This window comes from Anabrus simplex, chromosome 9 (assembly GCF_040414725.1).
Source record: "Anabrus simplex isolate iqAnaSimp1 chromosome 9, ASM4041472v1, whole genome shotgun sequence".
NCBI lineage: Eukaryota > Metazoa > Arthropoda > Insecta > Orthoptera > Tettigoniidae > Anabrus > Anabrus simplex.
The window spans coordinates 146704682-146848860 of NC_090273.1; positions in this window are offsets into that span (position 1 = coordinate 146704682).

Genomic DNA, 144179 nt, shown 5'->3' on the forward strand with positions numbered 1-144179 from the left:
CCTCCACATCTAGGCAGCAGTGCATCTGTCCATTGTTGATACAGAAAACATATCTAATTCTATTGACATGGCATCGTGCAATGGTTGCGTTATTAATGTTACAAGTTTAATTATTAGTGAATGAGAAGTTCAATCGTGTTGTTTTTTCATGTCGTCGCCGAGTACAAGGGGGTCGGGAATGTGTTTGGTATGCCAGTGCTAGAAAAAATACTTTCTTTGTATGTTTTGTAGTGTTTAGAGTTGTAATTACTGCATCGACACGCCTGAACTATTCCAACATGTTCTTATATAATCGTGGCTGGCGGTGGCACGATTGGACTGTGCCATCGCCTGAAGATTTGCCCAATGAAATTTCACTGCCATACTTCAAGATAGCCAAATATTGTTAGTCTTACTTGTTTCATATGGTTATTCTTTTACATTGCCTCACTCTTAGGTCTTTTCATCGCGCAAGTTTGGTCATAATTTCTGCCTGTATTGAATTATGGGAACGACATTTCATTGGACTAGCCTTCAACCAATGCAGTGTCCACTCGCCCACCGTCAACCATGATTACTATTTTATAAACTTGCGTGAGTAAGACTGAACTTTTACTGAACTGCTTTCTCCTAGCAACCTGTTATGCGTCGTTTCATTTCTCTGTTGTCTCCTGATGAAGAAAGGCAAGGTTCCTTTCGAAACGAGTTGAGTGTGTTTTATAATTAATTACACGGCATAAGCTCAAAAATATACCAATCGACACATAATCGGACGTCTGTTAAGGAAAATGATGTAAAAGGAACTGCTTACCTACCTTACATACATAACACGACGGATCGTATTGCTGAAATCTTACGTAGGTACCATGTACGAACTCTTTTTGGAACATCAATTAAGATTAGGCAACTCCTGCGACCAACTAAGGATAGTTTGCCTAAATTACAACAACCTGGTATGTACAGAGTTCCCTGTACTTGTGGCAAGGTTTATACTGGGGAGACTTCGAGAACGGTATGTACTCGCATCAAAGAACATACGAGATGTATCAGACTCAACCAACCTGATAAATCAGCTGTTGCTGATCATGCCTTAACACCTGGTCATGATGTCTTGTTCCAAGAAGTGGATGTTCTTGCCCGTATAAAGCAATATCGCCCAATAATTATCAGGGAGGCGGTTGAAATACGTAAACACCCAGATAATTTCAACCGCGATACAGGCTACAACCTCAGTGAATCACGGCTACCTATTATCAGACCATTAAAGAGTAACGCTTTACTGTTGCCATTCGTTGTCTCTAGCTGGGGCTAAAATGGCGTCCCGTTTACATCTTAGCGCACCATTTCAAGTTCCTTGTTGCTTTCTCCTAGCAACCTGGTATGCGTCGTTTCATTTCTCTGTTGTCTCCTGATGAAGAAAGGCAAGGTTCCTTTCTAAACACGTTGAGTGTGTTTTATAATTAATTACACGACATAAGCCCAAAATATACCTCATAAATAGTTACACCGGCCGTAAAATTCTAAATGATAGTTGTAACTTAGTTCGCCTGAATTGATCAGCCGATGGGCTTGGCGCGCTTTCTACAGTACAGCCTCTATATTACGAAGGCAGAGGTATTAGTCACCTCCTCTATCTGGACACTGTCCTTGTAACCAACAATCTTTACATGCTGCTGACTGAATACTTATGCCTTTTGAAGATCCTCTCATACACACTCCCCTTGTTCATTAATGAATCCTGGAATATCCTTCTTGGAACCTGTTTCTGCCTAAAGGTACCTATACTTACTTTCCCATCTTTCACCAAAAATTTGCATGGCCGCCAATTATGCTTGTCACCATGTTATCCTTAGCTGACTAGATTCAATTTCCTAGTTAGTTCCTTCAATTTCTCCTTACTTCCACAGCCATTTCTAACTATATGTCTTACCAACCTACACCTCCTTCTTAGTCTCTTTACTTCTCTGTTATAATATAGTGGATCTTTACCATTCCTTACCACCTTTAAAAGGTATAAACCTTTTTTCACATTCCTCAGCAATTGCTTTAAACCCATCCCAGAGTCTGTTTACATTTCTATTTACCGTTTTCCACCGATCATAGTTACTTTCTAAAAACTCCCTCATGCCTGTTTAATCAGCCATATGGTACTGCCTAATAGTCCTAATTTTAATATCTTCTCTTATTTCACATTTATTTTTAACTACCAAAAAAACAGCTTCGTGATCACTAATACCATCTATTACTTCGGTTTCTCTATAGAGCTCATCTGGTTTTACCAGCAGCACATCCAGAATATTCTTCCCTCGAGTTGGTTCCATCACTTTCTGAATCAGATGCCCTTTCCATATTAACTTATTTGCCATTTGTTGGTCATGCTTCCTGTCGTTCGCATTACCATCCCAATTGACATTTGGTAAATTGAGATCACCCGCTACAATCACGTTCCTTTCCTTATCGTTTCCCACATACATGATTATCTTATCAAATAATTCTGAATCAGCGTCTGCGCTACCCTTTCCCGGTCTGTACACTCCAAATATATCAAGTTGCCTTATCTTTAGAGATGAGTCTTACACATATAATTTCATGTTTGTCTTTAACTTTTTCGTAGCTTACCAATTCTTCTTTTACCAGAATGAATACTCCCCCTCCTACCATTCCTATCCTATCTCTACTATACACCCTCCAGTTCCGTGAGAGAATTTCTGCCTCCATTATAGCATTTCTCAGCCATGATTCAACTCCTATTACAATATATGGAAAGTAGGCTATATACCCATTGAATTAATTCTATTCCTTTTTTTTACAATACTTCTATAGTTGAACACTAACCTTTTTATGTCATCCCTACTTGATTTCCAGTTCCCTGTTCCCTTTAACATCGTTCCCTAGACCACACCGTTTCCCTGAATGTACCTCCCTATAACGCTTCTAAACAAATTTCCTAATTTATATGTACCACTGCGGTTTAAGCGAAGGCCATCTGAGCGCCGCCGATCGCTATCTCCTACCCGTCCATTAGGATCTAGAAATTTAACTCCCAGTTTCCCACATATCCACTCCACAGTCTCATTTAAATCCTTAATCGCCTTCCAGTCAGTATCCCTCCTACACAGTATTCCACTGATAACAATCTCCGCTTCCTTAAACTTCACCTGTGCTGCATTTACCAAGTCCCACACATCCCCAACTATGTTGCTACTCCTCTTACGTTGTTAGTGCCAACGTGAAACACTACCACCTTCTCCTTTCCCTCCTCCTTCTCTTCTACTTTGCTCAACATCTGCCTTAACCTAATTCCTGGATAACGCTCTACCCTGGTACTCTACCCAGGTCTTCCAACTCAATGGGTAGCCATTTCGTTTTTCTGATAGTTTGCAAAACCTGCTATTTTACTTAAAAAAGGATAGAGACGGGCTTAAAAAACAAAGATTCATGAAAAAATGTAATTCAACGATATATTACCTGTTGGTTAACATCCATTAATTAACTACAACCAATTCACAAACTAGTTTCAAAATTAAACAGCACTCATGTAACATAAAATATGACGATGTGAAACCTATTGATTTCAAAATGTGTTAGTTAAACAGTCACTTTGTAAAAACTTGCAAATTAAATATAATATTCTTTCACACTGAGGCAAAATAAGGAAAATGTGTAAATTAAATATTATTTCACATTGATACAAAATAAGGAAAACTTTGATTGTTCATTTTGGCCTATAATACCAATCAGTGTTAAAACATCGGGTGAGCATGTAATAAATCCTGGCTTATGTAAAATCAACTTCCTCTTCGTCCATTAGTTCAAAATCACTCTGACTGTCGTTTTCACAATCGATATTCATCGTTATTCATAGCAATATCATGAAATGCAAGGAGCGTTTTTTAGAACTGCAACTTTTTATTTTCACCCCAGTTTCCACCAAAGTTGCCTGATATCCTTCAATTTTGCTGCCTACACTTGAACCGTTCCTTCAATGTTTTCAATAGTATTGTGCCTGAAGTTTCTCCCTTCCTGCAAACACGTTTAAGTTCACAAATGTCAATGTTGGAAAACGGATCACCTTGAAGCAAATTGCTCTTCTTGTTTTTGCCACGCGTGATCGTAATTTTCTCTGACTTCTGCCGTTAGCCTGGCTGTTTGAGGATTCCATCAGGGTAGGATTTCCAGTTCCTGACTGAGCAACTTCGACCCAAGTGGATTACCGTAGCATAGCTATCGCTTTTGTGTAATCCTGTGGGCTCTCAGTCACATGCCTTTGCCTGAATTCTCTCTCCAATTCGCCGAGAACTTTGTCCGCTGGAATGAATGAGTTCTTAACAACAGAGAACCATATCTCAACAGTTTAAACAATTTCAACATGCTGAGGAGCTTCTAAAAACAGCTAGTGAGACAACATTCCCAGCATTGTCTTATTTTTATTCTGACCGCCGCATCCGTCAGAAATACAGTTATAACCTCACCTAAAACAGAGTTGCAGTCTGTGATGCAGTGCTGAAGCAATTTGGTTACATCCTTTGGGATACTCATATTCGGTCCAAAAACATCTAGAAGAATAGCATTTACCCTGGCATATGATGTTGTAGAGGTAATGTAAGGTGAATTTGTTTGAACTTTTAATCATTTATCATTTCTACTATTCTAGTGGTAACACTTTAAATTTAAATCTATGATGCTTTAGTCAAAGGCATCAATTACATCTTGGAATATAAAAGTAATAAACAGTGCATAAGTTAATGTTGATTATTAAAGTATTCTTCAAAACTAACCCAAGTTTTGGGTGATCCATGTCAAAGTAATGAATCAAAGGGTTTATAACCAAATTGACAGCTCTATAAATTCACTTTGGCATGCGACAGTTGCTTATTTCTTTGTTGAAGAGCTTACATTGTAAACAAATTTAGGCTACAGCTAAATACTCTATAATATAATAAAAAGTAGGCGTGAAATTAATAAATGCTTGTCGGCTGGGGTGGTCTCAGTCTTAGAAGTTAACTATGCTCAATTGTAATATTAAAGAAAATGATAGTGAAACACAATTGCACTCTGCAGTGAAAAAACATTACTGGTACTACAAATAATAGTGATGTTGGTGTTTAAAATATTGCCCAAACTTCGCCTAAGTTTTAGCCAAATCAACAACCTCAGTGGCTTAGATTAGGGCCATCTGCCACTACAGCATCATTTTCCTTGCGGTCATCATCCACAATGACTGTAACGTAAATTGCAAAGTTAGATGTCGGTCCATGACATAGTCGCAGGTCACATCGACTCAATTAAGGGTCCATGCCGTACAACCACTGTGTGGCACAGGCCGATTGGACTGCCTTAATTATACCAAAAGACCAGAGTTCGTGTTACGGGGGCTTGATCATCACGAATCATTATGATGATACATGCAGTCTCACATGGAAGCCAATCTTAGGGATCTCCAGACTTTCCTTATTTCACTCTTAAGACAGTGGTTTCTAGTAAGGATCCCCCTCAGGCAGTTGAGTTAAACTCTGCAAAGCCAGTATCTCTCATCATCCTTACAATTGTAATTCTTTTTTTTAACGGACAAGACTGAGTTATTTGTTTAGAGATGGTTAAATGTCACATTTTTTATTTCATCGTCAATGATCAATAACATATCAATTTCTTTGACTCGACTTCTCTCATTTAGTAGATACTTTAAATTACTGAATCTCGCCTCTTACCTAAGCAAGTGACGAAGAACCCGTAGAAGACCCAAGATAAAGATCTCATGCCGATTTGCTAATAGGTAAGGAAGGATCCTACGAATGACCTTAAAGGGTTCATAACAAAGAATTGAACAGGCTACTGCCCTTGGAACATGAGCCACCGGGCGAGTTGGCCGTGCGGTTAGGAGCGCGCAGCTCTGAGCTTGCATCCGGGAGATAGTGGGTTCGAGCCCCACTGTCGACAGCCTTGAAGTTGGTATTCCGTGGTTTCCCATTTTAACACCAGACAAATGCTGGGGCTGTACCTTAAATAAGACCACAGACGCTTCCTTCCAACTCCTAGCCATTTCCCATCCCATCGTCGCCATAAAACCTATCTGTGTCGGTGCGACGTAGAGCAACTTAAAAAAATGGAACATGAAGCTAAGTCATACCTAACTTACGTCCAGTAATTTAATTTCCCCACCTGAGAGCGACAAATCCTCGGAGCCGTTATTCTTGGCACTCTCAACCGTTCCCTACGAGATATTGAAGGCCGAGAAATAAGTAATTCACGAAAACTTTTTGATAAATTAAGACAAATGTTTCAGCAGCATTAATGTTCAAATGATCGCAAGGACCATTTCATCTCATAGAAATATTATCCATCTTCTATGACGTACGGATACATAATATTAGATTTGTTGAATTTCAGGAAGTTATCACAATTTCAACACTTTGGGTTCAGGGGTTTCGTTCTGAAATTATTGAAGACATCATCCTGACAGATACCCTAAGTCTCGTACTTGATTTTCTCATCAATTTATATTTAATAGAGCTACCCGTAGCCTTTCCTCGATGCAGAAACGGGTCTTTTACTTCTTTTACGTTTGTGGCTGACGTAGAACAGTTATTTTCTGAAGATATGCATGTTCATCTTTATCCGCATCGGAAATGCTACTAAATGTTGATGGCAATACGTCATTTCTGGGAGCTGGATCCTTCCTGCGTTTGACACTTTTATGTTTGTGACAGGATATACAGTAAAAACAGAAGAAAATTTGTTGGGAAGAATTCGTTTGATTGATAAGCTTAGACTGAAATCTGACGTCTTAATACGCAAGTTACATACTCGGGAAGATTTGTTAGGTAGCTGAAGAGCCCCTGCCTCGAAATAACTTACCCCCATTTCTCTCTAAAACCGCACTCCGAAGGTAAACTATGAAATGTCACATTTTTTGCTTTTTAGCAGTATCCGAAGTACATTAGAGCTACACAACTGTTCACCATCTGGTCAACCTATTAGACATTCACCGACAGAATCAGTACTCACAATAAATTGCAAAATCAACACAGTATCACAATTAGTCCGCACATCTCTACGTTAAAAGTCCGCCAAGAACCAAGGTCTGTCTAGGGAGGTCAAGTCACGAATGCTACTTATGGAGCCGCCATATTGGGTCTGGGTAAGTGAACGTAACCAAAGGCAAGTATATTCGAATTTAGAGGATTTAGGCACCAACTATTGAACAAAAAAGAAACGAAAACTATTTATCATGCAGAATTAAACTGGACATCTATTCCTCATGTATATATAACTGTACAACTTGTAAATGACATGAATGCATTCACACCTATTTGAATAGGAAGATAATTAATAGAACCTAAATAACATTTTTTTTTTTTTTTTTTTTTGAGAAACAAGAATCAGGAGAAGTGCTCATGTATAGGCCTACTCTTTCACTTCTATATTACTTGATCTTAGTGTGTTTCTAATCAATAACGTCTGTCAAAATACGAAATACCGGGTAATTTGGCCATGCGGTTAGGATCGCGCAGCTGTGAGCTCGCAGATAGTGGGTTCGAACCCCACTGTCGGCAGCCCTTAAGATCGTTTTCCGTGGTTTCCAATTTTCACACCAGGCAAATGCTGGGGCTGTATCTTAATTAAGGCCACGGTCGCTTCCTTCCAACTCCTAGGCCTTTCCTATCCCATCGCCATAAGATAATCTGTGTCGGTGCGACGAAGTGCCACTAGCAAAAAAAATACGTTATCTCATTGACAGAAACATAGAAATCTGTACAGTACCTCTATTATACAGTATCATGAACAGATGAAATATTAAACTTAAAAGCATTTAAAGACATTTGTAGTAAATTTCCTTGAGCATTTCCTTTATTAAGAAAGTAGTAACGGTTACTGCGTTTCTAAAATGTTACTTCAGCATGTTGACAAAGACTGAATGCCTCTTGACTTGAGTGCATTAAATTATTTTCTTTGTTAGCTTTTTTTGCCAGTTGCTTTACGTCGCACCGACACAGGTAGGTCTTATGGCAACGATGGAACAGGAAAGGGCTAGGAGTGGGAAGGAAGCGGTGGTGGCCTTAATTAAGGTACAGACCCAGCATTTGCCTGATGTGAAAATGGAAAACCACGGAAAACCATTTTCAGCGTTGCCGGCAGTGAAGTTCGAATAAATTATCTCCCGAATACCGACCGCACGCTGTTGTTATCAACTGATGTGGTAAATTCTTTGGGTTCTGAGGCAAAAATACTCTTCTCATATATAACAAGAGTGATGTTCCTAGCTACTCTAACTAGTTTACGGATAACCCATGCAGCTGAGTAGTACAAAGTGGTGGTGGTGATTATTGTTTTAAGAGGAAGTACTATTGGGGAACCATCCACTTTTAACACTAATCAGAGGGGAATTTTTGAGACGATCCGACACCTCAAAAAATTGTGGTATTGGCCAAAGAAAGACAAAGGCCACGAAGTTTGTGAAAATGGAAGACTCCCAAAGCTTCGACTGTTCTAATACCGTCGGGGTCGGAAAAGAACAAGAGTTGACCAAGGGAGGTCGGATACGATAGGAAAAGTGAGGAGCCAGGCACAAGTAACTGGAAAGAATGCCAAGACTCAGCTAAGGGCCTCGTCGTCGCTAACGCACTCTTTCAAGTTAAGAGTCTCTGGGGGCCCTTTTCTTCGCCTCTTGCGACAGTAAGGGGATACCCTGGATGTATTCTACTGTCCCCACAAAATGGTTCAAACCCGACATCTGTATTATGTTTACGTCAAAATCATTTGAAAACTGGTGATAATAATTTGTAGGGCTACAGTCTTCATTTGGCTTTTGGCAAAAAAGTTAAGGTAATATCATCATCATCATCATCACAAGAAGAAGACCGAGCAAGTGGCTGTGCTGTTTCGGTCACGTAGCTATCAACTTGCATTCGAGAGATAGTGGGTTCGAACTCCACTGTTGGCAACCCTGAAGATGATTTTCCGTGGTTTCCACGTTGTTCACACCAGGCAGTGTTTGGAAACTTTCCTATAACATTTTAAAGACTTGGGTGGATTAGAAACATTTTTGGGATCGAATTCCAGTTGAGTGTTACCGTCCATCTACACACTTCTGTTCAAATTGCGATTTATCAAAATTATTTCAGAAGAAAATACATAATGAAACCTACAAAAAACAAAACTTGTTAATATAAACATGTGATTCTTCAGGAATAATTCCATTGTAATAAATTACTAACCTCGAACAAGACGAAATTATAAGTGGGTTGCCATTTATCACGCCTGTAACTTTTTACCGTATCCACTGAGCTCACCATTGCTTATCACTGGAAAGCGAAACACTATGATCCCGCCAGTGACTAAATCTGACAATCTGGTGTAGCGCAGTATTCCATTTCCTTTAAAAATGTAAATATATTTCATATTATCACATCGGGCACGCCCGCATCATAACGAAGCTTGAGACCCAATATGGCCGTCACCGCAAAGGATTGTGGTAGCGTGACCAGACCTTCCTATACTGACCTTGCCAAGAACAGAACATAATCCTGATATCTAGCGGCCAAACCGTGAACCCAGTCGCGCCGTCCACGGCCGACTTGATGCGTCGCAGCGAGCGCAGCGCAGCGAGGGATCCAGTTGGCCGTGGGCCGTCTTTTCAGCGGCAAATTGGTATCTATGTCCCGGCCTTGTATATCTCGTAGGCAACGTCTAGACCTAGTCCGCTATCTCACCGTCAGATAGCTCCTCAATTGTAAGGTGGCGGTGGTGATTATTGTTTTAAGAGGAAGTACAACTAGGCAACCATCCTCTATATAACACTAATCAGAGGGAAAATTGGAAGGGACCCGACACTTCGAAAAATGAAGGTGTCGGTCAAAGAAAGACAAGGGCCATGAAGGGCGTGAAAATGAAAGACTCCCTAGCCCTCGCAAACCTAATAGCATCGGGGTCGGAAAAGAACAAGAGGTGACCAAGGGAGGTCGGATAGGATAGATGAAAGTGAGAAGCCTGGCACAAGTAAGTGGAAGCAATGCCAGGACTCAGCTTAGGGCCTCGTGGTCGCCAACCCACGCTCCAAAGTTCAGAGCCCCTGAGGCCCCTCTTAGTCGCCTCTTACGACAGGCAGGGGATACCGTGGGTGTTATTCTACCGCCCCCACCCACAGGGGGGGCCTCAATTGTAATCACGTAGGGAGAGTTGACCTCGAACAAGCGCTCAAATTCAGGTAAAAATGCCTGACCTGACCAGGAATTGAAACCACGGCCTGAGTATGTGAGGTCGGCTGAGTTAAACAAAACGTCAAAACTGACACACAGGCAGCCTAAATTGTCTCCACTTAAAATGTCTGCATACGGTATCTGAGTTCAATCTGCTTTACGTCGCACCGACACAGACGATGGGGAAGGAAGTGGCCGTTATCTGAATTATGTCGCAGCCCCAAAATTCGACTGGTGTTAAAATGGGAAACTATGGCAAACCATATCCGGGGCTGCCGAAGGTGCGGTTCAATTCGAACACACTATCTCCGAATGCAAGCTCACAGCTGCACACCCGTAACCGCACGGCTCACTTGCTCGGTATTTTTATTATTATTATTATTATTATTATTATTATTATTATTATTATTATTATTATTATTATTATTATTATTATTATTATTATTATTATTATTATTATTATTACAGGGATACCGGGGAGCACAGGGGTGTAAAAAGGTGCGGGCATGAATTGGTGGATAGAGAGAAGATCAAATTTTAATTTAAAACTTTAAATTTTGGAACTTTATATCCTCCCTTTTTTCTATTTTCCTTTCAGATTTTAAACTTTAAACAAATAACAGTGGACTAGATCAGGCTAGCTCATGAGCTTAAGACAAAATTTAGAAGAGCAATCAGACAACAACGATTTCTTAAATGTTAAAGTTTTTCAATTTTACATGAGCATCACTGCTCCCTTCAATAAATCCGCAAGGAGACTGAGCTCCCAAAATTTACTACATTCACACGGAGCGTCTTTGCTTCACACAATTAATTAGGAAACTATTCTCCGAAATTTACAAGTTTCAAGCCTCTCCAAGGCACAACCTAACTTTTACAAAACAAACCGTATTCACTGTGTTATCTGCTAAACAGTCGAATTTACATAGGAAATGGTATAATAGTGGTTAACTTTAACAGAGGTAATAAGAACTCATTGTACATGGCCTTGGTGAAGAAATAAATAGGTTAACGTTATTGGCCGAAAATCAAAATGTTAGGTGGCGAACACTTACACTCCTTGGAAATTCACCAGAACATAATTAAAAACCCTAGTTGGGCTCATGGCCCGACGTTACAGAGTCTAAGCCTATGATACGGAGGTGACTAGATTGAGAGAACATTTAAATTACAAAAGGAAGAGATAAATTTTTAAGTTTACGAAATCATAGTCACCTCAATACCAAATTAAAGGGGAATAAAAGAGGGTTCCCACTCTTTATTCTCTAAGTCAGACTAAGATATTTACACTATGTTTAAAGTTTTACACAGATAGAGTAACATTAGGAACGGATTTTGAAACTTTCCCCTTGAGTTAGCTTTCTGAGACTATTACATGATTTAAAGATGTCTGCCATTACCTTGAGCTGGTAGACATTCCGGAGATGGACGAGGCAAGCCCCCCCCCCTGCTTCCTCAACAAACACATTCTACTGCTGGACTGGAGCGATCGAAAGACAATATGGCCAGAAAGGTACCAGCTTTTATAGCAGAGAGGAAAGTTCCGGAATTCTCTGGGCCGGAGACCTGGGCACACCCTCAAATATCATTGGATAATCACATAAATATCAAAAATTCCTGGTTGGTCAAACGTTGGAAGCCGGGTGGAAGAGACAGAAGTGATGATAACCTTAGAATACCAAAAACAATTTACAAACAATTCAGTTTTACCAAATAATGACTACAAAATTTATCTTAAAAATTAATTTTCCATCCTCTCACCAGAGGGAGCACATAAGTTGACCGTAGAGACATCTGACGATAAACGTTCAAACTTAATATTATTATTGATTCGTTATGCCCAACTAAGGAGCACGTTTGAACTTATTAGCACTTATTGGTTTCTCTTCTTCTCTTCCGGGTATCTCTTCATCCTCTTGCTGTGTTCCTTTTTGCGCTGTTCAGTCCATGCTGTATTTTAGTCGGGTGGTCTTTACAGAAAATTTGTGTTTGTGAATTAAGATTCTGAATTTTATTGTATGTTGAATGTTTTTTTTTTTCACAATCCAACTTTCATTTAGGTCTTCACGGATTTATTGTAGCTAATTATTGTGATTGTTCATTGTAAAGGCTACGTGTAAAGTTTTCTGTGATAGCCTGTTATTATCTATTCTATAGAAGGGACCACAGAATTATAATAGTCGTTTCCTGATTGTATCTGTGATTATTTTCTGTAACTTGATAGATTTCATGTGATTTCTTTTTCACCCGAATTCCATTTTCGCACTTTGGTCCTAAGATTTTCCTGATGATAATTCTTTCTTTTTTCGATCATATTTTCTCGAGATCTTCCACTAACTATAACAGTTTCAGATGCAAAGTGCTTCTGTTTTCATTACTGTATTATAATGTCGTAATTTTGCCTATTTGTTCTGGGTCTTTTATTGTATCTATTCCTAGTAATTTTGTATGTTCTTTGAAGTTTACAGTCCTTTCTTTTTTAGCTATGATTATTATTATTATTATATATATATAATTCGCTGGGGCCATCAAGGACCACGTTAAGTCTTGTTGCATTTGACACTGAACTTGGCCTTCTTTAGAGCCCAAATTTCCCTCATTCTTTGTGAGTGGGCCTGCTTGCGCTCCTCTGTCCAAGGGGCACCGTGTCTTCTCTTCGGTTGCTCGTCTCGGTTTAGCCCGTTCGTCAATATTTTCTTGCGGAAGAAATCTCTGTTAAGGGCGTCTTCAGCTGAGATATGTAGCATTTGCAGGTCTTCTTTGGTATTTCTAAACCAGGGAATTGTGGTTTTGGGGTTTGAATCAAAAAAGTGAAAGATTTCTTTAGTTAACTTTCTTCCGTCCATTCTTTTCAGATGACCGTAAAACCGTGCCCGTCTTTTTCTGATTGTGTCGGTAATTTTCTCTATTTTGCTGTAGACTTCCTCGTTGGATCTCTTTTGATGGATTCCATTTCTGTACTTTGATCCCAAGATTCCTCTCACAATTTTGCATTCTTTTTTCTCCAGTTCTTCAAGGAGTCCTTTGTTGGCATTTAGAGACAGGGTTTCGGCTGCATATAGAACTACTGGCTTCAGAACTGTTTCATAGTGACGTATCTTGGTGTTTTGGGAAAGGCATTTTTTGTTGTAGATTGTGCGGGATGTTTGGTAGGCTATTTCCAGTTTGCGTACTCGCTCCTGAAGTGCTTCTTTGTCCAGTCCATTTTTCATGATTATCTCACCCAGGTATTTGAATTATTATTATTATTATTATTATTATTATTATTAGTCATGTGGCGGATAAAATAAGTGATTGTTTAAAAAACAATAGGCCTCCGCTTCAATACTAGTTGAAATCTCAGCTTTCTAAGGGAAACAGTTCTCGCAATTGGGGATATTACAGGATTCCGTAGCCAGAAGAAAGAAACTTTGACAAATGGAGGAATTGAGGAAGGCATCGTGCTGGAATATGTAATATACTTAGAAAGAAATGAGAATATGGTGAGTGAACATTTCTATAATTGTACTACGTGACTTTAACAAAGCGGCCGAGAATTGTGGTTAATATCGGGTAGAACTTACCAGGAGGCCTTCATAAACTTGGGGGAGATATGAGTTTCTCGAGAAGTCTGGCAAGCTTCACAGCAGATGCAACAAACTGTCTCTTGTTCGTTCCCTGCCATTACTTACATTGACCCGCTGGGCTCCCGCACTCCATCCTGGTTTTCCCTTTCTTCCTAAACTGTTACCGCCTGTATTCACTTTCATACTTTTGTCTCTTCCCTTTTCTCGTGTTTATTCCCACTTTCCCTTTATCTGATATCCCTAAATCAAGCCTGGAGTTCTGATAAGACAAAGCAGATTTAGAAAACTACTATAAAACCATCCTACTTCGTGTGAAATCCAACTACCGCCTCTCTAATCCATCAGACTGCTCGATATTCATATTACGGACAAACTAAAATGGAATAAGCACGTGGAAGCGGTGCACAAGGTTTTGCCCGTAGACAGCTTATATTTCCCTGATGCGGCCGATACTTCCTGCACCCAACGGCAACAGAAAACATGAGAAAACTAGAAGGTGTCCAGCGACGAGCAGAACGTATAATTAACAAACACAACCCTCTTAAACACAGCCAGGTCATTGCCACCAGTGAACTCGTTATCTAAACAAATAGACGTAGCTCCTTAAGAAATCCCTAACAGACAACACACACCGCCTGCAGCATAATTACCTCTCTGTTAAGAGAGGCAGAGCCACTTCTTGGCTATTTACACCAGCCGTCACGGTCTGGCTATGTTTATTGCCCGAATTGATCTCTCCCATGAGAGAGCATATTAACTCTGTCAGCGGAAATGTCTCGCCTGTAGTTCGGCAGAAATCCCTGGAGGTAAGGCGGTGATCGATCTCAGGACCACTATTAACACCAGATTACGGCGACTTGCTAGTGGACAGACATGTAACAACAAATGGCCAACAGTTCCACTGAGTCCCAGTCCTACTTCCAAACCTACACAGTTCTGTGAAAGAGCAAGCCACTATTTCATCAGTTCTAAAATGAGCTTTATCAATTGTTTTTGTTGTTTAGTCACTTCCGACTCTCCGTGATCCCATAGACCAAAGTGCGCCATTTCTTCCTGCCATGTATTGTTGGGAGGTCAGAAGAATGCACATGCCCGGTGAGGCACGGGGCGAAGGGGTTTTCACCAGCAGAGCCCGTGACGCAAGGGTTACCATAGTAACTCCGCTACTACCCAGGCGACTTTATATTGTCTTCTACTGGTGGCTCTTGGTGGTGGTGGTGGTGGTGATAATTGTTTTACGAGGAAGTACAACTTGGCAACCATCCTCTATATAACACTAATCAGACGGAAAATTGGAAGGGATCCGACACTTCGAAAAATGAAGATATCGGCCAAAGAAAGACAAGGGCCACCAAGGGCGTGAAAATGAAAGACTCCCTAGCCCTCGCAAACCTACTAGGGTCGGGGTCGGAAAAGAACAAGAGTTGACCAAGAGAGGTCGGATAGGATAGATGAAAGTGAGGAGCCTGGCACAAGTAAGTGGAAGGTGGCTCTTGGCTCTTGTCAGTTGTAATCCAGCAAACTGCAAAGTGTGAGTCAATGTTTTCGTGTAGCAGATAAGAGCCGATCTGTCTGGGCAGAACAGGAAGTTCGTGCTTGCAGACCACATTCCTCATTCTTGTATTCTTCTCATCTCCACACAGTACTATTTTCCAAAGTATTTCTAAATTGAGAGCCGTGGCTTCCTTGATGCCATCAATGGAGCTCATCCATTGTCGTCCTCTTCTCCTGCTACCATCGGTGTTCCCCAGCGAATCATGGTTTCTCATAATATGACCGAAGTACTTTAGTTTTTGTCTGAATATTTGACGTTCCAGTGAACAGCCTGAGTTGATTTTCTGTAATATGGACTTATTAGATCTCTTCGCAGTCCACGGAACTGTAAGGAGTTTTCTGCAACACCATAGTTCAAATGCGTCTACTCTTCGATGTTCAGCCTTTCTTACTGTCCAGGACTCGCTTCCGTACATTGCTATTGGGAAGACCATAGGCTTCACTATACGAATCTTCGTTCTTAAAGTTACGTTTCTACTCTTGAAAATGTTGTCAAGTTGCCTATTGCCTTCCTCCCAAAGAGCAAGCAAGCGTCTTTTAATTTCATGGCTTCAATTTCTGTGAGGAGTTATTTTGGAGCCTAGGTATAAGAAACTAGGAACAACCTCAATTGTTTCACCATTTATATGACAGGAGGTGATAGGTTTAGTTGGCATGATGTTTCTTTTCTTGACATTCAACCTTGTCCAGCTTTTGCACTTTCTTCTTTCACCTTCAATAGGAGATACTTTAGTTCTTCACATTCTACCATCAGGGTGGTGTCATCAGCTTATATATGGTTATTTATATTTCTCCCACCAATTTTAGCTCCCGTTTCTTTTTCATCTAATTTGGCATTCCTCATCGCGTACCCTGCATATAAGTTGAATAAATAAGCTGATAATGTACAGCCTTGACATACACCTTTCTCAGTCTTGATCCATTCAGTTGTTCCATAGCGTGTTCTCGCCGCAGCTTCCTGATCAGAGTAGAGATTGCTCACAAAGAAAACAAGATGATCTGGTATTCCCATAGTCTTGAGTACTTGCCACAGTTTATTGTGGTCAAAACAGTCAAAGGCTTTAGGATAGTCAATAAAGCACAGGTGTAGCTCTTTCTGGAATTCTCTTGCTTTCTCCATAATGCAGCGAATATTAGCACTTTGATCTCTGGTTTCTCTCTCTTTACGTTAACCGGCTTGTTCTGTTTTGGTTGAACCAGACAGGTTTAAATGGAAACTGTGAATATTCAATTAACATATCTTGAATTGAATGTTAACAATATTTATGTCGTTAAAATCTACTGTACCACTCGGAAGTTGAAGACAAATAAATTGCCTAAGAAGTACTTGTAACAAAACCTAAGAACTGGCAAAAATTATGTGAACTGTGATCAAAATTAATTCATAAATGTACTTTTAAATACATATTTAATGAAGGAATATAATTTTAAAAAATTGGAAAATTCTGATCCTCCTATGATGCAGTACTCTACTGGTGATTTACAACAATTTGGGCGGAAACTTTAATGGCCAAGACGGCTAAATCACAGTAAAGATTCTTGGGAATACCGACATTTTTTAAAAGCTCAACCAAGAATTTTGATATGATTCCTCCTGCTCCAATGAAAAGTCCTACAACCCTTATACAGGACATGATGTATGATTCTTTGAAGTAGCTGATGGTTGGGTCGTAGATGGCTCGTTTCTCCGCGTCTACCTCTGCTAACTCACTTGAGTCGACGTCACATCTAATGGCGGGGTCCAGAATATAGTCCTTTTCTTGGTCAATTGCGACTTTTATATTTCCCAGTTGCTTCCACCGTCAGCGACACATGGCACCTCTTCATGTACCTCGTAACCTTTCTGGGAGAATGCTGCTGCAATTCTAGACCTTATTCTGTTGTGCTAACGTTCCTAAGCAAGTCGCCCCATGGGCATGAACCAAGAGCAGTAGGCCCATACCTTTTTAGATTAACATAAAGATGGAATTCCGTGTTCGTTAAGATAAAGTACTAGAAGAATTTAGAATTAAATATTTCTTCCACCTAGAATGAATTCTGTGAACCAGGAATGCATGTCCTGGAGAAAGAAATTGAAACTAGTATAAGTAGGGTTACAGAAATTTTAATTCGAAACCTTACCTCAGTTGGCTTTGCAGTATCTCACAATAGTCTCCCAGGGTGCATAGGTGTAAAGGATCGTCGCTTTTCAGACAGCGCGTGGCACACTATTGAGAAACTTGATGTTAAGGATTTATACTTCAAGCAACTGAGATCTTCTTCTTTAAAAACACTCCCATCAAAATGTTCTCCTTTCAATATTTCACTTAACTTGCACATAATTTGATAGCCCTGGTTTTCTCAAGCAGTAGTTTCATTTTATATTTCAATTCAGATATGGTTCAAATATATATTTACTAGAGAAAAGATGTTTAAGAGGTGATGGATGAACTAATGATGATTGTAACTGAGAATGGGCAGTAAAAATCTAGTCGAGAGGAGGTGAAGTTGGTAAAGAAATGCCGTTAGCTAAAAAAGTAACCAATAAAGCTAAAGCCCCAGAAAAAGGCAAAAAAGGACAAGTAAAACCCACCATATTCTGGCGTACAATGACTCAGAATGAAAATATATTATGTTGGGACTCGTCTTCAGACAACCGAGCTCGATAGCTGCAGTCACTTAAGTGCGGCCAGTACCCAATATTCGGGAGATGGTGGGTTCGAACCTGCTCCTTTCCACCCCCATCCCATCGTCGCCGTAAGACCTATCTATGTCGGTGCGAAGTAAAGCAGCTTGTAAAAAAAAAGAAAAATCTTCAGACATTCGAGAAAAAAAGGGATTTTTCCTTAACTTCCGAGCCCTAGTTCTTACACTTCAAAAGTAAGGAAAATCCCTCATTGGTGTATTCACATAAACGGGGTTGTAAATAAAGTTAACAGATCTATCCATGTGATTATGGGGGTATTTAGAGCATGGGACCCTCACCAGGACTACTTGATTCGAGAACTGAGAAAGATCCCAAAGAAAGGAGCACGATTTGTTCTTATTTATTTATTTATTTATTCCTGACTTACATTTGTGGCGAAGTTAGGGCTCACGGCCCTCTCTTACACTTAACCACTATAAACAGAATTTAAAAATGTAAACATAAAAGTAAGACATAGAAATTCTAAAAAGAAATAATGCTACAAACAGATAATTCTAAGACTACCGGTAAGTTAGGCCTACATATCAGTACAGCAATTAATGTGATAATTACTAATAATAATAATCATAACAATATTAATAATAATAACAATATTAATATTAATAATAATAATAATAATAGTAAATGAAGAAAACCCATTCACACAACATACACACAATGACTCACACAACTCAGTTTTATGTTACCAGGAAAAACTTTCTGCAGGCAGATTTGAATTTATGAGAGGAAGTAAGGTGCCGAATGTCCATTGGGAGTGTATTCCAGAGTCTCGATGCGGTAACTAAAAAGGATTGATTGTAGGAATTGGTTCGACTTAGTGGAATTTCAAGTAAGGAACCAGAACGGGTACTAATTTCATGGAATGAGGAAAGGAAACGAAAATTAGAAGAGAGGTAAGTAGGAGTGTTCGTCGAGAGCACTTGGTAAACAAGTGTCATTAGGTGATAATTCCTTCGTTCATTTATGCGTAGCCATTCCAATGTTTTGAAATATGGTGTAACATGAGTGACATGTCGCAGTTGGAAGGCATATCGTATGCATGAGTTTTGTGCTCGCTGAAGTCTCAAAGCTTGTTCAGCATTTAGATTGACTAGTACTGTATCACAGTAGTCTAAAATTGGGAATAGTAGTGCTTGGATTAATTTTAATTTAAGTTTTTGAGGAAAAGAATTCTTGTGACGTTTCAGGGGATATAGGGCTGCATGAACCTTTCTACATACATTTGTTACGTGTTCATTCCAGGTCAGATTCTCATTGATGGAGATTCCAAGATTAGTTACATTTTTAAGGTACGGTACAGCAATGTCATTGATTATGATTGGAGGAGGATTGATATTGCTTATTACATGTAATAATTTAGAGTTTCCTATGATAATACTTTGTGTTTTACGAGGATTTAGGAGTAAGTGGTTCTTTTTAGCATAGGCGGTAAGCCTTTCAATATCCGAATTAATGTTCTGAACTGTTTCATGTAAATTGTTTGTAGTGGTGTGTTTGTATATCTGCATATCATCAGCATATAAGTGGTAGTTGCAATACTGAAGTGTGGAAGATATGTCATTAATATGCAAGACGAACAGTAAGGGCCCTAGAACAGACCCTTGAGGGACACCGGATGATTTTACAGCCCATTGGGATCTTTGATTGTTTACCACTACGCACTGGCGACGATTTGTAAGGTACGACTTAAAAAAATTAAGGGCTATCGGGCCGATATGCAGAGAGCGTAGCTTGGATAATAGTATGTCTATATTTACCGTGTCGAACGCACTACTAAAGTCAAGGAGTGTCAGTATCGTCACCTGCCGTTTGTCCATTGCTAGTCTTACGTCATCTGTTACCCGAAGAAGTGCAGTCGTAGTACTGTGTCCCTTTCTGAAGCCAGATTGCAATGGGTCAAAAAGAGAATGCCTGGTTAAGAATTCTACTAGCTGCTCGTGTACAACTCGTTCAAGAACTTTCGAGAGAGGGGGAAGAATCGAAATAGGCCGGTAATCAGATGGCGCATTTGCTGTGGTACCGGTATGCTTTAATATTGGGGTTACTAGAGCATCCTTCCATGCAGTTGGAAACGTCCCGGTGGTGAGACAATGGTTTACAATGTGGGTAATAATTGGTAGGACCGCGCCAATAATGTTTTTTATAAAGCCTATTGGGATGTTATCTGCTCCTTTAGCTTGTGACTTAACTGAATTTAAAATACGCTTTACATCATTTACACTGACAGAGTGGAAAGAGAAATTATTTTCGTTTTCTGTAAAGTCACTGATTATTTTATTTAGATTGATATGATTTTGAGGTTGAGATTCCTTTATTGGGTTAGTTACGAAGTGAGAGTTAAGTGTATCGAGAGATATAGTTGGAATATGTGGCTCTTTGCATTTTCCAACACCCATAGCTCGAAGTTCATTCCAGGTTTCACGTGCATTTAAATTCCGTGTTACATTTTTAATGTGATTAAATTTGCTATTGCGAATTAATTGCTTTGTTCTGTTACGTAAAAGACGATATTGTTCGAAATCTAATTCATTATTTGTTTCCTTGTATCGGCGGAACATTGCGTCACGGCGAGCCATTGTTGCTTTTATATCGTTTGTTAACCAAGGTGCAGGCGAGCGAGTGACTCTAGCTTGCCTAACTGGAGCATGTTTGTCATATAGTCCTATGAGTAGAGAGTTAAATCTTCTCACTTTCATGTCTGTATCCTGCACCTGCTTTATATCTTCCCAAGGTAAACTGTACGCATCATTTTGGAGTTGTTGTAGATCGATATTTTTTAGATCCCTATAACTAATGTATTTAGCTCTGTATTTTGGTACACGTAGAGAGTAGCACAGGTAAATTAAGTCATGAGTTGATATGCCAGGTACAGGAAATTGACCGTACTTCAGAACTTTATGCGGGTTATTTGTAACTAGGAGGTCAATTCCAGTATGGCTTGTGTATTTAAGTGTATGAACATGATTCGTTGCATCAAGCGGTAAGATCGTCATGTCGACGGAGGTAAGTAGGTTGCTGATTCGTTCTGATTTGCCAGTCGGGGCTAAGATATTTGAGTTAAAGTCACCAAGAAGTAGTATATGCTCGTAGGTTGGTACTAGTTTGAGAAGGTCAGATTCAAGGTCAGAGATATTAGTAACATTCGGTGGTTTATAGACAACTCCTACCAATACTTTTTGACGGTTAATTATGGTCTCAGCAAACATATATTCTGTATGTGGAGTGATGCCAGATGATGATCTGATAATTATTCTACATTTAATATCATCTCTACAATAAACTGCTACACCTCCACCACGTCTGGCAGTGCGATCATGCCGATAGAGAGTATATCCTTCTAGATTTACAAGGTTAGAGCTAATTTTATCGGATAACCAGGTTTCAGTAATACACATAATATGCATGTTACAGGTTGATATTATCGAACGAACTTCATCTATGTGACTGAGGAGTGAGAGAGAATTGATATGGCAACACTGTAGACTTCGCGAGAACTGAGACAGAGATTGTTTCAATAACAGTTCAGTAGGCTGAGGGTTGGGGACAGTTGGTGAAGGTACACGAGGGTTATTTTCGTCTTGGAATACACTCGGATCAATGACACTCAGGAATGCCTCATCTACCGTAACAGTAGTTTTAAGGACACCAGCTGCTGACATGTTTAAAGAGTAGGTGACTCATTCCTGGAACAAACACTGATAGCACACACACACTGACAGACACACGCAGATAATTAAATTCACATAGCATATGTTTGAACATTTCAATAGAAAAATAAGTAATAATAATAATTAAATAAGGATACTAATAAAATTACACAAATATACAGTTGAAGAGTTAGTCTAGAGTAGCATTTAGCTAAGGTGCTGTGCTCCAGGCTTTAAGTGCACCTGCCGGCGAGAATTTCAGAAATAAGTAGAAGAGAAAGAGTTTGTACGTGTGGGTAGAACTGGTGAATGCTATACGACTATTTTACGAATTTGTTACAAATGAAGAAATAGTTGAGGAACTAGAAAGCTATTTCACAGTAGAATCTACATACACATGGTGAGATACTACACTATGGTATTGCTCATTTATTTGAGAGCGTTCAGTTCATCCATTGTTGTTATGTTGTGTCTGGTTTCCCCTCTTTTTACAACAATGCGTCCCTGTATGGTCCAGACATTTCTCACTCCAAATTTATCTACAGCCGCCTTTAATATGAGAGTGCGAGCCGCAGTCAGGTCCTCCCTGATAGTGATTCCAGTGCCTGCTAACCTGCGCTTGTTACGGAAGACTTCCTCCCTTTTCCTATAGCTTACGAATTTCACTATTATAGGGCGTTTCACTCCCAGCCCCGGCCTACCAACTCGGTGAGACCTATCAATATCCTGCACGGCAATGTCAAGGCCAAGTTTATCTTTAAACAACCTGACTGAAAGTTCGTCCGTATTCTCATTAGGTGATTCGGGAATTCCGAACACACGCACACTTCCTCTACGTTGGTATTGCTCCAAAGCATCAGTACTCCTTTTGAGTTCATCCTGCACTGCTTTCAGTTCAATTTCCCTATTTTTAATATCAATTTTAAGTTCATTGATAATCTCAGTGTTGAAGTCCAGGGTGGCCTTAAGTTGTTCAGCCACGGCCTTTGTGACACTTTCAGTTATTGCCTCAACGATAGCCGAGAGAATGTCTTTCGACTGTAGGGCTTCTCTTACCTGCTGAACAATGCTGTCCGCTAGGGTCGCCTCACTTCCGCTGCCGGCTACAGGTCCCGTCTCGGTCCTGGTTCCCCGGCTGGCCGCATTCCTCTTGTCTCTTCCCATACTTAAATTTTGTTTATATTTGCAAAAATCAACTGTACAGCACAGAATGATGATGTGAAGTAAGCAATACACACTTTTTAAAGTTGAAATTCACTATTTTCGTAACGAATTACGCCTTTACTACACCTGCTAATGATCGAAAACTGGGAGCACACACACACAGCACTAACAGCGTTCCGCCATCTTCCTGGAATCTGTTCTTGGTGAGTAGTGTTACAAAAATACTGCAAACTTTGAGCTGGGAAGTAAGGAGACGAACAGCTAGACTAAGCTGTCAGTGGAGAGTTGTCTGAGAATGACGTAAGTAGACGAATACGTTTAGGGAGCGGTTTTAAAAGTACGAAACATGATAAAATCAAAGTAAAGTTGGAATTCAAGAGGGCAAGTTAGACTAATATTCATTTGAAGGACGAGGACTAAGGAATTGGAATTTTTCCTCTAGAGATTTTTTTGACAAGTTTCTCATTTTTTGAAATAATTTTAGAAACGGGAATCTAACACGTGGGCGATAGCCCTGAATGCAGATCATAATGATGTTATTTGCTTTACGCCCCACTAACTCCTTTTACGGTTTTTGGAAACGCCGACTTGCCGGAATTTTGTCCCGCAGGAGTTCTTTTACGTCCCAGTAAATCTACCGACTCCAGGCTGACGTATTTGAGCACCTTCAAATACCAGTGGACTGATCCAGGTTCGAACCTACCAAGTTGGAGTCAGAAGACCAGCGCCTCAACCGTCTGAGCCACTCAGGCCGGCAAATACAGAGCAACAGGGATTGAATGATTCCTTGGTTGACTAATCGATTGAAAATTAATAACTGTCGAATTTATAGAGCAATGCTTTAGCGGGAATCATCGCTTACAATGATTAAAGCATTTCTCGACACCAGGAATGGTAACAATATTTCTGATATCGGAACAAGGTGTTGTGTGTTTGAGTCATCAGTCCATAGACTGGTTTGATGCAGCTCTCCATGCCACCCTGTCCTGTGCTAACCTTTTCATTTCTACGTAACTATTGCATCCTACATCTGCTCTAATCTGTTTGTCATATTCATACCTTGGTCTACCCCTACCGTTCTTGCCACCTACACTTCCTTCAAAAACCAACTGAACAAGTACTAGGTGTCTTAAGATGTGTCCTATCATTCTATCTCTTCTTCTCGTCAAATTTAGCCAATTCGATCTCCTCTCACCAATTCGATTCAGTATCTCTTCATTCGTGATTCGATCTATCCATCTCACCTTCAGCATTCTTTTGTAACACCACATTTCAAAAGCTTCTATTCTCTTTCTTTCTGAGCTAGTTATCGTCCATGTTTCACTTCCATACAATGCCACGCTCCACACAAAAGTCTTCAAAAACATCTTTCTAATTCCGATATCAATGTTTGAAATGAGCAAATTTCTTTTCTTAAGAAAGCTCTTCCTTGCTTGTGCTAGTCTGCATTTTATGTCCTCCTTACTTCTGCCATCGTTCGTTATTTTACTACCCAAGTAACAATATTCATCTACTTCCTTTAAGACTTTGTTTCCTAATCTAATATTTCCTACATCGCCTGCCTTCGTTCGACTGCACTCCATTACTTTTGTTTTGGACTTATTTATTTTCATCTTGTACTCCTTACCTAAGACTTCATCCATACCATTCAGCAACTTCTCGAGATCTTCTGCAGTCTCAGATAAAATAACAATATCATCGGCAAATCTCAAGGTTTTGATTTCCTCTCCTTGGACTGTGATTCCCTGAACAAGGTACAAGAAGTATAAACCAATAAGAAATCTGTGTTATCTGCTGTCATCATTAATGAACAGCTAATATTTTATAAATAGAAAGGTATGCAGTGACAGGGAATGATTCGGTTCGGTGGAAATATAGTAAGCGGTCTGGCCTTTGCTGACAACTTGGTCTTAATCCTAATGGCAGATTGTGCCGAAAGCTTGCAGTTGGAACTTGAAAATAGGTGCAATGAGCATCATATGAAAATTAGCCTTTCGAAGACTAAACTGATGTCTGTAGGTAAGAAATCCAAGGGAACTAAATGTCAGATTAAGGATACAAAGCTGGAACAGGTAGATACTTTCAAGTATTTAGGGTATTAGTTCTCCCACGATGGTAGTATAGTAAGTGATATTAAATCAAGGTGCAGTGAGCTCGCAGTTGCGATCAACAGCTCCTGGACGAAACTATCATTGTTTGCGGACTGAACAGTGAAAAGCATAATGGTCTCTAATGAAGATGTATGTATTAAAACCAAATCGCCTTTTTCAAATTCTTTGTGGCCAATGGTCAACTGGTGACCGAAAACTTCGCTTCCTGCTCCACACTACAAATACAGTATTGAGAACACAATAGTCCCCGAACTGAGTGCTGGATGGCAATCGGAAATGATCTTCAGCGAAGTAATCTAATCTCTGACAGAACATCCTGGAGAATTAGGATAAGGATCTGGAGTTAGGAAGAGAAGGGGGTAAAGAGAATTAATAGTGCACGGCTCGTCTTAATGGGATCTGTTGTGATTTTTATTGATCTGTATTAACTAGGACCTGCAGTTCATAAAAGTCTGATGTAGTATATTTCTAATAATGAACTTACTTAATGTGGTCTATGTAAAAGTGAGACTATTTACAGAGATGAGGAGCTCCTATTCCGAGCTGAAATTTAACCGAATGTTGTCGCGAAAATTAGTGGACTAATCGTATGTACGGTGGTGACGGGTCTTGGCGTGTACAGCAGCAGGTTTGACGTGTAATAACCCGTCATGGCTTGTGTAAACAGTAATTACTGAACCGTGGCTTGCGTGCCTTGGCTTGACATGAACAAAACAGCTGCCGTCATGATTGAATCGGTCATTATACGAGGTAAATTAGTTCGTCTGAGGATCAAACACTGGCGAGCAAAAATTGAATAACCGCCACCACTTTATGTTTTATATATACAGATCTTATGGAGTGATGGATAGGACATGGATAAGCCTGAGAAGAAAGCGACCGTAGCGTTAAATAACTCTCAGCTGGTATCAAACTCCTGTGAGATGGCTGTCAAACTGATCCACGGCCTTCCACTATCTTTCCGGAGTCCTGGTGACTTTAGATATAGTTACATGAAAAAACAGAAACGAACTCTGTGGCAATGAAAATTATGCACATGGATTTTGGACAAAATAGTTTAAATGTATGTTTTGAATCTTTCAGTGAATGTGTTCCTTTTACCGATTCTAGTTCTTTATAAAAGACTGGCATTTAGAGAAATAATAATAAAAGGTTCTTTATCTAGCAATCGTTCCCATCCAGTCATTGCCTAAACAACCACTAATACGCATTTCATACGCTTCTCTTCAATAATTATAGGATCTTCTGTTGCATAATAATGACAATATAAAGAGTGGAATTACACTGGGTTGCGAAATAAAAACCTTGAAGTGATTTTTTTTTTTTAATTTTTACTTTTCATTCCCCGGGCGGGCCCTAGATTGTAACGCGATCTCTCGGGCCAAGAGAGGTGAAGTTAACTGAGAGATGCGATAAATGAAGAAGGTGGGTAAGCGATTTGACAGATTGAATGAGAAACGGCTACTGTGCTGTTAATGAAAGTGGATGTGCATTAGGCGTGAAGTTTTTAAGGGAGAAAGGGAAAGGTAAAGATTTACACAAGAGTGGTGGTATGGGAAGGGTGAGGTGGTGAAGTGTTGAGACGATGTGGGAGAGGACGGATTTGAAGTATCGTAGATGTTCAAGTGTCGGCGGTGGGGGGAAAGAGGTATTCATATGGGGAGAAGATGGGCGGACGTAGTGTAGGGAGGGGATGTCTAGAGCGGGGAGGAGAATGAGAAAGTTAGACTTTATGAAGACGGCCGTAGAGGGTTGCACCGTCGGCGATGTGATAGTCGACGGCTGCTGCAGTAGATAGTTGAAGACGCACTAAGTATATGGGGCCATACGTGCTGAAAATCCTGAAAGCCTTCTGGACTGGAATGACATGAAGACGGAGGTGACGTTGAAATTCCGTTGCTGGAAGGAGAGGATCGATGCCGTGAACGACACAGCTGTAGACAGTAGTAGTAGATGAGGTTGACGGCAATGATGACAGTTGGCTGGCGGCTGCTGCTGGTGCGGTTTTAGATGGTGGTAACGGAGTCAACGGTGGTGCTGGTGTAGCGTCAGTTGGTGGTCGGCGTAGATTGCTGGGGGGAGGAGATGGAACACTGATTGAACGAAGAGGTAATGGCATAAAAAGAAAGGCGGACATAAGCGGTGACGGATGCGAAGACGTAAGAGTTGTCGTAGGATAGTAGGGAAAGGTGAGGGTAGAGGTCGTGGTGGTGGTGGTGGTGGTGGTGGTGGTGGTGGTGGTGATGGAAGTGTTGGTAGTCATGGTGTAGAAAGGTAGTGGGAAGGATTTGTCCAGGTCGGTGGGAGCTTACAGTAAAGATGGATAGCAACCCGGCCGATCAAAAGTAACAGGAGTTTCTTCAACGGAGATCAACGAGGTCCGCTTCAGAGATGCGTTGTGTGTCCCGAGAAGTGCCAAATGAATTTTATTGCTTTAGCTGATGATACGGCCTTGTTTGCTGAAACAATGGAGGAAGCAAGGGAGCAAATCGTTGAAGCAGCTAAATTAGGTCTTTGCATATCCTTAGAAATGACCAAAATCATGACAAACACCAACATAAATACCTCAAAGTTCAAGAACAGAAGATTGAAATATTAAAATAATTAAATTTATCGGAGAATTGATTAGTTGGAATGCTGTGGAATGCAAAGCAATGGAAGCCAGGAAAAGTAAACTTTAACTGACCTTCCAGTTGACGAAAGATACATACAACCAGAAATCCCTTTCACGGGGTTCCAAAATTAAACTGTATTAAGCCAGAAGCACTATACGCAGCTGAAACACTACATATGAATTTCAAAGGCCAGGTGGAGAAACTCGAGCAAAAATAAAGGAAAATATTAAGGAAGATCATAGAACCAAAATATACATACATAAAAAATAAAACACACTACAAGAAAATGGAAAACTCTCAGATACTATGCATAAAAGAAGGAACCTTTGACTTCTTCCGTAACAGCAAAACAAAACCCAACTGGTTTAAACAAACTGAAGAAGACCTAGTAGAATTAAAAATTACGAAATTCACTGTTTGATAGAACAGCTAAAATAATAACGAAAGACGAAACTATAATGCTCCAAGACAAATCTGTTATCTCGAAAGACGAGAGGAAACGAAGATTGGAAAGAATGAAGAAATACTGGGCACTGAAATCTCTCTATTAAATATAAATATAAATAATAATGACTAATGGAATTTGGGAGCCATAAATATACAAATAAATAATTCTTAAACTTTGCCGGCTGTTGAAACTCATCTTCAGGGTCGTTGCCTTGTGACAAGGAGATCTGAATCACTTGATACCTAAAAATTTAATATTGGAAAAGGAGTCCATCTGGTAATTTCCCCCACCCATAGAAATTAAACAGAATATATATTAATCTCATACAATATACTTAGTCAATTAAACCTGTATTTACCTAGAAATCCGAGCAGAGCTCGTCGTGATACACCCTTGAACATATATAACAAAATAAAGAGAATATTGATATAAATAATAAATGTCTTAATTTATGAAATAACTCTCTCTCAATAACTGGTACTCAGTTTATTCCGCAACGCAAAATATTCACACGCAGTCATGACTCATTTTTCAAGAATGGACTCCACTTTGCTGATGGCGTTGGTATAGTTTGAAAAGGCCCAACACGTTACCTTACGTAGACTCTCCGTAGAATTATATATGGCTAACATTCATAACCATAGAATGTTGTTACACTCCAGCATCTTTCTCCCTGGTTCCTTCAACAGCAGATCTCGAACTCCCAACATGGCATGGGACATCTTCCTCACAACTCGTACAAAACACCTCTCAGATTACCACCAGTATCACCTCTGCACACTGCAAGCTGCAACTTCCAACTGCCGACGCGTGCTTGCACCACACTAGCCCAAGCCAACACAACAGCATCTTAAAATAGCCCAGTTCCTGGAATTTTCCACCTCAGCTCCGTCAACACGTAAACCCCCGCTCGGAGACTCGTCACGTACACAACCGGGAGATAAACTGAGTGATCGAAACACACTAGTCCCAAATAAAATATAGAGAGTATCCATAATAACGAGAGTTCCAAAAAGAGTTACTAAGCCGCGACGGCTAAATACACACATAAATGAAATATACACATGAATAAATAATAATAATGACAATAATAATAATAATAATAATAATAATAATAATAATAATAATATCTGACCGGGGTTTGTCAGGTTACAGCACTAAGAAAAAAAGGGACACAGAGAACAACACCCCGAAGAGGGTGAAAACAAAGAAGAAGAAATTACAGTTGTGTCGATTAACATTCTCATTCACCTGGAACACCGATTCGTCTGAAAAATGCAATTTTTTGCACCATTATTCGTCAATTTCACATTCCCTTAACACAAATTTATACAGTTGCAACTGCCTGTCAGAGTAACCTTCACTCAGTTCACGAACACGAATCAGCTTGAAAGTTCCGGGGGATTTTCCAGATTGCTTCCACGATTATTTCTGTTGTTGCTTCATCAATGCTGCTGCGAGGTCTTCCAGGAGGTTTTCCCTTCTGAATGTTTACCGTTGTCAGCAGTCGTTGTGTCCACCTTACCACAGTCTACACTAGCAATGTTATGCTAAAATCACGTCTCACGCGTCTCACTGCCTCATGATAATTCTGCAAAACAATCGCCCATGTAGCTACGGTAACTTGCTGCTGCATATCCAGCGCCATTTTGGTTAGGAAAGTAGCCAATTTTGTTTTTATGTCAATAGTAAGGAGGTTTGACGGTGCCATTTTTTTTATCTTTAAGAGTTATAATCAAACATCAGAAATCGATCAAACGCGTATTTCTGACTCACCCTGTACGATAGAAAATAATGTTTAAGAACATCATGAAGAAAACAGCGGAAAAATCAGTAAATGAAAGTGAACACCACAAACAAGTCATGCAGTATCACAGCGCACCATTCACTGGAAAAGCCAGAGCCCTCGAGAAGCAAAATATACTCAACTTCTCAACTATAAGCAAACTGGGTAAGATTCGAATACATTCATTCAAGACACCAGATAAATTCAAACAACCTGGTGTATGTACAATGGGCAGTGAAATGGAAACCGAACACCCGCTAGAACCTGACCACAGAATGGTTTTATTCAAAAGTAATTACCTACCAAAAGCGTTAATACACTGGGAGACAAGATGATCAACTCCAGTTTTGTAGAAAGAGGTAGATCGCTGACGGATCCACAACCGAATCCACTCTTGCATTTCCTTGCCCAAACGAAAGCGACGTCCCCGGATGTCTTTCTTCATTCCACCAAAAATGTGAAGATCATAACGTGAAATATCCGGGCTGTATGCGGGTTGTTGTCGTGTTTCCCAACCAAATCGCTGAAGCGTAGCCTTCATCAGATTGAAAGTATGGGGGCGAGTATTATCATGTAACAGGATGACTCCATCCGACAGCATTCCAGGGCGTTTTGATTTTATGGCTCGTCGCATTTTCTGCAAAGTGTCTTCAAAGCGCTGCGGATTGATTGTAGTTCCACGCTCGAGGAAGTCGACAAACAGATGTCCCCTGCAGTCAAATAAGATCATTATGCCTTTACAGAACTAGTGTGAACAGCTTTTCATTTATTTGGAGAGGGAGAATTGCAATGTTTCCATCGTTGGCTTTGCCGTTTGTTCTCGGCTCGAAATGGCGGCATCATGTTTAGTCCCCTGTTACAGTACGGGACAAAAGTACAGACGTACACAGTTAGGTGAAGAACAATGGGACTTTTAGTACACCTTACAGTACATTCCTAATGTACTCTTATCTGAAGAGTATATAGGTCACACTGCCAAACTGAAATAATATATTAGGGTTACTTTGAAGGTTATTTGCATAAATTTTGTTATTTAAATAACATATATTCCTCGTAGTACCACTGCAGATAACTCAAACATGGCGCCATTCTGTCAATCTTTTGTCCATCAGTTGATGCGGAGCCCACCGCACGCAGATTTTGCGGAAATGCAAGTGATCTTTGATAATGGCATGCACGGAACCATGGCTAATGCCGACCTGAACACAAATTTCTTCCTCCATGATTGGTCGGTTTTACTGGACAAGGTCAACAATCTGCCCTATCACATCAGGAGTAATGGGCTCGATGGACATGTCCTGGGCGGGCGATGTGCACGCTAGTCATGGACTTGCAGTGTTCGCCATACACTGCAGACATGCGACGATGAATTTCGCATACCGTAACAAATTATATCTCCTCGAAGGTCAATAAATATTACGTCACATATCAGTAGTGGTAGTAACCCCGCACCTAAGATCTTGCCACACAAGCAGTCAGTAGTGAGTCATCGTCTGATATGCTCGTGTCCGCTCTTGCTAATGTGATGAACGGTATAAACTACTTTCTTGTTCTGAGATTGTGATTAGAAGTGTTTTATAACGAGGGCTATGGATGATGATATAGAAGGTATGTACTTCATTTTAACATATAAATAATATGTATTTTAATGACTCCTATCGATTACGGGTAGGGATGGCAACGATTTATCGGTTTTTATGAAATACCGATATTTTCCTTTCGATTTATCGATATATCGATATCGAAATTTTGATTCGATTTATCGAATAATATATCGGTTTTTCCATTAATATATCGTTTTTCTTTGAATTATTATTTTTATTAACAACATCCGCACTAGAGAACGCCGATAATTCTGCAAGAGATGGTGCTAGTGAAGGTGGAATTGCAACCTGGAAATATCCAATCTAATCAATACCTTGCTCTGAGCCTCTGGTAGGCCGGACTATAATTCGAATACAAACGGTGGAATATGTAACACAGTTGCCTCCGCATGGCAGTTTACACAGCGCGAAATACGTTCTAGTTCCAGAGTCACCGCTAGACTTCGTGTTAGCCTTCCACCATTTAACAACACAGACTATATGGAAACTGTGAAGGAAAAAGGTAAGTTTAGGTGAGATAAGCCTTAAAATTCATTATAAAAGGCGTTGATTTGTGTATTCAGCTTGTGATGAGTATATGGTTTATATTTAAACGTAAAGTTATGAAAATAGCAGCCTCCGCGAGTCAGGTGGCAGCGCGCCAACTTCTCACCGCTGGGTTTCGTGGTTCAAAACCCGGTCACTCCATATGAGATTTGTGCTGGACCGGTTTTTCTCCGGGTACTCCGGTTTTCCCTGCCATCTTTCATTCCAGCAACACTCTCAAATATCATTTCATTTGTCAGTCATTAATCATTGCCCCAGAGGAATGCGACAGGCTTCGGCAGCCGGGAAATTTCCTATTCTCGCCGCTAGATGGGGCTTAATTCGTTCCATTGCTGACCCGGTCAAATGACTCTAAACAGGCTGTGGATTTACATTAAGAAAATGTTTTGTGCATATTGATAAATATACAAGAGCCGAGAGAGTATTTATTGTAAACATTCTATTCACAAGATGTTTATTGCGCGTGATAAACAATGGTTTATTGCTGTGCACCATTCTGCAAAAGTAAACTTCAGAAAGGTAGTGGCATTTATTTCCACGAGCAAATGTGGAACTACGAGAAAAATGGGTCTTAATTATGTCATGTCGCGGTGACGAGAAAATAGCATGTGGCAACCTTCCTCGAAGTCTGTAGTATGTAGTGAACATTTTGAAAGCACGTGTTTTAGCATTTCTACTAAAACTAGTCGCAATCAATGCCAACACTTTTTTTCAGGGTATTTGCATGGCAAGACTAGGTTACGTACTAATACTAAAATGTTTTTATTCCTCCCCTGAAGGAGGAGGCGGGCCTCTTAGATGGTGACGCCGTCTGTGAGGCCGGGAGATTTGTTACGGCGAAGGAGATGCTCGGAGATGGTGAGGGGGTTGGCGGCCGTGGCCTATACTAGGAACCCTCCCAGCATTTGCCTTATTGCAGGAAAATGGAAAACCACATAAAACCATTCTCAGGAAAACCGACAGTGGAGACCAGCCGTGAGGTCCAGCCCTGTCCAGTCTCCCGAATACAGAGACGAAGAGCCACCCTTCCTCTGCTTGGTTGGCCGGTCGGAGTGCAGAGCTGTTGGACCACGGACCAGCCGTGGCCACTTGTGGGCCGAGACCCACTCTGCATTCATCGACGAAGGCTCTGTGAATACTTCAGTGTTTTAAAATATACTATGGAGCATTTTCATTTTTATTAGGATGTGTACTTTCCGGTTGCAATTATACTACCTGATTCGTATGAGCTCATCTTGAATTACTCGGTGATACATTTATTTTTCTTCATTAAACGTCATAGAAATATCACTTTCCTACTCAAAACGCAATGTTTTATATTTGTAATGTGATTTTATGTGCAAGTTATTATCGTAATGCCAATTGGAATCGTGCTGAGGAATGGAGGGAAAACCTCACATCCAGCGGCGATATTTGAACTGCTGCTACTTTGTCAATTTAGTACTTGAAGAGACCGTGCATGCTGAGGCCTTTACTTATCTCGTAGGCATCGATAACACCTAGGGACGTTCCGATATAATAAATATCGATATTTCATTCGATATCGACATGCCGATATTATCCTATTATCAAAACAAAATAGCGATATATCTCGATATAAAATTATTTCTTTTCCAAAATACAAGGATTTGAAATTATATTGAAGTTCTATAAATCGGGGATCTATTAACAATATGCAACTTGTTTGAAGCCATCAAGAAATATTTAATTTGTTTGTATCTATCTGTACATAATACTGAATGATTAAAAATTTTAATTTGTTTGTATATAATTCCGAATTTGATTGATTCCTTACTTTATAAGGTAAGGCGGCAGCTAAGAATTTAAGTCCGTTAAAATGTGCAGCATGCTTGAAGCCATCAACAATGTTTTGATTTGTTCGAATCTGCTTCTATGTATTACTAAATGATTGGAAAATTTCATTTGATTTTATGTCATTCTGAATCTGGTTTGCACGTAAATTTGAATGTTTCAACAAAACAGTTAACCAAGAGACGTAAGCGTGGTAAGACCTCTGTTGTGTAGTGGTTAGTGTGGTTAGCTGCCACCCCCGGAGGCCCGAATTCGATTCCCGGCTCTGCCACGAAATTTCAAAAGTGGTACGAGGACTGGAACGGGGTCCACTCAGCCTCGGGAGGTCAAATGAGTAGATGTGGGTTCGATTCCCACCTCAGCCATCCTCGAAGTGGTTTTCCGTGGTTTCCCACTTCTCCTTCAGTCGAATGCCGGAATGGTACCTAACTTAAGGCCACGGCCGCTTCCTTTCCTCTTCCTTGTTTATCCTATCAATGCAATGATAAAACCATAAATACTTGCACGGTAGATGCTGCATCATATTCTTAACTATTTTCAGCCATTTCTACTAATTTACGAGGTTTATATGAACATCAAGCATTACTGACACTACTTCTTTCACTCTAAAAAAGCTAGTTATTCAGGATCTATGCCTCGACTGCTGTCTTGTGGCTGCGGGTGAATGAAAATTTGTGTTATGGAAGTATAACCCTAGCAACCGTGCAGGCTAGTGGTCATCTGAAATTAGCAGCCGTTGATGGATAATTTCCATGGATAATTAAACCGCGAATTCCAGTAGCAAGATAAACTCAACCAACCAGTCGCGTGCACAGGCAGAATAAACCAATATTGATATATATGCATTGAGATCTGGTGATGATATTGTAGTTACTCTTGGGTTACGATATATCGATATCGCTTGAATATACCGATATATTATGTGCAATAAATATCGATTATCGGAAATAAGTTTTCAATATATCGAAATATCGATATATCGGTATTTTTTTAAAAACTGCCATCCCTAATTACGGGCACACAGGGAAACAAGCTGTAAAAACCGACTCTAAGTTTGATAGATTAAAAAAATTGCAGTATTTTTGAGTGTGAATTCAGCCGAGTTCATCTCTAATTCTTGTGGTATTATAAACTTTAGCGTTTGCTGGAAATATTCAAGAAGAAAAATTTTCCGCATATGAACCTCTTTTCTATTAATGTGACTTCGAAGAAAAGTCAAATACTTTAATACACCAATACCGGACAGCTCTATCTCAACAGCATAGAGTGGAGTGCGAACAGCGATGGTGGTGACATCTAGCGTGTTGGTGTGAACTGCATACTTGTCTATGTTACAGTTGAGTGGAATGCATCTATCCACATTGGCAATATTTATGTTAAAATAATTGAACAATAATAATATTTAAGAATGAAATTTTAAAGTATGAAATGCCTCCAAACGAGCATTATGTTAGCCGTGCCTTTCGCTGTCTTAAAAATTAAAAGCAGAATTTGTTTGAGGTTCCACCCAGCCTCTGGGAGGAATATTTAACAACTCTTTCCTCTTCTTTCTAGCCTTTTTCCAATTATCTGGCGCAGCACTTTGTATGGACTTAGCCTAGTTTTGCGGCCGGATGCCTTTCCTAACATCAATCATATGTGAAGGGATAGAGACTCACTATAGAATGTTTCTGTGTTTGTTTTTCGTGTAATGTGTTGTATATATTTGAAGATGCGTATGAATACGAACACAAACCCTCAGCCGCCAATCTACAGGAATTAGAGATGCGATTAAAATCTCCGACGCAGCCGGGAATCGTACCAGGGCTCTCTGAGCCAAAGGCCAGTACGCTGACCATTCCGTGGTGGTGGTGATTATTGCTTAAAGAGGGAGTACAATATTGGTCAACCATCCTCTATTATTACTAATCAGAAGGGAAATGGAAGAGGCCTAACACTCTGAAGAATGAAGATATCACACACACACACACACACACACACACACACACACACAAAAAAAAGAAGGGCCACGAAGCGCTAACCATTTAGCAAAAGCGCCAGAGGGAGCAGATAACTTAACAACATCCATGATTTATTAAGATTTCTGGAAAGAGAAGATGCAATTAAGGAACAGAAGTTTTGGTCCATTAGTTTTACTACTTCTTCTACTACTTCGGTACGGCCGCTCTTCCCAAACTCTACATGGGTACTCACCTCACGCTGGTATCTCACTTTTGCTGTACTTAAAATTTTCTCTTTCACCTCTGAAGGCAAAAATATGTAATCTGCATATATAAAATACATATTTGGGGTTACGTGAGTGAACTACGATGTTCCTGACAAGGAAGAAGTGTCAGAAATTCCTAAAGTATATATTCATGAAGAATTACCAAGCACACGTATTAAATTAGGCGGACTGGTGCTCAAGCCTATGCCAATAATTCACTGAAATAATTTTCTTATACCGGACTGAGTGGCTCAGACGGTTGAGACGCTGGCCTTCTGACCCCAACTTGGCAGTTTCGATCCTGGCTCAGTCCGATGGTATATGAAGGTGCTCAAATACGTCAGCCTCGTGTAGGTAGATTTACTGGCACGTAAAAGAACTCCTGTGGGACTACATTCTGGCAACTCGGCGTCTCCGAAAACCGCAAAAGTAGTTAGTGGGACGTAAAGAAAATAATAATAATAATAATAATAATAATTATTATTATTATTATTATTATTATTATTATTATTATTATTATTATTATTATTATTATTATTATATAATTCGCTGGGGCCATAAAGGACCACGTTAAGTCTTGTTGCATTTGACACTGAACTTGGCCTTCTTTAGAGCCCAAATTTCCCTCATTCTTTGTGAGTGAGCCTGCTTACGCTCCTCTGTCCAAGGGGCACCGTGTCTTCTCTTCGGTTGCTCGTCTCGGTTTAGCCCGTTCGTCAATATTTTCTTGCGGAAGAGATCTCTGTTAAGGGCGTCTTCAGCTGAGATATGTAGCATTTTCAGGTCTTCTTTGGTATTTCTAAACCAGGGAATTGTGGTTTTGGGGTTTGAATCAAAAAAGTGAAAGATTTCTTTAGTTAACTTTATTCCGTCCATTCTTTTCATATGACCATAAAATCGTGCCCGTCTTTTTCTGATTGTGTCGGTAATTTTCTCTATTTTTCTGTAGACTTCCTTGTTGGATCTCTTTTGATGGATTCCATTTCTGTACTTTGATCCCAAGATTCCTCTCACAATTTTGCGTTCACTTTTCTCCAGTTCTTCAAGGAGTCCTTTGTTGGCATTTAGAGACAGGGTTTCGGCTGCATATAGAACTACTGGCTTCAGAACTGTTTCATAGTGACGTATCTTGGTGTTTTGGGAAAGGCATTTTTGTTGTAGATTGTGCGGAGTGTTTGGTAAGCTATTTCCAGTTTGCGTACTCGCTCCTGAAGTGCTTCTTTGTCCAGTCCATTTTTCATGATGATCTCACCCAGGTATTTGAATTTGTCTACTCGGGTGATGTCCCCGTATTTTGTATGGAGTTTTGGTGGAGCCTCTTTGATGTTAGTCATTACTTCTGTTTTCTCAAACGATATCTGCAAACCAGTTTGTTCGGCAATTTCCTTTAAAATTTCAATTTGAGCTCTAGCAGTTTCTATGTCGTTTGAGAGAACAGCAATATCATCGGCAAATGCTAAGCAGTCTGTTGCGATCCCCTTGGATTTGGTTCCTACTCTCAATGGACTGTAGTTGGTTTCCTGTAATCTCACCCGCCAGGTTCTGATGATCTTTTCAAGAACACAGTTGAAGAGTATCGGGGATAGCCCATCACCTTGTCGGACTCCTGTTTTGATGTCAAAGGAATGCGAGAGACATCCGTGGAACTTCACCTTGGATTTTGTATCGGTCAGGGTGGCTCTAATTAATGCCAGCAGTTTCAAATCAACTCCAAATTCATTTAAGATGTTTAGTAGGATTTCCCGGTCAATGGAGTCGTACGCTTTCTTAAAGTCCACAAAGACAGACACATACTGCTTGGACCTTAGTGTACAATATCTGATGATCGTTTTGAGATTTTGGATCTGTTCAGCTGTTGAGCGACCTTTTCTGAACCCTCCTTGGTATTCACCTATTTGATGTTCGACTTGTGCTTCCAAACGCTCCAGGATGGCAAGTGATAGAATTTTGTAAATCACGGGTAGCAAAGATATTCCTCTGTAGTTGTTGATGTTCTTCATGCTGCCTTTTTTGTGTAATGGATGGATCAAAGCTATTTTCCAATCTTCGGGTAGGGTCTCCTTGTTCCAAATTTCTTCTATTTGCTTTTGCAAGATATCAAGCGATTCCTCTGGGGCATATTTCCATAGTTCTGCTACTACTGAGTCTTCACCCGGCGCTTTGTTATTTTTGAGACGTGCAATGTGGCACTTGATTTCATCTCTGTCGGGTGGTCTGGAATCTGGGTACCTGAGTAAGGGTTCCTTGGTCTCAATGGCGCTTTGCGGTTTAGAGCAATTAAGTAAATTCTTGAAGTAATCTGCCAGAATGCTGCAATTTTCTTCATTTGATGTCGCCAGTGTGCCGTCCTTTCGCTCAAAGCATAGAGATGGTGGTTTATAGCCAGTGAGTTTGCGTTTGAAGGCTCTGTAGTACTCTCTGCTTTCATTCTTCCTAAAGTTTTTTTCTATCTTTTCAATGAGAGATTTTTCGTATTAACGTTTCTCAGTTCTGAACACCCTAGCTGCTTGGGCACGTTGGGTTTTGTAGGTTTCCCAATCATTTTCTGATTTCGTAGAGTAGCACTGTTTCCACGCATTGAGTCTTTCTTGGAGGACTGATTCGCAGGTACCATTCCACCAGGCATGCTTTTTTGCTTCTCTTGATTTCTGCAATGTCTTTGGCGGCCTCAACAAGGAGACTTTTGGCGTTGTTAAAGTCACAGTCATTTGGTCTAGCCTTCTCCTGGAACTCCTCGACTCTTTGCCGAAGTTTATCATTGTTGAAGCGTGTGATCTGTTTGGTTGTCTTCCTTGTGTTTGCGGGAATTGGTTTGAAATTGATAAGAGACATATAATGATCTGAGGCCACATTGATGCCTTTCTTTACCTTGACATTCATAATCTCAGGGCTGTTTCTCCTGGAGATTGCAACATGATCAATTTGGAACTCTCCGAGAGCTTGGACGGGAGAACGCCAAGTCATTTGCTTTCTGGGTAGATGGCGAAAGTGGGTCGACATGACCTGCAGGTTGTGATTTTCGCAAATGGACACCAGTCTTTTTGCCGTTGGGATTGGTTCTTTTGTGAGCAGGTTAATTTCCTATAACTTTCTTGTACTTCTGTTCACGACCTAGTTGGGCATTGAAGTCACCCAAAAGAAGCTTGACATGGTGTTTGGGGATTTTTTTAAATTTTTCATCCAGTAGGTCTGGATCAGACTTGTTCTTATCGTTTGTAGGAGCATGTGCGTTAACTAGGGCGTAGGTTTGTTCGCGTATTTAATTGATGTCAACTGTACATACTCAAGTCTTAGATTAGATGTTTTTGCGAAGTGACTTGAGCGATGGTAGTGTCTGCAGTAGTGTATGGAATGAGAAGAGTGTTAGCTGAGTAATATTGATGCCAGGCTTGCGCGCAACTCTCACCGGCTGGAAGGTGTTTACCTAAGATTATGGAACCACTAATGGCATGTGAGGGTTGTCCAATATTGGGTACTGAGTTAGTGGTGATTGAATATTTACTGCAGTTCGCCATGCCTGTTTGAGTTCATTGAACTTCAGTATTTTATTTTATTTAATTTATTTATTTTATTTATTTTATTTGTCGTTCTGACGTCTGTTTTGCTTTGATAGTGTGCGTGTTGACACTCAGCGTATTTGTGTAAGACTTGAGTTACGAATGCGGGTTCGATTCGTCAGCCGGTAATATATTTTATTTTCAATTTTTGTCGTTCTTTCATTTTTCTACGTAATTGAGTGTGGTCAATTGATAACTTTATAGGTAGTGCGTTGGGACAAACAATAAGTAGATGGATCTGTGATGGTAGTCATTGTTAAAAAAGGAAAGAATTCTTAGGTTTTCATTTTATTTTACCATGTGGACTTGTAATTTTATTAAGCGTAACGTAACCATTTAAAACCTTAAAGTTGGTTTTATAATAATATTTTTCAAGTAATTTACCACTTTTTAATTAACTTCGGTGTTTGGGATTTCTTCAAACTGCGTGATGAATAAGTGTTTCCTGCATTTCGCAGTTTTGTTCCTTCAGAACGACGTAACGAAAGATCCTCTCGGATCTTGTTGTTGTTGGTTCCTTCTGAACAGCTGTTTGGGTGATGCACGTTTAGCATCGGGATTATTTTATAACTTAAGGGTGTCATGAAATGACAATACATGGTGCAATTTTGTTTCAATTGTGAATGCTGCTGTTAACTTGTAGTGAACACCATGCTTTCCAATAATATTTCGCAACCTATCCAAAGCAACTGATAGTCAATTTTGGTTCGATTAAGGGTCCATTCAGCGGGTGTTTCCGTATCCGAAAGAGCATTCGACTGGTGGATAACCTTAAGAGTAAATCCGGCATTCTACTTGTTGAAGGTCAGATTTTCCACGGATCGTGTGGATTAATTCTCAGTTATCGTTTGGGTCAATAGATGCCCGATTTCCAGGTTTTCTTTTCAGTTTTTCAGTTTCGCTGTCCACTAATTTGTGAGATCTCTATTTTTCACCGAAGAAAATTCTTCTATATTGTAATCAATGAAAATAACGCTATGCAATGTGACTGCGTTTGAAACATTTAATAATTAATAATTTTTTGATCAATGATTTATACAAATTAATGTTTTGTGCAGTTAATTGATTCAATAAAAGTTAGTAAGCACATATTTGCTCCTCATTTCAAGTAGTTAGGCTCTCTTCTGAACCCCATCGTTTGGTTAAGATCGTGACCTAATTATTCCCGCAACGACCCCAAGATTTAAGAGTTCAATATTGCTCTACTTCAGCAGCTGTGGCTGACCAACGATGGAATGGTAAGTCAAGGGTTCAATTGACCACGCAAACGAACTTGTCACTGGTTCGGTAGTAGAGGAGCCGTACCGTACCTAATCAGCCATTTAATCGGCGATCACTGTTACACTCCTCTCTGTTGGTCTGAGAGTTTTACATTCAGCTCTAAGTCTTTCCTTCACTAATTGGGAAATCCTGACAAACACTATCAATATTTTCCATCTAGGCTACCTGTCCAGAGTACTTTGTGACGGAGCTGACACTAGATCAGGAGTCCTGCTATATTCGTAACCGTTTGGGATACTAATCCCCACGGCACATAGTAACACGTGATTTGTTCTTACTGCCCGGATTTTGTCTTGCGAAAATTATGAATTTGATTTTTTAAAACGGTCGTTTTTCCTTTATAGTTTTCTGCTTCCTTTGCTTTATTCAGACAATCAATTTCTGGGCTGTCTTCGAATTGTCTCTGTAGTCTTTTAACTTCATTATGGTCATTCATCAGCTGTTATCGCAGTCTCAGAATTCTTGATCGGAGCCTCTAATGTATGATTTTCTGATCACTGCTGTCATTCTTATTCGCTGGAATATTGACTTGGATTGATACATCGTAGTTCAAATGAATTTCGTACTCGTCATCCAATATATTTCCTGCGGTTGAAGAGCTTGTTTTATCACAGATTTCTTCCGAAGAAATATCTTGTCGTTGTCTGGTCTTTCGTGGAGCTATTTTTTGGTTTGAAGGTAATGGGGATAATTCGAGGACCGAGTAGGCACGCTCTCTGGCTTCAATATATTTTTCTTTTAGTTTTAAATTTTATCTCCATCTCTAAAATTCAGGCTACAAACACGAGAATAATCGGATGGAATCCATTGACTACCCTTGGTTGATCCTTGCCTTGATATAGCGTTAAGCTAATTTTCTCAACGTTCCTTACTTGGGGGGATAACAGGAATCCTCACACCTGAAGAATTTGGATTTCCTGCTTTCATATATAGAGAGGAACACAACAGTTAATCATTTTACAACCAGAGACACATACTGGAACACAACAACGAGGGTACGGAAATAACTTGAGTGCGTTAGCTGGCGCCCCTAGCGGAGGTTTGTGACACTAAGAGCTCACGCTGAGAAGCATGGTAACCGCATAGCACAGAGCAGGCAGTATATAGGATTGAGACGGCGGTGGGTACGACTGATATCAAACCAAAGAGTGTAAACTACAAAAAACATAATACTATGCCACGTAAGGAGCTAGCTAGAACGACGCATCAAGTCGGCCGTGACTATACGAACTAATCCAAGGAAAAAATTACTTTAAAACTACCCTAGTGGCGAAAAGGAAAAAAAAAAAAAAAAGGGGGGGGGGAACCGTCTGGCGTTGGGATCGGGCATGCCGTGAGTTGGACCCGTAAACGCTATTGGAAAATATGATCCTATATAGTATCTTATGGAGTAAACCGACTATATGTGATGGTGGAAAAAAATATTTCGTTTCATGAAAATGAAAGATAAGGTACAGTTGATGGAATAGTTTATATTTCTCTGCTATCCCGATGTTATTATTCACGTCATATTCGCAAATGCTACGACATATATTTCAATATGAAACTAGCATATCTAGAGAAATAACGTTCCTTTACAGTATGTTAAAATTAATTTTCGGAAGTGCCATTAAAGGGAACTTATATAAAAAAGAAATGCTAAATATCTCTCCAATTATATTCTGGGTGCGGGGGTATTTAATTAGCTATTAATAGTGATGGGCATATCGAATGTTTCCTGCTATCGATTGTTAAACGATAGTCCAGGAGCACAACCGAATGTTTTTATTCGATAGTTTTCATTCGGTTTCCGAATTGCTGACATTCATTACGGTAGTTACTAATTACTGCAATATGCACGCTTGTTACAGTGCACGGTCTTATATTTACTCTGATCCTTGCAATTTCGGCTCCCACAAGATCTGTGCTAATCATTAGGAACAATTTATAGAATACTCATTAACATTATGGACACTGGGACCACGTAGGCCTACTTATTTTAATATGAAATATTTAATAGTGCACTTGGTCAGTTTTAGGTTAGGCAATCTCTCTTCGTAGGAGGAAGTACAGTAAAATACATTTGTATTTATTTAACTGGTATCATGTCAAACAGCCGTTAAACATAGCTCTCTTCAAAGCTGTCGTAGATTTTCAGATACTTACATTATATTTTAAAAACTGCATTTTAACATGAAAAATTACAACCAAACCGCGAACTAAATGAAACACACATTTAATAGAGCAATAAACATTTATATGTGCAGTCACTAATAATATGTCGTGGTAAAAAGTACATAAAGTAGCTAGATCAAATGTTTTCATTCTGTGCACATAGAACAGATTAGGATAACTAAAACAACATATCAAACTTGGAGTATAATTAATCAGACACTTAGGCTACCACTGTCTTCCTATAATCAAAGATTTTTGTTCAGGAATATGAAAAGATCAAAATGTTTTGCTTTCAGCCTGTTTCTTCTTTCACTCATCTGGCCAGCTTTCAAAAATATTCTTTCTGCTGGAACAGATGTTGCAGGAACTGTGAGATATTTCTGTGACAATGTGTATAAGAGTTCCATGGCAGATTTGTGTTTCTTCCAGAATTCTGCTGGACAGCTTTTTTTTTTTGTCCATGTAATGGAGGGAATAATATTTACGGACCATCATTGGATAATGTTTAAAATACGCGCGCGATAGTTGCTCTCCTAGACCGTAATACTATTGCATTGGTTCCTATCGTTTCCGTAACATTTGACTTACGTACTATCGTTTTGAGCGAAGTGGGAGCAACTACTGCAGGATAATTCAGTATCATATAGACCGAATGAAACATCGAATGTTGTTGAAAACAATCGAATGAAACGGTAGTTTGAGACTATCGAATAATTCGATAGTTTTCATTCGGAATGCCCATCGCTAGCTATTAATAATATACACTGACTGACAGAGCAAATGCAACACCAAGAAGGAGTGGTTCGAAAGGGATGAAAGTTGGAGAAAAAACAGAGACGGCACGGACGAATAATTGATGTTTATTTCAAACCGATATGCAGGTTACACAATGCGCACGGCATCGACTCAGTAGGATGTAGGACCACCGCGAGCGGCGATGCACGCAGAAACACGTCGAGGTACAGAGTCAATAAGAGTGCGGATGGTGTCCTGAGGGATGGTTCTCCATTCTCTGTCAACCATTTGCCACAGTTGGTCGTCCGTACGAGGCTGGGGCAGAGTTTGGAAACGGCGTCCAATGAGATCCCACACGTGTTCGATTGGTGAGAGATCCGGAGAGTACGCTGGCCACGGAAGCATCTGTACACCTCGTAGAGCCTGTTGGGAAATGCGAGCAGTGTGTGGGCGGGCATTATCCTGCTGAAACAGAGCATTGGGCAGCCCCTGAAGGTACGGGAGTGCCACCGGCCGCAGCACATGCTGCACGTAGCGGTGGGCATTTAACGTGCCTTGAATACGCACTAGAGGTGACGTGGAATCATACGCAATAGCGCCCCAAACCATGATGCCGCGTTGTCTAGCGGTAGGGCGCTCCACAGTTACTGCCGGATTTGACCTCTCTCCACGCCGACGCCACACTCGTCTGCGGTGACTATCACTGACAGAACAGAAGCGTGACTCATCGGAGAACACGACGTTCCGCCATTCCCTCATCCAAGTCGCTCTAGCCCGGCACCATGCCAGGCGAGCACGTCTATGCTGTGGAGTCAATGGTAGTCTTCTGAGCGGACGCCGGGAGTGCAGGCCTCCTTCAACCAATCGACCAATCCTTCAACCAATCTGGTCGATATTGGAACAGCCAGGGTGTCTTGCACATGCTGAAGAATGGCGGTTGACGTGGCGTGCGGGGCTGCCACCGCTTGGCGGCGGATGCGCCGATCCTCGCGTGCTGACGTCACTCGGGCTGCGCCTGGACCCCTCGCACGTGCCACATGTCCCTGCGCCAACCATCTTCGCCACAGGCGCTGCACCGTGGACACATCACTATGGGTATCGGCTGCGATTTGACGAAGCGACCAACCTGCCCTTCTCAGCCCGATCACCATACCCCTCGTATAGTCGTCTGTCTGCTGGAAATGTCTCCGTTGACGGCGGCCTGGCATTCTTAGCTATACACGTGTCCTGTGGCACACGACAACACGTTCTACAATGACTGTCGGCTGAGAAATCACGGTACGAAGTGGGCCATTCGCCAACGCCGTGTCCCATTTATCGTTCGCTACGTGCGCAGCACAGCGGCGCATTTCACATCATGAGCATACCTCAGTGACGTCAGTCTACCTTGCAATTGGCATAAAGTTCTGACCACTCCTTCTTGGTGTTGCATTTGCTCTGTCAGTCAGTGTATTATGTACTTCGCGCTCAGTACGGTTCTATGGAAGTGTAGCTCTTAGCTCCACGAAAACCTTAATGTTCAGTGCGTTTTAGGAATGTATGACGTGTGAAGGTGTGAATGTGCAGTATGAAAGCCTATTACTAAGTATACACATATGTTTAGTGATTGAAACCGTAAAATGTCGAGTTTAGGGTGAATGCCCTTCATGATACCCCGCCCACTACATTTTTCACGTGAAAATATAAACCCAGGATTGACCGGGCTTCGAACCTTAGCCTTCCGGGTAGAGATGAGCTAAAATTACATTGCACAAGATCTGTGATTCCATCACGGACTGTACGAACATTATTATTAATTATAGTTGTAGGCACTCTTTGGTTTGGAAGTACATGTAGCCTACTTGATGCGGTGACAATGTCTGGTAGTACATTCATCGGGATATTAGAAGTGGGAAAAAGAATATTCACCTTTAAGATTTTAAAATTTTAGACAACCTCCATGGCTCAGGTCGCAGCGCACCGGCCTCTCACCGCTGGGTTCCGTAGTTCAAATCCCGGTCACTCCATGTGAGATTTGTGCTGGACAAAGCGGAAGCATTCTGTCATTCATTAATCATTACCCAAGAGGAGTGCGACGGGCTTCGGCAGCCGGCGCAATTCCTATCCTCGCCGCTAGATGGGGGCTTCATTCATTCCATTCCTGACCCTGTCGGATGACTGGAAACAGGCTGTGGATATTCATGATTTTAAAATTTTAATACTACATAACAAAATTATTGTTAACATGATGTGCTATAAATTACTAAATGTGGTAACCGGTGTTGTGTCTCCTGTCATACCATTTCATCACCATTAGTCGTTGTGCTCATTACTGAGCGTCGTGACCTCATAACTCCATCATTTCCTTGTTGCAACCTTGACAAGATGTCTCCATCCAGAGCAGCGGTTTTCACATTTCGTTAATATGACCTGAAGTGGTAGTCCAGTGATCTTCTTCGCCTGATCTATCCATCTGCTTGCTGTTCTTCCTCGTGGTCTACTGCCTTCAATTTTGCCTTGTAAAATTACCTTTTCCAAGTTCTCTCCATCTTGTCTTAAAATGTGGCCAAGGAACTGGAGGTAACGTTCACTCGGGCGTTTCTTGATGCAGAGTTCGTCCAGAATGGAAACATTAATTTTTTTTTCTGTCCAGTATACACGTAGCAGTCTCCGCCAACACCACATCTCAAAGCCATCAATGCGCTTTTTGTCTTTAGCATTCACGGTCCAGGTCTCACAGCCGTACAAAAAGACGGAGAACACTAGCGATTCTACCAAGCGCATCTTCGTGGCTTTTGATATTGCCCGGTTCTGCCAAATCTTAGTAAGTTTAACCAGTGCAGCACGACCTAAGATAATACGTCTTTTTACCTCTTTATCACAGCTTCCCGTGTCATTGATGACAGACCCCAAGTATACAAATTCCTTAACTATATCCAGGTCCTTTAGGTATCCCGTAAGTTGGATTTCACCTTGCCGATCAACTACCATTAGTTTGGTCTTTTTGATGTTTATCTCTAGACCATACTGAAGACTAGTGTTCTTCACCCTTGTAAGCAAGTCATGAAGTTCTTCTTCACTACCAGCGATGAGGGAAGTGTCATCTGCAAAGCGCAGGTTATTAATGTTTCTGCCACCAATCGAAATTCCACCATTCCAGCCATTGAGAGCTCTTTTGATGACACACTCTGCATAGATGTTGTAGAGTTGAGGTGATAATATACAACCTTGCCTTACTCAATTTGTCACATTGAAAATGCCTGAGAGATCACCATCCACCTTTATGGTTGCTGCGTGGTTTTTATACAGGCATTTCAGTAACGATATTAAGTGCAGTGGAACCCCAAACTACTTTAGCACCTGCCACAACTTGTCCCACATAACACCAATTATTTACAGTAATTAATGTAGGATTAAAGAAAAATGTTTCACTTTTATGACCAATGTTGATCCTACAAATACAACAGGGACTGGTACACAACCTGGAGGTTCGTTACACAAAAATAACCCTAGTTATGCACAGTTTCTATATTACAATAAGTGCAATGAGGATTGAAGAAAGTGGAATAGAATAAACTGAGGCATAGGCGATGGTATCTTTTTTCTTTTTCTTCCCCGACAAGGTGGTGGTGATTATTGTTTTAAGAGGAAGTACAACTTGGCAACCATCCTCTATATAACACTAATCAGAGGGAAAAAATGGAAGGGGTCCGACACTTCGACAAATGAAGGTATCGGCCAAAGGAAGACAAGGGCCACGAAGGGCGTGAAAATGGATAGGGTAGATGAAAGTGAGGAGCCTGCCATAAGTAAGTGGAAGCAATTCCAGGACTCAGCTGAGGGCTCCGTAGTCGCCAACCCACGCTCCAAAGTTCACAGCCCCTGGGGTTTCCCCGACAAGCAGGACTCGAACCAGTTAATCACGGTGTCATAGCATTTAGACTTGACGCTTTAACCACCATGGCCACCATACGGGTTGATATAGAAACATGATATTATAGAAAAGAAAAAAAAGAAATCCTCTCTTATTATAACTATTGATTATTCATATGTAGGTGCGGTCAAGAGCAATTATCTACCTTAAATAATAACACACCCTTCTTTTTAATGAGTAAAATAAGAACAAAGAATCACTTCACAATCGATTTCAGAATCCAAGAAAATAATAAATCTAATTCCAGTGTTTTCCATAAGAAACTGTGTATATACTGACTTCATTTATTCATAAGCGTCTCGGTATAACACTGCCATAATACGACCGTAATGGTATTAGTAGACGAATAAGCTTGGAGTGGAGCTTTCAAAGGTAGGATAGATCACAATATGAGGATAATGTTCGAATTCAAGAGGACAAATTATGGCAAATATTTATTTATAAGAAGACGAGTTAGGGGCTGCATCAACTTAGCGTGGTAAATGATTGATATATTTCTGAGTTCTTTGCAATCATTGAAGAGAAGACTAGGTAAAATGATAGGGAATCTGCCAACTGCACTACAGCTCAAAATGCAGATCAATGATCATGAAATTGATAGAATCCTTCACAATTCATCAATGAAATTCTAACTCGTAAAATAAAAACACCTCGAATCCTCATTATTTCTGCTAACCGAGCTTGAAAAGTCTAATAAACTGTACAAAACTACAGGTTATGCAGTTGTAAATGTGAATAATGAAAGACCGACACGAATTCCTCCAAGTATAGACAGTCCTAAATGCAGATCAATGATGACTTATTTCATAGAATCCTTCAAAATTCATCAGTTATATTATCATGAATAACGACAACCCCTTGAACCCTTGAACTTACCATTCCATCGTTGGTCGGCCACGGCTGCTACAGTAGAACAATCTAGAACTCTTAAATCATGGGTCGTTGCGGGAATAAATTCGGTCACGATCTTAACCAAACGATGGGGTTCAGAAGAGAGCCTAACTACTTGAAATGAGGAGCAAAAATGTGCTTACTAACTTTTATTAAATTGAAATAGCACGATAACATCATTAATTTAATATGCATTCTTGCAAAATAAAAAAATATAAATTATTGATTTTTGAATGTTCCAAACACAGTCACATTACATAACGTCAATTTGTTTCTTACAATATCGAAGAGTTGCTTCGGAGAAGTTAATACGTTAGCGGACAGCGAAACTGAAAAACTGAAAAAGGGAAGACCTGAAAACCGGGCACCTATTATTCCAAACGAGAACTGAGAGTTAATCCACACGATCCGTGGAAAATCTGACTTTCAAAAAGTAGAACGCCTGATTTTCTCTCAATTAAGGTTATCCACCAGTCGAATACCCTTAACGGATACGGAACACCCGCCGAATGGACCCTTAATCGAACCAAACTGACTATCAGTTGCTTTGGATAGGTTGCGAAATATTATGGGAAAGCATGGTGTTCACTACGAGTTAACAGCATCATTCACAATTGAAATAAAATCCCACCATGTATTTGTCATTCATGACACCCTTAAGTGATAAGATAATCCCGATGCTAAATGTGCATCACCCAAAACAGGAAACACTTACTAATCATGCATTTAGAAGAAATGCCAAACACTGAAGTTAATTAAAAAGTGGAAAGTCACTTGAAAAGTATTATTATCGAACAGATTTTCAGGTTAGAAATGGGTTTGTTATGCTTAATAAAATTACCAGTCCACGCTAAAATTTACTACAACTTTAAGGAATTCTTTCCCTTGAAAAACAATGCTACCCGTACAGATCTATCTATTTATTGTCTGTCCCAACACACTACTTATAAAATGATTACTTACTTACTTCAACTATGAATAAAAATGAAAGTACGACAAGATTGAAAATAAAATATTGTCACTGGCTGACGAATCGAAACCTCATTCGCAACTCAACTCTCACATTAATACACTGAGTGTCAATATGCACACTATCAAACGAAACGGACGTCAAAACGAGAAAACAATAAAATCCGTAAAATAAATTAACATCTCGAAGTCATTACAGCTCAACGCGTGCGGAGAATCACAGTAAAAATATTAATCTATGTCGGGCCGAAATCCAACCTTTGGACAACCCTCACTCGTCGATAGCGGTCCCGTTATCTCAATGGAGAGCTACGCATTGACCCTCTTCATAATCATATCATACTGTAGATGCTACCTTCGTCCAGGCCACTTCAACAAAAAAACAAAAGAAACATCTAATCTGAGACTTGAGTGTGTACAGCTGCCATCCCACACTTATCGTCGGGCTCACTTGAAATCTGTACATCCTAACACTAATCACTATGTACATGATACCTTCCAAATTCTATCGTCGGGCGTGAACTAGGACGTCTCATCATCAGTGACACCAAGGATAACATGTGACGTCCTAAATCTATCGTCGGGCGTCAAAGTGGGTCGTACCACGCATCCCTTAACATATCAGGCGAACTAGCAATTTCAAACAACTCCGACATTTAATACTAAATCTGGTCAGACAAATAACGCACGACGGAACCAACGTCTCTTACTATCAAATGAATGCAAGTCGAAAAATACAGCAAGTCTCTACCTCATTACAATACGTGAACTCAAAAATAAATATACGTGACGGACGATTCTCCACCTCGAACACAATCTCAGCCTGTGCACTGAAGTTTTAGGGAAGCAAATGAAAATTCCCAACACACGTTTACCATTTAGTGGATGCCTTCAAAATAATAATCATCACTACCGCATTCAAAACTCTCCAATCGCCTATCATCAAGTCCAACTATTTTTATCAATGACCTATCCAGTGAACAAATTCAATACAACACCAACCGTGTGTCCAAAGTGCTCTTTTATCCTTGAGGTCGCATCATTTTAATATTCATACAGGCTTTACGTAACAAAATCACTGGACGTTTACTACCAAGATTTTAACCTTTTACTAGAGTCGTTTTCACTTGGGATCTTTCTATAAATTTACGGTGCTTCACACAGTAGTCGTATCAAATTCGGATTGATTGCGGAAAACAATACAGCCTGCCTCAACACAGCCTGTTTCCTAAATACTTCCTCTTCAAAAATATAGCCTATCTCAAACTCATTCTCCTCGCTTTATTCCAGCGATATCACTTAAAATCCAGGCTTCATTTCATCTATCTCTCTCTCATCTCCACATACATATAAATTCATCGCTCTCAATCCCTTTTCTTATATTTCCAAGACACCTTTTCATAATTCAATCCGCTGGTGAAAACAACAACCATTATTAAACACATCTCTTACTTTACTATTATTACGACTTTCAGACCTCAAGAATCCAAGAGCACACAGCGACTTTTCGTATCATTGATATACACGATGTCTCAAAATTTCCTTCCCATTAATAAAGGTAACTCTATCAAATTTCACCGAAATTATCTAAATATACCTGCGATCCTTGAAAAAAAAATATACTGGTTAAATGCAATTTTAACATAGGAAAATTTCTTTATCCCGCGGTAGACATTATTATCATTATTATTATTATTATTATTATTATTATTATTATCGAAAAACATTTCTGAATTCAACTGACATTTGAAATTTAGATATTCGCCACGACTAATTTACACTTGTAGCTTTCCGAAAATCCACGCTTTGGACAATATCTCATCGAACATTTAACACCAAAATTTAAACGTCGCATTTTACCGTTCTTGACATGAAATTTACACACTGAAATTTTCACACGCTGACCAAAAATTACAACCCCTTTCGCCTGATAATTACGAATATCAACCCGACAATCATCTTGAAAATTTTGTTGGGACAGAACAATTAAAACTAACTACAACATAATATAAATATAGACAGACCTGCACATGGTACCATTCCCAGCATTCTGGTCACATCGTCACCAGCAGACCTCGTGCTTAGCCGCACATTTTCACAGATAACATTTTCATTTCCAAAATCTCACTCATACAAACACTACCCTTCTCACACACGATATTAAAATTACCACATAAATCAGGCACTTTCTCTGTAATTTGCACCACGACTTCCCTCGTTCTGCAGTCGGCTATAACTGTCTGACTCGTTCCCAGAGCTGTCTCTCTCCGTTACTCCAATAAACAGGTGTTCAACAGATAAAGGGAGCAGAACTACTCTGAATAGCTTCCCCAAACCCTCTTCACTTTCAAGCGTACATGAGACGATATAAATAAAACCTGCTGTGTATATTTCAACCAGCCTACACTTTCCTAGTTCGTCGGCTAACGTTCAGAACTTTTCCAATCACTTCTCTTCTTACCCGAGTATGTGGACCTTAGCCACGGACATGTATTTAATTATTTGTCGATCAATCTGGCGCGAATTTCCTATGACGACGGGCACAAGCTCCCGCGGCTTCAAGTTCCAGATCGACACTCAAAAATCTACGGTGGGGGGTTTCTTTTATAATTGTTACCGTGTTTTAGCGGTAGGTAGAGGTGAAAGAAGGTGCGGGTGTGAACGGGTCTCAAGCTACGAAAGTAAAATTAATTTAAAATTTAACAAGGTTATATTTTCTTTTCAAAAACAAAGAAATAACAAGCATGGCAGGTACAAAGTAGCAAGTCCAAAGGATAGTTACAATATTTACAGGATTTGGGCTTCGCGCCCTGACTTCACAATGCTTGGGCAATCAGCTCAGTTTTACCCCACACACAAGTTTCAACAGAGGGGCAGAAAACCCCATTCATGCCTAGGAGCCCTTGCTCCAAATTACACTGAAAAGCCTCCACGAGGCATACAACACTCAATTTTCAAAAGAGCCACTCACTCTCAACTTTAAGCCTCTCCCAGGCCACACCAAACTCCACCTTCAAGCTGTCCTCAACGGACATAAACACAGGGGTAAAATACCCAATCTACTGAGGCCTATTAAGTGAGAAAAGGTTAATTATATGGCCTCTAAAATACCAACTTGAAAGGAGGCTCTCCGCACTCCTAATACACTTTATTTAAAACCTACTTGGCACTAGGCCGTTAATGCAAGGGCTAATCCCATACTACAGAGGTGACTTCAGAAAAGAACAATTTACATTATATTAACGAAGAATAGGTTGAGAAAAATAAGTTCACCTCAAAACAATATGATTGGGAGCTCGAGAGGGTTAAGCACTCTCTATCCCGATATGCAGTTTAAAAGATGAAATAGATACAAGTTTCTTTACATTTTAAGAAAGGTTACATAACGGAAAAAGCTTCGGACCCGCCCCGAGAGTTAAACTGCTGAGCAAGCAAGAAAAGAAGTAATTAATCGGCCATTACCTGGTTGTTGACTGTCGCCGAAGAAAGAGGCGCTTCCCGCCCCCTGCTATGTACTTTACACACTAAAAGATGGAACAGAAGTGGCGCAGAGACCCTAAAATCAGCAGTTTATATACTCTCGCGGAAGGTTCTAGGCGTTGGGGGAATGAGAACACCCGCCCACAATCACTTTATTGGAGAATAAAGAGAAACCCCTACACAAGATGAAGAAGAAACACATTATTGGTGGAAAATTAATTTCAGAAATTCGGGATTGGCTAGATTTAAAACAAGGGGAAAGAAAGGGGTAATATTGCCAACTTAACCAATGACTGAAAGAAATTTAACAAAGAACAAACTTTTGAAATAAAATTTTCTCCAAGGGACAGTTCTTTTTCTTCGCACTAGGGTGCACTATTGTAGTTCTTCAGTAGTGTCCTCTAGAAGAGAAAGTTCACACTTCTTACTTCAAGCAAAACAAAAACACATCAAAAATGACACCGTTCTAAAACTCCAAAATTTACAGGTAGTGACATCTTCTGAGAAGGTAGAAAATTAATACCGTCAATAAAGTTCAGACTTCCTCCAGCAGAGGATTTTCAACTGGCGCACATTTTAAATTAGCGGCGTGGAGGTGTACCGCCCGGTACAGACCTCCCCCCCCCCAAAAGTTCCTCCAGGGGTGACACATGAAATTTGTTTGAAAACTAGGTCCAAGTTTTGATGTAGATGTGGAGATTAAATGCAGAAGTATTTTTAAGATTTTCTTAATATGGTTTGATTCAGTTTCAAAATTTTGTTGTTGCAGGTGAAGTAAAGTCTTTATGCTTGTAGAAGTTGAATTCAGAAGATAAACTTTAGTTTTTAAAGTTGAGAGAAAAAAAATTTCTAAGTCCACCAGGTATTGCAGAAAAATCCAAGAGAAGGTAGTAATGTCGAACTGGAATGTCCATGTAGTTGATGTAGACTAAGTTGAATGGCCAGATCGGCCGTTGCCGCTTGCATCCAGGAGAGGCCGCTCGGACCCCTCAAGTACCCTGAGATACCGCTCGCCCGCATCATGAGGGGAGCAGTGCTGTTGAAACACGCCGCGCCCGCGGTGAAGATATACAGGCTGCGGGCAAGTAGCAGGTCGTGCGCCGCACATCAGCCTTGGCCGGGAGGAGAGCTCCGGCTCGCCGTGCACATGTCGACCTCGCTGGGGTCGAGGGGGCCCATCCTCAAACCCAGTCGCGGCACAGCGCCGCGCGGCTGCGGGGGCACTGAAACATTAAAGCTAGGCGGCAGAATATTGTTGGACCAGCATCTTTTTGAGGGCACAGACTTGTTGGAGAGGTTGAGGGGCCAGCGGCGTGCAGAAATCCATGGCATTTAATGTAAGCAAGCCACAGTGTGTATAGCAGGAGACGGGAGCGTGGTAATGGCCATGGTAAGGACAAAATGGCAGTTTAACGGATCGGGGAAGGTTTTACAAAAAGCTTACATATAAAATAAAATATTATAGGAGGAGCAGAATGCCTTAAGAGTGGAAACTCAAAAAAAAATATAACCTTCATATTCCTATCAAATTATATGAAGCAAGTTGACACAAAATTTACACCGGTTTCACCTGGGACAGGTGAACCCTAAATATCCTCTCGGTGGCTGGATTACTTAATAATAATGTGACCGGCGTAAGGAAATCGAGAATGATACAAGACCCATGAAATCTGGGGGCAAGCTTGCCCGCGGGAACAAAGTTCTTGACCATAACTTGGTCACCTACCTTCAAAGGGGTGGGTCTCCGTCCACGATCATACCTTTCCCTAACCTTTTCATGAGAAACTTTAAGATTGGCTTTAGCCTTCTTCCAAAGATCTTTAATGTTGTCCGGATCTATTGTCTCGGGTAGAATGTCACTCAGAGACCAGAGGTTAGAGAGCGGCGTGTTGGGAACAAACTTGAACATCAACGAGGCCGGAGTAAATTTATGTGATTCATGAACCGCCGAATTCAAAGCAAAAGCTAACCAATGCAGGGACGTGTCCCATCTGGAATGATCTTCATGATGATAGGCAATAAGTGCGGACCTGAGATTACGGTTAACTCGTTCAGCCAGAGATGGTTGAGGGTAATAAGCAGAAGTAGTTACATGAGAGATGGACAAGTCAAAACAGAATTTACGAAATAAATTAGATGTAAAAGCCTTAGCATTATCAGATACAATATATTGGCACGGACCAAAAGAAGCAAAAATAGAATTTAAGCAAGTAATGGTAGACTGAGCGGTAGCCAGCTTAGTCGGAAATAACCAAGAAAATCTAGTAAAGCCATCTACGCATACAAAGATGAACTTGTTAGCATTTCCCTTTGACTGGGGGAAGGGTCCTACATAATCAATATACAGGCGTTCCATGGGGCGCGACGCTTGATGCGAAGACAAAAGGCCTACCTTGGTGGACATGGTGGGTTTACTGAGCAAACAAGCTTTACAAGCTTTTACAAGTTCACGGATTTCACCGTCCATACCTTTCCAGATGAACATTTCACGAATCTTTTCACGAGTTTTAAATATTCCCAGATGCCCCCCCAATGGGATCTCATGATAGTATTTGAAGATCATAGGCACAAGAACAGCTGGAACGACAACCTTCATCATCTTGTCATGCCTCGAAGGGCAACATAAAACACCATTCCTCAGAACATAAGGGACGACATGTTCCCCAGAAGAAAGGGTTTCCATTATCGGAGCCAGCGTCGGATCTTCACGTTCGTATTTCTCAATATCCCTAAAAAGCATGGGAGCATCTGTTAAGATGGCATTAACACCAGATAGTATGGACTCGGGAGGTGACGAACTGTCGACCGGTTCATGGGTCTCGACGTCGTTAGAAAACATACGACTGAGTCCATCAGCAACAACATTTTCGGTACCTCTGATATGCCTGACATCGAATTGGAAGGCAGAAATACGGATGGCCCAACGGGCTATACGTCCAGTACGACGCGGCCTACCTAAGACCCAGCTTAAGGCTTGATTATCTGTCTCCAGGTCGAATTTGACGTGTTCCAGATAGAGACGGAACTTTTCTAAGGCGAATAAAACTGCCAAACCTTCGAGCTCATAGATGGAATACTTGGCTTCTTGAGACGACAAGGTCCTAGATGCATAGGCGATGGGTCGCCTCCCTAGTTCAGTCTCTTGAAGAAGGACTGCAGCTACTGCTGACGACGACGCGTCAGTTTGGACGATGAATTTCTTCGAGAAATCAGGCATAGCAAGTACAGGGGCATTACAGAGAGCTAATTTAAGATCTTCAAAAGCGGCTTGTTGAGAAGGTCCCCACTCGAATTTGATGCCTTTCCTACGAAGAAGGTTCAAGGGCGCCGCTCTATTACCAAAGTTAGGAATGAACTTTCTGAAGAAATTCACCATACCAATAAACCTGGCGATACCTTTAATGTCCTTGGGAGGTTTAAAATCACGGATGGCCTGTGTTCTAGAATGATCGACTGCTACACCATCAGGTGACACAATATGCCCTAGGAATGACATAGAGGGCTTAGCAAAGGCAACCTTGGACAACTTGACAGTTAACCCAGCCTTACGAAGGCGATTGAGAACTTCTCGCAGATGATCTAGATGTTCTTCCAAGGTTTCCGAAAATACGACGACATCATCCAAGTAGTGGTACAAGTATTCAAATTTGATGTCGGAGAAGACCCTATCTAGCAGCCTAGTGAGTACAGCTGCTCCCGTGGGGAGCCCGAAAGGCACGCGGTTGTATTCATATAAATTCCAGTCCGTGGCAAACGCTGTAAGGTGTTTAGACTCTTCGGCAAGGGGAATTTGATTATAGGCCTGATTCAAGTTGAAGATAGTAAAGAACTTGGCCTTACGAAACCATGAAAAACAAGAATGAAGGTCGGGAATGGGCACAGATTGTAACACCACCTTCCGATTGAGAGCCCTGTAATCAATGACAGGCCTGAAGCCCCCTTGGGGTTTCGGGACTAGAAAAATAGGCGAAGAATACGCTGACTTAGAGGGCCTAATAATACCATCCTTCAACATCTGATCGATAATTTCTTTCAGAGCCTTCATTTTAGGTGGAGATAGCCTATAAGGTGGAAAACGGACAAGAATCGAATCCGTGACCTCAATTTTGTATTCAATAAGGTCAGTAACACCAAGAGTATCAGAGAACACCTCTGGAAAGGACTGACACAATTTGCGAATACTATCAGCCTGCTCCTCAGGTAGATGTCTAAGGTCTAACAACATCTCATCCTGGGTAGGCGAAATAGATGAACATGATACAGAATTACACTTTAACAAGGGAATGTTACAATTGGACGCAAATTTGAATGTGCACGACTTACTCTGAAGATCGAGCACAAGACCAGTGTGAGAAATGAAGTCCGCTCCCAGTATGATGGGGCAAGACAAGTGCTTAGCCACAAACAGTTTGGTTTTCCATGTAAATTTAAAAATACGAATTTTGACCAGTAAGGAACCTAGAATTTCTAATGGAGATGAATTAGCCGAAACATATAGAACAGAAGATGAGACATAGTCAGGTAGTTTACAAACAGATTTCAATTTAGAATACCATTCAGCCGAAATAATCGAACAGACACTGCCTGAATCTAATAGAGCGGTTATAGGCTCATTATTTAACTCAATCTTAAGAAAAGGAATAGGTGCGGGGGAATCCGCCGCAATCCTAAGACACTCTTTGGGGCATTCAAAAGATGCATTTGAAAATTGCTCGTTCCCTGAATTTACAACCTGTTTACTAGGGGCTGAGTCTCGGGAAGATGGATTAGTCGACTCAGCCGTAGCCACTAGTCACATTTTATTATTGGCATAGGTGGAATTTGCACCAGAAGTTGAGCAGGAGGGGGTGCTATTCGAATTTGGGCAATTCTTGGCAATATGTGAGAAAGTCCCACATTTAAAACAGCCTTGTGATGAACCAGCCCCATAACTTGCCCCACTCGACTTGATCAGTGGACACTTATTGCGCAGGTGGTCAGGCGACCCACAAGCATAACATTTACGAGGGGTGACTGATCGGCGAGGTGGAGGCCGAGTATTACTAAAGGAAGGCGGGGGTTCTTTCGCTACACGCAAAGAATCGGCGTATCTAACTCCTTCCGCTGAGACGGCCAATGCTTCAAGTTCCGAGAAAGTTTGCGGGCACGCCGCGAAACACAAATATGACCTGTAGGGTGGTGAGATCCCTTCCACAATAGCTTGTACAATCTGATCCTCAGGGAAATGAAGAGCAAACACCCTAGTATAAAACTTAATATCTTGGATGAAGTCTGCCAAGTTTTCATCCAAGCGCTGTACCCGATAATAGTACTTCTGAATAAGGGAGGACCTGGCCCTAGCAGGGATGAAGTTAGCTAGCAAGTGGGCATGGAATTCCTCAATAGATGATTGCTCCGCAATGGCTCTTACGATTTTATCAGAGAGAATACCAATAGCATACGGATAGATAATTTGCAAAATTTGACATGGAGAAAGAGAAAAAACAAGGGCATGATCCTGAAATTCAACTAGAAATCTTAAAAATGAAATTACGTCACTGGTGGTATTAACGGAAAACTTAGAGATACCTCTGAGCAACATTGCCAATGGATGAGGCAAGCTACTAAACCCGGGTGACATAGTAGGTAAAGGTTTCAATGGCAAGGTGGTTAATTCAGAACGTACATTATTTAATGAGTTACGGCGTTCAGACTCGTCCAATGGGGCAGAGGTTGTTTGAGCAGCAATGGTTTTCCTATTGACTTCTCCCTTATGAGGCTCTTCCTCGCTACCTACATTCACCGTGACGGGTTGATCAGTTTTGGGAGGAACCTCCCCAGTTAACAATTGAGTGACCTTGCTAGATAATTCAGAAATATTTTCAAGCAGCGTACTAGCTTCCTTCCTCTGAACGTCATTCAACTTCAGAGACAACAGATCGTTAACTCTATTTGAAAAGTGATATAGCCTGGCTTGCACACGCTTAATTTGATTAGGAGAAGGATCATTTTCATCAAAAAAACTAACTACAGATGCTAGCCCAGTAATATTCTCGACGATCGTGGAAAGAGAGTCGTCAACTTCTTTCTCTCCCAAGGTGGGGATTGAAATGGGCAATTCAAGGGACTCTCTAAGCTTGTTCGTGTCTACTGCAACCGTGCCTCCAGATTGTACATTTCTAATAGTTAACTCATATATCAACTCCTCTTTGCGCAAATAGTTAAGATGAAGAACATCGCGAGGTCCAGGCATGATGACAGAACAATTTTGAAAAACTCAAAAAAAATTCCAGCAACTGAGAAAATTGTTAGAGTTCGGAACAAAACAATGTTTAGACGTCAAAAAGGGCTAAATTGAGACCCATTCAACCACGCTCTGCTACCACTTGTTACCGTGTTTTAGCGGTAGGTAGAGGTGAAAGAAGGTGCGGGTGTGAACGGGTCTCAAGCTACGAAAGTAAAATTAATTTAAAATTTAACAAGGTTATATTTTCTTTTCAAAAACAAAGAAATAACAAGCATGGCAGGTACAAAGTAGCAAGTCCAAAGGATAGTTACAATATTTACAGGATTTGGGCTTCGCGCCCTGACTTCACAATGCTTGGGCAATCAGCTCAGTTTTACCCCACACACAAGTTTCAACAGAGGGGCAGAAAACCCCATTCATGCCTAGGAGCCCTTGCTCCAAATTACACTGAAAAGCCTCCACGAGGCATACAACACTCAATTTTCAAAAGAGCCACTCACTCTCAACTTTAAGCCTCTCCCAGGCCACACCAAACTCCACCTTCAAGCTGTCCTCAACGGACATAAACACAGGGGTAAAATACCCAATCTACTGAGGCCTATTAAGTGAGAAAAGGTTAATTATATGGCCTCTAAAATACCAACTTGAAAGGAGGCTCTCCGCACTCCTAATACACTTTATTTAAAACCTACTTGGCACTAGGCCGTTAATGCAAGGGCTAATCCCATACTACAGAGGTGACTTCAGAAAAGAACAATTTACATTATATTAACGAAGAATAGGTTGAGAAAAATAAGTTCACCTCAAAACAATATGATTGGGAGCTCGAGAGGGTTAAGCACTCTCTATCCCGATATGCAGTTTAAAAGATGAAATAGATACAAGTTTCTTTACATTTTAAGAAAGGTTACATAACGGAAAAAGCTTCGGACCCGCCCCGAGAGTTAAACTGCTGAGCTAGCAAAGAAAGAAGTTATTAATTGGCCATTACCTTGTTGTTGACCGCTGCCGAAGAAAGAGGCGCTTCCCGCCCCCTGCTATGTACTTTACACACAGAAAGATGGAACAGAAGTGGCGCAGAGACCCTAAAATCAGCAGTTTATATACTCTCGCGGAAGGTTCTAGGCGTTGGGGGAATGAGAACACCCGCCCACAATCACTTTATTGGAGAATAAAGAGAAACCCCTACACAAGATGAAGAAGAAACACATTATTGGTGGAAAATTAATTTCAGAAATTCGGGATTGGCTAGATTTAAAACAAGGGGAAAGAAAGGGGTAATATTGCCAACTTAACCAATGACTGAAAGAAATTTAATAAAGAACAAACTTTTGAAATAAAATTTTCTCCAAGGAACAGTTCTTTTTCTTCGCACTAGGGTGCACTATTGTAGTTCTTCAGTAGTGTCCTCTAGAAGAGAAAGTTCACACTTCTTACTTCAAGCAAAACAAAAACACATCAAAAATGACACCGTTCTAAAACTCCAAAATTTACAGGTAGTGACATCTTCTGAGAAGGTAGAAAATTAATACCGTCAATAAAGTTCAGACTTCCTCCAGCAGAGGATTTTCAACTGGCGCACATTTTAAATTAGCGGCGTGGAGGTGTACCGCCCGGTACAATAATCTCAGAAGGGACGCTATCTCCACTATGAGGCTTGATTGTGTAATCTGCTAATTTTGCGTCTAATAGACCAATTTTGATGAGACTTGTCCCAGACCTCCGGACAGACTTGCACTTATTTTAGATGTTAATCTTATAATTTTACCACACTCACAACAGGGGAAATAAATTATTTCTGCCCGTGCGTTTCGCGCGTTTTCTTCATCCCCTGACCTTGGCACGTGTAGCTTGTTCACTGATCTGATACTGACATGTACTTAGGCTTAACTGCATTTAAGTTTTTCCCTGGGGGCTCTGTCTTCACGTAGGGTGTACGAATAATTTTACTTATTTATTTCTTTATTTACTGTGTTGCCAAAATCCCTCGTTGTATAGAATTCCATGAATTTAAAGAATTGTCGGGCACTCGAGTTCCACCGATGTGTCCCGGTATTTCACGAGCTTGCCGTGAAATCCTTCCCACGCGACATCGGGGCTCTTAGGAGCGCAACATGGCTGCCCTCAAACATAAAAGTAGTTTCTTGATATCAAATAAATATTGAAAAAAATTTTTTTTCTCTCCGTAGAATTATGGGTTCATAATCCACCTACAACGCGGTACCTTTCATCATCATCACGGCGGAAGTTCTGGGTTCGATTATTTCCCCAGTCCCTGCGGTTATTATATCAATTTCTGAAATTCCTCTGGTTTTCTCCGTCCCCATCGTATCGCCTCCAGTAAGGGTTCCTCCTTTGCGGAACTATTTATTGCAAATGCTGTGGAGTAGCACGACTCCTGCATTTGCATATTAAGTAAAAAGAAACATGATCCTCTCACGTGAGTATGGAGCGGTCAGAGAATCGCGTTGTGAAATGAATGATTTACTAGAACACCAAAAGTGACTTGAACAGCGATTTATTTAGCGTACAGCGTTTACTGCCGGGAGTGTTCGGGGACATATTCGGCTGGCCCCATGCAAGTCATTCTGTTTAGACCCACATGGATGACCTGCGCGTTTGGATGTAGGATGGTTATGAAGTAGGGAGAGGGTGAAACTAGGTATCGGCTCTCACCCTACTCCTGTAGAATAACACCAAGGTGACTTCGCAAGGGCTGATGTGCCCAACCGACGGACGAAACACCATCGAAATCTTCATATGCCCTTACTCCAAATGAACACTGGGGAGTGGCGTTTGGTAAGTAAAAATCACAGGAATGAATTAGTCCGTGTGCGTTCGCAGTGTTTCGCTCAGACGTGTCATTTGGGATCATCAGTTGGACAGGCACGCCCCTTCAACACTCTGCTTTATTGTAATTGTATCTCCTTGGCGAGTACATGCTGTTTGGACACGGAAAATTCACTTTAACAGGTTAGCAATCAATATTTCCTAACAGACAGTGTGTCACTGTTAAACAGAGTTTTGGAGGGGCGTGTCTATCCAACTGATGAGCCCAAATGACACGTCTGGGTGGGACTCTGCGAACACACACGGTCTAAACACCCAAAAGCAGCTACTATTCCTGTGATTTTTAGATCTGAAAGCGTTTATTGGGATTCTGGTAAGCAATTTAGAGAAAATGAATTGTCGGCTAATGATCTATTTTCTACCAACGGGACTCGAACCGGCTGACCACTGTGTCACACTTCACAGACTTGACGCCTTAGCCATCATGACCACATTGTGATTTGAGTGCTGGCACCTAGTCTCACAGACCCATGTATATTTTTAAAAATATGATTCTAAATTATAAGTAGCAAAGAGTTTTAATTATTTTAGTAGTTTAAATGGTTTGAACGAGCCTTCGTGGCTCAGGTGGCAGCGCGTCGGCCTCTCACCGCTGGATACCGTGTTTCAAATCCCGGTCACTCCATATGAGATTTGTGCTGGACAAAGCGGAGGCCGGACAGGTTTTTCTCCGGGTACTCCGGTTTTCCCTGTCATCTTTCATTCCAGTAACACTCTCCATTCTCATTTCATAGCATCTATCAGTCATTAATAAATCACTTTGGGAGTAGCGACCCCATCGTACTAATACCCTATATCTGATTCATTCATTACATCCCTGACCCGGTCAATGACTGGAAAACAGGTTGTAGGTTTTCATCTTCAAATGGTTTAAAAATACGAGTACAATTAGTATAAATCAAACACTTGCTCTACATTTTACAGATGCACTTAGAATTCTAAAGGTTACTAAAAAAATGTGTAATGGTAATATAACAAGAAATACTGTCTAGCTAGCATCTGAAATTATTTGATATTAAAATATATTCTAAACCAGCAAAACACCACATGCAAATCATTTCCTTAAAAAATAAAAACTCTGGGGTTGAAATTCTATGATTGAATTTGCTTCTCATAAACTATTTGGAAACTGGTCACCACTGGCATGAAAATTCAGCAAGACTTAACTTATGTCATAAAAACCTTTCATAAAATTTGCAAATAGTTTTACTCTCTATTCTGCACATCCCCTTTCTTCTACCGCTTAAGTAGTATAATTGGACAGTTCTGCCGCCTCCTCCGCCGCCCGCGGCGCGGGAAATTTGAATTTTGGCGGGAGATTTGAATTTTGGCGGGAGATTTGAATTTTGGCGCGAGATTTGAATTTGTAAACAAAGCCACGTGCTTTTTGAGAGCTGTCATCGACAACAACGCATCGCTAACCTCACTGCTGCCATCGTGACGGGTCTAAACCTCAGTGGTACCAACTTAACCTAACTAGCATGAGGTAAACAAAGCCACGTGTTTTTTTGACAGCCACGTGCTTTTTGACAGACAACAACGCATCGCTAACCTCAGTACTGCCATCTTGACGGGCCTAAACCTCACTAGTGCCAACTTAACCTAACTAGCATGAGGTAAACAAAGCCACGTGTTTTTTTGACAGCCACGTGCTTTTTGACAGACAACAACGCATCGCTAACCTCAGTACTGCCATCTTGACAGGCCTAAACCTCAGTAGAGCCAACTTAACCTCACTAGCGTGAGGTAAACAAAGCCACGTGCTTTTTGACAGCCACGAGCTTTTTGACAGATTTGTAAACAAAGCCACGTGCTTTTTGACAGACAACAACGCATCGCTAACCTCAGTACTGCCATCTTGACGGGCCTAAACCTTAGTGGTACCAACTTAACCTAACTAGCGCGTGGTAAACAAAGCCACGTGCTTTTTGACAGCCACGTGCAGCTGTCATCCGCCATCATTAATCCAGAGAGCGCAGTGCTGCCCTCTTTAGCTACTTACCTTTGACAGCTGTCATCCGCCATCTTTAATGTAGAGAGAACAGTACTGCCCTCTATGTGGTGGCGGCAAATTCCACGTGCTCTTGTTTGGAAACAAAGCCACGTGCAGCTGTCATCCGCCATCTTTAATCACAGTGCTGCTCTCTTTAGCTACTTACCTTTGAAATGTGGTGGCGGATAATTTGAAAAATGCTTTTTGACAGCAGCCATCTTTGAGCACCGTGCTGCCCTCTTTAGCTACTTACCTTTGAAATGTGGTGGCGGTAAATTCCACGTGCTTTACAAACCTATATGCTTTTCTGACAGCTGTCATCCGCCATCTTTAATCCAGAGAGAACAGTGCTGCAATCTTTGTGGTGGCGGCAAATTCCACGTGCTTTACAAATCAACATGCTTTTTTGACAGCTGTCAACCGCCATCTTTAATCACCGTGCTGCCCTCTTTAGCTACTTACATTTGAAATGTGGTGGCGGTAAATTCCACGTGCTTTACAAACCTATATGCTTTTCTGACAGCTGTCATCCGCCATCTTTAATCCAGAGAGAACAGTGCTGCCCGGTGGCGGCAAATTCCACGTGCTTTACAAAGCCATGTGCTTTTTTTGACAGCTGTCATCCGCCATCTTAGAGCACCGTGCTGCGGGCAATTTCGTCAGTTATCATCCACCATCTTTAAACACCGTGCTGCCCTCTTTATGGCTACTACCTTAAGCATGTAGTAGCGGGTAATTTGAAAAGTTCTGTTAGTTATCATCCGCCATCTTTGAGCACCGTGCTGCTATCTTTAGCTAGATACCTTTGAAATGTGGCGGCGGATAATTTGAAAAAATGCTTTTTGACAGCGGTTATCTTTGAGCACCGTGCTACCCTCTATGTAGTGGCGGCAAATTCTACATGCTTTACAAACCCACGCGCTTTTTTTGACAGCCATCTTTAAGCAACAGAGTACAGTGCTGCCCTCTTTGTTGTGGCAGCAAATTCCACGTGCTCTACAAAGCCACATGCTCTTTTGACAGCTATCACCCGCCATCTTTAAGCAACAGAGCACTATGCTGCGGGCAATTTCGTTAGCTGTCATCCGACATCTTTAATGAACAGAGCACCATGCTGCCCTCATGCGGAGCAATTTCGTTAGCTGTCATCCGCCATCTTTTAATGAACAGAGCACCGTGCTGCTCTCTGTGGTAGCGGGTAATTTGAAAAGTTCTGTTAGCTGTCATCCGCCATCTTTGAGCACCGTGCTGCCCGGTGGCCGCAAATTCCACGTGCTACGCGCAGCTGTCATCCGCCATCTTACATCACAAACCTCAGTGCTACACTCTATGTGGTGGCGGATAATTTTAAAAAGAAAAATTCTACAGCAGCCATCTCTCGACGCTAATTGCACAAGATGGTGGCTATACATGACTCCTTAAAGGTGCTTATGCAAGATGATCGCTATACATAGACGCCCTTGGGATGCTTGCGCAAGATGGCGGTTATACAAGGCTCCTTATGAGGGATGCTTGCGCGAGATGGTGGTTGCTCTTATGAGGCGGCTTAAGGATCCATGGCTAGAGACGCCCTAAGGATGCTTGCGCAAGATGGCGGATGCAAGATGGCGGCTATACATAGCTCCTTATGAGACAGCCAGTACTCGATACAACATGTGATCAGAACATTTATTGACGTGTTCAGAACACAAAATAAGTAGAATCGAACGCTGTACAACATGTTAGGGGATACCTTTGTTTAGATTGAAACATAACAAGACTAGAATTGAACACTGCACATTGATTGATGTGTTCAGAACACAAAATAAGTAGAATCGAACACTGTACTCGATGTCGTTAACTTCAACATGTGATTAAAACATTGGCTGGTGTGTTCAGAACACTACATAAGTAGAATCGAACGCTGTACAACATGTTAGGGGATACCTTTGTTTAGATTGAAACATAACAAGACTAGAATTGAACACTGCACTCGATGTCGGAAGATCAGATTGAAACATAACAAGACTAGAATTGAACACTGCACATTGATTGATGTGTTCAGAACACAAAATAAGTAGAATCGAACACTGTACTCGATGTCGTTAACTTCAACATGTGATTAAAACATTGGCTGGTGTGTTCAGAACACTACATAAGTAGAATCGAACGCTGTACAACATGTTAGGGGATACCTTTGTTTAGATTGAAACATAACAAGACTAGAATTGAACACTGCACTCGATGTCGGAAGATCAGATTGAAACATAACAAGACTAGAATTGAACACTGCACATTGATTGATGTGTTCAGAACACAAAATAAGTAGAATCGAACACTGTACTCGATGTCGTTAACTTCAACATGTGATTAAAACATTGTCTGGTGTGGTCAGAACACTACATAAGTAGAATCGAACGCTGTACAACATGTTAGGGGATACCTTTGTTCTAAGAAGATCAGATTGAAACATAACAAGACTGGAATTGAACACTGCACTCGATGTCGTTACATGCGATCAGAACAATGATTGATGTGTTCAGATCACTAAACAAGTAGAACCGAACACTGTACAACATGTTAGGGGATACCTTTGTTCTAAGAAGATCAGCTTGAAACATAACAAGACTAGAATTGAACACTGCACTCGATACAACATGTAATCAGAACATTGATTGATGTGTTCAGATCACGAAACAAGTAGAACCGAACACTGTACAACATGTTAGGGGATACCTTTGTTTAGATTGAAACTAACAAGACTAGAATCGAACACTGCACTCGATGTCGTTACATGTGATCCGATACAACATGTTAGGGGATACCTTTATCCTAAGAACCGAACACTGTACAACATGTTAGGGGATACCTTTGTTTAGATTGAAACTAACAAGACTAGAATCGAACACTGCACTCGATGTCGTTACATGTGATCCGATACAACATGTTAGGGGATACCTTTGTTTAGATTGAAACATAGCAAGCCTAGAATCGAACATTGTTTGATGTGTTCAGTACAACTTCAATGATTAACACACACTGTGCACATATCGCATAGCTAAAAACACACTGTGCACATATCGCATACCTAACACTTCAAATGATTTGCTTAGTACGAAAATAAAAAAATCTATACCGCGTAGCTAACTCGTTCATCACACTGCTAAGACGCTTAGTAATTGTGAATACACTCATACGAAGAAAGCACACTGCGTAGCCAACTCGCTCGGCTCACTCGCTTAGTAATTGCAACACTGATACACACACGGATAAGAATGTTCCGAGATACTTACATGTTTTTTAAGGGGGGTGAAAGATCATAAATTATATGTACACATGTTGTCTCCTCCAAGTTGTAAGATGAAATAGACGCAGTACTGCGAGTTTCCGCTCTAGCTGGCGAACGGAAGTAGCATGATATCTCAGCAAAAAATAATAATACGCGTGAGCTTGCAAGTCAGACACAATGATGGATACCGCGATTTAAATCCTGGCAACTTATGCCGTCGGGAAGGGCATCCGGCTAGATCATGTAATGACGATCGCGCAGGTCCCTCGCCTAGCATTTACGGCTTCCAGTTCGAACCCGCTATCCCCCGAAGTAGTGAGAATGATTGAAGAGTGTTGAGTGTGATTCATTTGTCGGATGGAGGCGTTAAGCTGTGTGCAGTCTTCTTCGGTAGGAGTAGGCTATGTCGGGATATCGATTTAAAATCCTAGTCAGGAAGGGTAACCGGTCGTATAAAACTATGGTGTATGATCTAAGAGGCGGGGTGTGCAAGAAAGCCAGCATTAAGTAAGGGCTGTTGATAGGGGGTGTTAAACCTTGTGCAGGCTCCTTCGAAAATGATTTTTGAGTACAAGACGTTGATGGTGATTCATTTGTCGGATGGAGGTAATAAGCCTTGTGCTGGCTTCTTCAGTAGGAGTAGGCTATGTCGGAACATCGATTTAAAATCCTAGTCAGGAAGGGCAACCGGTCGTAAAACTATGGTGTATGATCTAAGAGGCGGGTGTGCAAAAAAAAAGCCAGCAATAAGTAAGGGCTGTTGATAGGGGGCGTTAAACCTTGTGCAGACTCCTTCGAAAATGATTTTTTGAGTACAAGACGTTGAGGGTGATTCATTTGTCGGATGGAAGCAATAAGCCTTGCGCAGGCTTCTTCGGTAGGAGTAGGCTAGAATCGAACTCGGACCTTCGGGGTAGCAGCTAATCACACAAACTACTACACTACAGAGGAGGACTATTTCAGAATATTTTACAACCTTAATTAGTACTGTGTTTTAAGAGCTTACATGGGCTGAATGCTACTCAGCTAAGAAGACGTTCGTGAGTTACAAGTCGCTTATCAGCACACCGTGTCTTCGTCCAAGGTTACTACTACAGCCGGAAGATACGTGTACAATTTCAGCCAACACATGCATTCCGCTGCTCGCTCTGCGTTGATACGACTTCAAGGACAGTAGAACAAACCCATAGCCTACAGTATGCATGCCTCTCACCCGGTAGTCTCGGGTTCGATTCTCTTGGGAATAAAAATGTGTCTAAATCGCAAGAATTTGTTGAGTTGTCCTTCCTGACACAAAACTAGCAGTATCTAACCTCTTACACTATAGTTTCCAACCGGTTGCCCTTCCTGACGCCAAAGAACTCGGATTAAGAATCTGTTTTGTTTTAAGACTAGTTGTCCTTCCTGATGCAAAATTGGCAGTATCTAAGCTCTTACATCATACGCTTTTGTTTTCGACCAGTTGCCCTTCCTGACAACTCGGATTAAGAATCTGTCAAGAATCGGGGGTTTTACAGCTAGATCTTAAATCGCTGTATCACGAACTATTGTTTTACTGCCGGATGCCCTTCCTGACTAAGATTTTAAATCGCAAGAATTTGTTTTAAGACTCAAGTCTTCTTATGTTTTTTTCGTAATCTGCAAGTCTAAACAAGCATATCGCTGCACACTCTTGCCTTCGCGATGCGTGTTCGATAATTGTTTTCGACCGGTTGCCCTTCCTGACGTCAAAGAACTCGGATTTAGAATCTGTCGAGAATCGGGGGTTTTACAGCTAGATTTTAAATCGCAGTATCACGAACTATTGTTTTACTACCGGATGCCCTTCCTGACTAAGATTTTAAATCGCAAGAATTTGTTTTAAGACTCAAGTCTTGTTATGTTTCTTTCGCAATCTGCAAGTCTAAACAAGCATATCGCTGCACACCCTTGCCTTCACGATGCGTGTTCGATAATTGTTTTCAACCAGTTGCCCTTCCTAACGTCAAAGAACTCGGATTAAGAATCTGTCGAGAATCGGGGGATTTACAGCTAGATGGACTTCTTAGATTTTAAATCACGAACTATTGTTTTACTGCTGGATGCCCTTCCTGACTAAGATTTTAAATCGCAAGAATTTGTTCTAAGACTCAAGTCTTGTTATGTTTCTTTCGTAATCTGCAAGTCTAAACATGCATATCGCTGCACACTCTTGCCTTCGCGATGCGTGTTCGATAATTGTTTTCAACCGGTTGCCCTTCCTGACGTCAAAGAGCTCGGATTAAGAATCTGTCGAGAATCGGGGGTTATACTGCTAGATTTTAAATCGCAGTATCACGAACTATTGTTTTACTACCGGATGCCCTTCCTGACTAAGATTTTAAATCGCAAGAATTTGTTTTAAGACTCAAGTCTTGTTATGTTTCTTTTATAATCTGCAAGTCTAAACAAGCATATCGCTGCACACTCTTGCCTTCGCGATGCGTGTTCGATAAGTGTTTTCGACCGGTTGCCCTTCCTGACGTCAAAGAATTCGGATTTAGAATCTGTCGAGAATCGGGGGTTTTACAGCTAGATTTTAAATCGCAGTATCACGAACTATTGTTTTACTACCGGATGCCCTTCCTGACTAAGATTTTAAATCGCAAGAATTTGTTTTAAGACTCAAGTCTTGTTATGTTTCTTTCGTAATCTGCAAGTCTAAACAAGCATATCGCTGCACACTCTTGCCTTCACGATGCGTGTTCGATAATTGTTTTCAACCAGTTGCCCTTCCTAACGTCAAAGAACTCGGATTAAGACTCTGTCGAGAATCGGGGGATATACAGCTAGATGCACTTCTTAGATTTTAAATCACGAACTATTGTTTTACTGCTGGATGCCCTTCCTGACTAAGATTTTAAATCGCAAGAATTTGTTTTAAGACTCAAGTCTTGTTATGTTTCTTTCATAATCTGCAAGTCTAAACAAGCATATCGCTGCACACTCGTGCCTTTACGATGCGTGTTCGATAATTGTTTTCAACCGGTTGCCTTTCCTGACGTCAAAGAACTCGGATTAAGAATCTGTCGAGAATCGGGGGTTTTACTGCTAGATTTTAAATCGCAGTATCACGAACTATTGTTTTACTACCGGATGCCCTTCCTGACTAAGATTTTAAATCGCAAGAATTTGTTTTAAGACTCAAGTCTTGTTATGTTTCTTTCATAATCTGCAAGTCTAAACAAGCATATCGCTGCACACTCTTGCCTTCGCGATGCGTGTTCGATAATTGTTTTCAACCGGTTGCCCTTCCTGACGTCAAAGAACTCGGATTAAGAATCTGTCGAGAATCGGGGGTTTTACAGCTAGATTTTAAATCGTAGTATCACGAACTATTGTTTTACTGCCGGATGCCCTTAATGACTGAGATTTTAAATCGCAAGAATTTGTTGAGTATCTGGCAGTATCTACCCTCTTACATCATACACTATTGTTTTCATCCGGTTGCCCTTCCTGACGTCAAAGAACTCGGATTAAGAATCTGTCGAGAATCGGGGGTTTTACAGCTAGATGCTCTTCTTTGATTGTAAATCGCTGTATCACTACAGCCGGATGCCCTTCCTGACTAAGATTTTAAATCGCAAGAATTTGTTGAGTTGCCCTTCCTGACGCAAAACTGGCAGTATCTAGCCTCTTACATCATACACTATAGTTTTCGACCGGTTGCCCTTCCTGACGTCAAAGAACTCGGATTAAGAATCTGTTTTGTTTTAAGACTAGTTGTCCTTCCTGACACAAAACTGGTAGTATCTAACCTCTTACATCATACAATATTGTTTTCAACCGGTTGCCCTTCCTGACGTCAAAGAACTCGGATTAAGAATCTGTCGAGAATCGAGGGTTTTACAGCTAGATGCTCTTCTTAGATTGTAAATCGCTGTATCACTACAGCCGGATGCCCTTTCTGACTAGGATTTTAAATCGCAAGAATTTGTTGAGTTGCCCTTCCTGACGCAAAACTGGCAGTATCTAGCCTCTTACATCATACACTATTGTTTTCATCCGGTTGCCCTTCCTGACGTCAAAGAACTCGGATTAAGAATCTGTAGAGAATCGGGGGTTTTACAGCTAGATGCTCTTCTTAGATTTTAAATCGCTGTATCGTGAACTATTGTTTTACATCCGGATGCCCTTTCTGACTAGGATTTTAAATCGCAAGAATTTGTTGAGTTGCCCTTCCTGACGCAAAACTGGCAGTATCTAGCCTCTTACATCATACACTATTGTTTTCATCCGGTTGCCCTTCCTGACGTCAAAGAACTCTGATTAAGAATCTGTCGAGAATCGGGGGTTTTACAGCTAGATGCTCTTCTTAGATTTTAAATCGCTGTATCGTGAACTATTGTTTTACAGCCGGATGCCCTTCCTGACTAAGATTTTAAATCGCAAGAATTTGTTGAGTTGCCCTTCCTGACGCAAAACTAGCAGTATCTAGCCTCTTACATCATACACTACTATTTTCGACCGGTTGCCCTTCCTGACGTCAAAGAACTGGGATTAAGAATCTGTCGAGAATCGGGGATTTACAGCTAGATGCTCGCCGGATACCCTTCCCGACGGCATAAGTTGCCAGGATTTGAATCGCGGTATCCATCATTGTGTCTGACTTGCAAGCTCACGCGTATTATTATTTTTTGCTGAGATATCATGCTACTTCCGTTCGCCAGCTAGAGCGGAAACTCGCAGTACTGCGTCTATTTCATCTTACAACTTGGAGGAGACAACATGTGTACATATAATTTATGATCTTTCACCCCCCTTAAAAAACATGTAAGTATCTCGGAACATTCTTATCCGTGTGTGTATCAGTGTTGCAATTACTAAGCGAGTGAGCCGAGCGAGTTGGCTACGCAGTGTGCTTTCTTCGTATGAGTGTATTCACAATTACTAAGCGTCTTAGCAGTGTGATGAACGAGTTAGCTACGCGGTATAGATTTTTTATTTCGTACTAAGCAAATCATTTGAAGTGTTAGGTATGCGATATGTGCACAGTGTGTTTTTAGCTATGCGATATGTGCACAGTGTGTGTTAATCATTGAAGTTGTACTGAACACATCAAACAATGTTCGATTCTAGGCTTGCTATGTTTCAATCTAAACAAAGGTATCCCCTAACATGTTGTATCGGATCACATGTAACGACATCGAGTGCAGTGTTCGATTCTAGTCTTGTTAGTTTCAATCTAAACAAAGGTATCCCCTAACATGTTGTACAGTGTTCGGTTCTTAGGATAAAGGTATCCCCTAACATGTTGTATCGGATCACATGTAACGACATCGAGTGCAGTGTTCGATTCTAGTCTTGTTAGTTTCAATCTAAACAAAGGTATCCCCTAACATGTTGTACAGTGTTCGGTTCTACTTGTTTCGTGATCTGAACACATCAATCAATGTTCTGATTACATGTTGTATCGAGTGCAGTGTTCAATTCTAGTCTTGTTATGTTTCAAGCTGATCTTCTTAGAACAAAGGTATCCCCTAACATGTTGTACAGTGTTCGGTTCTACTTGTTTAGTGATCTGAACACATCAATCATTGTTCTGATCGCATGTAACGACATCGAGTGCAGTGTTCAATTCTAGTCTTGTTGTGTTTCAATCTGATCTTCTTAGAACAAAGGTATCCCCTAACATGTTGTACAGCGTTCGATTCTACTTATGTAATGTTCTGAACACACCAGACAATGTTTTAATCATATGTTGAAGTTAACGACATCGAGTACAGTGTTCGATTCTACTTATTTTGTGTTCTGAACACATCAATCAATGTGCAGTGTTCAATTCTAGTCTTGTTATGTTTCAATCTGATCTTCCAACATCGAGTGCAGTGTTCAATTCTAGTCTTGTTATGTTTCATCTAAACAAAGGTATCCCCTAACATGTTGTACAGCGTTCGATTCTACTTATGTAGTGTTCTGAACACACCAGCCAATGTTTTAATCTCATGTTGAAGTTAACCACATCGAGTACAGTGTTCGATTCTACTTATTTTGTATTCTGAACACATCAATCAATGTGCAGTGTTCAATTCTAGTCTTGTTATGTTTCAATCTAAACAAAGGTATTCCCTAACATGTTGTACAGCGTTCGATTCTACTTATGTAGTGTTCTGAACACACCAGACAATGTTTTAATCACATGTTGTATCGAGTACAATGTTCGATTCTACTTATTTTGTGTTCTGAACACATCAATCAATGTTCTGATCACATGTTGTATCGAGTACTGGCTGTCTCATAAGGAGCTATGTATAGCCGCCATCTTGCATCCGCCATCTTGCGCAAGCATCCTTAGGGCGTCTCTAGCCAAGGATCCTTAAGCCGCCTCATAAGAGCGACCACCATCTCGCGCAAGCATCCCTCATAAGGAGCCTTGTATAACCGCCATCTTGCGCAAGCATCCCAAGGACGTCTATGTATAGCGATCATCTTGCATAAGCACCTTTAAGGAGTCATGTATAGCCACCATCTTGTGCAATTAGCGTCGAGAGATGACTGCTGTAGAATTTTTCTTTTTAAAATTATCTAAAGAGTGTAGCACTGAGGTTTGCGATGTAAGATGGCGGATGACAGCTGCGCGTAGCACGTGGAATTTACCTCCACCGGGCAGCACGGTGCTCAAAGATGGCGGATGACAGCTAACAGAACTTTTCAAATTACCCGCTACTACAGAGAGCAGCACGGTGCTCTGTTCATTAAAAGATGGCGGATGACAGCTAACGAAATTTCCCCGCATGAGGGCAGCACGGTGCTCTGTTCATTAAAGATGGTGGATGTCAGCTAACGAAATTGCTCCGCATGAGGGCAGCACGGTGCTCTGTTCATTAAAGATGTCGGATGACAGCTAACGAAATTGCCCGCAGCATAGTGCTCTGTTGGTTAAAGATGGCGGGTGATAGCTGTCAAAAGAGCATGTGGCTTTGTAGAGCACGTGGAATTTGCCGCCACAATAAAGAGGGCAGCACTGTACTCTGTTGCTTAAAGATGGCTGTCAAAAAAAGCGCGTGGGTTTGTAAAGCATGTAGAATTTGCCGCCACTACATAGAGGGTAGCACGGTGCTCAAAGATAACCGCTGTCAAAAAGCATTTTTTCAAATTATCCGCCGCCACATTTCAAAGGTATCTAGCTAAAGACAGCAGCACGGTGCTCAAAGATGGCGGATGATAGCTAACAGAACTTTTCAAATTACCCGCTACTACATGCTTAAGGTAGTAGCCATAAAGAGGGCAGCACGGTGTTTAAAGATGGTGGATGATAACTGACGAAATTGCCCGCAGCACGGTGCTCTAAGATGGCGGATGACAGCTGTCAAAAAAAGCACATGGCTTTGTAAAGCACGTGGAATTTGCCGCCACCGGGCAGCACTGTTCTCTCTGGATTAAAGATGGCGGATGACAGCTGTCAGAAAAGCATATAGGTTTGTAAAGCACGTGGAATTTACCGCCACCACGTTTCAAAGGTAAGTAGCTAAAGAGGGCAGCACGGTGATTAAAGATGGCGGTTGACAGCTGTCAAAAAAGCATGTTGACTTGTAAAGCACGTGGAATTTGCCGCCACCACAAAGATTGCAGCACTGTTCTCTCTGGATTAAAGATGGCGGATGACAGCTGTCAGAAAAGCATATAGGTTTGTAAAGCACGTGGAATTTACCGCCACCACATTTCAAAGGTAAGTAGCTAAAGAGGGCAGCACGGTGCTCAAAGATGGCTGCTGTCAAAAAGCATTTTTCAAATTATCCGCCACCACATTTCAAAGGTAAGTAGCTAAAGAGAGCAGCACTGTGATTAAAGATGGCGGATGACAGCTGCACGTGGCTTTGTTTCCAAACAAGAGCACGTGGAATTTGCCGCCACCACATAGAGGGCAGTACTGTTCTCTCTACATTAAAGATGGCGGATGACAGCTGTCAAAGGTAAGTAGCTAAAGAGGGCAGCACTGCGCTCTCTGGATTAATGATGGCGGATGACAGCTGCACGTGGCTGTCAAAAAGCACGTGGCTTTGTTTACCACGCGCTAGTTAGGTTAAGTTGGTACCACTAAGGTTTAGGCCCGTCAAGATGGCAGTACTGAGGTTAGCGATGCGTTGTTGTCTGTCAAAAAGCACGTGGCTGTCAAAAAACACGTGGCTTTGTTTACCTCATGCTAGTTAGGTTAAGTTGGCACTAGTGAGGTTTAGGCCCGTCAAGATGGCAGCAGTGAGGTTAGCGATGCGTTGTTGTCGATGACAGCTGTCAAAAAGCACGTGGCTTTGTTTACAAATTCAAATCTCCCGCCAAAATTCAAATCTCCCGCCAAAATTCAAATTTCCCGCGGAGGAGGCGGCAGAGCTGTCCAATTATACTACTCGCTTATTCCCACACCCGTGCGGTCGCGGTTGCGAACTGTGTCGCACATGTTAATCTGGCACTGTTTTACGGCCGGATGCCCTTCCTGACGTCAACCCTATATGGAGGGGTGTAATCACTATTACGTGTTTTATGTGGTGATTCGCAGTGTAGTGTGTTGTATGAATACGAGGAGGAAAGTGTTGGGACAAACACAAACACCCAGTTCCCAAGTCGAAATAATTAATAATACGCGATTAAAATCCCCGACTCGTCCGGGATTCGAATCCGGCCCTCAATGCTGACCATTCAGCCAAGGAGTGGGACGCTCTTTATTCTACAGATGATTCACATTATCTTTCTCTTTCTTGTCTGATTCGTCAGAGTTTGATTCTAGATCGCTTCCATAATCTTCCTCCAGTAACACTCTTACACCCTCACTTTCTGGTTCACTGAATACAATTTCATTAATATAAAAGTTCACTTTAAACCCACCTAGAAGTAATTCATCAACATTTCGAACAATATTTTTTATACCCTAATGAGCGTAGACGTTATGTTTTACTGGTGCCAAGTCTGACAGACCCTAACGTATTATTTACGGTTATGATCACGGAAACCTAGAGTGCGAAGACAAACTAGATAAGGGGAGAGATAGAGGTTTGCTACCCCCAACATTCGCCCACCGAATAAAAAACCATGTGGCATGGTTCTGAGAGACTGAAGTGTAACGAACATGAATGACCACCTGGCGGGCTTACAAGTAACATACATGAAAGCAGCGAAAATGATTTCTGGTATAAACAGGTGAGAACAATGGCCGGAGGGAAATCGGAATACCAAGATAAAGGATTCTGAGGTGGATCTCGTGAGGCGACTCGAGGAGGAGAACAATGGACCTAGTCATGGACGGTAAGAGAGATAAGTGACTACAGATAGACTCAGTTTTTCAGGAGGTATGGAACTAAATGACGACACTGAGCTAGTTATTAGTTACTTTACACAGGCTTGCAGACTGAACGATAAAATGCATAACAGTCTATAATGAAGATATATGCATCTAGTGGCCTCAGCGCAGAGAACTGTCCGCTGAGGGGAAACGTTACAGCGAAAGAGGAGTCCTCACTGTTTGATATAGAGCTGTGTACCGTCACTTAGAAATTAAGTAGAAAAGGAACGAAATGTGAAGATATAAGCAAGAAATCAGGAGGCATAGGCTCACTCTAACGAGTGGAGTTAGCCAGAGGATATACGGCGTATACCCTCGAATACAGACGCAAATCTATGGCTCCAATGTTGTGCAGTTGGTAAGAGTACGTTCGGAGCAGGAACTCCCTGGTTCGAAGTAAATGCAGCGATGTGAGCGCTGCGGGTGGAGCAGCTAAGAGATAAGCAAAATACTTTTTTCTTCACAATTGCTTTACGTCGCACCGACACAGATGGGTTTTATGTCGACGACGGGAAGGAATCGGCCGTGGCCTTGTTGATGGTACAGTTGCCATGTGTGGAAAAGGGAAACCAACGAAAACCATCTTCAGGGCTCCCGAAAGTGGGGTAGAAACCCACTATATACCGATTACAAGGTCACAGCTGCGGGCCCTTAACCGCACGGCCAACTCGCTCGATCAAAGACATCCGTGGCGCTGGAACTGGTACCTGTGGGTATTAAATTGAATGTACACTAAACCTTTAAAACTGGACTTTCATAAGATATTCAAAGTAAACTTTCAACGCGCATCATGAACAGTGAATGAAATATGACATATAACAGTGACCACAAAAGTTCGTGCAACAAGTTGAAAGGTGACCTCATTGGGAGTTTTTAAGCATAGTTTGATAGTGAATTACCCAGAACTTATAGGAATACTGACAACCGAGACTATAAAAGCGGTGCTAGAAGAGTTAAAATAGATTCCAAATATGAGAAATAAAACGTGATATATATATTTTGTATGATTTGAAGCACAGGTGCTCAGCTGCGCGTCCGTGGAGGCTAGTCCAGTGCGTCCGGGCAGCTTACGTAGCAAGCATACGTCACAGTGATGCGAGAGAACGAACGCACAGGCAGCAGTTACTTCGACTGTGATTAAGAAGCTCTCCTCCACTACTCAGCGAAATGTTGATTGGCGTACAGTATTTAAATGAAAGTGTTATTAGAAGTATCATTATTAACAAATACATCGCAACTTGGAAACATCCCGGTGCCAATGGTCACTTACGTTAGTGTAATAATTAAGTAAAGTTAACATAATTACCCAAGAACAACAACAATAAGAACAACAAACAACAATAAGAGTACAACAAGCGGTTCCGTGGAAAGAAAATAGTGCGAAGAAATGCTACTAGTTTAACATTACAAGTGATGATAAATTAAAGTAAAGTATGGTAATTACGGATCAACATCAACAACTCCAACAAGAAGAGTAAAACAAGCAATTCAATGGAGAGAAAATATTACAATAAATATTACTAGTTTAACATTCTAAATCCAGCAGAAAATCACAAATTCAGTGTCCGTCGTTTACAGCTTTTTCTTTTCCCTTTACACTAGCACTAATGATCGCCTTAAAAGATTTGATACCGGAAGGGAATGTATCAAAGACTGCTGCAAGTAATTTATTCCAATCCCTTATGGTCCTGTTTACGAACGAAAACTTGCCCACATCAGTATGCTATAATCGCAAAAGGAAAAAAAAAAAACCTGATCTTTCCTAGATATTCCGCTTTGATGTGTACTGCACTCGATACAGTCAGTTTCATTTTTTTACATTTGAGGCTATTCGTATCAAAAAGAGCAATCTCCACCTTCCCGCACTTTACAGGGGGAGTGATTTTTTATCTAATGCATTTCCATTCACTCTATCTGGGTGATTTTTGTCTTATATACACAACAGACAGGCTGTGAGCGAGTAATCAAAGAAAACCTAGCATATAATTAATGGTTAATTAGGTATTTTAAATTGTATTTCGGAGATTGTCCCTTTTGATACTAACTTTCAGATTTTCGTGGATATTGCTCTTTTTGGTACCAACATGTAAGGAGATTGCTCTTTTTGCTAATAACTTACAGAATTGTGATACCTACACTATTTTTCTTTACACTAGATTGAAACGTCAAGAATGTCACTATAATGTACTGTACCGGTACATTCATTTAAGAGTTACAAAAGTGATGAATAATATTACCTAGGCTGAAAAACGGAAGACCACCAGCACGAAACACATCAGTTTAGATTTGCTAGTTTAGATTGCAAACAATCTTATTACCATAAATTCAATACAGGGTACAATAAAATTTAAAAATTAACATTATCCTTCAGATAGTCAGTAAAAAGAAGGAAGAGAAGTCTGTAAAGTAAGGATAGCTGTTATACTTTTTGCTAGTTGCTTTACGTCGCACTGACACAGATAGCTATTATGGCGACGATGGGACAGGGAAGGGCTAGGAGTGGGAAGGAAGCGGCCGTGGCCTTAATTAAGGTACAGCTCCAGCATTTGCCTGGTGTGAAAATGGGAAACCACGGAAAACCATCTTCAGGGCTGTCGACAGTTGGGTTCAAATCTACTGTCTGCCGAATACTGGATACTGGCCGCACTTAAGCGACTGCGGCGGATAGCTGTTATAATAAAGCGCCCTGAGGTTATGATCAGTTCATATGGATATTGACTATACAAGAGTATATAAGTCCATTTCCCAATTGAATTTCTACCTGGTAAGAAAATATTTACTGACTGAATGTTATTGCCACTTTTTTGCAACAACTGATTTCCATTTCCTATGATCGTGAGTCTATTTCCTCACTTTTGTGGGTGACACAGGTGTCACGTTTTGCGGTAGCATGTCCATCAGAGAACGCACTGAAGAAAGCTACACTTTATTTTGGTAATATAATATGTTCGTGCACTTTCATATACTTTCAAAACACCGAAAATACCTCCAGTATTACTCTAAAACTGAAAAATAGGCATGCATAAGCAAGACAGTCTCAATTTATAACTCAGTTGATCCAATATGGCGGCACTCACATGGCGTGAGCAGAAAGAGCTGATTGGTAGTTCTGGAGATTGTCCCTTTTGATACCAACCGTTGGGGGAGATTGTTCTGCTTGAAAGTTACACTGTACTTTCGTGCTCTGAAACTATGGTATTTTGTTCTTTTTGAAAAAGACAAACAACATAGTTTTATAGACGGCTATTAATACAATACAACAGTATCAGTAACTCATTTTCAACGAAAAGTGGAGATTGCTCCTTTTGACACCAATAGCCTCATTTATTTATTCAAAGAAACCTGACACTTTTTTTTCTGGTGCAATCTACAAAGGTACGGGGTTTAAGCGTACAAGCTACGATTTAAAATTCCTTGGATGGAAATGACAGTATTTCGATTTAAAAAAGTAACATTCCTGTTATTCATTTAAGCAAACGATAATGTATTTACATAATTGATCAGGTTTGCTGCTTGATTTTGCACAGTTTTGTAGTGTCGTGTGGCTTTCCCTGTTCACTCATTTTCTGAATTGTTGTTGTTTGAGTCATCAGTCCATAGACTGGTTTGATGCAGCTCTCCATGCCACCCTATCCTGTGCTAACCTTTTCATTTCTACGTAACTATTGCATCCTACATCTGCTCTAATCTGTTTATCATATTCATACCTTGGTCTACCCCTACCGTTCTTGCCACCTACACTTCCTTCAAAAACCAACTGAACAAGTCCTGGGTGTCTTAAGATGTGTCCTATCATTCTATCTCTTCTTCTCGTCAAATTTAGCCAAATCGATCTCCTCTCACCAATTCGATTCAGTATCTCTTCATTCGTGATTCGATCTATCCATCTCACCTTCAGCATTCTTCTATAACACCACATTTCAAAAGCTTCTATTCTCTTTCTTTCTGAGCTAGTTATCATCCATGTTTCACTTCCATACAATGCCACGCTCCACACAAAAGTCTTCAAAAACATCTTTCTAATTCCGATATCAATGTTTGAAGTGAGCAAATTTCTTTTCTTAAGAAAGCTCTTCCTTGCTTGTGCTAGTCTGCATTTTATGTCCTCCTTACTTCTGCCATCGTTGGTTATTTTACTACCCAAGTAACAATATTCATCTACTTCCTTTAAGACTTCGTTTCCTAATCTAATATTTCCTATATCACCTGCCTTCGTTCGACTGCACTCCATTACTTTTGTTTTGGACTTATTTATTTTCATCTTGTACTCCTTACCTAAGACTTCATCCATACCATTCAGCAACTTCTCGAGATCTTCTGCAGTCTCAGATAAAATAACAATATCATCGGCAAATCTCAAGGTTTTGATTTCCTCTCCTTGGACTGTGATTCCCTTTCCAAATTTCTCTTTGATTTCCTTTACTGCCTGTTCTATGTAAACACTGAAAAGCAGAGGGGACAAACTGCAGCCTTGCCTCACTCCTTTCTGGATTGCTGCTTCTTTTTCAAAGCCCTCGATTCTTATCACTGCAGACTGATTTTTATACAGGTTGTAGATAATTCTTCGTTCTCGGTATCTGATCCCTATCATCTTCAGAATCATAAATAGCCTGGTCCAATCAACATTATCGAATGCCTTTTCTAGATCTACGAATGCCATGTACGTGGGCTTGTCCTTCTTGATTCGATCCTCTAAGATCAGACGTAAAGTCAGGATTGCTTCACGTGTTCCTACATTTCTTCTGAAGCCAAATTGATCTTCCCCCAACTCAGCTTCAACTTGTTTTTCCATTCTTCTGTAAATAATACGTGTTAAAATTTTGCAGGCATGAGATACTAAACTAATAGTGCGGTAGTTTTCACACCTGTCAGCACCGGCTTTCTTGGGAATAGGTATAACAACATTCTGCCGAAAATCGGATGGGACTTCTCCTGTCTCATACATCTTGCACACTAAATGAAATAACCTTACCATGCTGGTTTCTCCTAAGGCAGTCAGTAATTCAGAGGGAATGTCATCAATTCCAGGTGCCTTGTTCCTATTTAGGTCACTCACAGCTCTGTCAAACTCTGACCTCAAAATTTGGTCTCCCATTTCATTAGCATCAACAGCCTCTTCATGTTCCAGAACGAAATTATCTACATCGTTACCTTGATACAACTGTTGGATATGCTCCTGCCATCTTTCTGCTTTGTCTTCTTTCCCTAGAAGTGGCTTTCCATCTGAGCTCTTAATATTCATGCACCTAGATTTCCTTTCTCCAAAGGTTTCCTTGATTTTCCTGTATGCAGCATCTACCTTTCCCAGGACCATACAGCCTTCGACATCCTTGCACTTCTCCTTCAGCCATTCTTCCTTAGCTACCTTGCACTTTCTATCCACTTGATTCTTTAATCGCCTGTATTCTTTTCTGCCCTCTTCATTTCTAGCATTCTTGTATTTTCGTCGTTCATCAATCAGGTCTAGTATCTCCTGAGTTATCCACTGATTCTTAGTTGATCTTTTCTTCCTTCCTAACATTTCTTCAGCAGCCCTACTGACTTCATTTTTCATGACTCTCCACTCTTCCTCTACTGTGTTTCTTTCGGCCTTTTCATTTAGTCCTTGTGCAACATGTTCCTTGAAACGATCCATCACACTCTTTTCTTTCAACTTGTCTAGATCCCATCTTTTTGCATTCTTTCCTTTCTTCAATTTCTTCAACTTCAGATGGCATTTCATGACCAACAAGTTGTGGTCAGAGTCCACGTCTGCTCCTGGGAAAGTTTTGCAATCCAACACCTGGTTTCTGAATCTCTGCCTAATCATAATGAAGTCTATTTGATACCTTCCAGTGTCTCCAGGTCTCGTCCACGTATACAGCCGTCGTTTGTGGTGTTTGAACCAAGTATTGGCGAGGACTAAATTATAGTCAGTGCAGAATTCAACCAGCCGACTTCCTCTTTCGTTCCTTTGTCCCAATCCAAATTCTCCTACTGTGCTACCTTCTCTTCCTTGGCCTACCACTGCGTTCCAGTCTCCCATCACAATTAGATTCTCGTCACCTTTGACATATTGTATTAAAGCTTCTATCTCCTCATATATTCTTTCAATTTCTTCATCATCCGCTGAACTAGTAGGCATATAGACCTGCACTATTGTGGTGGGCATTGGTTTGGTGTCTATCTTGGCGACAATAATTCTTTCACTATGCTGGTCGTAGTAGCTTATCCGCTGACCTATTTTCTTATTCATTATTAAACCAACTCCTGCATTGCCCCTGTTTGATTTCGTGTTGATAATTCGGTAGTCGCCTGACCAAAAATCCTGTTCTTCCTGCCAACGTACTTCACTTATACCAACTACATCTAACTTTAGCCTATCCATCTCCCTTTTCAGATTCTCTAACCTACCACAACGATTCAAACTCCTAACATTCCACGCTCCGACTCGCAGAATGTCAGTATCCATCTTCCTGATGATCGCCCCCTCTCGTGTAGTCCCCACCCGGAGATCCGAATTGGGGACTAGTTTACCTCCGGAATATTTTACCCGGGAGGAAGCCATCATCAGTACATCTTTCATACAGAGAGAGCTGCATGTCCTCGGGAGGTGGTTACGGCTGTAGTTTCCCGTTGCTTTCAGCCGTGTAGCAGTATCAACACAGCTAAGCCATGTTGAGTATTATTACAAGGCCGTATCAGTCAATCATCTAGACTGCCGCCCTTGCAACAACCGAAAGGCTGCTACCCCCCTTTCGATGAACCATTCGTTAGTCTGGTCTCTCAACAGATACCCATCCGATATGGTTGCACCTGCGGCTCGGCTATCTGCATCATTGGGACACGCAAGCCTCCCCACCGCGGCAAGGTCACATGGTTCGCAGAATATTATAGTATAAAGCATCCGATGATAATAGCTAGCTTCTAAATGGCTATCCAGGATTAAAATGTAACAACAGTTTAAATGCACATGGCAAATAGATATACAGTATGCCTTCAAATAAATAACCTAACTGTTGTTATTCCCGGTAATCATGATTGGATTGTTGGTGAGGTTATCAGATAATTTAAACCCAAACAACCACAAGGCACAGATTATCCATCTGAACTCCGTATTATATTAGAAATGTTTCTAAAGCACATCGTAAAATGTAATAGTGAAGAATCCAATTCATTGCGTACATTATAAAAATATGTGAGATTGTAGGCTAACTCTTTATTGTGTCCGGTCAAAATACGTAAACTGCAATGAACGTAAATAACTTACGCCTTACAACGTAAATTGAAAGTGACGTGGATTTCTGCCCTCTTTCTTTCATTATTTTCTGCCTCCATTTCAGACTCGGGTATCGCTTCAGTGATCGAGAGTGACTGCGAGAACTCCGCCCCTGTGACGTAGCCACAACGTGGCATACGTTCATCGCCCGCAGTGCTGGGAGCCCAGCGTGAGCATCTCTGGTTTAAAGGATACAGTGAAATTAGCAAAGAGTTAATAAATAATTCCTACAATATACAAGATGAGGTCAATGATATGAACTTCTCTCATCATCGAGGGGAAAATTGAACGAAAACGATCTGTGGAGAGGCGGACACATTCCTGGCGTTAAGATCTGCGCCGCTGGTATGGACGAACTTCCATTTAAATCTTTCCAGTCGCTGTTTCACGAGTTATCATAGTCAGTTGAATTGTGGAGAGGAGGTGTCCTAAGAAGATCATACAAGATGAATAAGAGCCTTTTATCAGCAATTCCAGTGAATACTACTTTCAGAGATGTGAACCAGCCTGGACGGAGGGGAGCTGTTGCCCACCGTCGGTTGTCCTGAGAATAGTTTTCCGTGCTTTTCCATTCTCCTACACTAATGCGAATGTCGGGACAGTTCCTAGTATACGCCACGGCCGCCACCCCCCTCATCTCTACCACAAATCTCCTGGGCTGAGAGACGACGCCACTGTCTAAGAGGGCCGCCTCCTCCTTCAGGGGAGGAATGAAAGCATTGCAGTAGTTGCCAGCCTGCTGATGGCTTCTTCTGTGGTCGCATGTCAATCAGGAATGCTTTCATTAAACCTTCTCAGTGTATATTCCACGGTTTGAGGTGTATCATTACAGTAACAGGAAGGGATCTATATCTTCCCCACGTATATTGCCAGAACCAACCGCGGTTAACTAGGCTGTTGGATCAAATGTACGGCTTGAGGTTATCACAGCAATTCGATGATACATTTTAATTCGAATCATGAAACAAAATGGTAATGACTGTGTTAGTAATACGAAAGTTAGCGAATTTTTTGGGATCTGCTGGCCAAGGTATACTGTATACACTTACGAAGATAGTTAACCCAATCAAACGATCCCCACCCCTTCCATCTGGTAAAACAACAAATAAGACACTGCTATAAACCATTGTCATTGCCATACTAAGAGGGAGTGTCTGCGGCATTTATGCCTTCCTTACATAGCACTTGTCGTTCTTATTCTTAGGAGCAAGTTCAAGTTCTTGTCAACATACTGAATGAAACTTCTCTCGATTGTAATCTCCCACTAAAGTTCAAGTAGGTACTGCATTCTACTGCAATACTATGGCAAAGTATTTAATTATTACTTTTCTTACTTCACAAAAATTCGAACTATGTGTGGACACAAATTGTAAACGAAACTGACCGTTGGACGGAACGTCTCTCCGCGTCCTGCACATCAAAGGAACTGAGACGGAACAAGAGTTCGTGCACAAAGGATGCTAGATAATAAAATGAGACATGTGGGACGTAGACTGAAATTAATTTGAACTACGAGGGTTATTCAAAAAGTATTTGCGTTTCATTGTTCAGAACTCGTTCAAACTTATGTATCTGCAAGTTAATATATAAAGAATGGTGGATGAGTGAGGCTAAGTTAGAATTTGCTAAAAAAATTAGTACCTGGGTATGATAATAAATGGAAATGGAAAATGGTCAAAAACAGATGAAAATGAATACCTACAACGTGTTTTCCAGTCAGTGATTGGGTCATGGATGGAATGAATGAAGCCCCCATCTTGTGGCGAGTATAGGAATTGTGCCGGCTGCCGAATCCTGTCACATTCCTCTGGGGCAATGATTAATGACTGACAGATGAAATGAAATGATAGTGGAGAGTGTTGCTGGAATGAAAGATGACAGGGAAAACCGGAGTTCCCGGAGAAAACCTATCCCGCCTCTGTTTTGTCCAGCACAAATCTCATATGGAGTGACCGGGATTTGAACCACGGAATACAGCGGTGAGGAGCCGACGCGCTGTCATCTGAGCCATAGAGGCTCCACGGTCAGAAGAGATAAAGAGACCAAAACTGAAGGGTATGAGTGACTTGTCAGCTATCAACATGTTGGACAAAAATATGTCAAACACTGATTACATGGTGTATAAACATGTATTTAATGTAGTACTTAAATCAAAGGTATTGTACGGAGCAGAGATCTGGGGAGTTGAAGGTAAAGTTTTTACACTTTAGGTAATCACAAATAAACTTGTTAAATGAATACTGGGACTACCCATTGAACAGCCAATTGTGGGGTAAGAATTAAATGCAATGATATAAGTCTACCGAGAGATATTGTTAAACAATTAATTATTAGTTAAGACTGAAGTTGGGATTAGCTGATGAAGTGTTACGGATAGCCTTCCAGCACCAAATGAAATATCAGAACCAAGGATACTGGGTAGATGGGCTAAGGAACATTTCGGAAAAGATAGGAATGGGATAGTACTGGGAAAGAGATTGCTCAGAGTAGCAAAGCATATATAAACATAGTCCTAAGGGGGAAGGAAATTGAAAAGCAACAAATTGTTTCTCAGTGTTAAATAAGAGGTCACTAGCGGAAGTTTCTTATGTAATTGGGATAATGAGGATAAATGTAGATGATAAACAAAGCGAAATGAGGGGAATAATATGGTGGTTAACTGGAGTACACAGAGAGAATAGGAATTATAACACATGTTTATTATGTTCGAAAGAAATGGGATTGGCGCATCTTATAGAAGATCGCTTTTTCGAGGGTAACGTTTCCGGGGTATCCAATGAAGCCATCATCACACGACACACACCTTCTCTCGCATCGCCCGCGCTGTACGTGGACATCTCCAATCACCGCAGCACCTCCTTCAATTGCTTTTCGGCCGGGTTGCTCGTCAACCTCGCCGACGTCAACAAACAAAACGGCCTAAATCCGCACTGGAATTCAGCCACCCCAATAGCTACTCTTCTCTCCTTACGATGACCACCACTACCACCACAACTACCATGACCTCCTCACTTACTATTCCCTACCTTCCTATCACTACGGTTACGTACTCCCATCCATCCCATATTCTGACCACGACACTTCCTCTGCCGCCATACCCTGATCCGCCCAGTTACCTGTACATCCTTCCCCGCTACTTCAACCATTCGACCATCGCTGAAGAAGCCTTCGCTACGCCACCAGCCACACAGCCTTCACTTCCAGCGGATGCCGTACGCCATTCAACATTACCATCACCACCGCCAGATCGCACCACTATGTACAATTGTGTTCTATGTGGCTTGGATCCTGACATTCCAGATCAAGATGTTATTCAAGAACTTAATCTCGAAGGCATTCCTGTCAGTCGCGCCTTTCGAATTTGGAACAACTCCGGACCAACCTATCTCGTCCGTCTACACCTGCCTACGGAAGAAGCAGTCCAACGTCTTCTCACCAGCGGCGCACGTATCTACGGTCGTCGACGTAAGGTGGAACCTTCACACTCCCCTCCCCGACTTTCCAACAGCCCACGTCTTCGACTCCAGCCAGCACCCCCATATCGACCTCCACCACACGTTCGTCCACCTCCTGCTCCAACTCGATGTTCCTTCCCACCATCACTTACAGCCGACCTTCTCAGACTTCTCACCACCTCATTGTACAATATCTCCGCAGCCTTACACGTAGTAACCCTTCCTTTCCACCCTAGTACTCTCCTCTGAATTGTCACTCCTTACACACATCCCCGGTATTTGAATAATATCTGCTCACAACTCCTCATACATTACTTCAAGTTACCCTCTTCCTTACACTAATGCTCCTTCCCCAACCAGCTGAAACTCCGCGCCAGAGTGAAGCGTAACCTTCAAGGTGGCCCGCCCCTCCCCTTCAGGGAGGGGAATGAAAACAAAAAAAAAAAAAAAACAAAAAAAACAGAACAACTATGAAGCTTTATAGCAAGTCCAAGAAGTTTCGTGTTTTCCCTTTGCTTTCGATTTCTGGGTTTTCTTTAAAGTTCCATTTATTAACATAATGTTTCTGAAATTCATTTCAGCCTTTCTTTGCCACCTCAATTCTTAAATAATTCAAGTGTTAAATTTGGTTTAGACTTATGATGTTTACGGACGCTTCTTTATTTGTGCTTTCTCCGTGTTTTATAATCATCAATTTTGTACATTTAATGTTCAAAAATAAGAAAAGATTACAATAAACGATACTCTCTCCGTGATCTGTGGTCTCCTAGATTATGGAAGACGGGTATTATCTTATCTTAAGTTAATATTCAAACTGACGGACTGTGCACTGACGCATAAGTCGGTAAACAATTCCTGCTACGGTATGTGGTTTTTGATTTTTTTGGGACCCGAAGAGGCCTGGTCTTTAGGGGACCTGTGCATGTCTGAGAATGGGGCCCCACCAGTGATAAATTATGACATTTGAGATGACACACACACACACACACACACACAGTCTCTGAACTAGATGAATGAACTAATGGAGTTTAAATTCTGCGAACAGGCCAGTAATCTATTCCAGAGCCCCAGCACGCTAGCCAGTTAGCCACGGAGCCGGACTGCAGAATGGTGTAGTTACTGAAGAAGTGGTCATGAGATGAAGTTGACACAGTGATTCGTTTTCTGCTGGAGATAACTAGAAACCTACCAACCTTCACGGGAGGATTGTGTCTTTTCCGTATACAGAGAGGAAGAGATATCTGTCCAACATGTACTGAAGTGTTACAGAGGGCTGAAAGACGGAAATGGAACTGGTCATCGATGAACACCAGACGTAACTAGTTAATAGCACTGGTTCACTACAAATAAAGTACCCAGGGCAGCCCTTTGTTCATTATGGTGATGGGTGAAGTTATGAAGGGAATGAAGAATGAATCTAATGAGGACTTCACTGCATTATTCTTCGCAGACGATGAGGTGATTTGAGGAGGAACAGGAGAAGACGTTCAACAGAAATTAAACGCATGGAACCAGCAGTTAAGTAGTTTGGGCTAAAAATCAGCCACGCAAAAACTGTAGTGATGCCAGTCAGCAGGCAAGCCCTACAGGTTAACATCCAACTGGACGGCGAGAAACTAGGAAACGTTAACCATTTTCAGTACCTTGGTATTGTATCTAGCGACCCAAAGTCATCTGCTGACATCACTAACAGAGTCCAAAAAGCAGCATAATTTTATCACCACGTTAAGTCTCTTCTGTGGGATAACCTTCAAGTACAAAGAGAACCCCTTATCAGATACATTTCGTACCTATAACTACTATATCCTTGAACAGTAGAGATAGTAGCAGACTTCAGGCTGCAGAAATGAAGTTCCTGAGGTCAAAGCTACAGAAAACAAGAAGAGATAAGATCCGGAATGCCGAGATCTGCCATAGTACACAAGTAAAGCGACCACTAAGCAAAAATGAAAGAACATGAAGATTCAAATGGTATGGCTACGTAAAAAGGGTGGATCAAATGAGAACAGCAAGAAAAGGGCTAGAAAAGGAACTGGAAGGCAAAAGACCTAGAGACAGACCACGGAAAAGGCGAATCAGTCAAGTAAAGCAGGACCTGGAAGGAGGAGGAATGGAATGGCACCAAACTGAGAAGGAAGATATGTACCTGGATAGACAAGGATGGAGAGCGCTTGGGCTACTGGAGACAGTTAAAGGATGATGGTGATGATGACTTTTAAAAATTTCATTTAGTGGTTGGCATCTGCCGTGCACGGGAAACAGCCTGTTATTGTTCTGGAGGAGAGTGTTGTTTGTGGTGTGTGAAATACTGGGAAGTTAGGAAAAACACAAATATCCCTCCCTCGAGCCAGGGGAATTAAAATTACAGATTCGGCTGGGAGTGGAACCCGGGCACTCTGAATCGAAGCCCACTACGCTGATCATTCAGCCAAGGAGCCAAAGTAATGTAATGCCGGTGGAGTAGCTCTTTACAGCCACCTTCAATGGTGCAGGAAGACAGACGTTAACACGTCAATTAGTAGGCTATGGTCATGCTCGGATATACAAAATAATATCCGCATCCGCAAGTTGGTTATCCGCGAATGGAAAAAAATGAAACGGCGTATGGCTTTTAGTGCCGGGAGTGTTAGAGAACATGTTCGGCTCGCCAGGTGCAGGTCTTTTGAATTGACGCCCGTAGGGGACCTGCGCGTCGTGATAAGAATAAAATGATAATGAAGACGACACATACACCCAGCCCCAGTGCCAGAAAAATTAAAATTCCCGAACCTGCCGGGAATCGAACCCGGGACTCCTGTGACCGAAGGAAAACACGCTAACCATTCAGCCATGGAGCCGGACTATTTAAATATTTAACTACAGTATATTACACCCAAGGTATTAAATCGGACAGGTCTGTTAACATAATACAATAGGCCTGACACCTGGCACCAGAACCCCTACAATCACAGGTTTATGAGGGATTTTATCTTGCGACAACTACCGACGTATTGATCATTATTCCTTCGATTAACTGACGTCAGATTTACAGCTTTATGGTCTCAAGGCTATTTATATATCACGATTCCCTCATACCAATGTCAAGGATCGCCTAACCACAAGCAAAAAAACAAGAGTGTACGTGAGTGAAAATCAACAAACGTCATTATTTATAAATTATCAGCAAAATTATCCGCACTGCTATAGAGTTTGTATCCGCCAAGACATTAACTTCGCGGATATCAGCATCCGTGTAGGGGTTTCATGTTGGTAAGTAACAAGTATTGTTCCAGTATATAAATCTTACTTTGATAATTATTCTCAAAATGCGTCAACATTCGAATAATTCCTTGATATTACGGGTTTAGTTGAGTCTTCCGTAAACGATATTACTTCTCAATGTATCCATTTTCCAAATATATTTGTTTACTTTGGAGCCTCCGTGGCTCAGACGGCAGCGCGTCGGCCTCTCACCGCTGGATACCGTGATTCAAATCCCATTCACTCCATGTGTGATTTGTGCTGGACAAAGCGGAGGCGGGACAGGTTTTTTTCTGGGTACTCCAGTTTTCCCTGTCATCTTTCATTCCAGCAACACTCACCATTCTCATTTCATAGCATCTATCACTCATTTATTAATCACTTTGGGAGTGGTGACCCCATCGTACTAACAACCTATATATGATTCATTCTATAGATCCCTGACCCCGTCAATGACTAGAAAACAGGTTGTAGGTTTTCATTTTCATTTGTTAACTTTCATTTAATCCATTTACCACCGATCTCGATAGGTGCAGTAGCTTAAGTGCGGCCAGTATCCAGTATTCGGGAGATAGTGGGATCGAACCCCACTGTCGGCAGCCCTGAAAATGGTTTTCCGTGGTTTCCCATTTTCACACCAGGCAAATGCTGGGGTTGTACCTTAATTACGGCCACGGCCGCTTCCTTCCCACTCCTAGCCCTTTCCTGTCCCATCGTCGCCATAAGACCTATCTGTGTCGGCGCGACGTAAAGCAACTAGCAAAAAAAAAAATCAATTTACCATTCACGGTTGGTTCCCCCCTCGGATGCCACCTCTACAACCTCAAAGGCAGTGTCATGGAGTTTGAGACATTTCGTCGTGGATACAACTGGGGAGGATGACCAGTACCTCACCTATGTGCCCTCACCTGCTATGCTGAACATAGGACTTGCGGGGGGATGGGAAGATAAGGAAGAGGGAAGAGCGGCCGTGGCCTTAAGCTAGGTACCATCCCGGCATTTGCTTGGGGAAGAAGTGGGAAACCACACGAAGCCACTTTAAGGATGGTTGAGATGGGAATATAACGCTCTCTAGTCAGTTGACTACCCGCGGCTGACTGGATCCCGTTCCAATCTCCGCACCACTTCTTTCAAATTTCGTGGCAGAGCCGGGAATCGAACCCGGGAGGTAGGAGCTAGTAATGAATATTGAATTTTCACGACCCCATTTTAATCGAAACCGACTTTATATATATATATATTCAACCTATTAAGTCATGTTACGCACATTTAGTACATGTTGAAGAGATGTTAAGTACAGAACAAAAATGCCCAACCGGACATCAGTGGGATCCAAACCCACAACCTCCCGATTTCGCGTTCTGTACTTAACATCTCTTCAACACGTACTAAATGTACGTAACACGACCTACATTGTTGAAAGTCGATTTCGAGGAGCTAATAACATTAACCACTACATCAGAAGGATAGACTTGTTTCAATATGTGAACTTCATTTTTGGGACGTCGCACCGACACAGATACGTCTTATGGCGACGATGGGATAGGAAAGGCCAAGGAATGGTAAGGAATCGGCCGTGGACTTATTAAGGTACAGCCCCAGCATTTGCCTGGTGTGAAAATGGGAAAACCATCTTCAGGTCTGCCGACAGTGGGGTTCGAACCCACTATCTCCCGGTTACTGGATACTGGCCGCACTTAAAGCGACTGCAGCTATCGAGCTCGGTGATATGTGAACTGAAATTGCATACAACGCTGTTACGAAGCCGGTCGAATCACTGCTGTTACGCGGCCGAGTTCAACAAGACATACACCAAGTTTGTGAAGGCCAGGAGAGAAAACGCGCGCGATGTCTAAGACAAGACTGGGAGCAGCCGTGCCGCAATCGATAAGACGGTAGACACTCTTTGTCTACCCCTGACACACATCAAACCCGACGAGGTACGATGTAAAATCTGAATTGAAAGAGATGGAAAAACTGTGTAATATTATTTGGCGGCTAGACGGAGGGAGGCATATGAAACGCCAGCCGTTCCTTACAATGATGGAGTGAGTGACACGGGAACAAAGGATGACAGCCAGCTCGGTAATATACAAATAGACTGAGCTCGCACGGTTAAAAATATGTTCTCTTTTGTATCGCAACGACACTTAGCCTTGGCGAATAAAGCTGTCACGACGAGTAGAAGTCAGAAGTTCTTGGGGCGCCACGTGTACTGGGCACTGTCCTTGGAATTACTCATAATAACGCATCAACATTATGATCAGGACTACTGCTGTCTATCATTAGCTGTCCACTTTTATGTGACGTAGTTGTCATATCGTCCGCCTCTCTGGAGTTGTGGTTAGCGTGATTAGCTGCTACCCCCATAGGCCCCGGTTCGATTTCCGGCTCTGCCACGATATTTGAAAAGTGGTACGAGGGCTGGAACGGGGTCCACTCAGCCTGGGAGGCTCAACTGAGTAGAGGGGTTTCTATTCCCATCTCAGCCATCCCCGAAGTGGTTTTCCGTGGTTTGCCACTTCTCCGGGCAAATGCCGGGATGGTACCTAACTTAAGGCCACGGCTGCTTCCTTTCCTCTTCCTTGTCTATCCCCTGCAATATTCCCATTCCCCCATAACGCCCCTATTCAGTATAGCAGGTGAGGCCGCCTGGGTGAGGTAGTTGTCCTCCTCACTAGTTGTATCGCTGAGCAAATGTCACACGCTCCAGGACATTGCCGTTGCTGCGGTGGAGGTGGGATCCTCCACTGAGTCCGAGGGCAAAACCAACCCTGAAGGATAAAGGGATTAAGAAGAAGGAACTAAGCTGTCGTATCACGTTCTTCTTTGAGTGTTAAGTTAGGTAGGATTTCCTTTCCCTTCTTCCCTAGTACCTTGCCCTCAGCCTTTTTATTTTTTATTTTTGAAAATTGTCCACACCGAATGTACTTATAAGGGCTTAAGTGAAACTCTCCATTGACTCACATTAGCGCTCGTAGTCGTAGAAAAAGGTAAACTGCTAATCTAATCGACTGGATGACGATGATTAAGGATTGTACTTTTTAGGAATAAATAAAGAATATATTCTCGTATTTTATTAACCTAAAATTTGTAGCTCATATCTCCAGGATGTTTTCAACATTGAGTTGCTTGTCTGAAGGGCTAGGACTGGTTTTTTCTTTCTCTCCAGCTGATTCTTTTCATCTTCTTCCAGTGGTGTAGATGTGAATTTTTCTTGTGAGGGGGATACAAATAATAATAATAATAATAATAATAATAATAATAATAATAATAATAATAATAATAATAATAATAATAATAATGTCACAGTTCCAGTTTCCCGGGTACTGTTGGTGAACCTCTTTCACCCTGTCTTGTTGAGATGCGTTCTGTTGTTATTGACACCCTCCAGTGTCCTTCCCCGATCTGCAATGTCCATCTTTACGATGTCCATCCAGTGGGTTCTTGGTCTTCCCACCATCCGTTGTCCTGCTACATGTCTCTCCAAGTTAACATAAACTGTCCTTGTTGGCTCCATCCTCATTACATGCCCAAACCACCTCAGTCTGGACATGCTGACCCGACCTAACAATGATGTCTCAATTCCAGCTTTCCTTTTAACAATGTCATTCCTTAACTTGGTTTGATTTTTGAATTGTGGGCCTCAGGAACTTCATCCCACATGCATGCAACCTTGATGAGTGCTTCTTAGTGAGGGTGCAGGTTTTGATACCATAGGTTAAGATTGGAATGTAGTACTGACTGAACATCACATGCTTTGATTTTGTTGGTACTTTGGGATCCCATCACAGAGGTTGGATGCTTCACTGCCTATGCGATGCACTGGGGGTGGAACTCCACATTCTTTGCTCGGCGAACGTACTCAGCGCTTTCTTGGCTTATAGAGAATATTGATTCATCAGAGAAGACGACCTAAAAAGAATTAAAAGGAACCATAAATATCATACTACAGTAACTTTCGAAAACAAGACAAATATGTATCCTGTTGTGAGTTATATATTCACTTGATGAACTGCGACTTCTTTCCTACTACTGGTTTAAAAATAATAATATTACCCTACTCCAGTCACTACCAAATTTCTCCTGAACTTCCTTGGCCAAAATCAGCCTTTCTTTTTGGCCATTGCAGGCGTAATTCTTGCCTTCTTACGGGGTCTGTGTGCTAACAGACCGGCGGCACAAAGTCGTCTCCGAACAATAGACGGTGATATCTCCACACCATACGATTTCAGATTGTCTGAAATGTCCTTACTGGATGCCCTTCTGTCCGCTTTAGCTATCTGTATAAGTTTTTTAGTCATTCGCGGACTCATTTTAGGCTTTCGATCACAGTTACCTTTTCGTTTTGTAACAAGTTCATCACCAGCCTTGATTGCCACATTGATTCGGCTCACCGATTTCTGTGAAACATCCAGTTTTCTTGAAATATAGCGTTGAGAATATACCTTTTCTTTCAAGAGGCATGCTGCCAAGGCTTTTTTCCTTGGTGATAAGTCTGCTGTCTTCCCCATAACCACTTTTTAACAGAAAAGAAACTTCACAGAAGAATCATTTCTGAAGTATCAAATAAAACAATGATACCGTCTTTCTTGAAACAATGAAGCCTTGTAAATCACTAGAAACAATCCTACTGACCACACATTATCACATACTCTTCAACAAAGCAAGAATGATATAGCAAATTACATATCAAGTGGTTGAACAGAACAGCTTGTGTAGAGAAGTAAAACAACCATTGCTGCCACCTTCAGAGAAAGAAACTTACTACCACATGTATATAATACCATGGACCAATACTATGAGCAACACATAAACAAAGCTCCATGAAATGAAATCAGTCATTCCTCCCGTATTTATTAAGATATACATCGTGATAAAGAGAAACAAATGTGAAAATACGATGGTGAGTCTAATCATTTGCACACCTCTGTATTTGCCACCTCCTTTTTGGTTGTGTATCTCGAGATATTAAAAGTTTTCTACGCCTTCTAGTGGATGGTTTCCTAGCATGATGTACGCTGGTCGTCCCTCCATCACTACTGTTTTGAGTTCGCTTATCTTGATACTAAACTCCTGGAACTTAACCTTCCATTCACTGAGTCTCGACTGTACTTGTTCCTCAGTTTCTCCCCTGATCATAACGTCATCAGCAAAAACCACGGCATTTAGTTCACCAGAGGTTTTCCTGATGCTCTTCATTATGTCATCCATGATGGTGATAAACAATAATGGGGATAGTGCACTGCCTTGCTGGATTCCAATTTCAGTCTTGAACCTGGATGAATGCCCGTCACCCAATCGCACACAGCTGTTACAGTTCTCATACAGCATCTGAACTTTCCTCACCAGTCCCTCTGGCACATTCCTTTTTCTCAGGCATTCCGAAATCTTCTCTTTTGCAATGCAGTCATATGCCTTTTCATTATCAAGGAAAACCATAAACAGATCTTTCTCTTTTTCCCAATATTTCTCCATTAACATACGGACACTGAAGATTAGGTCTGTTGCGGACCTGTTAGGCCTGAAGCCATACTGTTCCTCCTCTAACTGTGGCTCTAACATGACTCGTAATCTGCTCTCTAAGGTTTTCACAATAATAATAATAATAATAATAATAATAATAATAATAATAATAATAATAATAATAATAATAATAACTTGGTACTTGAGAAAGTAATCAGGACCTGGGAAAAGGAAACTAAAGGAATAACCCTTGGAAGACTACGTAAAGACAGAATTCACGTGCAATGTCTGGCCTTTGCTGATGACATTGCAATCCTTTCCAATAATAGGCATGAAGCAATTCATTCCATTGAAAAACTGCATGAAATTGCCATCAAAACGGGACTTCAAATTTCATATGAGAAAACTCAGTACATGGAAGGAGCCTCACGATACTTAGATGGACAACCTATGATAACTAAATTTGGAAAAATTGTTCAAGTGAACCAATTTAAATATTTGGGAGAAATTATTCAGCCCTCTGGTCTGAACCGCGAAGCAAATAAAGAAAGAATTTCCAAATTACAGAAAGCATACAGGATCACTTGGAACAGGTATACAAAAAAATCAATATCACGGAATGCAAAACGTAGACACTGTAATACAGTGATCAAACCTGAAGCGTTATATGCCCCAGAAACCTTAATCATTGGTGGTGGATCTTTAACCAAAGACATTGAGAAACAAGAAAGGAAAATTTTACGAAAAATTGTTGGCCCAATTTGTATAGATGGAATATGGAGAAAAAAATCATCCCAGGAGATATATTGTCATTCTGAAAAAAATTCTCACAATTTTCGTTAAAGACGATTGAAATTTTATGGACACATTATCAGAATGAATACTAACAGGCTAACTAAAAGAATTGTCAACCTGGCCCTTTCTTCTAAAACCAAGAACAGCTGGCTTCGTGAAAATGAAACAGCTCTCCAGGATATCAACATCTCAGAAGACATTGTACAGGACAGTTGTAAATTCAGAACCAAAATCGATAATCACCACTTTGAAGACAAACCCAACACCAGAGCTACTATAACTTGGACAGAAGAACGAAGGAAGAAGCTCAGCGAGAGGATGAAGAGATTTTGGGAGGAAAAGAAGGCCAACACATCAGTTAAGCAAGTTCAACCGTGCTCCTGAGTAGGGCATAACGATGTAAATAATAATAATAATAATAATAATAATAATAATAATAATAATAATAATAATAATAATAATAATAATTGTTACGGAGTATTGTGGATCTGCAGAGGTGAATGAAGGTGCTGGGTGGAATAGGTCTCAACTTACGAAATTAAAGTTAATTTAAAACTTTAACAAAGGTTATATTTTCTTTTCCAGATAGACAAATAACAGAATATAACAGGTACCAAGTAGCAGATCAACAAATTAAGAAAGTACAATTTTAGTTCGTTACAACATTTGGGCTTCGACCCCGACACTCACGAACCTTGAGCTATGAGCCCAACTTTACCTATGTACCAAGTTCAAACAAAGGGGCAGAAAACCCCAATCATGCCAAGGAGCACTTGCTCCCGCTTATCATGTTAAGCCTCCTCGAGGCACACAGAAACCAAATTTTAAGAAAGAGCAAACCCGCTCTCAAAGTTCAAGCCTATCAAAGGCCACAACAAACACCACTGCAATCTGCCCTCAAGGCACACAAAGAACAGGGGTAATAAATACCCAACCTACTGGGCCTATTCAGTAAAGAAACAGGTTAATTACATGGCCCAAAATACCAAATTGGCTGGAGGCGTAACTTGCACTCCTAATACACTTTTAAAACCTACGTGGCACTAGGCCGCATACACAAGGGTTAATCCCATACTAAAGAGGTGACTTGTATAAGAAAGGAAGAAACGGTTGTGAAAACAAAGTCACCTCAAAACAATAGGAGTGGGAGCTCAAGAGGGTTTAGCACTCTCTATCCCAATTTATAGTTAAAGAGACGAAGATTTACCAAGTGTCTATTACATTTTAAAGATAGGTTACATGAGAAAAGTTTCGAACCTGCCCCGAGGGTTAAACTGCTGAGCTAGCGAGAAATGAAGTTATTAAATGGCCATTACCTTATGGATGAACTGCTGCCCAAAGAAAGAGGCGCTTCCCGCCCCCTGCTACATAATCACACTAGGAGAGATGTTACTGAAGTGGCACCGAGACAAGAAAATCAGCAGTTTATATACCCTCGTGGAACATTGGAGACCTTTCATGAATGATAAGACACACCCACAGCAGTTTATTGGTTACAGAACACAGTTACAGAGCAGGTTGGGGAAGAAAGCCCCGATTGGCCGAAAATTACACTAAGAAATTCGGGATTGGCTAATTTCAAAACTGGCGGAAAGAAAGGATTAACATTGCCAACTCTCAAACCACAGAACAAAATTTAGCAAAAACAAAACTTATGAATGTTAAATTTCTTCAGGACAGTTCATTCCTTTACACCAGAGTGCGTTATTATAATAATTTTTGTAGAGACATCTGTTAGAGAACGTCCAAATTTCTTGATCCGGAGGAAACAAACACAAGTCGAAATAGACACCGTTCAGACACTGCAAAATTACCAAATTTACTGTGGTGACATCTTTCGAGAAACCATTGAATTAATATAGTTTGTTAAAGTTCAGGCGTTCTCCTGTAGAGGAGTTTCAACTGGCGCAATATTTGAATTTTCGTCGTGGAGGTGTACCGCCCGGTACAATAATAATAATAATAATAATAATAATAATAATAATAATAATAATAATAATAATAATAATAATAATAATAATAATAATAATAATAATAATAATAATAATAATAATAATAATAATAATAATAATAATAATAATAATAATAACACATTTTAAATGGATAACTTTTGCAAATATATGTTTTACTAAAAATTGTATTAATAGTAATGAGTACATTCGCGTTATGAGGGATATATCCCCCTTATGTCTCCTTCCACATCCACATTTCTGCCGCTTGGAGACGAATCACTCCGCTGTTCCTAGCGTCTACGTTTTACTTCCGTGCTCTAGATGGCTCCACATGATTTATTTTGCGGAAAATTTGTTCGTAGCTAAGCTTATGTGCTTACTTGATAGAAGACATATCTTTCTCAGGAAAGAATGTTTCGCTGAAACTATTCTTCTCTTCATTTTTACCATCGCGTTCCCGAAGTATTAGACACGTTTAAATTATTTTACAGGTATGTCATATTGTTATAACTTTTGTGTTTCAAGCTTCGGCAGACTGAAAATTTCAAAAGTTATGATAATTGAGCCGACAGTGAAAAAAAGAATGGCTTCCTCATTCTTGAAAAGAGAAACGTATAATTTGTTAAACTGCGGTATTGCCAATGTTCGTGTTCGTTTTGAAAGCTGTTCTGCTTTTACCTACAACTTAAGTTTCAGCCTTTTCGACGTTTAACTTTAATTTCCATTCATTAAGGACTATAGACATCTAATGAGCATTCCGTTTATTTCTTTCCACCAGTTCAGTTAGTACTGGAATATTACCAGTAAACCTAGACCGCCTGTTGGCCATGACCGTTGAGACGTCAAGTGGTTAGTCGGTTGTCTAGTTGATGGTGGTGGTTTTAAGAAGTTCACCTCGACAACTATCCTCTATCGACACTAATCCGAGGGAGACATTGGAGGACTCGCTAGACCTCGCAAATTCGGTGTCGAATAATAACAAGAGTTGACCAAGGGAGGTCCGATAGGACAGATAAAAGTGATAAGCATGGCACAAGTAAGTGGAAGCAGTACTGGGACTCAGCTAAGGGCCCCGTGGGCACCAACCCACTCTGTCCTGTTAAGAGACACTGCGACCCGTTTCATTCGCCTCTTACGACAGGCAGGGGATACCATCGATATTATTCTATAGCCCCCATTCTACAGGTGCTGGTGGTGGGGGCTAGGGGTGTAAAGAAAATGACCGTAGCCAAGGTACAGCCTCACCATTTGCCTGGTGTGGAAATGGAAACCATTTTCAGGATGCTGACAACGGGGTTCGAACAGACCATCTCCCGAATGCAAGCTGACATCCGCCTCTCTTGGCGCTCTTTTATTCTGTTTTGACCCGAAAGGTATCAAGTTTCTGAGAAATTCGTGGCTGGTACCTTCATTCTTTGAACGAAGGGACCCTTTGTAAATAATAATAATAATAATAATAATCGTATGGCCTCAGCTACCGTGTGCAGACATTTCGATTTGACGCCATCTGGCTGTCTGCTCGTCAATTTCGACGTTCCGTTTTACTCTAGGTCCGCTAGATGGCAGACAGAGTAAACCGGATCTCTCTTGGGCGTCTATGGCTGAGATTTAATTAATTTTGTCGGGTAAATACCAAATGTATCACCAGAGATCTTTTACATGCCGACATCGTACGACATGGAGTGTCGAATGGACTTTTTTCCGCCCTTCAAAAATCCGACTACCTCTGCCGGGTTTGAACCCGCTATCTTGAGATCCGGAAGCCGACACTCTACCACGGATCCACAGAGGCAGCAGAACGAAGGGACTCTTTGTGATTATAGTTAATAGAAGGTTGTAGGCTACTTCCCTTAAAACAACCATCACCGCCACCTACCGCGAGGTCTGCAATTTGTCCATGTGCTGGGAACTTATCCTCGGGGGGAAGTGCTACAGTTCAATCACAACGATGATTGCTAAAGCACGTAGTCTGGAGAAGAGCCTACACTTATACGAAGAAGTGTGCTGTGTTGCCGACGGAGGTTGCAACTGAAGAATCGAAATAGGCCTAATTGCTTTATACAGAGAGAAAAACTCAGCCTAAATTATTGATCGTATCATCAGATTCGAATGTTCAGTGTCTCAGCCAAAGACATTGACCTCGAGAAGGAAAAGACATTCAGACCAAAGGTCCGTTTCTCCCTGTAGTCGTACAATCTCAAGCAGATTAATCTGACAGATCTCCTTTTGGGCACAAGGGACATTCGTAACATGGAGGATGAAAATAATACAAACTGGAAAAGGAACTCCACGATAGAATAGTCACCTGTATTATTGAGTCTTCAAAACTCAATTTCCTATCCTCTTTCCACCAGCATAACACCAAAGACTTTAATATTACTTATCTAGACTCACAGAGCGCGCTGATGCTCTGCGGAATATTGAACACTTTCGCGCATCGCCATGTTGCGGGCGCTTCAGCTTAGAATGCATGGCTAGCCCGTGGTAATGTTACAGTCCCTTGCACGTTTTCGATTTGAATCATGCCTGTTAGTGGATCTGTTTTAGTATTAGATGTGACGGAGTGATAATATATTGTCAAATATTTTCAAGGAATGTGGGAGCGATACATTAGAGTAGTTTCGGCAATATTAGGCCTAAAGTTAGGCCTTACCTGTGGAATGGAGAGATTCACGAGGGTGAAATCGTGTGCAGCCTTCATTTGTACAGGTTATATCGGAAGGGACCTGGTATTTCTTTTCATATGTGAATAGAAATTGAACTGTTATAAAATAACTTTCAATTACCATAATCGAGAACTAAACAGGTTATAGAGTGGTTGATTCAGAGAACGCATGAACATGAAATTTAGAATATTTAGGCTTCTTTTTTGTTTGCCTTTTTCCAATTCATCGGAGATCATTGTTTAGAACTAAACAGCTGTTCTGAAACAGGCTACATATTTTTCACACAAACTGTGTTGCGGTATTACAATTTTGATAAACCTTGGCCTAGAATCCGTAAGATATGATTGATACAACAAATTACCAATTATCTGAAAAATGATTTATTAGTATCGTATGTCTTCATTTCACCAATTTTTCCCATTTGATTAATAATAAAATAATACAATTGTTAATACGCAATTCCAGTAAAATATGACACTATAAAGTCTAAATAAAGCTCATTACAATCTTGTCAGTCCTAGTCTGCAGTAGAAAACGCTAATCAAAATAACTGTTCACTATGATCTTAATCTTTTTGTTTGCAAGTGCTTTACTTTAAGTTTTATCTATTTTATTTCTGGTATAAATCATGGTGCTCATATTAGAGAAAAATTAGAACGCCCTTTCAATCTGTATGCGCTCAGATAATGTTAATTCAGAATGAGTTTGTAAAAGCAGTAATATTTAAGAAGATAATATTATGAGGAGGGTTTTACATCTTAAATTATAACATTTTTACTTAAGCCTAACCGGGCGAGATGGCCGTGCGGATGAGCAGAAGTTAAGTTATCATTATTGTGTGATTTGGATTTAGGTAAATGCTGCCTGACATTTGTTACACTGGTGCTAGTCTTCTATTGCGCATTTCTTAAAATGAAATGAATGTCTAGGGTTAGTCTGAGTTTCTCTGCGTGGTTTAGGCTTAAGTTTTATTTTTACCAATTTGCTTTACGTCGTGCTGAGACACAGCTAGGTCTTATCGCAACGATGGGATAGGAAAGCCCTAGGAATTGGAAGGAAGATCCCGTGGCCTTAATTAAAGTCAACCCCAGCATTTGTCTGGTTTGAAAATGGGAAACCACGGAAAACCATCCTCAGGGCTGCTGACAGTAGGATTCGAACCCACTATATCCCGGATGCAAGCTCATAGCTGCGCGGTTCTAATCATTTCATCTTCATCACGACGCGCAGGTCGCCTGCGGGAGTCAAATCAAAAAAAGACCTGCACCTGGCGAGCCGAACATGTCCTCGGACACTCCCGGCACTAAAAGCCATACGCCATTTCATACCATCTACATATCTCAAGCATATCTATTTCTCTTCCAAAAATGAATGTAAAAGTATACTTTGTCGCAAGGCAGCCCCTGCATGAGAGGAAGTATTTCACAAAATTAAAAAAAAAATCAAATCAAAATGAAGTACTGTAATTACTACTAACTACGTTTACTTCTAATTGATAGATACTGATAATTTTTATTTTAATTATTTTTAATTATTGATATACACTGTTAAATAATATTTAAACATGAAACCACATTAAGCGATACATGGAGCAATCAATGTAGATTTTGAATGAATGCTACACGTTTCAACCAATTTACATATTACCTGAAAACTTAAATTAACTTGAGTCCTCGTATTAACCCAATATGTTCTTCAACTGTAAAATAATCTAATAACATAATTTTCACACACTATCACTCGTTCCACTCATACAGGTACCTTGCTGGAAGCACGTAACGAGGAACTGCTGGCAAGTGGTTTTAAATTTAGTTTTTGATGCGGCATCCTTAATGTCTTTTGGGGAGAGAATTTCACCATCCCGTGATCTATCTAGCCTACGTTCCAAGAAGGAACTAGCGATCAGGATTAAACCTTTTGGACTAAAGGACACAATTTCTTGTAAAATGTATTGTGCGCTATTCCCTGTCGGAACACACAATGTATAACACTATGACATACCTGTAAAAGAACACGTTCTGTTGGTAATGTGCTCGTTTACAGACTTCGGGAGACTGAAAGTTAAATTAAAGGTTGAACATTTCTGGTATTTGTGGATTGTGATAGAAGAGAATAATAATTTCCGTGAAACATGCTTTCCTGAGGAGGACATGGGAAAGAAACATTGGCAGTGGGACTTTCTATATTGTCTTGGATCGGCGCTCTGGTAGAGAGTGACTCATGCAAGTACCTATCCACGTAAAGAGAGATCTAGAATGAGACACCCATGTAGGAAGTGTAATTACTGAAACCTCGTGTCCTAAGGCAACGCCTGTATTTTGAGTTCGATAATAAATAAATAAGTAAATAAATAAATAAATAAATAAATAAATAAATAAATAAATAAATAAATAAATTGCCCCATTGCCTAAGGAGCGTACCAGAAAGATCAAACCAGACTATGAAACTCCACTTCCTGTTCATATTCCACCCTCACCTTCCACTTGATTATTTAGAACACATCGTCGAAAATCTTTGATGTGTTAGCATGACCTTAAACAACTAGAAAAAAGTCAAACACGTACCTACCGACACTCTACTCGTACCATATTGAGTATCGATTGTCCATTATGTCGAACTACTCCAACTTTTTCTCAGTGAAACTTCTTCTACTTCTTTGGAATATTGATTATGTTTGATTGACTTATAAGAGTCTTCGAGACGTTCAAGAACGTGTGCCGTAATAATTCGAAGATATCAGGTCAGTAAATAGTACATTATGTAACAAGCCTATAATTAAGACACGAGTATGTTTACAATGTGAGCGATACGAATGTGGGTGATACGAGTGATGGGTATTTCTATCTGGCATATTAGCAAACTTAGAAGACAAAATATTGTGTAGTTGGTATACTTTGTCCTTGTGACAGCCTCCTGATGGGGGAAGTTGTATTAATAACAAATAATTAATAATTAGTAAAAATGAAACTTGAACTATAATGAGCCTCATTAAGATTCAGTTTTCTGACATATTATATTTAAATTTCGGCATCGTCGAGCATAAAATAAATTTCCTGTGGCTGTTGCAATCAATCAATCAATCAATCAATCAATCAATCAATCAATCAATCAATCAATCAATCAATCAATCAATCAATCAATCAATCAATCAATCAATCAATCAATCAATCAATCAATCAATCAATCAATCAATCAATCAATCAATCAATCAATCAATCAATCAATCAATCAATCAATCAATCTGTCGCGGATTGACATTGGTTACGTCAACATTGAGATATCTATGTATTCTTTGTATTTGTATAGTTGCCTTTTTTACTCTGTGACGTGTGTGTGTTGTTGATAATAACAAACGTGATATTGTGAACACGACGGTGAAGTCCTCTTATAATTCAGTAGTTACGATTTATAACACACAAATCTTGGTGCCGAAACCTCCGGGAATATTACGAGTTCAACGCGACACGAGAGAACAGAAGAGGATTTTCACACCACGGACACGGATGTTGAGCGACTTAAATCTCGACATATCTACGCATCTCTGAGAGGAAGAAAGGATCACCAACGCAGAACTAGCTACAACTTCAAACCAACAGATAAGACGAAACACAATTACAGTATACGTAGTGTTGACCGTAGATTGGTAATTTTTTTTCTGAACATTTAATGCATAGAAGTTCGAAGGAATTTCAATATTACTCGTAACAAGAAATATAACCCCACCTACGTCAAAATATCCGTAATGGCTTCCATTCCAAAGAGATGTATGCATGCAACACTCGAGTAGAACACTAGCGCCGTCTGTTGTAAAAAGGGAGTAACTAAGCTATGGTCTTTAACTCTTAATAAGACATCTCTGGCAACCATTCATTGACAATAGTGTATGACGTAACGTTGAGCCGCGCAATCATTTCACATGTTTATTTTTTGTCTGAATATCTCAAGGAGTAATAGTATTCAGATCAATGAACAATTAATTTACTAGCAGGAGACATTATGGAAAGCAGTATAGCGAATCAGCTCACGAAATTGAAACGTAGACGAGTAACTCAACGTTCGAACACTACGCGTTTTATTAATCAGATTCATTCGTTCAATCAGTCCACGGACTTAGATGAAATAGAACATATCCGCGAGCGTCTACAGGAAACTTTAGCGTCCTTAAATACGTTAAATGGCAGTATCCAAGATTTACTCGATGACGCGTAGTACGAAGACGACGTGGCAGCCTGTGAAGAATATCTGGACAACTCCAAACGGGCGATTAGAAAGGCCACGGGCCTCATACAACAGAAAAGCGCGAGGAATGAGGCCGACTCTACCACTACGTACCCGAGTGTCCTTGCTCGACCCACGACTACAGCGGAGATAAAGCTTCTTACAATTAAACTTCAGTCAATCTCAGGGAACGTAGAAGAATGGCCGGGATTCTGGGAGCAGTTTAAGTCCTCCATTGACAAATATTCGTCGGTGTCCGTCGTAAACAAACACGTGTTTCTCCGTGGGTACTTGGAGGGAGAACCAAGGCGTCTTGTAGACGGTATATCTATAACGGCAGACACATACGAACAAACTAAACAAATTCTGATAGCACGATATGGTGATAAGAACAGGATTATTCAGTCTCACCTCGATTACTTGGAAAGCCTCGAAGTTGCAGTTTCGGAGGCCCCCGAAGTATTAAACACGACCTACATTGAATGCCATCGCCGGATACAAGCATTGAGAGCACTAGGGGAAGACGTCGACGCATATGGTCGAATTTTAGCACCCAAACTATTACGAGCCTTTCCAGAGGACATCTGTCGCCGTTGGCTCGTCCACGCTAAAAGACTAGGCATACAAGAAGGGGACACTACCCGACTAATGGCGTTTCTTAACGAAGAAGTGGAAGGAGCTCTTAACGCTCAAAGGATACGGGGTGACGCCCCATTAACGACCTCTTCATTACCCACAGCAGCCACTCTTCACGTAAACATAAAACCAAACAAACAAAAGGGGAAGCAGACACCTCGACCAGACCTGTTCTGTGTGTACTGCGAAAACCGAGGTCACTGGGGTCAGGATTGTCAACAGATGAAGGATCCCCAGGTGAGAGTCGAGAGACTGAAAGCTACAAACCGGTGCTTTCTTTGCCTATGCCGTGGGCACAACAAGACACAGTCTTTTAAGAAGGGGAAGGCATCCTGCAACAAATGTCGAGGGTCACACCATGTATCCATTTGTACCGAGGGCAGCAGTCAACACACTTCCGTGGGCAAGATAGGGGTCATCACGTCTGATTTCACACACCTGCAAACGGCCCGTGTATGGATCAAGGGGCCGACAGGGCGAAACAAGCTAACTCGTTGTATCCTGGATGCAGGGAGTTAATCGAGCTTCATCCACAATTCTCTGATTGATTCGCTGCAGCTTAATGTTACTGATCGCAAGACTCTTGAGATAAGCACGTTTGAATCACCCTCCACTATGTATGATATTAGACGGAAGGTTTGTTTCGACATTATGGGCTACTCAACAAAAGCTCAAGTATCGATTACCGCCTTTGAAAGTCACAGCTCCTACACTTTTCAACCAACTGCACCCCAAGACATAACCGCGCTAGCATCGCTAAGGAAGATGAAGCTGGCTGATCCGAGTGACGACCTTGACAAAGATCTTCCGATCGAGGTACTTATAGGTGCGGATTCATACTGGAAGATAGTAACAATGAAGGAACCTATCAGAGTAACAACATCACTGGTTCTTCTTCCTACTATCTTCGGATACATTCTCAGCGGAAGTAGATCTGGCACTACGATCAACCAAATAATGGTCCATCATGTCTCACTCACAACGGATCAGATAACTGATGAAAGCGTGCGACGGTTCTGGGACTTAGAAACTATTGGAATTGTGGATAACCAAGAGCGAAAATTATCCATTAAAGAAAACACTATTTTTCAAGAGTTTCGCGACTCTTACCGCACCGAATATGGACGGAGAGTTGTATCATTACCTCGAAAGGTGGGCATTACGGGACCAGGACATGAACCAGAGCTGCACGTCTTCTGCGATGCTTCGGAGAGAGCATACGGAGCTGTCGTCTACACGAAGTCAACGCTTAACGACACTCCGGTCACAAAACTCGTCTGCAGCAAAAACAGGCTAGCACCCGTGAAGAAGTTAACTCTACCAAGACTAGAGCTGCGAGCCGCACTTGCTGGTACACGCCTTCTTCACTACTTCTGCCAAAAGACTGGCTGTGACGTCAAGAAGGCTCAGCTGTGGAGCGATTCTACTCTTGCACTTGGATGGATTCGCAACGATCCGAATAAGTGGAAGACTTTTGTCTGCAACCGCGTGACAGAAATACATAACCACGTAAACCCCAGTCAATGGAGACACTGTCCTGGAGATCAGAACCCTGCAGATCACCTCACTCGAGGAGTATACGCAGATCAGCTAGCCTCCTTAGAAACATGGTGGCATGGTCCTCGCTGGCTCATCAAAGACAGAGGCGCATGGCCACGTGACCCAGCACCCACCTGCGCGCAGTTGCCAGAAGTCAGGAAGACGCAACAAGTTCTCACGATCACTATAGCGGAACCCCTACTGCATATCTCGAGGTATAGCTCATACTGGAAATTGCTACATGTCACAGCTTGGGTACTTCGTTTCGTCAGTATGTTGAGCAACAACACAAAACACCCCAGTGCACTAACGGCTGAAGAGCTACGTGCGTCACGCACATACTGGATCAAAAGGGTTCAAAGGAACGGTCCACTATTGAACTAGATGCATTGCGAAATGGTGAACTATTACCAGGCACTTCACAGATTGCTAGATTTAACCCATTTCTACATGAAGGTATCATCCGACTTGGTGGCAGACTACAATTCTCAAAATTGTCTCAAACTGAGAAACACCCAACAATTCTGGACGGCCGTCACAGGTTCACCGAGTTAATCATTCAAGAGACCCACATCAAACTTCACCATCTTGGAGTACGCATAGTACTGGCAGAAGTACGTGAAGAATTCTGGATTCTGCGAGCTCGACAAATAACTAAAAAGATTCTGCATTCTTGTCTACCGTGCAAATTAGCGCACAACAGCAGACCAGTGGTGATTGAGGCGCCATTACCAGCAGACCGCCTACAGTCGACACAACCCTTCTCTGTGATTGGGATCGACTTCGCTGGACCCCTGTACGTTGGATGTGGCAGCAATGTTAACAAATCGTACATCATTCTTTTCACTTGTGCCACCACCCGTGCTATCCATCTCGAGCTATCTACGGATATGTCTACGGATAGATTCTTGATGGCTATGCAGAGGTTTGTCAGCAGACGAGGTGTGCCGCACACCATATATTCTGACAACGCTCAGACCTTCCTCGCTGCTCATAACGAGCTTATGGAACTCAATAAGATTGTGGCAGACACCAAAGTGCACCACCACTGTGCTCACAATGGTATTCCTTGGAAGTTTATCGCACCGAGGGCGGCTTGGTGGGGAGGCTTTTGGGAGAGAATGGTTGGCTCTATAAAAAGATGTCTAAGGAAGGTACTCGGCCATTCCCAGCTGAACGAAGAAAGTCTCAATACAATATTGACAAGTGTTGAAGCCACCCTCAATAGCAGGCCAATCACCCAGGCCAAAGACACGGGAGATCTCCTGACACCATCCCATTTTTTAGTTGGAAGAAAACTAACGTCCATCCCAGAAGGGCCAGAACCGAGCACGAGGAAAAATCTTGTAAAGGAATACAGATTACAAAAAAAGGTCTTGGGGGACTTTTCACGACGCTGGAAAAAGGAGTATCTGCTTCAACTGAGAAGTCACCATGAGGACAAAAATCAAAAGACCAATACATATTTGCCCAAGATCGGAGACATTGTCCTCCTCCAAGAAGAAGTCAGACCTCGCCACATGTGGAAGAAAGCGAGGATAGAAGAGATGCGCCCAGGAAGAGACGGACATGCAAGAACGGTCGTTCTGCGGCAGCCTGACAACACGCTCATTACTCGGCCAGTGCGGCTGGTCATCCCTTTGGAGATAGACCAGGGTGGGGAGGATGTCGCGGATTGACATTGGTTACGTCAACATTGAGATATCTATGTATTCTTTGTATTTGTATAGTTGCCTTTTTTTACTCTGTGACGTGTGTGTGTTGTTGATAATAATAAACGTGATATTGTGAACACGACGGTGAAGTCCTCTTATACTGTAATTCAGTAGTTACGATTTATAACACAATCAATCAATCAATCAATCAATCAATCAATCAATCAATCAATCAATCAATCAATCAATCAATCAATCAATCAATCAATCAATCAATCAATCAATCAATCAATCAATCAATCAATCAATCAATCAATCAATCAATCAATCAATCAATCAATCAATCAATCAATCAATCAATTAATCAATCAATCAATCAATCAATACTGATCTGCATTTAGGGCAGTCGCCCAGGTGGCAGATACCATATCTGTTGTTTTCCTAGCCTTTTCTTAAATGATTGCAAAGAAATTGGGAATTTATTGAACATCTCCGTTGGTAAGTTATGCCAATCCCTAACTCCCCCTTCTTATAAACGAATATTTGCCCCAATTTGTCCTCTTGAATTCCAACTTTATCTTCATATTGTGATCTTTCCTACTTTTAAAGACACCATCCAAGCTTATTTGTCTACTGATGTCCTCCCACGCCATCTCTCCACTGACAGCTCGGAACATACTACTTAGTCGAGCAGCTCGTCTCCTTTCTCCCAAGTCTTCCCAGCCCAAACTTGGCAACATTTTTGTAACGCTACTCTTTGGTCGGAAATCGCCCAGAACAAATTGAGCTGCTTTTCTTTGGATTTTTTCCAGTTCCTGAATCACGTAATCCTGGTAAGGGTCCCATACACTGGAACCATACTCTAGTTGGGGTCTTACCAGAGACAAATATGCTCTCTCCTTTATATCCTTACTACAACCCCTAAATACTCTCATAACCATGTGCAGAGATCTGTACCCTTTATTTACAATAATATTTATGTGATTACCCCAATGAAGATCTTTCCTTATATTAATACATAGGTGTTTACAATGTGCAGTTTTGTAGGGCAGACCCTCCGACAAGGTTGGGCGACGTCTGAATTGTACCGGAAATTAAGTGTTATTGTGGTGGAGGATAGGCGAGCAGCAGAACACATTGTTTAATTCACATTGTTGTGTTTTATGTTTTAATATATCTGAGCATTCAGTACAAATAAGTAATTTCGATCATTGTATATTTAAATAAAATTTGGTTTTTGATTACTGCAGCAAAATGTATGCCTTCAGATGGAGGTGTTTAGAATTTGAACGCCGAAAGTACCTAATCCATCCTTCTTTCATTAATAGGGTAAAAATTGACACCTTGTCACAAGATATTTCTAACGTTATAACTCAGTGGAAATTAATGAAATCTTACTTGGAATGCATCTCAGAGGAGAGGTGTGCTCACAGCGATGTCCAGGAACCCACCAAACGGTCCAAAGAACTACACTTTCTTTTATAACCTAATGAAGAGTATTACACGTCATTTTCAGTTCTGAAGTAGGTACTCGCATTTCTATTGGCCAGAGTAAAGTGCCACGTGACGTCATTCTCATCAGTTATGATAATGAGATTCCGTTACGAATCCCGGCATAATAACAGCATAAGTAAACCTGGGGGTCTTAGCCACCAGACCCCCTTTGCTTGTCCTTTTATCACTAGTCTTGTCCAAGCCCTATCCTAATCGTCTGCACGGCAAGAAATAGCAGACCATAAAATGAATAATCACCACCACCACCCAAGTAGAGTGGTTGGCAGTGGACTACGTCCTCACCGAGGAGGTCGCGAGAAGCAAACAAACGACAGTCGTTCGGCACGTAAGTCTGTGCTGTGAAAGTCTTGACTCTAGGGAGCAAGTAGCCTATTGATTTAAATAATTCCTAAACTACAGAAGTTTAAACATAAATACTTTGTATAACAATGCATGTGAAAAATGAAAATCCTCAGCCTGTTTCCAGTCATTCGACCGAGTCGCACTCCTATTGGACAATGATTAATGACTGACAGATGAAATGAAATGGTATTAGACATTGTTACTGGAATGAAAGATGACAGGGAAAACTGATGTATCCGGAGAAAAATCCTGTCCCGCCTCCGCATTGTCCAGCACAAATCTCACCGGAATATGAACCACGGAACCCAGAGATGAGAGGCCGGCGTGATTCCGCCTGAGCCACGGAGATAACAGTGCATGCATTCTATTTAAACATAACAAAATTGCTAGCGTGAATTTTCAATTGAAATTTACATTCTGAGAGTTTATTCTCCCTCCTTCACAATTTTATTTTTGTATTTGATGTCGTTAGGAGATAAACTTCTCATATGCCAGCCTCACAATCCAAGAATAAGAAGAATCCCGTTGCTCGTTAAACGGAAAGGATGTCCGAATGATTTATTTATGAGTTAAACAACGCTATACTATTTTACATTAATAATATACTGCACCCTCTCCTTACATAATTTCGCTAGTAGTATACCTTTATTACAGCACAGAAGCCGTGTAGCGTGTTTGGTGGCCATTCATTGGCTGCGTGATTTCAGCTGATATACCCGTATGTAATTGCTAGTTTAGTCCAACCGTGAAGTCATTACACGTTCTCCGCTGTTCGCTGGGTTAATATCACATATTAATGTTTGTTCAAGGTAACTCATTTATAGAGATTAGGTAAAAAAAAAAGTACGTATTAAGGGGATTTGAGACAGTTTCTAAATTACTATAACTTAGATGCTAATCACATTAAAATACAATGAGTGGCCAAAAGTCATGGGTAGACACTGAATGTGATATAACGAGTTGCTCCTCCGCGAGCCAGCAATACGGCGAGGCATCGACTCTACAAGGTGTTGGGATCGTTACGAATGGATCTGGACCCATACATCTTGCACTGCTAGTTGGTGCGGGGTTCATGGAGCCTACACCAGCATCGACAGCATCCCATAAATACTCGTTTGGATTAAGATTGGGGGCTCTGGAGGGCCGAACCATTGTCGCAACTTCACTGGAGTGCTCCTCCAACCATCTGCGTGCCATCACGCAGTGGTGACATGGCGCTTTGTCCTGTTGAAATATGGCATTTCCATCAGGGTACTCTAGTGCCAGAAAGAGATGCAGATGGTCTAAAGAATGTCCACATAACGTCCACCTGCCAGCTCTCACTCCAGCCGTACAATGAAGCATAATTGCCACCATGAGAACGCCGCCCAGATCAGAACAGAGCCACCTTCCGCCTCGACACAACCTTGTCGACACGGAGAATCCATAGCTTCATGAGGCATACGCTACACTCTGACGTGACCATCAGCTCGATACAACTGGAACCGGGAATCATCGGACCACACCACACGCTGCCACTGTTCCGTGGTCCATTGCCGATGTTCGCGAGCCCATGCACGTCGTTGAGCTCTGTATCGAGGGTCAGCAAAGGGACACGAGTTGGTCGTCGGCTGGTGAAGACTGTGCGGTGCAGTTACCTCCTTACCGTCCTGGTAGAAATGGGTTCGTGACGTCCAACATTCAACTAGGCGGTGATGTGACTCACAGTAGCCCATTGAGCGCCCAGTATGGTTCTGCGGAGGTGACGTGATGTCCGTTCGTTAAACACCTGTGGTCTTCCCGTGCGGCGTTTGCGTGGATGGTAACATTCTCTCTGCGACACTGTTGAGCTTGGAAAACCGGAATTCGCGTGTAATCTCCGATGTGCAATGACGCATGCTCCGTGCACTGATGATCATCCCACGTTCAAAGTCGGTTAACTCACGACGTGTTGCCATCTTCACGACACTGGTGTCCGTGACAGACTGCTCAGCTACGCCACAGCTAGCCGCAAAGCGCAGGGATTTTCTAATGAGACACCCCTTCCCGTGACTTTTGGCTACTCAGTGTATTTTATTTCACAGTCTATCTATATTTATCTATATTTCAAACGACACTGTGCGAAGTTTACCCGTTATTTATATTTCCTTTATCATCAAAGTGTTACTCTTTATTATAGGGGGTGGATACACGAGTACGTCATTCGAGCTGGACGGGGAAGATGATATTCTAAGCACTCATCTCGATAAAAATTACTCCTATCTTAATTAGTGCAGGACAAAATAAATCACAAATTTTCGATCAATATTTTTGACAGACATTGCTGAAAGAGACGAATACAATTTTATGGACGTATGCATCAAGAATGGCTGACCCGAAAACTCGTTACACATTTCGAAGGTGGTTAATGGAGATACATGCTGATATGGAGAGAATGGGCAATTAGTCATGAAGACATCCAAAATAGGAATCACTTTCGAGAATTAGTTTCAGTCTTGAGAGGCTTACGAGAAGGTCAAGAAAAGAAATCTTCAAAAGTGATATTTTCAGAAGAAAGATGGAAGCAGATAAGCCAACGAATGAAGCTATATCGTCAGAAAATCAAAGCCAGGGGAGGGAAAAGATGATCCAGGATACAATTTTTTCCGGCATGGGTATGGCGGCCAGAAGAACACTCGTGCGTCCGACGGTACCGAAAACACGGTAAACGAATGTGTTAAAAGTGGTGAAAACTAGCGTACATACTTAGTAAGTGCCTGTTAACAAGTGAGAGCAAAAGTAACGGAAGAAAACAACCGAAAAATCCTGTAAGTGTGAGGAAAATCGGGAATATCAGTACTCGCAAGACCGGCGCAATTCTAACCTCAAGAAGGTAAGTGGCACGTCGGAGCTACATGCCGGCATGTTGAACAGCAAAACAACTAGATCGCAACTCTATCAACGCAGGTTGCAGAGAAGAGAAGAGAAATTCTCATCTCATACTACGAGTGCGACAAGACTTTCTCTAGCACCACATACAAGAGAAACTTCCACCTCATGTTACAGATGTAGTAAGACATCCTAGCAATACACACTCATGCCACAAGTGCAACAATAAATTCTAGCAACGCGCAGAGAAGATGCTTCCTCATGCTACAACTGCGACGAGACATTTTAACACCACAGAGAAGGGAACACTCATCTCCTGCTACAAATACAACAAGACATTCTATTAAGAAGAGGCTTCGGAAATGCACAGCAAGAAATCTGTTGTCTTCTGGAGCGGGAGAGAGTCCTAATAAACAGAGTAAATCAAAGGAGGTTAAGCCTAAATTTCGTCTTGTTGCACGTGGAGACTCTCCAGTTAAGAACACGGAGAATCGAATTGCATTCTGTCATCCAAGGGCCCAGGTTAGTCAACGAACGCAGAAAGTGTACACATATGGAGAGAAACCGTTCCGTTGCGATTCAGTGCAATAAGGCGTATACAACTAGGGGTAATCTCCGGAAACGCACGATGAGGCCGTTCCGCTGTAAAGAATGGACTGCGGCGGTCAAAGACACGCAATTCTTCATACGGGATTCAGGCCATTCCAGGTAACCTGCAAAAACATCCGTTCATAACGGAGTAAGCCCATTTCATCGTAAGGAAAGCAATTAAACGGTTACCCGAAGTTCGTTTCTCAAGCAACACATCATGGTAGATACGGGAGAGAGACCTATCAACTGTATAGAACGCACTACAGCGTTTAAAATCAGGGACAGACTCCGACAATACGCATTTACACATACTAGAGATAAGCCACACCGCTGCACGGATTGCAATAAGACGTTTTCCCCACTTGGTAATCATCGCACCCACATGCTTCTTCGAAAATGGGAAAAGACCTTTCAGTGTCAGGATTGTCGAATTGATCGATTGATGGATTGATTGATTGATTGATACAATTTATGATACGCTACGTTTTACCACCGTAAACCCTCCGCTCGTTCAAATCCTTTAACGTAATTCAAGAATGGAGAGCAATACAAGCAACATTGATCTCATAAATCTACTCGTGATAGAATATAGATATTTAAATGGTATGTTCGGGCATGGAAACCAGTCACCCACCCCGTAGTGACATTTTATTTTGCAACAAGATCTGCCTCATCGCGCATAATTCCCATCACACACAAACACATGTTGACACATCATTTATTCCGATATATCTCATTTCATCCCGAGTTACCCTTTACATATAACCGTCAAAATGACCAATACTACCTCTGACAGTTATGTGGACCAGAAAATTCCTTGTGAGTATTGTGGTAAACAGTACAAAGGACTTAAAATTCATATTATCAAAGCTCATCCAGGAGAACATCGTGAATCCATTGTAAATACGACCTCTTTGACTCCAACATCCGACCCAAATGTAGGGTTGGAAGATGTCGACTCATGTTTATCATCACCCCATTTACAAGAACCGGATGAACGCGGAGATGTAAATAATACGTATGAGGGGGAAATGAGGAGAGGAACTTCTGTACACTCAAGGAGCGCACCTCCCGATCACCGCGTGACATCAAGTACGCACAACGTGTCTTACGCAATCGAAGAACATTCGATGTTAACACCTAACGAACGCCTCGATACCCAGACAATCGGGAACGCAAATTCAAATGAAAACAAAAACAATTCACAAGATCCTCGGGAAGTCAAATGTCAATACTGTAGCCAGTATTTTCGTGGTGAGAGGGGCGTATCCGTCCATATTAGTCGCTCTCATCCCGACCGACATCGCGAAAGATTCCTTCAAAATCACACGACTAAAGTATCTCAAACAGATATATCCGGTTCAGTCCCTAGCGAGGATCTCAATCCTAGCGACGACGGGGGTATATCAGATAATTCATCTCTAAAGTACAAACAAGAAATTCGCGTTTGGAAATCAAAATTTGAACAATTCAACGACGATCATGGCTATAATAAATTGGTTCAAGATTTCGCATCATTCCTATTCACATCTATTAACTTCCTGCCTGGTCCCAAACACCCAGCAAGCAAATTTTATGAGGCTAGGAAGACACGCCGTCTAGCTCCTAACGAAAAACACCATAGTCACTCGTCAAATCCACAGCGTGCAGACAGACGTGCCCGCGAAAAAGGCGAAACAAATATAATTATGAACTGACTCAATACCAGTTCTACAATCAGAGACGGAAGGCAGTGAGGCGGGTGTTGGAAAACAAGTCCGAGGTGTGTACAATCCACCTTGAAAACATCCGTGTCTCCTTTTCCGATACCTTTTCCCATGAAAATATACACGAAAGGGAAACTTACCATTCTAAAATCACTGAAGCGGAGCGTGTGGAATTCAACGAAATATTCGTGCCCACTGTGTCGAAGGAGGAAATTACCGCTGCCGTCCATCATATCGCGGTGGATACCGCACCGGGCCCAGATCGCGCTTTTGATGAGAGCCCTTAAAGATGACGACGTACAGGCCATCATCGCAAAAATAGCAACCAGAATGCTACAAACTGGCGAAATCCCCAAATGTCTGCAGAATGCACGTACAATTTTGTTATATAAGAAAGGCGATCCGAAGGCCGTGTCGAACTGGCCACCCATCACTATCTGTTCAGTCATTAAGAGAGTAATAGAAAGAGTATTCGACAGTCGCCTACGTGAGTACATCGACTATAATGAACACAAGCGAGGATTCTGTTCAACTCCAGGCACCATTATAAACACTTCCATTCTCAGCGCATTGTTAAAATCTGCTAAACAGAGTAAAGAAGACATCACGGTAATTTTTTTGAACATTCGAAAGGCATTTGACAATATCTGCCACAGCCACCTTCTGAAAACTCTGCAGTCCGAAGGAATACCCTCAAAACTGGGGGCCGTAATTTCCAACCTTCAGACTGGGAACGTCACTCAAATCGAAACGCAGAAGGGTAGAACATAACCTATACTCATAAAGAGAGGTGTGATGCAGGGATCTCCATTATCACCAGCCCTCTACAACCTAGCCGTAGATCATATCTTAGACGAGCTAAGCGAAGATAGTCTCTCGCGGCATTACGGGGCATCTCTGTCACCCGAACTACCACCTATAACCGTAATGGGCTTTGCCGACGACACCGACATCATCGGGAAGAACAAAGAAGCCGCCTTAGAGCTTACTCGACTAGCCCGCAGGAGGTTCGAAGAAATCGGTCTTGACATCAATCCTCAGAAGTGTACAGGGATATGCGTAATCCGAGGCGAGTTGAAGCAAGGGTCGCTATCCGTGGAGGAAGACTGTAGGATTGACTTAATTGGAGACGGCGAACAAATTCGTTACCTTGGAACTACCTTCAGGGACACTCTAGTGTTCGACGAGACTGCTGTAATGAAAGACCTTCACAATACGCTCCAACTTCTAACATCGTCGCCACTGTTTAAGGAAGATCAAAAGCTCATAGTACTGAATTCCTCAATCTGTCCCACCCTGATATACCCTTTCCTGAAATGCAGTTTAAAGAAAATCGCACAGAAATTTTTATCCGATAGCGATAAAATGATAAAAAGTGCAACAAAGGAGATATTGCAGTTGCCGACGGATACTCCAGATGGCATGCTGTACACCGAAAAGAAATACAAAGGACTTGCTCTCTTTAAAACCTCGTGGGAAGTTTACCTACAATGCATTAATGCCTGCAACATCTTGCTCAAGACTAAAAATCCACTCGGCGTCGCTTCGAGGGAATGTATAGAACGTTTAAAATTAACAAACGCTGATACCCAGAAAATAACCGCTAAGAACGGCCTGTACGATACTAAGAAGATCCGTCAGGAGCTACGAGAATGTGAATTCACCTCCTGGTATTCACTATCGCAAAAAGGACTCGGTGTACAACTTTAGTACACACCAGCAAACTCTTGGATGCGAGATCATACCGGACTGTCTTGCAACGAGTGGAGAGAGGCTATAAAGATGACTGCCAATGTTTCTGCGGTGCGCTTAGTGCCAGGCATATCCCTGGACAACAACCTCTGTCGGCATTGCCACGGAGAGAAAGAAACTCTTGGTCATGTCCTGGGATTCTGCACACGCGGGGAGCTCCTAAGAAACACGCGGCACCACCAGATCAGATCCTTCATTGCCACAGAACTGAGAAAGAAGGGATTCAGTGTACATGAGGAGGTACACGGACTGGCCATAAACGGTAGTTCACAGAGAATTGACATCATAGCCTTTAAAGACAACAGCTCTCAAGGATTCACCTTAGATCCGACTGTCAGGTTCGAGCACCACAGCGGTCAGCCAGAGGAGGTCAATCTAGAAAAGATTAACAAATACAAACCCACTATCCCTTACTACAAATCTAAATACCACCTTCAGGAAATTGAAATTATACGGATAATGGTTGAACCTAGCGGTACCATACCCCGTCACTTCGTCGCCACATGGAAGCGCTTCCAACTCCCAATGAAGCTCATCCACGAAATTGCGACTCTCGTCCTCCGAGGCTCCATCAAGATACTGAGACACCACCTCTACAGCTACATCTCTGAAATGCCGCACTAATTATACTGTTCCTTCTAATTTAGAGTTTCCTTCAATTAATATATCTGTACAGAAAATTTGATATGTTTTACCTTGTACTTAGTGGCAGCCTGTAAATACAGGAGGTTGTTCCTAAATAAATGGAAATGTATATATACTCCGTGGTCCATAGTGGCAAAAATCGACCAGAAGAAGAAGAAGAAGGCACTACAGAACGGACGGTCAACCCAGCTATAATTTTCCTAGGTCCGGGTTCGATTCTTGGCGGGGTCGTGCTTTTTTCATTGTGAGCGGTAAATTCACTTGCCTCGTTGACTGGATGTTTGTGCTGTTCTCATCGTTCCTACATCTTATATATTATTTTCTAACATCGTCTCAATTTAGATCCTTTTTGAATTTGTTGTATTTTGAAAATATGTTTATCGTACGGTACGTAATCGCCCCGACATCGGAATTTATCCCATTCATTATTTAGAAATCCTGCAATTAGACCGCTATGCCATTCCACTCGCCTACAGACTCGGACGTATAACTAGAATTTAAAGAATTAACGACCTGTATGCATTCCCTACAAAACGGTCCTACCTTCATTTTGTTCGTCTTCATTATTTACAGAATGTTATTTTCTGCAACCTTGCACAAGCTCGTGAAGCCATCAACCTATCCCCGCTAGCTCAATCCATCCTCAACAAAGAACTATATCAACCACGTATTCCCAACCCGACCCTCTGCCCGTAGACAGCGATTAATAGAGAAAATAACGCAAAAACACTGCAGGTGGCGCAGTTTACCCTCCAGGCTTGGTTTTTCCTTTGGACTCAGCAGGGGATCCAACATCTACCGCCTCAAGGGCAGTGTCCTGGTGCGTGAGACTTTGGATCGGGGATACAACTGGGCAGGAGGACCAGCACTTCACTAGGCGGCCTCACCTCCTATGCTGAACAGGGGCCTTGTAAGGGGATGGGAAGATTGGAATAGAGAGACAAGGAAGAGGGAAGGAAGCGGTTGTGGTCTTGAGTTAGGTACTAACCCGGCATTTGCCTGGAGGAGAAATGGGAAACCACGGAAAACCACTTCGAGGATGGTTGAGGTGGGAATGGAACCCCATTAGAAATATATTTAGCTCAAAATAAATATTTTTGATTTATTTAGATGAGTCACCTACTACTAATCAATGTTTTCGTTCCTCCCCTGAAGGGGGAGGCGGGCCTCTTAGACTGTGACGCCGTCTCTGAGGCGGGGGATTTGTTACGGTGAAGGAGATGTGTGGAAATGATGAGGAGTTTAGTGGCGTGTCCTGTACTAGGAACTGTCCCGGCATTCGCCTTAGTTCAAGAGAATGGAAAACCACAGAAAAACCATTCTCGAAACAACCGATGGTGGGTCCAGCCCTTCTCCGTCTCCCTAATGCAGAGGCATAGATCCACGACAGAGCCACGACCACCCCCGTTCTGCTCGGTAGGCCGCCCGAAGTGCAGAGCTGTCGGACCACGGAGCAGTCGTGGCTACCTGTAAACCGAAATCCACTCTACATCCGTAGTGGATCAGTCAAAATAAAGAGATTTGAATGGTTTACTTACCTGTATATGCAAAGCTGTAACGATTAATGTAGCTACTATATTTCAGTCTTATGGATGTCCTTGCTCACAAATTCTCTGAGGTAGACAATATCTTAATTAATTTCCATCAGCTGTTTAAAGTTTACACTTCACTCCAGCTGATTAGCAAGAAAAATCATAAAACAAAAGACTGTTCTGTTTTTTGCTACACTAGCGACCCCTAGCGAGTTCGTCTGCAATGTAGGAGTAAATGCACCAAGGAGCGCAGCGAGTGATCCAGTCGGCCCTGAAATGCACACTTGTGAAACCTTATAGCAGGAAATTATAACAAGATAGTAAATCCTCCTTTGCACATATGCAATGCTGTGCATTTAAGGGTTAAGTTCCATTGTAATCCTCCAAGTGATAACAACATCCGTAGAAGGTATCATAATTTTGAAGACACCGACTGTCTTTGCAGAAAAAGCCGGATGAGAAAGCTTCACGTTCACCCGATCTGACGCCATGGGATTTTTACCTTTGGGGTTTCGTCAAGGCTCCTGTGTTTGTACTTTCGCTGCCAGCTGACCTAACCGATTTAAGAAACAGGATTGAAACATCTGTTGCAGCGATTACTCCAGACACTGAGCAAGGTGTGGGATGAAGTGGGCTTCGACTCGATATGTGCCGTGTGATGAATGATGCTCACATTTAACACTTGCAGGAACAAACTTTTTGAGTTGCTCTTTCACTTGAAGTATTATTTACAAATTTAAGTTCGCTGTAATAAACACTCAGAGCCTGAAATCCCCAATATTCGCATTGAAACACCCTGTATTAAATTAGCCGTAATCTGCACCCACTTTGTCGCAGTGTAGTTGTAGCCTGGAAAGCTGGCAGGTCTAGCGTATCTGTTGAGAGGTTCTTTCTCCCTGTGGTGGTGGTGGTGGTGATTATTGTTTTAAGAGGAAGTACAACTAGGCAACCATCCTCTTCTCCCTGTGGGTGGGGGCGGTAGAATAACACCCACGGTATCTCCTGCCTGCCGTAAGAGGCGACTAAAAGGGGCCCCAGGGGCTCTGAACTTTGGAGCGTGGATTGGCGACCACGGGGCCCTTAGCTGAGTCCTGGCATTGCTTCCTCTTACTTGTGCCAGGCTCCTCACTTTCATCTATTCTATCCGACCTCTCTTGGTCAACTCTTGTTCTTTTCCGACCCCGACGCTATTAGGTTTGCGAGGGCTAGGGAGTCTTTCATTTTCACGCCCTTCGTGGCCCTTGTCATCCTTTGGCCGATATCTTCATTTTTCGAAATTTCGGACCCCTTCTATATTTTCCCTCTGATTAGTGTTATATAGAGGTTGGTTGCCTAGTTGTACTTCCCATTAAAACAATAATCACCACCACCACCACCAGAGGTTCTAATCCACTCCTGGACACTTTTTAAATTTCTGTTTCTCTAATTTTTATCTCAATGTACGTGAAATATCCTCTCTTATACATAATTTCAGTGAATGATCAATTTGACAGAAGGGCCTAATAAATACGGAATAGGACGTAGGGGGAACCAAACTCCATCCTGTTGAAACCACGTCGTTAAACGATCTCCAAGTGGTACATCCTCCAGTAAAAGAGGGAGTTCATGGCAGAGAAAGTGCAGGTAACATGTGCATGTTAGATGACCTTCCAAGAAATACGGTCCGATAAGGCGATCACGCAAGATCCCACACCATGCATTCATTCCCCATTGGAGGCTACTTGATAGGCTGCCTGTCGCACCCAGTGAGGATTCTCAGCACTCCAATAGTACATGTTGTGACGATTTACGGTTCCATTATTGTGGAGGCGCGGTTCGTCCGATAACAATAGTTTCCACAGGAGTGCTGCGTCATTTTCCATATTTCCTAAATGCCACTGACATAAATTCATTCGAGCTACAAAATCTTGTCGGTGGAGCTCTTGGTGTAGCTGTAGATGGTATAGGTCAGGGATGGCAAACCTTTGTCGACTAGCGTGTCAATTAAGGTCTTGGCTATTACTTTTTACTGTCCAGTGTGCCACCAGCTATTTTCCTTTAAAATCATCATGAAACCCACCATCTGATTTAATTTGGGTATTATATTGCATTACGAACAAAATCCATTCGACAGAATGGTTCATGATTTTGTGCAAACATCACTTCTTTTGCTACTACTTTTTCCCACACCTGTGCGGTCGCCGGTGCGAACTGCGTCGCACATGTGGATTTGGTCCTATTTTACGGCCGGATACCCTTCCTGGCGCCAACTCTATATGGAGGGATGTAATCACCATTGCGTGTTTGGTTGGTAGTGTAGTGTGTTGTCTGAATATGATGAGAAGAGTGTTTGGACGGACACATACACCCAGTCCGAGTCAGAAGAATTAATCAGAAGCGATTAAAACCCCCAATACGGCCGGAATTCGAACCCGGGACCTTCTGAACCGAAGGCCAGTACGCTGACCATTCAGCCAACGAGTCGGGGGCCGATGACCTTCGATGTTAGGCCCCTTAAAACAACAAGCATCATCATCATCAACGAGTCGGACTTGTGCAAACATCACTAAAAATTACATTTTCTTAACCGATAAATTTAAATAAGGTATATTTTTATTGCTTTAACCTAATAAAATGTGTACAAAATATGGCCATAAAATTAATTGTGACATACTTCCTTATTAAAGCGTAACGCTATGTTGGTAGATTTTTAGACCTATTTATTGCATGTTAAAAACATTAAAACATGTTAGTATGTTGTCTGACGTGCCACTGAAGTCGTGTTCGCGTGTCACCTAGTGGCACGCGTGCCATAGGTTCGCCATCCCTGGTATAGGTGATATTATTATATGCATGCAGTATTCGCCATATGGACGGCTGGCTGTGTACTGGTGTGTGGGTTATTGCGAGCTGTGTCCAGGACTGCTTCCTCATTCTCACCAGATGTTACAGTTTTCTCTCTTTGAATCACGCCTGTTGTCTGCACATGTCTTTCAACACTGCTGAAAGTGTTTGCTGTCGGATGTCGCCTGTCTGGACACCTTTTCTGGTACAGACGTAGCGTACTGCCTGCATACACTTTTCCTTGCTTCTCCATAGCTGTCCGCCTCTGTGATGTAGCGGTTAGTGTGATTAGCTGCCATCTACGGAGGCCCGGGTACGATTCCCGTCTCTGCCACGAAATTTGAAAAGTGGTACGAGGACTGGAACGAGGTCTACTCAACTTCTGGACGTTAACTGAGTACAGGGGTTCGACTCCCTCCTCAGCCATTCTGGATTTGGTTTTCTGTGGTTTCCCATTTTTCCTCCAGGCAAATGCCGGGATGGTACCTAACCTATGACCACGGCAGCCTCCTTCCCCGTTCCTTCCAATCCTCCCACCTCCCATAAGCCCCTCTTCAGCATAGCAGGTGAAGCCACCTGTGTGTGCTACTGGTCCTCCTCCCCAGTTGTATCACCAGACCAAATCTCTCACGCTCCAGGGCACTGACCTTGAGGCGGTAGAGGTGGGATTTCTCGCTGAGTCCGAGGGAAAATCCAACCTTGCAGGGTAAACGTATTACATAAAGAAATCCCCGTAGATATAGAGCATGTCGACCTATTCATCCGTGAAAAACATGAGGGCTGATTGAAGTGGTTCCATCAAGCCGTATAGCAGTGCAGCGCACAGTATCAATAACAGCGGCGTTCTACTGTTTGCATGTGCCACACACTGGCCTGTGTCTATGTCTTAAAACATCATATCGAAGCAAAAAAATAAAAGAGGTAGGACTGGAACCATTAATGATACGTTGCGCAAATCGCTAGCCGAGCGTCTAGCGAGCCCTGTTCAGAACGGTGTATGACAAAAGCAAAGTCACCTGCGTACAGGCCATGAAGGCCCTTGGAGGAGTGGAAGGTAAAGGCTTCCACCATTGTTAACCTCGGCACGTGATGGTGTAGAGTGATTAGCTCTACGCCCGGCTGCCTTTGCCCTCAGGAATTAACCTGGTAATCATTTTTGGTGTAGGCTGAGTGAACCTCAGGGCCATATGCACCTCCGGACGTGGAAATCTTGTTTCTTAAATTTTACGACTTCCTGACGGGGATTCGAACCCACGTCCTTCCGGGGCAAATCGAGCACGCCTTTACCGCCTCGGCCAGGCAGCCCCTGGTGTATGACAGGACAACCATATAGCATGTTCACAGTTACAGTCTAACCTCGATATCTTGCACCTGCACTACTCGAATTTTCAGTATCTCGAAGTAACTTAAATTTTCCGGCCGTTTCTTTAATTGTATTTATTTCTCTATTACACGAATTTCTCGATTTCTCGAAGCAAACATTTGCTCCCTTGAAGCAAAAAAAGAAAAATAATTAACAAGTAAAGAAAGGATTACAGCGATGCTGGGAGCTAATATGACGGCAACCGGAAAACTAAAACTTCCAGTGATCGGAAAATCGGCGAAGCATCGCTGTTTCTCGGGTGTGAATTAATTACCGGTCACGTACGAACCCACGAAGTCGCGGATGACAAGCTCCATTTACGAATCTCGGCTGCGCGGTATTGACGAATAGTTTCAACATGAAGGGAGGAGACGTTAACAGTAACAAACAGAAGAGACTAACGGATTTTTTTTTTTCCAAAGGTGTTACATACATACATACATCATCTGTTTACCCTCCAGGTTCGGTTTTTCCCTCGGACTCAGGGAGGGATACCACCTCTACCGCCTCAAGGGCAGTGTCCTGGAGCTTCAGACTCTTGGTCGGGGGATACAACTGGGGAGAATGACCAGTACCTCGCCCAGGCGGCCTCACCTGCTATGCTGAACAGGAGCCTTGCGGGGGATGGGGAAGATTGGGAGGGATAAACAAGGAAGAGGGAAGGAAGCGGCCGTGGCCTTAAGTTAGGTACCATCCCGGCATTTGCCTGGAGGAGAAGTGGGAAACCACGGAAAACCACTTCCAGGATGGCTGAGGTGGGAATCGAACCCACCTCTACTCAGTTGACCTCCCGAGGCTGAGTGGACCCCGTTCCAGCCCTCGTACCACTTTTCAAATTTCATGGCAGAGCCGGGAATCGAACCCGGACCTCCGGGGGTGGCAGCTAATCACGCTAACCACTACACCACAGAGGCGGACCCAAAGGTGTTAACGGAGGTTTGTTTCTTGTTTCACCACTGTACGTACTGTATCCTGTCTTCTAAATAGTTACTATGAAAAAATGAAATGGCGTATGGCTTTTAGCGCCGGGAAATCCCAGGACGGGTTCGGTTCGCCAGGTGCAGATCTTTTGATTTGACGCCCGTAGGTGCACGTCGTGATGAGGATGAAATCATGAAAATGATGATGAAGACAACACATACACCCAGCCCCTGTGCCAGGGAAATTAACCAATGATGGTAAAAATTCTCGACCCTGCGGGAATCGAACCCGTGACTCCTGTGACCAAAGGCCAGCATGCTAATCATTTAGCCATGGAGCCGGACAACAGTTACTATAATATCTGTTATAATAAATATGATGCCGCGAAGTTCAGTTTTTTGTATATTTTTAATTACTGTTAAAATAATGTAGTGAGTATAAGCCCGTAGATACATATCATTCAATTATGTGCCATACCGTTGCCTACGCTATAATAGAATTCCTGGACAAGCCGACACATTTCTGGGCGAACAAAGTAGTTCAGGTAATGGCCGCTTGAATCGCGTTTATGTTCAGTTCTCATGTTCTGTCTATATTCTTATATTGAAGATTCATACAATAAAGCGAATAATACATTTTATTATCATTATGCCCGATGTGAATGAGATATAATTATATAAGACAACTAAGAACACACTACACTTCATAGATTTCTTTCATTTTGCACTTGTTCATTACACAAGAACAAAGAATAGGGAAATAGGCCTAAATAGAAGTACTCACCCTTTTTTTCCTTATTTCTATAAATTTCAACACTTTTCTTCTCAGAGGCTTGCTCTTGAATTTGTTTAATAAATCACAGTCATCAGTCACTTTCTTTGCATTGTTATCGAGAACAGGCCTGTAAGTATAACGTATGTGATGTGTGCTTGATCACAGTCGCGGCACTGAAACGTCTCTTTAAACTTTGAAGCGGCAAGGAATTTCAGCTTTCGGACAAGGTTACGCCCGCGTTGTAAATTTTTTTTTTTTTTTTTTTTGCTAGGGGCTTTACGTCGCACCGACACAGATAGGTCTTATGGCGACGATGGGATAGGAAAGGCCTAGGAGTTGGAAGGAAGCGGCCGTGGCCTTAATTAAGGTACAGCCCCAGCATTTGCCTGGTGTGAAAATGGGCGCGTTGTAAATATTAATACATTTTTGAGAAGACGACGAATTTACGTCGGCACTTTGTCGGGGAGCAGAATTCCCCTCACAGTACTTACACTGTAATCTGATTCGACAAAGCGCAAGTTACATATTCTGGAGTTATCATTAGGAGCCCAGAGAGATCCTTTTCTGCTGCCCTCTCGAGAAATAGCAAGCCTCCATTTCTCCCGTAAACTCAGATCTTAAGAAAAAAGATGAAAATTCATATTTGTGTAACTTATATTTCTTCGCTGTGTCATTGTGCAGTTAGGCACGCAACAATAAACCATCTTAACCTACAGAATGGAGAGAGAAACTTGACGGTAATTGGCCCCAGGGGCTCAGACATATGAAGCGTGGGTTGGCGACCACGGGGCCCTTAGCTGAGTCCTGACATTTCTTCCACTTACTTGTGCCAGGCTCCTAACTTTCATCTATCCTATCCGACCTTCCTTCGTCAACTCTAGTTCTTTTCCGATCCCGACGCAATTAGGTTTCCAAGGGCTAGGGAGTTTTTCGTTTTCACGCCCTTCGTGGCCCTTGTCTTTCTTTGTCCGATACTTTCATTTTCCGAAGTGTCGGGTCCCTTCCAGTTTTTCTCTCTGATTAGTGTTACAAAGAGGATGGTTGCCTAGTTGTACTTCCTCTTTAAACAATAATCACCACCACCACCTTGACGGTAATTTGGAAGTACATAACTAAACAAATGTTAAATGCATCTCAGCAACCATCCATGTATTGCAAATCGTGAGACCAAATAAATTAAAAGACGACAAAACTTTTCATATTTCATGTTAGATAAGGCCTTTTCTTATAAAATGAAGTTTAATATGTTATTTCTTCTCATAAGACACGTTGCAGTTACAGTCGTAATCATAGAATTCGCGCCAAACAACAGAACATAAACGCATACATGCTCAAAAACGATATTATATATATCTCGAAATTTCGATAACTCGAAATAATATTTAGCTCTTGAGGTGATTCGAGATATCGAGGTTCCACTCTATCTAACCAAAGCCTACTAGATACTAGAAGGCCTGGTCAGAAAGCCAATTTCTTGCATTAAAAGCGGGGCTAAGAGTTTTTCTCTTTTCCACCGCTAGGTTCGCGTTTATGTTGTTTGGCGCGAATTCTATGATTACGTGTGTTACAGCAACATGTTTTATGAGAAATAACATATTAAACATTTTATAAGGTAAGGCCTTCATTTATTTGGTCCTACGATTTGCAATATATGGATGTTTGCTGAGATGCATTTAACATTTGTTTAGTTACCGGTATGTGCTTCCAAATTACCGTCAAGGTGGTGGTGGTGGTGATTATTGTTTTAAGAGGAAGTACAATTAGGCAACCACCCTCTATATAACACTAATCAGAGAGAAAAACTGGAAGGGACCCGACACTTCAAAAAATGAAAGTATCGGCCAAAGGAAGACAAGGGCCACGAAGGGCGTGAAAATTAAAGACTCCCTAGCCCTCGCAAACCTAATAGCGTCGGGGTCGGCATAGAACTAGAGTTGACCAAGTAAGGTCCAATAGGATACATGAAAGTGAGGAGTCTGGCACAAGTAAGTGGAAGAAATGCCAGGACTCAGCTAAGGGCCCCGTAGTCGCCAACCCACGCTCAAAATTTCAGAGCCTCTGGGGCCAATTACCGTCAAGTTTGTCTTTCAATTCTGTAGGTTAAGATGGTTTATTGTTGCGTGCCTAACCGCACATCTGAAACAGCGAAGAAATATACACATATATCAATGTTCACTTTTTTCCTAAAGATCCGAGTTTACGGGAGAAATGGAAGCTTGCTATTTCTCGACAGGGCAGCAGAAAAGGATCTCTTTGGGCTCCTAATGATTTCTTAAACAAATTCAACAGCAAGCCTCTGAGCAGCAAAGTGTTGAAATTATAGAAATAGGGAAAAATCGGGTGAGTACTTCTATTGAGGCATATTTCTCTATTATTTACTCTTGTGTGATAAACACGTGCAAAATGAAAGAAATCTATGAAGTGTAGTGTGTTCTAAGTTGTTTTATATATTTCTATCTGATTCACACCGGGCATAATGATAATAAAAATGTATTATTTCGCGTTATTGTATGAATCTTCAGTATAAGGATATAGACAGAACATGTGAACAACAGAACATAAACGCGATACAAGCGGCCATTACCTGAACTACTTTGTTCGCCCAGAAATGTGTCGGCTTGTCCAGGCCTTCTATTATAGCGTAGGCAACGATCTAACTCGCCAGCTACTTTCCGCGGATATTGAAGCATAGTGTTTCACTGGGGACGCAGCATTAATCCCATCTATCGGAGATGAATGGCAGCAGAAGAGACAAATCACATCACCACTATAGTCAATGTAATCAATCAGTTTTGTGAGCTTCCGACAGTTTACTTCCGACCCTGGTATATGGGAGCATCTAATGTAAAGGCAGTCCTTCATTCTTGGAGGACTGCAAATACAAATTGGTCCTCCTACCGAGGTGGTGCAGCTCTTCTCAGACTCACCCCCGATTTAGGTGAGTTGTATGTACCCTTTAAACTACAAGCCCGCCCTCCTACCTATTTCTGGACGAGCTGCTAGTCAAATCGCGGCCTCCAGGGACCTCACTGAGGTGCTCTTTGCATGAGCCATTCCCTCATGTAAGCAGCGAGTTTCTTTGGTGATGTCATTGTCGCATATTCTTTACTCCAGAAATTAAATTGGACATACAAGAAATTTGTGTAACAAATTCTATTTTCGTTTTGGAAAAATGAAATGGCGTATGGCTTTTAGTGCCTGGAGTGTCCGAGGACAAGTTCATGATGAGGATGACATGATGATGAAGACGACACATACACCCAGCCCCCGTGTCAGCGAAATTAACCAATGATGGTTAAAATTCCCGACCCTGCCAGGAATCGAACCCGGGACCACTGTGAACAAAGGCCAAAACGCTAACCATTTAGCCATGGAGCCGGACCTCGTTTTGGAGAAGCGAGGGTAGCCTGAGTGAAGAAATTATCTGTGGGCTTATGATATTTCAAGAGTTGTTATAAGTGGAAGAAGTAATTTTACAGCATGGACTTCCTGGATGACTCGCTTGAAAATGGGGATACAGAAATAAAAGTAAGAATAATTATTACTACATCTGTGTGTCCTCCCATCAGGATAGAGGGAGAATAAATGGACAAGCCTGCTGAAAAATATCTGAAAATAACCACAGAGCGACTTCTGAACTACTCCCTTCTTCCCTTTACGAAACCGAAATGAGAGCCAAGACGACTTTTTCTTCAGCAGGGAGAAAACATGTACAAACTGTTGCCCAATCCACAAGCCAACAAATCCACTCGAGCGCCATAATATCCACGATCGTAGTAGTTGGATCTCTTTTAGCTAAATTAATCACTGTGCTACAGGAGGTGATGAGAACTTTCAGAAATTTCGAAACGTATATTTAAAGGGGAAAGTTTAATTGTTGGAAAATGATTATACAGCGGTATTTAATACCCACCCTACTGGGCCTTCATGGAACAAAAAGAACGGTTAAATAAATGGCCCGAACACAAAATGAATGGAGGCGAATACTTGCACTCCTAGATATGAACACTTAAAACCTAAAGGGCAGTAGGCCGATGAAACATGGGCTATTCCCAAACTATGGAGGTGACTCGTATAGGAATTACATTAACCAATTACAGAATGAAATATAGTTATGAAATGTAGTCACCTCAAACCAAGATGAAGAGGAGCTCGAGAGGGTACATCACTCTCTATCCCCGATTTAAGTTAAAGATTTATGAAGGTTTTTACATTAGCCGGCAGAAAGTTACATTTTTAGAAAAGAAGGTTACATAGTTAACGATTCGGACCTTTCCCTCGGGTTAAACTACGGAGTTAGCAAGAAAGAAAGAAAGAAAGATGCTATGTGGCCATTACCTTGTTGATGTACTGCCGACCGATGAAAGAGGCCAGCGCCTCCTGCTTTGAGACACACACTCGGTAAGGTGACGATCAATTGGCCAAGAGACGTGAAAAGCCGCAGTATATAAACCCTCAGGGAAGGTTCGAGATCATTCAAGATGAATCAGGACACGCCCTCTTGATTTTATTGGTTAAACACAAGGTGAAGAAGAAATACGGGATTGGTTGGAAATTAATTACAAAAAATTAGGGATTGGCTAGATTCAAAACTGGCGGAAATAAAAGGAAGAATTGACAACCCAAAAATAAATAAACATCATTCAGTTACAAAAACCTAGAAATACAAAACTTCTTTAAATCATAAGTTCTTTCACTTCGCACCAGGGTGCATGATCATAGATTTTAGTGGTGTCTTCTGTGGAAGAATGTTCAAACTTCTTGATGAATGTCAAACAAAACAAGTAGAAATTCACTCAGGTTAGGAAACAGTACAATAACAAAATTAAATCATGTTTTAGTGGTGACATCTTCTGAGTAAAGTTCTAAGTTGGTGTAGTTTCAGTTTCACTATTTTGCCACTAGAGGAGTGTGTTTAGGCGCTGAATTTAAATGCGTGGTATTGGGGTGTACCTCCCGGTACAGTTACCACTATTAATAAAATAATGAGAGAAAACAGCAAAAATTCGGGATGAACTTCAAGGAGGCGTTATGCCCATCCTGTGAAGAAATCTGTGCCCTACATTCTGATTTATGATGCAGTTATATTGGTATGCAGTTGTAATCGAGCTAGCGAAGCGAGTGGTTGTATTGTGCAGGGAGTGCTGAGTGAGAAGTATGAATATTGCTTTAGAGCAATATCGCGCTGCCATAGGTCGATGGCACGGGCGAGTGAAGTGTGTGTGTACGCCAAGTGATAAGGTGCATTTACGAAAATCTGGGCTTGAGGGAATTATGATGGTAGCAGCAGTGGTGGCAATTCTTCCGATAATAGGAGGCATAGAAATGAACCCTGGACCAACGGGTTCATTGAGCTGGGAGGACATAGATAAGATTAGGGAAATAGTCAGAGATGCTTGCCAGTTTGAGCAAACGAGGGAGTTAATTCGCGAGCTGAGAAATGACATGACAGAAATGAAAGACTGTATAAAAGAAGAGAGAAGAATTATGACAGAAAAGGTGGTGGAAAACTCTAGGGAAATAGAATTATTGAAGTCGAATATGAAGGAGATTGAAGGAGAAACTGATAAATTAAAGTGGCAACTGAAAATGACTATCCAGGACGCAAAAAGGAAAAATATTTTCATATACGGCATTCCAGAGAACCAAAAGGATGATTCGAATGATCTAACGAATAAAGTGTTGGATATTATAAATAACCATATCAAGATAAATTGTAAAGAAGAAGATATTGATGAAATATATAGGCTGGGGAGAGTCAAAGGGAAAAGACCTATTAAGGTTAAGTTGATTTCTGCTTTGAAGGCGAACAAAATTATCCTCAATGGGAAGAACTTGAAAGGAGAAAGGATTTGGGTAAGAAGAGATATGGATAAAGAGACAATCATGGAACAGAGAGTCTTGCGATTTCACCTAGTAAAAGCTAGGAACTATGGACTAAAAGCATACATAAGAGACAAACGTCTTATAGTAGGTGACAGTAACTGGTCGCGTATCTGTTCAATTGCACAGCTACGAGAAATGGATAGACAGTTGAGTTCATCACACCAGGAAGTGCAACGGCCTGTAGAGGAAGGAATGTGTCAGTCAGCTGCCTGCACAGTGGCTGATAACGTACAATCTGATGACAACAGCGATCTGCATTCTCTACAGAGTAACAGAAGACGGCAGAGGGACGAACACCTAGTGGAGGAGGATGGACAAACAGCTGACTGTCAAGTCGACACGAATCCAGGAAGTAGCGGCACACCTGATGACAGAACCAAGACTCTGGCTGGGAAAGATCTTCCAGCGGAGTTAAATAACAGTGGGAGGAACGACGAGGCGAGCCGGATGTCAACAGCGGCGCCGCGTGGAGGAGCTGAGGATACTTCCAGGCGTAGGTCAGTGAGTCTAAAAGACTTTTTTCAGAAGAAGGGGATGGGTTCAGGTAGTAGATTAAAACTCACAGAAGAACTATCTGAGAAGGACGTTATTTGCTCTCCGGAGGGATGTATAATGGAAGTGGAAATATCTAGAATAACTAGAAGTAAGTCAGGGAGTTTAGAACATAGAAGTAAAAAATAACTAGAGTTAAAGGTATTGAGCCGTATCCTACCGGCCCATAATAATAATTGGAATATTATTTGACCAAACATGTGAAATTTATTCAGAAAAGTTACAGTCTTAACATGTTAAAGCATTGTACCCTAAGGTAGTTGATACCGGATGTTGAGCAAGACAGTGGTTCGCTGGATGTTGCTTCATATTTCCGTATGACCGTGAGAAAGGATAGCGTACCCAAGCGTTGGCAAGGATCGACACGTGTATTAGATGCTGACCAAGCAAGATATTTCAGCCAATGGGAACTTAGGGATTTGGCAAACCTGGAGGCTACACCGCGCCAAATATTAATTCCAGGATGACCAACGTGCTTTGTGGATAAAGTCAGTTTCTGAAAGAGATCGGTTTTCCACAGTTTCTGAAGTCAGATATATTTGGAAATGTATTATAGAAATTGGTGGAAGAGATTTGCTAGTGTTTGAGCTGTGTTTGGTAAATATATTACAATAAGTATTATGTCATCATACATGACGAACTCTCTGATTGGTGGTTGGTTCAGACACCCGGGAACCCCAACATTATTGGCGTCACCGAAGCCTCCTCAGTAACCCTTAGCTCTGGAGAGCGTCACTCTGTAGTAAGAGTTTGAATAGTGCGGATGTGATAACTTTGTATTCCGTAGTTGAAGTTTGAACAGTGCGGATGCACTAATTGTGTGATTTCAGTAATAGTAACTGGTTATCATTGATACTGTAAATTGTGCAGTCGCAATAATTTATTGTGCTTGAGTAAATGAAATAGTACAATTTTGGCAGAGTTTACTTTCAAGTGATAAAGACGGTGTTCAGTAACCGCTGAGTAACAAGTGTGGTGGAAACGTGCTATTGTTTTACTATTTCGCGACGGGCGCGCATTCGCGTGGAACTTCCGTACCGAACCGTGGGCTGCTTTAAAAACTGTGTTTTTACCCTTTAAGTGAAGTGTGTTATATATATGTGAATCAGTGTGTTAGCTGATCTGGTAAAAGAAAGGGTATCTCGGCTCGCAGCATTAAGCAGTGAAGAGGTTATCAATAATAGTCTTCTGTGTTCCAGTGAATTGTTTTCCAGCAAGATGATGGATACACCTGCAAAGGAAGGAAGTGCATTCCCACATGTTAAAGCTGTGATTAACATGGAGTAAACACAAAAGCAGTGGGGATGGAAGCTGCTATCCTGGTTTCCCGAGAGTCACGTAGAATGTAAAGTAAGACGCATGTATTATTTACCGCATGATATGTAAGTTATGTTAAGGTACTAGGGCAGTGTAGATAGAATTTTAATTTTCATATAAAGTAAGCCTGACGGCATGTGTTTGTTTAATTTTGTTACTATGGTAGATTCGGATACGAGATTAATGCATGTTTATTTTATTTTCATTTTGATTTATGAGTAGATGTTTGGGAAAATGAGGGATTGATAGGATCAGTTATTGTTGCAAATATAGTACTTAGTGTAGGATATTCCGAGTTTTCCTTGTATATAGGCTAGAAGGGCTAGATCGACAGGTTCATTTTTATATTACGTCAAACACGTATCAATTCATTTTATTTCGGTTATTCAGAGAGACAGGTATAGCTATTTTGCATGATGCATGGTTTTACAGAAGCTGCCAGAAGGAGCTGCAGAACGTCGTTGTTAAATTAAGATCTTTGAAGTTAAGTTGGATTCTGTTTGCCTGATGGTCTGCCAAGGACTTGAACTGCGTCTCATTATGTGGAAAGGCCAGTGGGATTCATGAGGAATAATGAGATAATAATTGCATGCAGAATTATAATGTATTGGTGCAGGCTGATGGTATGCCTGACAAGATAGAGTATTATGCAGATGTGTGTGCCTGCTTAGTGTCTTCTGAGTATATTGTGATCAGAATGGACAGTGTTAATTCCAGACTATTGAGTCTGATGTTGTTAAATGGCCCAAGCATGCTAAGAAGCAATGAATATACGGGAGTTTCCGTGTAGTTGATGATGGGCGTTATCTCATGGCAAGCTGATTCCTGGCTGTGTTATCGCTATGTGTGAAAGAGACAGTATTTCCTTGTGGCGGCCTTGGGAGACAAAATCCAATTTTTAGCATAGTGGAGTTCTATATTTCTTTACAGCTCGTAATCTACCCGGAAGTACGTGACGGATGACCGCGCTGTTGAGCGCTCAAACGCAGCAGAAGGAGGCAATGTTGCCTATTGCTTTCTTCATGATATCAAGGATTATTTATATGTTTTTCTCTTACAGGATGGTTTTACCTTATTATTTATGATTGTATACCCTGTCTCGTTGTTTTTTTAAAGGGAACAGCCCGAGTGCTGAAGTATCGTTGGTTTATCTAGTTCTGTCTAGATCTTTTGTAGTGAACCGGGATTCACATTAGAAGCAGTGTAGCATTTAAGACTTTACTCGATATCCGATGTACATATATGTTTAGTTTGATTATTTGAATTGCTGTAAATATAGTGTAGGATTTGCCCCTAGTATTTTGCATACCTTACATAGCGTCCGGTGCGTCTTAATTATTTTTCTTTCCGTCGTAATTTTTCTTATTATGTAACTTTTATTTTACGGAAATAGTTTGACGACTCTCGGGAGTAACTTAAATTTGAAACCGTAACGTTGGGATGCGATAGTGTGAAACTCCATACGGAAATACCATATGGCAGTGTTTGCGTACACTTGTTGCCATACAACTTAAACATTGGACTATTAGAAGAAGTTCAGCCTTGATATATATTAATGTTCTTTGTTGAACTTGTTTTTCTTTTAATGTCAAATTTGTACAATTATTCAATTAACGTTTCTAATTTCGAATTATTTTTACACTTTGAGTTTATTTTTCTTTTACAAAATTTTTATTTTTCTTGATTCAATTTATTTTCGTGTGATTTGATCGGGGATATTTGTTAATAAATCCATCTTACCCCCTATGATTGTTTCTCATTCGTGTTATACCTCCATTTCCTGTTATTGATTGCTATTTTAGTGTAGAACTTCGACTTTTTATCCTGACCCAATCGACAACCAACCCACACTCTGCCCAACCCTGAGTTAGTCTGATGTTCATACAGGAATGGAGGCATCGTCCTAGAGGGTATTTACCCCTGGGTACGGTACAGTATCATGTGTTAACATTGAAGGAGTATGGAGCAAAATAGGTAACGAAGACTTTAAAGAGCTACTGGAAGAAATGGACATCCTTGGGCTTGTAGAAACTTGGGCTGATTACAAGAAAGACTTAAAGATAGAACGGTGTATCGTATGGAGTCAATATGGATCAAGGAGATCCAATAGAGGAAGGATATCGGGCGGAATTTCAGTGGTTATCAAAAACAACTTAAAAGATAGAATACAGCGGTTAGAATCTGAGTTTAAGGAATTAATCTGGATAAGAATATTAGATAGGGTTAATTGGAGGAATGAAATATGTATAGCTTTTATATATAATCCACCTTTGAGCTCTCCATTTGCGCAGAATGATTTTTTTTTTGAGAATTAGACGAATGAGAAGTACGTATGATCAGGCAAGCATTATTATTATGGGCGATCTTAACGCGAGGATAGGGGACAAGAAACCAGTTTATAGTCAAATTGAGGACGGGGTATTACTAGTTAATAGAAATAGCCAGGATAAAGAATGTAACAGAAATGGAGAAAAACTACTAGAGTTATGCGCGGTAGAGGAGCTTTATATATTGAATGGGTGGTGGTTTGGAGATGAGAGTGGAAAACTAACCTATATAGTAGAAAATGGGGGCAGTACAATTGACCTAGTTGTATGCTGTAGGGATAGTTTGCAAATTATCAAAGAGATAAGCATTAAGGATTGGGCAGAGGCAAATCATATGCCAGTATCTATATTGGTATGCCTTGCTCAGACTATATTACTTCCGGCAAGAACATCGAATGTGTGAAGAACACTCCAACCATTTGACGACATTTTAGTACCGGCTATTCAAAAGTCTTCACAGTTGATTGACAAAAGTATCTATAGCTATTGGAGGGGTTTTCATGTGTTCCATATGGACAGCGTTCTGAAAATTCAATATTTGTTCATTTTCAAATATACTCTCTCTGGATCAAGGATATGGTGAAATAATTTAGGTATGGAATAAAATACAATACGGAGTGACCTCCCGACTTCATAGGACCTGTTAAATACTGTCTGCAGACAAATGTTGAAAAATGCGAACAGGAAATGTGAACAATATGAAATTAAAATGATTATTTGTTGCACATGGTGCGGAAATATTTATGTTTCAATCACTCTATCAGTATGAGGGAGTTCAGACAAACAATAGTGGGTAGATAAACAACTGCTGCGGTCAAGCGCACCCCACCACTTGCTGGAGCCTGTGAAACTCTTGTGGGAAGTCCAACTGCAGCTAACGCACTGCTCTCATACATATTCATGTACTGTATATTTAGATTTTGACTTAGGAACCTTCCAGCTGCAGGTAATGTTTAGTAGGTGAGCGTCCTGGAGATGAATTTAGCAAAACTTCAAAGTAGATTTCGAGTTGAACACCTTATTAGTTTGTTGTTAATCATTCTCCTGGTTAGCTTTCAGTGAGTTTCGTTATTTGGTGAAAAATGAAATAGAGTATGGCTTTTATTGCCGGGAGTGTTCGAGGATATGTTCGGTTCACCAGGTGCGGGTTTATTGATTTCACGCCAGTAGGCGACCTGCGCGTCGTGATGACGACGAAATGATGATGAAGACGACACATACACTCAGCCCCTGTGCCATAGAAATTAACCAACGATGGTTAACATTCCAGACCCTGTCAGGAATCAAATTCGGGACCCTGTGACGAAATGTCAGCATGCTAACTATTTAGCCATGGAGCCGGACTATTTGGTGATGATGATGATTATTATCTTAAGGAAAACTGCAATTGAACAACCATCCAGCCGGGCTGAGTACTTGAGCCGCTGGCTTTCTGACCCCAACTTGACAGGTTTTATCCTGGCTCAGTCTGGTGGTATTTGAAGATGCTCAAATATGTCAGCCTCATGTCGATAGATTTAATAGCGCATAAAAGAACTCCTGTGCGATAAAATTGTGGCATATCGGCGTCTTCAAAAACCGTCCAAAAGTAGTTAGTGGGACATGCGACAAAAGAAAAAGATTTGTTATTTCAATGAATGAAGAGATCAACAAATGAAGGTTGGAGTCGCAAAGGTGAGAATTAGCAAACCTAGAACTATCTGGGTAGGAATAGAAAGAGAATTGACTGAAGGAGGGCGAACAGGGGAGATAAAAGTGAATAGTCTGGTAGAGTAATTCAGACTCTGAAAAATGGGCCTTCCAATGTGAGGTTACCGTGGATGTATTCCTTCTCTCGACTTTCATCGGGGTTGGCTATCTGCAGCAGCTTTCCTGTTGAATTCAACCTTAATTTGATTATGTATTCTCACTCACTGTGCAGTTTAATGTTATACCTGGTAGTAATTAGGGCCACATCGTATCATTTCTTCATCATTATCGTCATCCAGTATTATCCTTTGTCATGGAAGAAGCTTGTTGGCCCATCAGATACCCTTTCTGCGTACAAAAATAGTCAGTTCTTCTTATTGAAGAGGTCCAATACAGCGCATATGGTGTTTCTATTTAAATATCACTCTACATCGCGAAACAAAAAGAATCACAGTTCTAGACTTTCAGGTTGGAGTAAATATAAGGGGCTGCCTGGCCAAGGCGGTAAAGGCGTGCTTGGTTCGCCCGGAAGGACGTGGGTTTGAATCTCCGTCAGAAAGTCGTAAAATTTAAGAAACGAGATTTCCACTTCCGGAGGTGCATATGGCCCTGAGGTTCACGTAGCCTACACCAAAAATGAGTACCAGGTTAATTCCTGGGGGCAAAGGCATAGAGCTAACCACTATAAGCCCATCACGTGCCGAGGTGGAACTTTTACCTTCCACCCGTCTAAGGGCCTTTGCTTTGCTTTGCAGTAAATATAACATCCCACAGAATCTCTGTAAAGTACCAACGATACGTTGTTTTCCTGGATAAATCAAGAGTTTAATTATGTATGTATGTTCCGCCTCTGTGGTGTAGTGGTTAGCGTGATTAGCTGCCACCCCTGGAGGCCCGAGTTCGATTCCCGGCTCTGCCACGAAATTTGAAAAGTGGTACGAGGGCTGGAACGGGGTCCACTCAGCCTCGGGAGGTCAACTGAGTAGAGGTGGGTTCGATTCCCAACTCAGCCATCCTGGAAGTGGTTTTCCGTGGTTTCCCACTTCTCCTCCAGGCGAATGCCGGGATGGTACCTAACTTAGCCGCCTCTGTGGAGTAGTGGTTAGCGTGATTAGCTGCCACCCCCGGAGGCCCGGGTTCGATTCCCGGCTCTGCCACGAAATTTGAAAAGTGGTACGAGGGCTGGAACGGGGTCCACTCAGCCTCGCGAGGTCAACTGAGTAGAGGTGGGTTCGATTCCCACCTCAGCCATCCTGGAAGTGGTTTTCCGTGGTTTCCCACTTCTCCTCCAGGCGAATGCCGGGATGGTACCTAACTTAAGGCCACGGCCGCTTTCTTCCCTCTTCCTTGCCTATCCCTTCCAATCTTCCCATCCCTCCACAAGGCCCCTGTTCAGCATAGCAGGTGAGGCCGCCTGGGCGAGGTACTGGCCATACTCCCCAGTTGTATCCCCCGACCAAGAGTCTGAAGCTCCAGGACACTGCCCTTGAGGCGGTAGAGGTGGGATCCCTCGCTAAGTCCGAGGGAAAAACCGAACCTGGAGGGTAAACAGATGATGATGATGATGATGTATGTATGTATGTATGTATGTATGTATGTATGTATGTATGTATGTATGTATGTATGTATGTATGTATGTTCAGTCTTCAGCCCTAAGGCTGGTTGGATCCTCAACAACTCTGTCATCAACTGTCATAGATGGCCTAGGCATCACTGAAGAGGCGTACTAGTGTTTCTTCGCCGGCCCCGTGGTGTAGGGGTAGCGTGCCTATCTCTTACCCGGAGGCCCCTGGTTCGATTCCTGGCCAGGTCAGGGGTTTTTACCTGGACCTGAGGGCTGGTTCGAGGTCCACTCAGCCTACGTGATTAGAATTGAGGAGCTATGTGACGGTGAGATAGTGGCGCCGGCCTAGAAAGCCAAGAATAACGGCCGAGATGATTCAACGTGCTGACCACACGACACCTCGTAATCTGCAGACCTTCGGGCTGAACAGCGGTCGCTTGGTATGCCAAGGCCCTTCAAAGGCTGTGGTGCCATGGGGTTTGGTTCTTGGTTTAGTTTTCGAGAGTGTGACTACCTAAGTACCACGTAAAAGGGCCTCTTCTTGCTTCGTTCTTTGTTTTGCAATAACTCGTCGCCTCTCACATTACCGTTTGCTCCAATCTTCCGCCCATGCCTTATTTCCTTTACTATTTCCCTTCTCCGAGAAGCCCTAAAAAATTCTTATCAACCTTCTTGTTCTTGTTATAACTGGTATTCAAGTTTCCGTTTTTTCCATCTCCATGATATTTTTCATTATCTTTTTTACAGTCCTTGCCACGACATATTTTTCACAGATCTTGACTTTCTGTTTAGCTAACATTGTCTGGAAAGAATCAAATCTATGTAGGCAAACGAAATTGAAACACTGCAATCCATTCAACAAGAACCGAGATGATGGGTGCGAATTGAACGACATCTGGTGTCCCATTCTAACACTTGGGGAAATGAACCACTCAAGACAGAGCACATTTCCAATACCGTCTCGTAATATAACAAGGAACCAACAGCACGTGACCACTATGCTGATATTATAACACCGAAGAGAAATAAACAATGAGCAACACTTGGTCATTTCATCGTGGGTCCGATCACATCGTCATAGATGAGACCTCTCCGGACTCCACACAATATTCTTTCTTCTTCTTCTGTCCGATGAGTCCTGCTAAGGACCACGTGCCAATTTCAATTCAGTTCTTCATACTTTGTTGTTTTCTCATCCGCTCCTTCCAATATTCTTTCATCCTTTCACTATGCTGTTGCCTTCTGTCCTCGGACCACTTCGCACCAGGCTTCTTGTTCAATCTTCCTTGGAATCCTTCCATACTTACTACCATCTTTCTAAACATTCCTCTGTCCATAGTTTCTTCTTCTCTTATATTATTTCTTTACTTCTTTAATCTAGCTAGTTGTTGCCTTTATGTTCCAAATGTACTTGAAAATCCTTTTAGTTAATCTGGAATCATCCATTTTGTAAATATGTCCGAAAAATTGCAATCTCCTTTTTATTATGGTTTCTATTATGGTTTCTGTTATGTGTTCTATGTTCCTATATATTTCATCATTAGATCCTAATTTCCATACTTCTGTTGTTTTCACAGGGCCTGAGATTTTCCTCATAATTCTCCTTTCTAGTATCTCAAGTTTATCTAATCTGTAGTTTAGTATCAGGCATTCACTTGCATATAAGCACTGCTGTTTCACCACTGTAGTGTAGAGCCTTATTTTAAGACTTTTAGATAGACACTTTTAGTTATAAAAATTCTTTCCATCTTGTGTACCCTTTCTTCTACTGCAGATTTGTCTAAACCATTTTCTTGAATTATTTCTCTCAGATATTTGAATTTCATTACTCTTTCTACTGGACCAATATCTGTTGCCAAAAATTTTGGAGCATTCATTATGTTTGTAATAAATTTATTTTTTTCTACGGATATTCTCAAACCTGTCTTTTTGCTATTTCTTCCAAGAGATTGATTTGTGTTGTTGCACTTGTTAGATTTTCTGACAATATAGCGAAATCGTCTGCAAATTCTAGGCAATTTATTTCAATGCCTTTGCTTTTCTCCGCATTATTATTATTATTATTATTATTATTATTATTATTATTATTATTATTATTATTATTATTATTATTTTATCGTTAAGTCCAACTAAGGGGAGCGATTGAACTTATTTAGCTGATGCCGTTGCCATTTCCTTCTCCCAAAATCTCTTCATCTTCTCGCTGTGGCTTTTCTTGCGAACTTCTGACGATGTTTTGTTGCTGGTAGTGCTTGCATGATGTTTAAAGCGGGGAATGTCGACTAATTTTGTGAACTGAGATCTGTCTAACACAACGTCATCTGGTATACCTATTTCTTGAAGATCTGTTACAACTTCCAGCAGACAATTGTTTTCTACTTTCATTGATTGGGCAAGGTTCAGAATTCTGTTGGTCAATCTCTGATTACTCATTGTGAGAATATGTCCATAGAGTTTCAAACATATTTTCCTAAATGTGTCTGAGATTTTCTCTGAGTGTTGGTACAGGTCGTGAAATTTCCTTATCATTCAAATTCTCCCCTGTACGGACTGGTCCAAAAATTTTCCTTGTGATTTCTCTCTCTTGTTTTCTATATCTTTAATCAATGATCTGCCCCCATAGATCAGTATTTCAGACACATATAGTGCTTCAGACTTGATTAGAGTGTTATAGTGTCTTAATTTTGCATTTCTAGATAATTATTTTTGTATTATATCTGCTCCAATTGAGTCTGTATGCTCTTTGTAGTTTAGACACCCTTTCTTTGTTTACTTCACGATTGAGTCCTGAAGGTTGGATAACTTCTCCCAGGTATTTGAATTTATACATTTGGGATATTTTGCCATATTGGATTTTCATTGGTTGTCCATCTAGGTACCGAATAGATCCTTCCATGTAGTGGGTTTTCTGATATGAGATCTGGAGTCCTGTTCTGGATTCAATTTCATGGAGTCTTTCAATGGATGGAACCGCTTCCTGTCTGTTATGGGACAACAATGCTAAGTCATCAGCAAAGGCCATACACTGTAAATTAAATTTGTTTTCACGTAATCTGCCAAGAGTTATTCCTTTAACCCTAATAATATAATATAATATAATATAATATAATATAATATAATATAATATAATATAATATAATATAATATAATATAATATAATATAATATAATATTCTTCTTCTTGCTAGGGGCTTTACGTCGCACCGACACAGATAGGTCTTATGGTGACGATGGGATAGGAAAGGCCTAGGAGTTGGAAGGAAGCGGCCGTGGCCTTAATTAAGGTACAGCCCCAGCATTTGCCTGGTGTGAAAATGGAAAACCACGGAAAATCATTTTCAGGGCTGCCGATAGTGGGATTCGAACCTACTATCTCCCGGATGCAAGCTCACAGCCGCGCGCCTCTACACGCACTGCCAACTCGCCCGGTGATAATATAATATAATATAATATAATATAATATAATATAATATAATATAATATAATATAATATAATATAATATAATATAATATACGAGCGCCGAGTCATAAGTCATGGCAACAATTTTTTTTCTCGCGAACAGGAGACTACACGGAAAATCTAAGATGCGTTGACAAAGAACGCAGGCAACGAGAGTACGTCATATGGATGGAACGCCATTTTGGTGCACGTAAAGACATGTTTCTGGAAGATGTTGCCGCTGGACGTACTATAACTATAAAGACAGGCTGTAAACAAAAGAATGGTGAATAATTCTAACACGAAGACATTAATTACAATTCTCAACATTTCCATCATTCGTAGTCTATCCTTTCTTCTATAGCAAGATATTTGACGTTCTTCTCACTTCCTCTATTCGACTAATACATGTTAAACATTTTGGAGCACTTTTTCATGTTCGAAATACATTCTTTTTTCTCTACAAAGATTCTTGAACCTGTTTTGTTGACGGTTTCTTCCAAACATTTGTATTGCTGCATTCGTTAGGGTTTCCGAAAGTATGGCGAAATCATCTGCATACGGCACGCAATTTATTTCAACACCTCCAAAGTAATTGGCGAAATCATGTGTTCATTTAATTTTTCTTTCAATATGCTTACATTTTCCTCGAGAATACAGTTGAAGAGAACGCGTGAAAAACGATCACCTTGCCTTACTCCCGTATTTAGCTTGATAGTTCTTGATATTTTCCGAAAGTATAGCGAAATCATCTACATACGGCACGCAATTTATTTCAACACCTCCAAAGTAATTGGCGAAATCATGTGTTCATTTAATTTTTCTTTCAATATGCTTACATTTTCCTCGAGAATACAGTTGAAGAGAACGCGTGAAAAACGACCACCTTGCCTTACTCCCGTATTTAGCTTGATAGTTCTTGATATTTTTCCTATAAATTTTGCCTTTGGTATTGTGCCCGAAAGTGTTTCACGTATTAAGTTTGCCAGTTTCGACTTCTCTCCACATTCCCGATTGTTTTATCAAATGTTTCCCTATCAAAAGGCTTTTTTTTTAATCAATGAATGTTATAAGGTCAATGTTTATTGGTGTTTATTAGTCTGCGGCATATTATGGACTTGAAATAAAGTATTACTTATATTATGTCCCCAAAATGCCGGACACTAGGTAAATAATATGTAGAATA